Source organism: Chinchilla lanigera, unplaced genomic scaffold (genome assembly GCF_000276665.1).
Source record: "Chinchilla lanigera isolate Chin_1 unplaced genomic scaffold, ChiLan1.0 scaffold00095, whole genome shotgun sequence".
In the NCBI taxonomy this organism is placed as follows: Eukaryota; Metazoa; Chordata; class Mammalia; order Rodentia; family Chinchillidae; genus Chinchilla; species Chinchilla lanigera.
Window position 1 is genome coordinate 283,497 of NW_004955496.1, and position 122,416 is coordinate 405,912.

At 41.6% G+C, this 122,416-nt stretch overlaps 2 protein-coding genes and 1 long non-coding RNA gene across 6 annotated transcripts in view; 2 read left to right on the forward strand and 1 right to left on the reverse strand.

Annotated features, from left to right (window-relative positions):
• Positions 1–18,412, forward strand: part of Elovl6 (ELOVL fatty acid elongase 6) — a 122,275-nt gene extending 103,863 nt beyond the window's left edge. For all 3 annotated transcript variants that reach the window (XM_005406182.2, XM_013505419.1, XM_005406181.2), the window contains exons 4-5: positions 6,506–6,657; positions 13,058–18,412. In XM_005406182.2, coding sequence (XP_005406239.1) covers positions 6,506–6,657; positions 13,058–13,482 — 577 coding nt within the window. In that variant the 3' untranslated portion in view covers positions 13,483–18,412. The remainder of the gene's footprint in view (positions 1–6,505; positions 6,658–13,057) is intronic.
• A 24,045-nt stretch (positions 18,413–42,457) lies between these two features.
• Egf (epidermal growth factor) lies at positions 42,458–117,934 on the reverse strand. Of its 2 annotated transcripts, XM_005406183.2 has the most exons (24): positions 117,368–117,934; positions 105,677–105,876; positions 103,722–103,903; positions 103,084–103,311; positions 102,134–102,336; positions 89,315–89,440; positions 88,199–88,321; positions 85,624–85,746; positions 84,647–84,772; positions 83,482–83,618; positions 80,617–80,765; positions 74,933–75,037; positions 73,525–73,748; positions 69,939–70,106; positions 69,097–69,246; positions 65,954–66,073; positions 62,350–62,466; positions 61,438–61,560; positions 58,442–58,564; positions 56,765–56,909; positions 52,215–52,382; positions 50,478–50,595; positions 47,506–47,608; positions 42,458–44,775 (listed from the first exon to the last, which is right to left on the reverse strand). In XM_005406183.2, the coding sequence occupies exons 1-24, from the start codon at positions 117,492–117,494 to the stop codon at positions 44,579–44,581; spliced, it is 3,585 nt and encodes a 1,194-aa protein (XP_005406240.2). In that variant the 5' UTR covers positions 117,495–117,934; the 3' UTR covers positions 42,458–44,578. The 2 variants fall into 2 exon arrangements, with proteins under 2 accessions (XP_005406240.2, XP_013360879.1); XM_013505425.1 differs by lacking the exon at positions 58,442–58,564.
• LOC102023817 lies at positions 69,255–73,316 on the forward strand. The gene is made up of 2 exons (XR_264170.1): positions 69,255–69,417; positions 73,051–73,316. It is a non-coding gene; the product is annotated as an uncharacterized LOC102023817 (long non-coding RNA).
• Positions 117,935–122,416: the final 4,482 nt, after the last annotated feature.

The following is a 122,416-nucleotide window of genomic DNA, read 5'->3' on the forward strand; positions in this document are numbered from 1 at the left end:
CAACAACTGTGAAAGAAAAAAGGGAATACACCCTAAAGATATAAACTTGCCTTCTAAATTTTTATTCTGAATGTTCCAACATCTCTTTATGTATACCTTGAAGAAGAATCCCAGCCCATACACTCTCAGTATTGTCAGCATCACTAATTATAGCTGTTACACGTCTAGTTGTTTACTTACAGGTTTCTTGTCTCTTGCAATAGGCTAAAGTGATACTCTGCCCTCCCAGGTGAGTACTATAATATCTGACACATAGTGGGTATTGATTAAGCAGGTTTTGATTTAGTACATGAACCAGTCTTTTCTTCCCCAGTCCTAATGCCAGTTTGTTGTCTAAGAGCTGATCAGGGATTAGTGCTATATGTTAGCTTCACCTGAAAGCATTCCCTAGTAAAAGCCTTGTACTTAGGACCATTATGATTGCATATTTAGTATATCTGCGGCCAGACACCTATTGAAATACTTATTTAAAAATTATCAGCCTAATATAGGATTATTGTAAAATAATCCATGCAGAAATGTATGTATCTGTAGTACAAAATAGAAGGCTTTCTCCCCTACCCATGAACCTCGCCCTTTCTGTGAGCTATCCAGTGCATTTTCCTGGTATCCCTAGGGACCTCCCATGACAAATGGCTAGTGGCAGGAAACAGGCTTCTGCTGGATTCAAGCCCCAAGCAGGGATGCCCAGCTCATCCGGACTGTGGTTCCCCCATCTCTGGGCTGCATTAGACCTGTGTGGCCAAGGAGAACAGAAACATCCCTGCTCCAGCCACAGAACACTTGCTACTCCATGGCTGTTTCTGCCTAGACTCAACTTGGCAAGAGAAATGGTGTGCGTCTTCAAAAAAATAAAGTACAGTGCCTGCCTGGAAAGCGCAACGTTGTGAGTTCGGTTCCCGGTACCGGAGAAAAACCAAAAAAAAAAAAAAAAAGTACAGGAGTGTGACCCTACAGCTAAGAAAAGGCATGTGTGTGATGCAAGAGGCACCTGCCCTCTTTAAACACAGTGGCCCAAGCCAGCTTGTCTGAGGCTCTAGATTTAGAATAAGCTTTGTCATCTCATCAGAAGAGGCCAGGCTCCTCAACCAGTAGCTTTTTCTATGCCAGCAGCCTCTGTTTCAAGCTGTGCTGTGGAAAATTCTTGTTTCATAGCCTATTGCAGGCCTGCTTATATTGAGCCAGGTTGAGACAAGACCAGCTTTATGGAGCTGGGAGTTGGGATGGGGACACAAGACCAGGGACAGGGCCAGCCAGGCAGGGAGAGGCCTCCGCAGCCCTCAGGAAATGACTACTCAAGGACCAGACCTTGAACTCAGCCATGGGTGTCCAGACAGTGTGGCCTTCTAGAAAGATCAGCAGAGTGAGAGGCCGGTATAGGCAAGGCTGTGTCTCACAGAAGCACTGGCTGCGTCTACCCACCAGGGACAAACCCACCCCCTGCAGAAGTGGGAAAATGCACACTTTCCTTTAGGGATAATTAGCCTCTGTCTCTGTTGTCTCCCACAATGAATGAATGAATGAAAGCAAAAGTGCCTCTCCACATTAGAGGGTAGACCAAATAAGTAGCAATAGTAACAAGAACACATAGTAATAGAAAGTAAGAATAATACAATAAAAAAAAACATTTACTGAGCAACTCTATATCAGAGGCTTGCCACTACCTAAATGCCTTACTCAGGTTGCTTATAAAAGTCGTAGAACTGATTTGCAAGTTAGATGTTATTATCCTCCTTTCAGATGAAAAAAGACTTAACTTGCCCAGTCATAAGACTTGTAAGTGCTTGAACTGTGAGCGGAGCCCCCTCGCACAGAGCTTTCCCTGTGCAGCTCTGACCTACGGGTAGTGGCTTAGGGTGGCGGAGAACTTGGGGTGTAACCAGAAAGCGTGTCCAGATAGATTAGCAATGTCTTCCAGGAGCGTAAATAAGCACTGGGGTCCAGTGTAAGCTGGACTTACTGGCTGCTTTACAGTCTCAAAGAGTAACTTAGGGAAGAAAAGATGTTTCCTCATCTTGATGTATGAGATGTGTTTGAAAAATATAGTGAATATTTAAATTTCAAGAAATTTATTACTGTAAAAGACACACTGCATTAATTTCCTTAAAAATACCTCCTCCGGTTGGATCACACTCCTCCCATCACTCTTGCCACTTTCTGAAGCAGTTCTGGAACCCTCTTTCATGAGTGTCTTTAGTGGGAGTGTCGTGACTTCCTCAATGTCCTGAATCCATTCAAAGCACTTGACCTTCCATGATCATTTTGACTTTGGGGAGGAGCCAGAAGTTACACCTGTCAGATCCAGTGAATAAGGAGGATGAGGACACAGCGTCATGTTTTTACAAGTCTGCCTTTCTGTTGGATGGCGGCAGCAGCAGCCTGGACTGTAGTTTTGATTATACCTCCTAGAGACACTCATGACGAAAGAGTTGCAGAACTGCTTCAGAAAGTGGCAAGAATGATGAGATAAGCATGTTTGGATCCACAAGAAGTATTTTGGGGGAATAACAGCACTGTCTTTTTACTGTAATAATTTTTTAAATATTTAAATATATTCAGCTGGGCATGGTGGCACATTCCTATAATCCCAGCACTTAGGAGGCCGAAGCAGGAGGATTGCCGTGAGTTTGAGGCCAGCCTGAACTGCATATGGAGACCTTGCCTCAAAAAAGACCAAAAATATTAAACATTCAACTGTATATTTTGATTACACCCTATATATTTTGGTAATGTGTCATCATGTTATTTTTCTATAATAAAAGATGCCTGGTTCCAGAGTGTGCAGTGGCCGCAGTGTACCAGGGGCAGACAGTGGCTTCCCATAGATCATAACCATCCCCTTGGCCGAACAGCCCCCTGCCCCTGCAGTTGCACTGTGACACCACAACAATGCGCCTTTGCCCACAGATACATGGGCCCAATGGCTGGCACTGACAGTTTCCTGAAAAGTGCCACTGTCCTTGTTTTGAGTCAGCCTTATTGTTCTGAGTTCAGGGGATGAGGCATATGTCCAGATATGGACAATTATATGTGCTGTACACTTCTCGTCAGCATTACGGTGGGCGGGACCCTGATATCAAAACCCTCAGTTCTACTATGCTCTGAGTTGACCTGTCATAATCCTCCAACTGAATGCCTATTCTCCCCTTACTCAAAGACCACTTCCTCTGATGTCTTCCAGGACCATTGCATCAGTTAGAATTAGGGTATTGATCTTTGTCACCCGGCACTTAAAACCATGCCAATAAATACTTAACAATTGAAAAGATAAATTACCTTGTAACTAGGTTGGAAATTGGGAGTCAGCGAAAGGGAAATAACTATTCCAAAGGTTCTTTCTTCAGATCTGCTGCAGTCCCTCATAGAGCTCGCAGGCTGGTACCAAGGATAGTAAAGAAACTGGGCAGTGTGATTTCTGCATTTGGTGAGCTGGCACCGATAGAGAAGAGGCTTTGTAAGATATCCTTGATAAGTCACAACAAGCATAGATCTGGGGTTAGTGAGCAAAGGCCAATGTATTTTGAAAGTGTTTTATTTGTGACTCTACTTATTTTTGGCTTTTATGAGTCATTGATGTCTTCCCCACTGGTATATGAAAAGCATCTAAATGATGTAATACGTCGTCCACTAGCTCTGTCTAGGACTGTATGTGTTGTATAGCCACAGGGAATTTTTGCACAAAATCTTAACTAGTGTTCAAGTTTCTACTGAAAATTACACCTTGTGTGTGGTGTCTGCCAGGATGCTTTGTGTCTGCATATACTAGACAACAAAATTCCAGATGGCTTATATAGTAAGGAAGATTTATTGTCTCAGAAGCATGTGATGATGAGGTGAGGTCACTGAAAAAGACTGGTTCATTCATCAGCTCAGACTCACCCTTGGCCATTTTGCTGCCTCTTGAGTTGGCGTTGTTCTCAGGGATGCTCCCTGAGGGTTCCAAGAAGGCTGCTGGTTTTCAGACAATGCACCTTAAAAGGTGAGGAAACCTTCCCCAACCCCCAGCAGCCCTCTCATGTCACACTGGGTAGAACTGGCCCACCCTAAGAAGTCACTGGTAAGGAAAATAGGATACTAAACAGGCCTGGATATTTAAAATTTACTCACAAACTAAAGATAAGATGACTTTCCTTGGAATCAAGTTAGAAGAGCCTTAGGATTCTCTCAGTGTGAAGAAGGAGAAAGCTGATTGACTCAGGCAATCAGCTCTGCCTGGTTTGAATGCGTGGCTGCAGCACAACCTCCATCTTTCCATATTACCTTGCATAGCAGCAAATCAAAGTGTCCACAGTACTTTGCCTCAATTTGGTGATTTGGGCAACTTTTCACATTAAAATTTAGCCATCATCTAGTGAAGAAAACACAAAGCAGAAAAGTTTGGGTAAGATCAAAGATCTCCATTATCCTGCTGTACCAGTGAAATCCAACTCCTGTCCCCAAGTTAGAACCACTGATTGACTGCAAAGGCTTAGGTCATTCTGTGTTAGTCAGATTCGCATCTCTGTGACAAATACCTGTGGTAAATCAACATATAAGGAAGAAATATCTAATTAGGCTCCTGGTTTCATGCTGTGGTTTCTTGGCCTTATTTCTTCCGGCCTGTTGTGGCACACAGCGTCATACCTGGTGTACATAGTGGAGATGCTCTGTTCATTTACATCACGGTGGCTGGGAAGCAAAGAGGGAGGAAGGAAGCAGAGTCCCAAGATCCCTCTCACAGTTATTCCCTCAGTGATCCAACTTCCTTCTGCTAGACCCACTTCCTTTCCAGGTTCTGCCACTTCCCAATAGCATTTGAGACTGGTGACCAGACCTTTACCACACAGCCCATGGGGTCCATTCAGAATCCAAGCCATAGCATTGCTCTAGGAGAAGACGTTTATTTCAGATAAGAAAGTGAAAAGGAGCCAGCCTTGGAGCGAACCATGGAGCAAAAGCTCCCCACTCACAGAACATTACATTTCAAAGGCCCTGGGGCAGAAAACTGAAAACATCTGAAAGGGCTAGAATGGCTGGCACAGGTGAGCAGGAGGAAGGTGGCAAGTGACAGTGAAGATGGGGAGAATTTACAAGTTCTGCAGAGCCTCCCAGGTCCTGGTAAGGAGTTAGAGGTTCTGCTCTAGAGATGGGAGGATCACTGAAGTATTAAATGGGATCCAGTGTAAAATAGCAACAATCTTGTGTGTTGAGAAGAGCAACGCTATTTCATTTAGACCTTATGGCTTTGGAGAAGCTATTTATCAAGAGTCAGTTTGACAGACGGTGGCCAAGAACTGAACTTCATCACTTTGATTCTGTGTAAAGTTGACCAGTTGTTCTATTTGGTGGACACATTTTGTGGACAAGTCAAGCTAGTGGAATGATTATGCCAGAGAAACTCTTAAGATATGTTGAATAAAAGAATGCCTCTGTTTTCTCTTGGAATACCTAAAGAAAGCTCCATTTCCCAGTTGGGTAAAGTTGTCACTTAGTTCCACAGCGGCGTACACATTTATTTCTAAAATGACTTCTAGAAGTGACGGTGCTCTTTGGGCAGACGGAGGCCAGGCGGACCCATCTCCAGCATGAGGCTGGCAGCTCTCTTTCCAGGTTGGCTGTGGCTTGCCTTCTTGGGGTACACACTTAAGAGGCTCTCTCTGCAATGGAGTCTGCCTGTGCCAATCACTTCATCCTTGCACACTTCATTTGTATCATTGAACCAACACATTCCAGAGCTGCCTTATTTTCTTAGCAGGAGATTGGGGAGAAAAATCCTGTACAGTGTAAGATTTGCTTTTGGAGGAGCTCCTCATATTTTCAGCAGGCTTTCTTTCCTCTGGTCAGCAACCTCTGTGGACCCCCAAACCTCTGTGGAGGCCAGTGTATTGAAGGACAGCGTTGGATGGTGTTGGTCTGTGGTTCTGGAGAGCTCAGAGCTGAACACTCAGTGCTTCCTAGAGGGGGCTTCCAACTGGAGGTGGCATTGAGCTCAGCCTTTGGGACCTTCCTTCTGGCTTCTTTGAGACGGGGCACAGCAGTTGGGAGGGGACCACCTGGAACAGTGGCTTAGGTCTGGCTGCAGGAACCCAGTGCAAAGCCAAGGCAACCAATCCAGATATAAAGGAACAGCTGGTTTAAAGAGGGTGATGGATTTACAGAGAGGAGAGCCAGTGCGGCTTAGGGAATGACTGGACAGAACTGAGATAATTCAAGTTGGCAGCTCCCCAAGGAAGTGTCCTTCTGGTGGACCACAAAGCTCACCGGTTCCTTGTCCATCCTGCTCTGGCTGTATCTCATTCTGGTGAAGAGTGAGTGGGTCATGTATGGTCTTCAGAACAAGGCACTGCAAATCTGATTTCCTCTTGTTCACAGAACACGCAAAGATGCTTTGAGTTAAATACCAATCATTGTGATTCTTCTATGCCTATTTCTAGCCAATGGTCAAGCCCACTCCTCAAAGTATGGCTATGCCAGAAGTGAAATGATTTCCCTAACCGCTGTTATCTTTTCTCTCTTTGACATGAAGTATATTCGGTGCTCTTCGAACTGGTGCTTACATGGTGTACATTCTGATGACCAAAGGCCTGAAGCAATCAGTCTGTGACCAGAGCTTTTACAACGGGCCCGTCAGCAAATTCTGGGCTTACGCGTTTGTGCTAAGCAAAGCGCCAGAACTAGGTGAGTGTCCCCCTCCTCCCCGCCCTCTCTTTACACCCTCACATCCACCCTGTTTATTTGAAAAAGCACAAGGCAGCAGTCGGAAAGTCTCCCTTTGTTTGGTTGCCGGAAAATTACAGTGAATGAACCTTGAGTTTGCCCTTGCTTTTGTCTCTCCCACACTTTTAGGTAACTGCACTGTGTACATTAACAGCTAATGAGTCCACACAGAGTGTGCTGATTTCCAAGCGCTGCTACAGACGCACTGCGCTGTCATGGGCTTTTGAAATATACACAGCTCCTGTCTAAGCTCCTTTAACAGCTGAGCTAACATTAGAAGCAACCCGGCTAGTTCCAAGTCGCATGTTTAAGCGTGCTTTCATCTTTTGAGTTGAGATTCAGATTAGCAAGTTAAACTTTCATTTGGGTGTCCTTATGTTCTCACTATCAAATGCTAATTGTGAGTCTCTATATTTGATAATCTCTCTCTATTTGATTTTAATCATCAATGACACTGGCCCTGAGGAAAGGGAATGTAGGTCATCTTCTAAAAAGTAACAGAAAATTCTAACTGAGCATATTTGTAGATTTCTAGGGTTTTTCATACTCCTGTGTTACTGCAGGAGTCCTCACTGACATGTCAGTGTCGGCAGCCAAGCCACTTGGCCACTGCATGCCAGAAGCCTGCCTCCTACAGGGGGCTGGCAGTTGTCATCCCAGATCAAAGACAAGAGCAGAACAATAGCAGAAAACTAGTTCTAAAACCTTTCCTGGCTGAGCGTGGTAGTGCACACCCATAATCCCAGAACTTGGAAGGCTGAGACAGGAGGATCGTCATGAGATCGAGGCCAGCATGGATACACGGAGATGTAAGCCTTTCTTAAGAAGGGCAGGGGTCCAAAGATAAAGGCTTTGCATTGTCCAAAATAACTAGGTGACCTTTGTGTGTGAGCACCATGTACACCATCTTTGAAAACAGATTCTTGGAGTAAAATATACTAATGTAGGCTCATTCAGTTATTCAGTAAGTTTATATATTTATATACAGTATCTACCATCAGCCAGACAATTAATAGGGCTAGAATAGAATGGCTACTTCACCTAGAAGAATTTTGTAATTTGAATTTTTTGGACCAGGCTTCTGGAAGCTAATTTTTATATTTGTTTGGAGATGAGTAGGGGAAAAGTCTTAGGCTAGAGAAATAATTTTCAAACTTGGACCTACAGACGGTTCCTGAAAACCTATAGGCGTGCTTTTAGGGGTTATTTAATGATCTGAGAATATTGTCAGTTTGTATTTTCACTTGTTGATAAAATAAGAGATTGTCTTGCCTGGCATATTTCTTTTAAGTGGCCTTTTAAAAAGATAGATTTATAAGGTTTCTGAACCAAAGCACTTGTTCTCCAAGTTGGTCTGAGAGAATGTGAGCTTATATTCTTTACTCCTGGGGATTTGTGATTTTTTCTTTAAATTCCTCCATTAGTAAAATTTGAGACTCCTTCAAGTTTAGAAGTATGTCCCCCTGATTTTCTTCTATGCCACAGGGGACTGCCACATTATTATAATCCTGGACTGACTGCAGATACTCGGATGTCTTCAGTGCGTGGAAGTCATGATTTCACTTTAGTGCCAATCCTGAACATGTTTCTACCTCTTACAACTTTGAACAGAATTTGTGTTAAGTCAGACATGGTGTCTTAGTTCTTGCTCTTAAGCCATGATTAGAGAGAAACCGCCTCAGTCCTTGGTTCTAGCAAGGCTTTTTCTCTGAAAGAATTCCTTCCGTGGTGTTCTGTGTTTGCCCAGTTCTCCTTGAGGGACTTGAGAGGACTTTGAGGACTAAAGAGCCACTGAGGCTGTCCATCAAGTGAGTTTCCTCCAATCCCACAGCCACACTTCTGCTCTCAGTTCTCCTGATTTCCAGTCCAGCGATCCAAGCCACGGGTGTAGGAGAATGGCACACAGAGCTAGGGTTTCCTGGAGAACTGGCTGTGTGGGGCTGAGTGTCCCCCAGACCTCAGCCTCGGTGCTGGTTGGTCTTGTGCTGCTGACTCCCCAGTCACCCTTGTGCACTTAGTCCAGGCCACACTTCCCACTCCCTCTGAAGACAGCTGACCGAGCCTCTTCTGCCTGAGCCCCGGTCTATGGCTGGCAGCCACTCCTGGTTTGTGCTGGCGCAAACCTCCTTCCCCGAGTGAGGCTCATTCATCTGTAGATGATCTTATAGACCATCCTTTCCCAGTTACAGTATGGCATTGAGGCGCAGACCTTGGGCAGAAATACTGGGGCAAAGATACCCTAATCTTGACATAGTTCTCATCAAGTTCTAGATTCTTTATGGGAGTCGTTCCATGTCTTGCACCTTTTTAAATTTAAAAATATGACATGCTGTCCTTTGGATCACTCTAGAGCTGGCTTGGCAGTGGCCTCGCAGAGGTAAACTGCTGAGCCAGAGAGCTTGTGAACTTCAGCACAGGTGTCTCTGAGACAGCCAGCCCTGGCGCTCATCTCTTGCATGTTTCCCCGGATGCCTTCACATGCGTTTGAGAGTTAAATTCCTTCTCAGTTTCTCATTACTACCATTTAATTTTAAAAAGCCTTAACCATGTGAATTACTTAGAACTTATTTTTTGGTTGCAGGTTCTGCCTTTTAATATTCTAAGAATCTAGACTCCCTTATACAATACAAGAAAGGAAAGATTTTACAAGAAAAATAGAACAATTCTCCCACATATGCTCAACAGTGAAACCCCCACACACACAAATCACAGCTGCAGTTGCACTAAGCTCTTCTTTTTTTTCTTAACTGCAGTAAAATGCGCATGCTTACATTGCTATGTGACTATCATACTGTCCATCTCCAGGACTTCTGCATCTCCCCCGATGAAACTCTGTACTCTTTAAACAGTTAATGCCCCTGTTTTTTCTTCGCTAAACTCTTGATGATAGCAAGAAGGGTTCTCTGTGTCCGCAGAAAACTGAGCTTGTTTCACTGCATTTCAGGGTTACTCTCTCCTAGAGCACAGGAGAGAAAGAGGGCTACCACTCTGCCTTGTGTCCCAAGTCTTTGGTGCCTGCTGTTGGAATGACATTTAAATCTGCTGAGATGTGCTTTTGTTAAAACTTGGAAACATCTGCTGTGAGTCTAGGTCCTTGCTCAGTTGAGCTTGCCATTGTGTGTGAAACTCTGACTCAGTGGCACTCAGCTAACGCTACTCAGAGGGGGCGTCTGACCGCGACAAGCCATGCACTCAGAGGCTCTCTGTGTCTCTTGGTGGCCATGAGTGCCCTGGGGACTTCCTACTGCTGATGGATGCCCTGTAGATGCCAAGAGGTCTGCATACAACAGAAGGTATAGATCAGGAGGGGCACTGTAGTGTAAAAACACCACGCTGTGACTGCACACTGCCCCTGGACTGGAAAGAGCCACTCCAAAGCTTAAAGCAAGCATGGTAAAGAGATCTGAATCAGGAGGTGGGTAAACTAGGTGCCATGACTGAACCCTGCAAGAGTCCAAAGACCCGTTCTTTGTGCTTGATTGGAATGTATTCCACAGTGCCAAATGGACGCTCAGCCTGGGAAGGTTGGTTGGCCAACATCAACTGCGTCTCAGCTACAGTGTCACAGACCATGAATGCTGTTGGCTGGCCTTCTAGAAGTTTCCCCTCACCCAAGGGAAACTACGTTTCTCTGGGCCCACAGCCTTGGGGATAGTGACCTTTAAATGGCTGGGTCATTATTGGGAAATACTACTCCTCATTCTTCTATCTACCATCAGGTACGTTTGTTCTGAAAAACACTTAAGTGGAGTCAGGTCAATTTTGTTTTCAAGACTTTATGAAACATCCTTTCCTTCCATTGCTGCTACCTCTTCAGAGCAATAGAAACACCTAGGATGTCTCAGATCAAGGCTGAGACATACCAGACCGCACACCCGGACAGGAGAAACACAAAGCAGTCCTCAGCTCCAGAATGAGGGGTCCCACTTCTTACTCCACAAGAGCTCATTCTTCATCGTTCCTCAGTGGCATTTTAACAGAACAGTACGATGGAGTTAAATTAAACCTAAAGAATTGGGATGAAATGCTTATTACTTTATGGCAAAGAGCTTTTATTACAACGTGTTTGAATATTGTGTTGGATTTATATTTAGTTGATGCTCACAGACTCATAAAAGATCTCAATTATAAATGCATTTGTTTTTAACATAAAATTTGTTTGATTTTTTATTTCTGCTGTGAACAAAGGTTGGCTGGAATTACTGTCTGCATTACAGTCTGTGGAGGAAAGGGAATCCTGAGCAGTAGTTACTCAGAAATAGTGAGTCTTTGCTGGGCTTGCTTAGACAGCACGGTTTAACACTAAGAAGTAAACCCCAGGCCTCCTGGTAGCAGTTTTGGCTGTGAAATACACTCACAAGAGTGACCATCACCATCTGTCATTATCAGCCTGCTGACATTTATAAACATAAAAAAAACCAGGCATCTCACAGGAGAGAAGAGGGTTTCACTGGAAGTTTTAGAATAAGTACAGAATGGTAACGATTGGCAGCTTTGCTATTCTGTTCTCAACAAATGGGGAGTGATAGTGCTTAACAATTCAGTAGGGAACTGAACTAATGATTCCTAGGAACGGAGGGGAATGCTGCCCCTCTCTGCCCATGCGCAGCTGCAGAACCTTAGCAGTCTTTCTCAGACCCAGTATAATCTGACCATCCCTAGTGTCAAGCGTTTGAGGCCGTCTGCGAAGTGAGAGATGAGATGGAGAGTAAGCACTCACTTATCCAAACTCCCTTTGTGCTTAACCAAATGTCAGAGTAAGACTAAGGACTTCAAGTTCTTGTTGTATGAATAGAAGTCAAGTGTGAGTTCACTCAGGATTGTGAACCGTGTTGATTTTTCCCCCACAATCCTTCACCCAGGATTGTGAACCGTGTTGGTTTTTCCCATGTCTAATAATAAGACATGAGCAAGAAAGAAGCACTGACTGCATAACACTGCTTCCATGCACATACCAGGGTCCCATCCCTTTTCGTCTTCCTTGTTAATGGGATTGGGTGAGGTTATTTATTACTGGACTTGTTCTACATCCATTTTTACATAAATATTCTGCATTCTGTATTTTTCAGAATCAAGGAAGAAAATCCTTGCAGGTGTAGAGTGTCTGCCTACCTGAGGATAATTCTAGTTTCTATTGTGCAAATTGCCCACCTCAGAAACAGTGCTTGCTGTCCTCCTCCTCTCCCCTCCCCTCCCCCCCCCTTCCTCCTCTCCTTCTTTTTCCTTCCTTCCTCCTTTCCTTCCTTTCAGTACCGGGAATCAAACTCAGGACCTTACGCTTGCCATGCAGTCACTGTGCCACTGAGCTATCCCTGGCCCTTGTTTCCTAACAGATATGTCATTAGCAAAATTTTTGATAGATCCTGGAGAGCTTTTTTACACTTAATTCCATAAAACAAAAATGGTTTATTTTCTGTTTTTCCTCACTTGATTCACTGATAATACATCATCCCCCTCGCTCTTCTTAGCGAACGTGTGTACAGGATCATTTCTTTTTTTTTTTTTTTTGGTTTTTCTCCGGTACTGGGAATCAAACTCACGACCTTGCGCTTGCCAGGCAGGCGCTGTGCCGCTGAGCTAAATCCCCAGCCCCTACAGGATCATTTCTGTTCCCCCTTTTCCATCATTGTCTTCTGTTTAAATTTAGCTTTCTTATGGCTTAACTTTAAGAACTTCAGATTTTATGGATATCAGACGGATATGTATTTGAGGGGTACCCTTTCTCATGGGCTGAAGGAAAATTAATGGTTGTACAACTCAAGAGAGGCCTAAGAACATTTGCTAGGCACTTGAATTTGTGTTCCAGCCTGTTGTTTTAAATTTCATGCTGAGGTTGAATCCACAGAGGGTGAACTAATAGCCCAGCCCATTTTATTATATTATTTTACTTTAGTTTATTTTAGACAGGTTCTTCCAACATAGCCCAAACTGGCCTTAAAGTTGTGAACTTCCTGCCTCAGCCTTCTGAGTAACTGGGATTACAGGCATGTGGTTCACACCAGCCTAGTCTATTTCTCTTAGTGGTAAATGATCTGAGATGTGTTACCTGTCCCCTTGCCATGGTATTTCCTAAGGTGTATCATTGAGTTGGCTTGCTTACCATTATGAATAAAGCATGTTGGCTGTCCTGCTGAATCCTCAGCCATCCAGACCACTGTGGCTTATTATCCCCATCTTACAGATGAGGAAACAAGGACGTTACAAGGACGGGCAGCTGACTGAGGTTGGAGAGCTAGGAAACTCCACTGCCTGACTCTGATCCACTCTTGGTTTCAGCTGCAGCTGCCCCCACTCAGGGGACCATCGTTGTCACCCATGTGACCCAGGGCTCATCTGCCTTCTCCCCTTCCTTGTCTTGCAGGAGACACGATCTTCATCATCCTGAGGAAACAGAAGCTGATCTTCCTGCACTGGTACCACCACATCACTGTGCTCCTGTACTCCTGGTACTCCTACAAAGACATGGTGGCTGGGGGAGGCTGGTTCATGACCATGAACTACGGCGTGCATGCGGTCATGTACTCCTACTACGCACTGCGGGCCGCAGGCTTCCGCGTGTCCCGGAAGTTTGCCATGTTCATCACCCTCTCCCAGATCACGCAGATGCTGATGGGCTGTGTCATCAACTACCTGGTCTTCTACTGGATGCAGCATGACCAGTGTCACTCTCACTTTCAGAACATCTTCTGGTCCTCACTCATGTACCTCAGCTACTTCGTGCTCTTCTGCCATTTCTTCTTTGAGGCCTACATCGGCAAAATGAGGAAGACCGCCAAGGCCGAATAGTGTCGGAACTGAGGAGGAAGCCACAGCTCAGGGTCATCAAGAAAACTAACAGACAAAAGAAAATGGCACAAGGAATCACACATGGTGCAGCTACAACAAAACAAAACAAAACACACGAGCAGACACAAACCCCGAGGCAGCTTAGGGATAATTAGGTTGACTTAACCCAGTAAGTTTATGATCCTTTACGGGTGAGGACTCACTGCGTGCACCGCCATCTCCAAGCACTGCTGCTGGAAGACCCCACTCCCATACCTTACCTGTCACCTCTCGACAAATGACAACACAGAGATCTCGAGGCAGAGAGACCAGAGAAAGCAGGCAAAGGCTGTCAACACTCTATGGGAAAAAGATGTAGCTAAGTGTTACGTTTCTCTAAGGATGGAACAATGTCACTTTCAAAGCTGTGCGAGCACACACACACACACACACACACACACAAATCCTTTCTGATCCTTTCAACACAAAACTGGAGCCAGTAGAAAAGATAGTAACGGAAGAGACACAGGGTCTATATCTAGAACAATAATGCTTTTGCAGAAATTCACACCTTTTACAGAAAGGTTAGCTCTTGTAGCTCCATGAGAGATGTCTTAATCACTTTTTATTTCCAATAGAAAATAGATTGATATTTCCCCCCTCACTGCGCAGCCTCGGGCTGATGAGTTTGCCAAAACCACACGGGATTCAGTACTTTCCCTGGGCCACCCAGACCCAGGCCAGAGCATTCCCGCTATTTCTACTCCGAAGTAAGATGCACAGCGTTCACTTGCCCCAGACTTGAACGCAAGAACAGATGCAGAAATGAAAGCGGAAATAAGGCAAAAACAATACCAGACGACTTGAATGAGGAGTCGTTCCTGCCCATAACAACGCTCGGCCCGACTCCCCGGGCTGGAAGAGGCCAGAGACGATGGGAAGACACAAGCTGGAGAACATGCTGCAGACGGACAATATTTATGCCTTTTCTTCCGTGACTTCACACATGCCCCCGCTTCCAAATGCAGCCCTGTGGGACGGTCCGTGTTTTCTAGATTTTTGTGAGTTGCAAAAAGAAGCGTTTTGGGCTCTGGCTAAGTTGGAAAGGACTCTGTCCCCGCAACATCTGCATTAGCTCCCCAAGCAATGCAGAGGCGTCGGAAGCGCCCTCTGCTGGCTGAGGGGAGAGACTGCAACCAATGCACATCACGGTAGATCACAGAGAGCTCCTTAGATGAATCCTTCAAATTTTAAATGATATCAAACACCTATCATGTCTTTGGCCGAATACGAAGACAGCTTTCCTGCTTCAAGTGAGCGTCAAGAAAAATTTTTGAAAGGGACTTTTGCTCTGGAACTCAGAAAATCAATTTATTAAGAGCCATATTCTTTTTTTTTTTTTTTTTTTAAGCTAGATTATATTATCTATAATATTTCAGGCCTCTACAAGCCAAATAAATGTGTCAATGTTACTAGTATTTCAAAGAAACAATTATGTAAAGTTGTTCAATGTGATATAATAGTATTCTAATTGGTTAAGTAGCTTAATGATTAGGCAAATTAGATGAAAAGATTAGGGGCTACTACACTGCATAGATTACACACAAGTAACCATACATATATGCACACACAGGTGGGGCTCAGTGAGCCCCAAAGCCCAAATCAATAGGAACACATTTTCTGGCTAGCAGAAACTGTTGTTTATCTTTCTTGCTTTATTTTGAGAGTGTACAGTAAAAGGGATTTTTCAAATTATTTTTATATTATTTTAGCTTTAATTGTGTTGTCATTCATGAAACAGAGTGGCTCTGCTTTTCTGTCAGAGATGGCAAGAGCTTTTTCAGCATCTTGTTTATGTGTGAAATTTAAAAAGAATAAAGTTTTATTCCATTCTGTGTGAATGGCTTGAACTGTGAACAGGGGATCCATGCAAAGCAAGTCATGACCTCAGAGGACGGAGACAGGGCTGTCCGGGGAAGGAAGCCATTACATCCATGTGACATAACTGTGCACACTCCAGTGCCCTGATGTTGATTCTTAGAGGAGAAGAGATAGGTCAAGAGATCTACTACCACAGGGCGAAATTTGGACCTGAGATGCAAAGATTGGTCCTGCTAAAACTAAAGGATTCTTAGGTTGCAGATGTTCCTGTGAACTTTGCAGCTATCTGATAATGTGCAATAAGCCTTTTTCTTCCCCTTTATTATAGGAAATGAACAGAATAATTAAAAAGAAGAAAAGGCCACATATCAGTTGACTTGAGTTAATAAAGGGATCAGTTAGAGGCTCCTCTGGTTGCTTTAATTATATAATGCAGTGATTTATCATAGAGCACAGATTAAAACAAGGACAGCAGCATAAACCTTAAAAAGACTCTACAAGGATGCTTCCAAAGCACTTTCATCTTGATATTAGGGTCATGCTTGTGTTCATTTGTAAAGTAACTTAGAGTTTTTGTTTACAGATTGAATGTCTCATAGTTTTTACCTAGCTAATTATATCTGAAGGCATTTCCGATGTTTATCATGGGAAGAAAAAAGCCACACATTAAAAAAAAAAAATAAGTCTAGTATTGCAGGTTCCATACACTGTTTTTAACATCTCAGCTTTGCTGCTTTAGTTAAATGAAGAGCTGAGGCTGGACCCCTGGCCCATGACCAACCGGAAACCTACCAGAGAATTGACTGCCACATAGAGAATCTTACTGTCAGTTAACATTCCAGAAAAACTTGGGCAGACAAATTTTTATAGCTGCCCCACTATGCTGCAATAGGTTATCTTTCTATTAAAGATTTTCCACGGCATTCCAATCCCAGTGTGGTGAAAACATTCCTGGATCAAATACAAAATCCTTGATTTCCTATACACATATATAACATTTCATGCACTCTGTCAGAGCTTAAACTCAAATGCGTAGTGAGAAATGCCCTGTTTGTACAGCAGAGGATTTTATCTGGACCTTCTAGTGTTGCTTATGAGAAAAGAACAACTATTGTTATTTATTTATTGTATTTATATCCAGTGCTAGCCCAAAGTACCAAATTGAAATCATACATTAAGGCTACTATTCCAGGTAATTTATTCCCATTTTTTCCTAATCATATGCACTACACAAATGCGGGTTTGGGGAGAATACATGCATGTGTGTTGGTTGAGGAGAAAGATGCTCTGTTTTCTTAGAGAGGCTTGTTTGTCCAGTGACTGATATCTTGACTCAGCTGGAAGCCTTGAATATAAAAACATTAGGAACCTAGGAGAACACTTGTAGTAGGGAGACTCACAGATTTCCTTTTTAATTGGCTGTAGTATCTTGTGATACCGCAGAGTCTATTGCAACAGAGTAACAAAGCATCCGGAGCTGACTGCACTGGAGTGAAAGGTTCCAAAGGTCTGGGTGTGTTCCCAGACTGCTGAGTTACCTGGGAGAGGCGAAATGCTCAGGTTCTTTTCTTTTTCTCTTAGAACAAGCTCTACTCAGACAATGTGTGTGTGTCCCAATGAGTCAGCTGAAGCCCATTCTGAGGGCTTTTTTCCCAGCTTGGACAATGGTTCTTTAACAGCGTCATTGGGTTGACCCAGTGGTGATTCCAGGGAGCTCGTGGGAGGATGGAGGAAACCAGACAGATGTGGCCTCCCAGACTTTGGAGCGCTTAGTCATATGATCATGGTCCATGCTCGTCTTGCTTTGACACTTCCCTGGACCAGTTTCCATCCTGAAAAGCGACACGTGTGAGAATACCATGATGCAAGCCTGAAACTTTGCAGTAGTCAAATGTATCTTTCTCCAATCTTTTTGTCTTCGGTAATAAATATTTTGCTATTCACTTGGGATGCTGGTAGAGCCTGTTCTGTTCTATCCTTGTCTCCTCAGCTCTTGAGAGTCTTCTGTCCCTTTTATATTTACATACAACACCCAGTTCTTTGTGCCTCAGACTCATTGCCAGCAGGGAGGAGTTTTGCTAGGAATGCACCAGAGCATTTGACCTGCCCTGTTCATGCACAAAGTGACAGCTGATAAAGCAAGGGCACCCCATTTTGCCCTGGCAGTCGGTAGGAAGTGCTAAGTCTGAACTCCTGCACATTGGTGCCTGATGATGCAAAGCAGGTCAGTGTAGTCCCCGCATCTTGGATGCCCATGGGGACAGCTGCAGTTACAAAGACCTGCAAGTCCTACGGCAGAATCTAGCTGAAGAACCCAGTTCAGAACTCCTGTGCAAAGCGTCAAAGATTGTGCTAAGCCTGTAGAATCATCAGGTTACTTTCTTGAACAGTCAGGGCTGCGGGGAGAGTGCAGGAGGCCCCCTGTCCTCCCTGTGTTGTTAGGGTGACAGCTGTTGTTCTGGCAGGGCAGAGGGACAGGGACAGCACATTCATGAGTGTGAGGGCTGGAGGAGGGCTCAGTTGCTGCACCTTGATTTTCAGTCAGGCAGGGGAACCCCACAGTCGAGTCCTTATCACCAGAACGCCACACCTGTAACTGCACAGTCAGTCGTGAACTCTTCCTGCAGTTAAAGACACCAGTTCCATGGATAAGGGTCCAGTGATAACTTCAGCCCGTTGAGGGCACAACTGTGACATCCTGGCTCCTGTTGGTGTTTTAAGTGCTGTTGCTTTTCCGATGCTTGGTGGCATTTGGGATTTTTCCTCCCAGTGGACAAAAATCAAGAAGGCTATGTAAGTAGCCTAACAGTGCTTCCTGGCCTGTGGTCATGATTGTTTCAGACCCACCTGCGGAGTGAGGGGTGTTCGGGCTGCTCCCAGCTACACTGAGAACTGCTGGACACGCAACTGGAGGGGCCCAGTCTGTTCAGAGGGAGACCCGCCTGGCGCAGCCTCAGCAAATCCTGGCAATGTTGGAATTGTTATTTTCAAGTGCTTATTTCACAACATTAAAAGAAATATTTTTTGGTGTATGAAGATTAAAAAAATAAAATCATAACTTGATTTGAAATCAAACTGTGTTTTCTGGTTTCTTTCATCACCTGTTCTGAGCAGTTTGATGGAGACACCTGACATGGAGGACTCAGAATCCTCAGAGGTGCAGTCAGGTCCCTGGGCCACTGCCTGTGTGCTCATGGGGGCCACTGGTCACTCTGGCAGTACCAGTGATGCGTCCCCAACTACCCCCACCACCCTCCCACACAGGCGCAGGTGTCACATTTTACAAATGACACGCCTTCCGCCTCACCCTCACCAGAGCGGGCTAGGGGGCCGACAATCTGAATTGGCTCCCGGTTCTACAGATGAAAAAATGTGCTTGCTAGATCCAGAATAGCAGAAGAAAAGAGATGTGAACAAACATAAAATCCTTCACTCCAATTCTACTGCCGCCTTTCAGTCTTTGGGAAAGCAATAGAAATAAGTGAACACAGACCCTGCTACTCCACATTGAACTTTGCTTCTGACAGAAAGTATGGCAAATCAGTGTGGGGAGACTTCAGAAGCACAGGCCTTAGTCACAGCTCCAGAAGTCTCCCTGGTCCTAAGGCTATCTGGCCTTCAAATTGTACGTCCTGGTAGGTACTTTGGAGGTTCCATAGCTTGTGTCACTTCTTATGGCCCTTTGGAGCCACTAGACAGGGACACAGCACTTTCTCGATAACACTGATGATTAAGACCCAAGAACCCAGCCCACATAGTTTTCCACCATCAAATGATGTCTGTTTTTGCATCTGCAGGTATACTGTTAAAACGGAGATTTTTATTCCTCTTAACATGTTTCCTTAATGGTGTAAAATGGGGGATCCATAGTGCACACAAAATATTTGTATTAACTTCAAAATAACGGGAGGAGAGGGACCCAGCCTTAGCAAGTGTTTCTGTTTTGATACCAAAGTCCCAGAAACATACAAGTGACTACTGCATAGCTTCTGATACATGTCTCAGGAATGGAAGCCTAAAATATGAATAAATCCATTAGTGAAGTGTGCAAACACTTATATCACAGTCTAATAACAAAGATCCTGACCTTATAGAACTCCAAGGCCAAGAATGATGTAGCATGAGTTTTGGTGTTTTGTTTTGTTGAGACGGTCTGGTCTCACTATGTAGTTCAGACTGGTCTTGAACTCACTTTGTAGCCCCAGGCTGGCCCCAAACTCACAGTGATCCTCCTGCTTCAACCTCCTGAGTGCAGGGATTACAGGCATGCACCACCACACCCAGACTATGTGTTATGATTGAAAAGTATAATGAATGTTTAAATTTTAAACACTAATCACAGTAAAGGGCACATTGCCTGAATTCCCCTTCAAAAGACTTTACTCCCTTGGAAAATAATTGTCCCATCATTCTTGCCACTTTCTGAGATAGCTCTGAAGTCCTCTTGCAAGTGGTTTTAGTTACAGTGTCCTGGTTACCTCGATGTCCTAAATCAGTTCAAAATGGTGACATTTCATGGTCACTTTGATTTTGGGGAAAAGCCAGAAGTCTCATGGTGCTGGATCCAGTGAGAAGCTAGATGCAGACAAATTTTAAATGTACCTTTCTGTTAGATCTCAGTAAGCAGCATGCACAGTATTTTTATCACACCTTGTAAAACCACAGAAGAGGCCTTTCACAGCTGCTTCAGAAAGTGCCAAAATGATGGGATAAGTGTGTGGAAAGAGAGGGAGAGTTTCTGAGGGAGATTCTCAGCCATGTCTCTTTCACTGTAATAATTCTTTAGAAATTTAAACTCCCACTATGTATTTTGATTATGCCTCACATCACACAGCAACCTTCCTAAGAAAGGAAACAATAGTCCAAACTTAAGTAACAGTACTCTTGACTGTTTGAGTTTTGTTTTTGTTTGGATTTGTTTTTAGAATGAGGAAAGTTAGTGGGGTGTCACATCCTATGGTCACAATGGTTGTAGTAAGTCTACAGCCAGGACACTGAAGATAACTAAAAGGGCTCCCTGCAGTCTACCAGTAGCTGATTCCTCTTCAGGCTGCAGAGATCTGGGTAGGTTTCAGTTCTTTCCAGACACCTCTCCCTAAGACCAAACTGGGAGACCCAGCTGAGCAAGGCTCCCGCTGTGTGTGTGTGTGTGTGTGTGTGTGTGTGTGTGTGTGTAAGGTACTCCCAACCCCTGAAAAATGACATAGCACAGAAATACATATGTGCTGTCTGCCTCTCAGTCCATGTGCCTGTAACGTCACTAATTGAGGGGTGTGAGTGTGATGAATGATGTTCTGACATAGACACAATTGGGCCCTGCTACAGATCTGACGAGGCTGTTGTCTAATGAATCATTTTGTTGTGATCCTGTGCTGTAGCTTGGATCTGTGGTGTGGCAGGAAGTCCTTAGGTCATTGGAGGCATGTCCATGAAAGGGACTATGGGATCCTGGCCCCTTCTTCTTTTTGTCTGTTGCTTCCTAGCGAAGGGATGAATGTTTTTGCCTCACTGTGAGCTTCTGCTGCCTCAGTACAAATCCAAAGTAATAGTGCCATCCAGTCATGAACTGGTCCCTCCAAAATAACCTTTTTGTCTTTATAAGTTGATCACCTCAGTTATTTGTTATAACAGCGAAAAGCTAACAACCTTTTATAGTTGTATATTCTTTTTATATATTTTCTACTTTTCCTTGTTTTTCATCTAATAGTTAAAGGAAGGCATCTTTAGGATTCTTACCTTCTGCACTTATGCATTGCAGAGTATGTATTTATATGGGAAAAGATCATATATGTACACACTACAGAAATGCTACGGCAGCCACAGGGTTAAGTACAGGTGACTCATCCCCCACCCCACCCCCTGCACACCTCCCTGCCCTCTCCCTGCTGGATTCTGTGATCTTTGGTATGTTCAGCCCCCCAGGGTGGAAACCATGTGCTGCACTCTGGGGTTTCACACACAGCTTCCTTTTCTACCGACTATACTAATTCCTTTCATACAAGAGGGAAAATCTGTTGCCCTGGGTGTTTCTCTGCTGTTTTATTTATGAAAACTCCAGTGGGTGTTTCTTAAAGCAGCCAGTATCTCTCTATGAAAAGAAGGAAAACAGTGTCCACAATGCCTGGGCTGTTCATAGTTACTATAAAACACCGGAGTATTTTTGCAAACGAGTACTTCCTCTCCAAATTAAAAGTGGCTCTAATTTCTACTGAGCTTTAGAATAATAAAACTGATAGAACATAAATAAACCCACTGAACTTCCAAACTGATTTAGGTGGTCCTGCCGGCTTATTTGTCCCTTCACAGGTAACCTGACTTTCCCTAGGAGCCAACAGTCTAGAGAGAAAATTTTTACCTGGGGTTGTGTCTCCTTCTGCTGCACTGCCTCAGGTCCTGCCAGATCTTTGCATCTATTTCTAGACGTGGCCAGGAGGGAGATCAGGCTGTCCATCAGGCCCCTGTGGCCCTCCCAGCCATAGCTTTGCTCCATGGGGCCCTGAAATCCCTCTGTCTGCAGAACCAGGTCCTGCTGCTTCCAAAGAGCATCCCCTATGTCTCAGGCTCATCTCCCTCTGCTCTTCAGTGGCACAACACGCCGCTTTCCCTGGGTCAGGTGCTCTGCATGAGAAAGCTGGCCCATCTCTCAGAGAAGCCTGACATGCATCTAGGGACCAGAGGATAGAGTGGGACTTTCTCTTCTCTGCCCAGCATGAGCCAAAGCTTTTGCCAGTAAACAGACTTCTGTAGCCACCATACCAGTTCCTAGACAGCCCTAGCCATACTGGAGTCCAGCAGAGGTCAAGTTCCTTTTATAGAAGCCCCTCAGCTGCCCTCATCATAGGTGCAGCCATCTCGAGAACCACTTTAATTCACCTCAGGCATCCAGAAATCTACGACAAGGAATCAGGACTCCAACTCTAGGCAGTGCAGCATGCGAAGGCCCAAGTTCCACCTGGCTCCAGCTGCACTCCAGCCCTTACCTCAGTGTAGCTGGCACTGCCAGACATGCAGAACCTGAAAGCAGACCCTGAGGAGCTTTTACAGCACTGTCTGAGATTGGACAGGGCTCCTTTGGTGAGTGTTCAAAAGGCATTGATGTTGGACTCAGTAAGTGAGATCACTCAGTAAGTGGATCACTCAGTAAGTGATCACCATAAAAACTATTGATCTAGGAGAAGCTGACGATGAGCTAGAGGATATTCACTAAGAAGTCATAATGCAGGGTCAACACAATGGTCACTGCACAACCACATATTACAGATCCTATGTGAAGGATGCAAAGTAGTGGATAAAAATGGAGTATCTTGGTGGCAGCTCCACCCTGGATGTATTAGAACCTGGCCCTTTAGATGAAACTCAGACTGCTACATAGTAAGAGAAGTCCTGAAGAGGCATACTTGATTATCTGCTGCATTCAGAGAAGAAAGTCCTTAGAGCCATTACAGAGGCCCACATTCTGCCCTGTGGGTGTGGACAGGGGAAGCTGGCTGACTCGGAGGCGAGTGGACAGATGTCCAGATAACCAGCAGCCCCATGGCCAAGCCTCGAAGGCAGACATATGGCCGCTGGGCCTCAGAACTATAGAACTGGCAAGGGTTGAGCCACTCCATCCAGATCTGCATGCCATGGTTTTCTTCCTCTGCCCAAAGGACAAGCCCCAACACTGGGAGGAAACTGTGGCCAGCCCCTCCAGAAGTTTGTGGAGGCACAGCCAGGTCAGCTGTCTTACCTTCAGGGAGGGAGGATCCATAGCTTCTGCAGACAGCAAGCCTCATGTTACAGTGTGGGCTTTGCCCCCTGGTGACAAGGATGAGTTCTTTGATGCCTTTCAAGTACTAATATCTGCTTCCTATAAGCCTTTCTCCCCAATCTCTTAGCATCTATTTTGAGAATTACTGTTATTCTCTGTCTTCCCTATGTATTAATTAAAATATTTTGCTTTAAAAAAAATCATTCTCTGTCAGCTACAGCAATTCAGGCATACGGAATTATCATTCATACAGATAGCATAGATAAATCCTTGATTTTTTGTTTAAATTACCAGGTTTCAGGGTGTTAATTCAATGTACCAGCAACCTCTAGTAGTGACAAATGAGTCTTAAGAATTCTTTTCTTTCAGTCTTTCCTTCTCTCATTGTATTGTTGAACTCATGGATTTTTCTAGATACAGTATGTCCGCCAGGGAGTTACTGTGCTTTGCTGTCTGTTCAGGTTTCCTCTCTTACACCCACACACCACCACAGCTCTGGTATGTTTTAGGTGGCTCCCTTTCCTTCTGGCACTACAGGACAATCCAGGATCACCTTGTTTTGCAGCCTCAGAACCAGAATTAAGCATTTCTCTGAGAAATGGTTTTCTTTCTTTCTCTTTCTTTCTTTTTCTTTCTTTCTTCCTTCCTTCCTTCCTTTCTTCTCTCTCTCTCTCCCTCTCTCTCTCTTTCCCTCTCTCCCTCCCTCCTTACCTCCCTCCCCCTCTCGGTGTTTTGAGAAAGGGTCTCAATATGCAGTCCATCCTGGCTTTGGATATGAGGGCAATCTGGCTGTGACATATGTGACCCCATTGATGGACAAGGTTGATTTGACTGATCTGGCTGGCTAGATGAGGATCCCTTTCCTCCCTCACTATTCCATGAGAGTCCTTCCAAAAGCTGTGCCCTTAGTAGAACAGAATGACCACCTCTGATAAAAGAGGACCATTCCTCGGTCAAGGATATATGAGTAGTTGTGCTTCCTTGCTAGAACTTCCAAACAAACTCCCAAGGTCCATCCTGGCCTTCAACTCATTATGTAGCCCAGGCTGACCCAAATTTACAGTGATCCTCCTGCCTCAGTCTCTCAAGTGCTAGGATAACAGGCATATGCTATCACACCTGATGAGAAATGGCTTCTATTAGTGGGAACAATGCCCGTTTGTTTTCCTACTCTAAAATACTTATATTTCAATCCAAAGCTGAGGTTAACTACATCATGAAGGTAAAGGTTTACTTTTTCAAAGCTTAAAAACCCAGAAGACATTTCAGTTAATATAATCACCAGGAATACGCAAGTAAGATTATCAAAGAACACTGGGAATTTCCTCGTTTGTTCCGCACTATTCCTATTAAGTTTCTACAAGACCATTTTATCCCCATTTAACAAGCACAAATTTAATTGTCCAGAATATTAGACTCATGTAAACCATAAGGCATCTAATCATGTTCTCTCACTGTTACAAAAGGCTTCAAGGAAATTGGACACAGTACTCCACGAAGTGTCCTCCAATGATAATGACAGGTATTTAATTAAATTGCAGTTAAGTAATTGAAAAGAAGGGTTTGATTATAATTTTAATATTTTACTCCACATAAAAAGGGGTACAGATTGTCCAAAGAGGTACAAGGGCAAACATTTATTTATTTACTCATATTTATTTCTTATAGCAGAGATTTTAAATTAACTTCTAAAATAAGATGAGGTGCAAATCAACCACAATCAAGTGATTTCCACACTGTCAAAGGTAGGATAACAGTACCAGGAACTATTACAAAAAGCCAGGCATAGGAAGCAGAAATTGGCTTGTCTCCCTAGATAGCAAATCCCCCAGGTCTTTGCACTTCGCAGTTGACAGTTTCTTCGGTTTCACTATTCTTTGGGCTGGGTTTTCTAGCTATAAATTGGCTTTACTCTTTATGGTTGCCAGTGTGTTGTCATTGCCTCCCAACCCTCCTGGCCACCGTGCTGTCCGGTGTCTCTTGTAGCAGGGTAACCTGGAGCCGGAAGTGCTCTTCCTTAGGGAACTTTCTGTGACTGAAGAGCTGAGAAGCCTTCCAGGGGACATGTTTCTATTTAATTTTGCCTCTTAGTCTGTAGACACTTGTTGCCAGGGCTGTTCCATTGCACTGTTACTCTTCAAGTGTGCCCCAGTTGTGCATTATGTCAGTGTAACGAGCCCACTGTAGAAAGAGCTGTTTCCACAGCCCAACACTCTGATGGTCTGGTAAGCCTCACCCTGAACCATTCTGTGTGACCTGAGCCAAGGCCCAGCCTTCATTCAGCCTCAGTTTCCTCATCTCCAGATGATCTCTAAGGTCAAGATGACCCCAACTCTTTTTCCCAACCAAGGTCCCATATGTCTTTCCCAATTCCTGCCATACATCGTCCTGGCGGGAGAGGCAGGTTTCATGCTGGGTCCCAGTCCTTTCTTCATTTGGTTCTTTGCAGCTGGTACAGACTCAAATAAAATTAAGTGGGGAATTTACAAAAGGTGAGCAAAGAAATAATAACAGAAGACTCAGCAATCTCCACCGCCAACTTGACTTTTTCAAAGTAGATGGCTGTGAAAGAGATTTGATGGAATTCACCAAAAACTAATGCAATTCTTCATTAACTTTGCCAGGGTGTTTCCTGGCTTTGGAATAAGTTGCCTGAGATAAGCATACACTTTTTCTCTCATTCTTGGAAGCTGTGTAGCAAAACAGCTAAGGGCATGTGCTCCAGAGTCAAACCAGAGTTAAATCATAATCCCTCACTCACCAGCTGTGTGTGACTATGGACAAGTTACTTAGCTTCCCTTTGCCTCACTTTCTTTATCTGTCAAATGAGGTAACAGCACTCTGCTCATAAGTAAGTTTCCTCACCAGCTCTGGTACCTCCTTGATGAACATTGGGTAGTATGCACCATACCAAGCCACAACTCCTGACCCAGAATGAGAAAGTTCAATTTCCTTCAACATATCATCAACACTGGGGCTGGGAAGATGGCTCAGCGGTAGAGCATCTTCCTGACAAGCACAAGTTCCTCCAGGTACAAAAAAAAAAAAAAAAAATCACCAACACTTTTTGTCACCTATGCCTAGAAGCTTTGGAGTCACTCCATTTTCTACTGCTCAACAGCACCTGGAGGTTCAGTGAAGTCTCCAAGGCAGTCTAAAAGAGAAGCCATAATTTCCAAATATTTCCCAAATACTTCCTTCCACTTAGTACCTATCCAGCTGCACATCCATCAGACCCATCCTGAGCCATTATCACTCTCCAGAGAGCTGCTCAAAGGTTCTGTCCTCTGGCAAAAGCCGCCACCTTCCACTTCTGCATTTCTTTTCCCTAAAAGGGCACAGCTACTATTTGTGGTCTAAGAAATATACATCAACGGTGAAATATATAAGTCCTTGCCTTTTAACAAGATATTTCCACCCACTACCCCTAGACCACAGCCCTCTGCAGCTTTCACTTCTAATATTCATAACCAGTGGGTTAAACCAAGATCAATTACTTCCTGTCCCCGGGATACCTGAAAGGGTCATAATATTTTCATAAGAAAACTGCCAAATCAATTCCCTTGAATGCAAAATTTCCCCAAATTCCTTCGTATATGCTGAATGTGGAAAGAAAACTAAGTGTTACTTTCAAAAACACTTTTTCCCTCTTTTCTAACTTTGAGGGCTAGCCACAGAAATCTGAAACTATAAAAACAGGCCAGAGGCTTACTTGCCTATAAACTATAAATAGATCCACATTTGTAGTCCACTATGCAGCCCCATCCCTGCCCATCAGGCCACACCTAGGCTCCAATCTCAGCACCGCGCCACAGTGCTGGCTATGGCAAGGAGGGTGGCTGACTTCCCAGGAGCAGGGAGCTGGGATCGAGGCCAGTGAGCAGATGAGGAAGAGGGAAGGACCACGGGACACGGTGTGCTGCAGAAAGCTAGCTCGGGCGGCCCTCTGCTGCTTTCTGTTCATTTTGTGCACTCATTACTTTATTTCTGGGGTTGCAAACTGTCCAGACAGCATGAGTTTTTGAGAAATACACATCATTTCCTGCAGAGCCCACCTCCTTTGTTATATCACCCCTTGCCCTTGAAGGTTTGTGTTCAAGACCTGCTCCTTTCCCTGTCCTTTGCTTTGAAACATCAATTTACACGACTGTTTTGCATTTCAAATTTTCTGAAGTGCTTTCCTGCCTTTTAATTTTAATATTTTCATTCATGTATCCATTTCAGCTTTGCTGTTCTTTTGCTATGTAATTTCCGTTCAATTTAATCTTTTATTTATTTATTCATTCTTGTCCAAATGTCTAATTCTTCAGATTGTTTTCTAGGATGTCTATACATTACCTATTGTTTATCTGTGGGCATGAATGTAGCAATCAGTTATTTGCCATATATATTTATAAGATGGTATATAAGACAATAAATGTGGAAACTTTTCTGATCTATTTTATTGGGAAGCATCACTTTCTACTAAAATTCTTGTATATTGTTAGCTAATCATGTACTATTCTATTTACTAGGAATCTGGCTTAAATGCATTACTCCACATTCTTCACATGAAGTTAATGTTATGTTTTGCAGATAAGAGAAAATGGGAGAAAAAGATCTTAAGCAACATATTCAATGTCATACATCTAGTAACTGCCAAATATGGAAATGAACTAGACTGACTTCAGTCCTGAGTTCATGCTTTAACTACCATGCAGTTCTAACTTTTGGGTTTCTGTCTTATAGACATTAGGTTATTCCCCAATCTCAATATTAACCTTAACATTTTAATGAAGTTTGGAATGACTACTTTACAAAGTGGTTGCACAGCTTTGATTACTATTTTCCAAAACACATACACAGAAGAGGGAACTATACTTACAATATACTGGAACAAAGAAAATCACCAGCAACTTTCTTTTACTTTCCTTGTCTTTACTGACCTATTTGTCAATTGTAACTCTAAATTCCTCAGCCTCACTTTTTTATAGTGATTGAAACTACAAGAGAGAATGAAATGAATCTCATGTACATCTAGAACTATGTGAGTGCCAGCTACAGGAAAATGTGTTTCCCATTCAACCTGTCAGCAAAGTGGCACCCACAGCTTCTCAATAGAGTCCAGCCTCCTACCAGTGCTGACTTCTACCCAACCCAGCCCTGGCCCCAGCCCTCATCGCCAGCTGTGCCTGCCTCAGCCTGCCTCACCCTCCCTCCTCCTTCCTTCTCCACTCCACCACCTTCAGTTCATTCCAGGAGAGAGCTGCTTCTCATCTCAATGCCTTCTTGCTTGCTTATTCTGCTCATTACCCCTCCTCTTCCTCCTCCTTCTGTCCTCAGCTTCAAAGCCAGGACTCAGGGAGGTCTGTCCTGACCCCTCGCAGTCAGGGTTAGACCTCAGTGTCTCAAGCGTTAATGTGGCTCTGGGGCGCAGCATTCATCTTCCCAGTTGGACCATGAGCCATATTCAGTTTCGTATCCAGTATTCTGTACACACACTGGAACGACAGCAGGCTCGGTATTTTTTGAATGAGTTGACTATAAACATTAATGAATAAAGAAACTGAAGAGAGAATGGAATATAGCCAGGAAATGTTTGCTGATCCTCACAGGTTAGTTTTACTGGCTTTTACACACATGAAGCGTGATTTAAAAAAATAGGTGTTAGAGGGTTTTTGCCCTTCCAAAGCCCCCTACCCATAACTTACAGGGTAGCTCTCTGTTCTCTACTTTCCTCATTTCTTGGAAATGAAGTGTTTTCCCTTTTTAAAAAATAGGTATTTAGGGGCTGGGGATTTAGCTCAGTGGCAAAAGCGCCTGCCTGGCAAACGCAAGGTCATGAGTTCGGTTCCCGGTACCGGAGAAAAAAAACCAAAAAAAAGATAGGAGTTTAAATTTTTTAAAAAATTATTACACAAAAGACTTTGCCATTAACCCCCTTCCAAACCCTCCCTCTCACTTTAAACACAATCGTCCTGTCCTTCTTGCAGCTTTTTGCGGCCTCTCTGGAGTCCTCCTTTTCAAGTGTCTTTAGCTGCTCTATCATGGCTCCCTCTATGTCCTGAATGGATTCAAAACGTTGACCTTTCATGGTCATTTGACTTTGGAGAAAAGCCAGAGCTTGTATGGTCCCAGATCCAGTGAATCAGGTAGATTCTGTCATGTTTTTATTTGACAGAAATTGCCATAAACTTTTGATCTATGAGGGATGATTGTAAAACATAGTAGATGTTTCAATTTCAAACTTTATTACAGTCAGACACATGGTCATGTATCCCCCTCAAAATACTATCCCTCACTTCAAACACACCTATCCTATTGTTCTTGGCTCTTGTCTGCACTGTAATAAGTTTTGTAAATTTCAACTTTCGCTGTATTTTCATTCACCCCTTGTACACACACACCTCACCTCCTCTCCCCCGCCAAGCCCGCCAAGCCCCTTATCCTTACCAACTTCTCTTGTTCTCCTACTGTTATGGCTCCATAGCTTGGGCCAGTGTGAGTTGGAAAGACTGCTGTGGGAAGAGCTCCTGTGGGTTCTTCCTGAGCTGTGTGTAAGCAGTTGGTTGTAACCCTGAGGGATTAACCCCAGTGGCACTTTCAAGCGCTCTCCATTCGTCATTCAATAACATGCACAATCCTTTGAACCTAACCTTTCTCATTATCTGTAATAACTCTTTGAGACACATGAGATGTTAACAAGAGTAAGTGCAATTACCCAGCTTTGCAATAAGGAGCCATATTTATTGATACTGTGATTAGAAAATCACTAACTATAGATGTGGTAATCTTGGGCTTAGTTCTCCCGCAACCAGATGATTAAAGGCGCTTTGTTCAGATGGCTGGGGCCAGTTGAAATCTGATGATGAGATCACCTTTATAGGAATCTTCGTCCAGGAGTAGGAGGTAGGGCTATCATGGGAGGTATTAAATCAGTCGTAGGAGCCAGAGGCAGAGCTTGAAGAAGGGCGGAGGACAGAGGCACTTCCGGCCTGGAGGTGCAGCCACACCCACGGAAGAGTCTGCTCCTCCCGGGAGCCTCCGCTCAGCCCCGGAGCCGGCGACCCTCACGGTGCGCGAGCCTCTTCTGGGCTCCCACAGCCGCCCCCCCTGCAGAGAGTGACGGGTCCGCTGTCTGCGAAGCCGCGCTGGGCGGCGCCACAGCCCCGGCTCTGCAGCGTCCCACGCAGCGGGCCCAGCGCCCCCGAGCAGTTTCAGCGGAGCAAACATTTCCACAGACAGAGCAACGCCGCTGGAGCTTGACTCCAGGAAACTCTTTTGCAAAAATAGTAACAGTAACAATAAAATAAAAAGTGCCCTAATTATCGGGTGCGAGGGGAGGTGTGCTTCTCAGAGTTCTCGGTTACAAGCGGCGGAGACTGAACTCAATGCCAAAAGCCGAGTCTACAGCTGAGAAGGTCAGATGAGAAACCGCGGGAGCGCACGACCTTCTCTTCCCCGCTTCAGCCCTGCCCCTCCCAGGGGAGCGCAGTCAGGCGCTCTCAGAGGACGCAAAGTGACTCCCTCAGGAAGAGAGAGATGAGGCTGTCTCCGCAGCAGCTGGCGCCCTTAGGTAGACTGGATCACGTGTCCGTCGCTAGACCAATCAGTGAAAAGAGGCGGGCGGGAGTGCTGATTGACCACGCCTAGGTCACGTAACCGAGAGAAAGCCCCCTAGCCCGAGGAGCGGGAAGGCCTGAGACCTGAGGGACCTCCGGGGTACAGCTTGAGTGGGGGAAGTGAATGTCAGCGAGCTCTGCCCGTTGCCAGAAGCTGCAGGTCGTTCTGCTTTCCAGAGGGATCCCTCCGGCTCATCCGCAGTTGGCTGTGTTGGTGCTCTCTGGTTACCCTACAGCTGTGGTGGAGAACCCGTGGCGCGCTGGCAGCAACGGGCACACTGATCCCCTGTGTCACCCCAGCTTCGCCCAGCAGCAGGGCATGCGGGTTTCCCTGCAGTGTTGGTGCTTTGTGATAAATGGATTTGGGGTTGCAGCTTGGGCGATTTCTAGAAGGTTCACCATGACTGCCCTACAACAAGAATGATAGTAATTCACCCCTTGTATGGTGATTACTGTGTGCTGCTTCTGCGATTTTGCTTTTTGGTTATTGTTTTTGAGGTTTGAGCGGGGGGTGTTTATTTATTTGGTTTTTGTTTGTTGAACCCAGGGCACTAACGTTGAGCTACATCCCCAAACTTATTATTATTTTTTGTGATAAGTTCTCACTAGGTTGCTAAATTGCCTAGGCTGCGTTCAAACTTGCACTCCTCCTGCCTCAGCCTCCCAGGCATGTGCTGCCATACTCAGCTGTATCTCTGTGTTTACTCATTTACCCCTCATGACTCCGTTTGAAGTTGATACTATTATTGCCTACATTTTGTAGATGAGGAGAGGAAGCACAGGGCAGGAATTTACCAGGGCCGCATAGCTGGTGAGCGGTGGAACCAGCGGCCAAAGCCCACACAGGCTGCCCCCAAATGTGTGTGATTATCCGCTTTGCTACTCTGCCTTTACAATATTGTTTTCTTTTGTTTCCGTTCTGTACAATTAAACTGCTTGCAACATGATTTCAAAGGCTGGGATGATGACTGAAATCTCTTTCTCCCAGTCTCACATGCGCCAAATAAAATGTGCAGGAGACTGCTGCCTGGAGCTAGGTTCCCAAGCTGGGCCAGCAACCCAGCTACAAGGTGAGTCACGGTCACCTAGCATTAGCTGATTGCAAGAGGCTCTGCAACCAACTAACCAAGCCATGTGGAGTGTCTCTGTTTCACTGTTTTCTATAAATCCCATTAGATTTGGTTGTTGGTGAGTGTTTTCCCAGAACCTGTGTTGGGGGGTCTGGCTGATTGACAAATCATTTTTACTTTATTTTGCTTTTCTTAAGTCAAATAAACACTACCTGACACAATTGGTCCAAGGAATTTTCCCTTTTAATACATAGAACACACAAAGGACAGCGCAATGACTGTAGTAAATGGTGGTAATGAGACTGTTTCGTACACATTTCCACATGTTCATTTTTTTTTTCTTCATCCAAAAAAAGTCATGGAAATGGAGAAAGTATGAAAAGTTACTTCCTCTGGGGAAAAATTCTTCAAATCTCACACAGACAGACCACATTCACTAATTTTGCTATATCCACATACTGCCTCAACTAAGTATGATAGAAAATTACAGAGAAAGTTTAAATCTAAAAAAATTTTATTAGAGTAAAAGACACATTGCTGTTAACCCCCACTTCCTCAAAATACTCCTTACTTCAAACATGTTCATCCATGGTCCTTGCCACTTTCTGCAGGAGTTCTGGAGTCCTCCTTCCTGAGTGTCTTTAGTTGTGCTGTCCTGGCTGCCTCAGTGTCCTGATTTGATTCAAAACATTGACCTTTCACGATGATATTCACTTTAGGGAGGAGCCAGAAGTCACACCGTGCCAGATCTGATGAATGAGATGGATGAGCACTCAGGGTCACGTTTTTAAAAGCTTGCCTTTCCCTTGGATGGCACGCAGCAGCAGTATTCACTGTACTTTTGATCTAACTTTGTAAAGACAGGAAAGAGGACTTTCAAAACTACTCAGAAAGTGACAAGAACAATGAGATAAGTGTGTTTGAAGCAAGGCGGAGTGTTTTGAGGGGGATTAATGGCAATGTGTCTTTTGCTTTAATACATTTTATGTAAACATTGACCGTGTACGGTATTTTGATCGCATCGCATGTTTACCTCCTATTTTAACTTTGTCATAAATTGATTCAAGTTTTACCTGGCCCTGCAATCATGGACTTGATATTATAGTGTTATTTTTTCTAAATGATATTAAAAATAAAATACTTGGGAAGTGGAAATTAAGCATATGAGATTCCCCTCACATTGTCAGAATGAGTAAAATTAAACTGACTCTAGGACAACTGAACATCTCTCGAATTATTGGTGAAAATGTAAAATGATGCAACCATTTTAGGAAAAATTATTTATGCCTCCCATAAAATTAAGAAAATATACCTTTCCTAAATATATTTACACAAAAGACTTGTGCAAGAACATTCATAGCAGGTTTATTTATGATAGTTAAAAACTAGAAACAGACTAGAAAATTCATGAACAAATTGATGCTGTCACAGGATGGGACATTATTCACCAATAAAGAGGAATAAATTACTGATATGAAGAACAATAGGTGCCACCAAGGGGAAAAGAGAACAATAGAGGAAAAGAGGAAAGTTAGACTGTGTGGGAGCAGACTCCACAAAAGAGTGGGGGCGTATGGCTCCATATACTTGAAGTTCTACAATAGGCAAACCTATCACTGGTGGAAAAAAAAAATCAGCTAGGTTAGGTGCGGGTGGGGATGAAGAAGGAAACCAGAAAGTTTTCTAGGGTTAAAATAATATTCCATATTTTTGACAGAAGTTTGGTTTACACACGTAGGTGTACCCATTTTGCCAAACCGAGTAAGTTCTACATCGGAAAAAAACTATAAACAAATATTGAGCCCTCATTAATGATTTACGTGCTAAGAATTTTGAGGTAAGTACTATATCATCTGCAGCATTAAAAGTAAGATGGATTGGGGTTGGATCAAGGGGTGGAGAAAAGATTGGATCTGTGACAAAGCAAGTGTATAATAAAATGCTAATGGCAGAGTCTAGGTGGTTTTATGGGTGTTCACTGTAAAATGCTTTCTACTTGGCTATATTTTGAAAATTCTCATAATAAAATAATGAATAGAAAATAGCCACCAACGCATTACAATACACTATGGATATGGGTATTGCTTAAAAACCCATGGCCCAGCCCACAGTAGTACACATTCAGTCTGCAACGGCAGAGGCTGCAGACACCTGTTTTTCTTGATCTCTACAGTTGCCAAAGAATGTTATCCCAGCTCTACTTAAGCCTATAAAGCTGAGTGAAAATTTTGTGGCTTAGGGTTATATCTATCTTCCCTCTTTTCCTGTCAAAAATCCCAGGTTTTCTGCATCAAAGGAGCAGTGGACTAAAATTTGTAAATGAGCTCTATTCTTGTTCAGGAATGTCATTCTTTAGGAAGAGAGGGGCAGGGTATGGCTCCTGAAAGTCTTGGTCACTGTGCCAGTATGTCTCTAACTTAAGAGCAGGTTGGAAAAAATCTGACAATTATGGAACCTCGTAAGTTTCAGAGGTGCTGCTGCTTACCCACTGCCTGCAGACTGCCGAAGTCCAGTAGGAAAAGCTCAATTGGAGATTGCCATTATCATATATTTGAATCTAGTGGCAACCCAAATCAATAATGATTTGAACCAAAATATTTTTTCTGATGAATGATTGCAACTCATAAGATTTGAACAACAGTCCTTAATGGGAACAAATTGAGAAATCTAGGAATAGCAGAGCAAGCAATCAAAAACAAATTAGAGCAGGAGATATTTGGAGCACAGACTGAATAAACAAAAGAAAAAAACTTTAGCAGTGGCAATTACTATCTTGGCTAAGAAAAAAAAATGCTCCTAAAAACAAATATTCAGCAGTCTGTAAGATTTTGAGTAGCTATTAGTATAGATTAAATCTGTGGAAGAAAAATAACATGAGCTTTCAACTTGCTAGGGTATCCAAAAATTCAATGCCCATGAAATACAGAAATCATTCTAATTAGGCAAATATAATTCCTATTTATTGGAACTCCAAATGCGAGCTTCCACTCTAAAAATTATAGCATTAAAATTAATAAATAGCTGTTAGGAAAAAACCCACAATGGTTTTTGCTTTATATTGGGTACTACGTCTAAGAAAATAAGAATCAGATCTTTGTGTGGTTAGTTTTTTTCTTATAACATGTATACCGGGGTAGCATTTATTAACTGCCTAGGGGGGATCTACTTTTTAAAAGGTTAATGATAATTAATTTAAATTTTTTTGAAAAATGAATATGACAACTCTGTGGCTATACTAAATGAAGACAAATTACAGATACTGTAGTTTTTTAAAAATGGAAAGGAATAAGAAGTACAGAGTTTCTTGCAAAGAAAACTAGAGTGAGGAAACTGTATTTGGTCTTGATATCTACCATTTGGCAAAAACAGAAGGCCCTTGTGTTGGACAGTGTGATGAGACGCATCATACATCAACAAGAATCATGCCTATCAGGGCAGTACAGATTCTAATGGACTGGCACAACGACACTTCTATTCATTTGTCATGGGCTTTGAAAACTGATCTTTAAAGTGATCCCATGTGAGTGTCTCCTGAGCCTAACAAATCTCTGAGAGCACTTTTTCTTTGCATCTAGAATGAATCTGCCCATTGTGGCTATGCCTCCTAATTGACACAATAAAGAGATGGGAAAAAAGCCGAGCTTCTGATTAAATTAATGTGCCAGAATGCTGAATTATGGAGGATCTCTTGCAAACCCACAATGGATGATGGGATTTTTCTAGGACTAGTTAGACCAACTCTAACCATCCATGGCACAAATGAACTGCTGTAGGAGTTCTTCCAAAGCACTCCTCCAACTAGAATAATTTCTTTACCTTCCCTGGATGCTTACTTGCCAGAGAACTTTCTCACTATCCCATCTCATTCATGCCAGTCACCTCCTCTGTGTTGCACACTGCTGCAAACACTCCCATCCTTAGAAAGTACCAAAGCCTTGCAACCAATTAGAATTGGGAAGGAAGAGCACCTGGATCGGGGAGCAAAAGTAAAGTGCTGCTATGGTTTCCCATGTCCTGAATGCACCAAGGAAGTCAGTATCCAACCTGGGGTGTGTGGAGAGAGTGTTGATTCTGAACTTGTACCATGTTTCTCCATAAATGTTCACTGAACAACTTGGAAATCACACTCACAGACCCGAGGAAGGACCCTGCTCTCACCAGGAGAAGCTAAGGAAAAAGGCTATGTGACCATTATAATCAGAAAGTTCACCTAAATGAAGACTGCTTTGCACTGTTTTGGGGCCAGCACAGATAAAGAACCCAGTATAAAGTGTTTCTCATTTAGGATGGCTGACTGAGAAGCAAGGTTTTCCTTTCTTCCAAAATTTCATTGCAGTGAGACAACAGAACATAAAACACGAATGCCTGTTTTAAGAGAATAATCTATACTCATTTTTCTTTTCTGAAATATTTTAATTTGACAGGCACAAGGCTCACACAAACATCAGGAGCAAGTTTAACTTCACAGTGTGGACAGGGAATAAAAGAAAGCAGAACCACACCAATCATGTTGGAAAAGGACCCTGTTTCCCAAAGGAAAGATAGTAGAAGTGCTGGATGCACAAAATTTGCTTTGCAGCATTTATGTAAAACTGATAGGGAGTTTTAGTGAGCCCTGCTGTGGACATATGTTAGCATTTTGAACGACCCAGTTTACCCAAAGTTCCTGCTGGAAGGGCCAAGCCAGATGGTCATGTTCATATTAAGTACATGTGTCCCCTGCCGGGGGCTAATTGGACCCAGGGCAATGCTGGACCCCATGTGAACAGAGCGGAAAACTGGACCAACGGGATAAAATTCCCTTTCCAGAAACTTGGAATTGGGAAGTTGGGAAACTGGATCAGACGCACCTTGATTGGTTGACTAGTCAAAATGTGGTCCGCAGACTAGTAACATGCATGTCAGGTAGGAACTTTTTAAAAATGTTGACTCCCCACACTCAACACACGGAACCATTATTTTAATTCTAAGAAGGACTTCGCCCCCTACCCCTGCCATGATCCTGTAGAAATTAAAGTTTGAGACATTGGGCAGGGAGACGTGGACAAGGTAGAGAATATTTGAAATGAAAGGTTATAGGAAGTTCAGGGTAGGTTGATTTCTTGGCACAACGGAGCACAGGCGAGCCAAAGTCACAGGAAAACATAGAATTCATGGAAAGATCACCTTGCTACAAGAAGAGGAAGGGCAGAGCAGATTCTCAGAGACAGGAAGCCCTAGGGCAAGGGACTGAGGGGGAAGATCCAGCTCCTTAGGTTCCTGCCAACCTGCTGGGGCCCATATTTCACTTCCTATCCCAGACAAAGGCTTGGGAAGCTGCGGCCCCTCTACAGTCAATCTTCAGGGCAACTCCAGTGGGCTTCAGGGGTCTAACTTCTCTAGGACCTTTCTGCATCATGTAATTTCCACCAAAACTTTAAAAAGTTTGGGAAGTTCAATGTCCAAGAAGAAATAAATTGCTTAAAATTTTTCCAAAAATTTGAACCATATCTGGAGTCTGAGGCTCAGTTTGGGTTCCTTGCTTTTCAAAGGATGCTGCTACCATGGAACTAGATCTCAAAGAAGCACTGGCCTAATTTGATACCATGTCTGAAAGGTATGGAAGAATGGGCAACAAAACCAGGGATAGCTGACTTTGGGAGGGAAAAGTCTCATGCTTTGAAATAAGGGAACGCTGTTTTAAATATTTGAAGAAATGGCCAGAGTTGGCCCAGTGAGTGGCTGCCTAGCCCAGTGTAAGAATTTCCTTACTATTCCAATGGCACCTCAGCTACCTTTCAAAGTATCAAGCTCCCCGTGCCTTTAACGGGAATCAGAAGCTGAGGCCAAAGGACCCTCTTCAGCGATGACTCTGTTACACAGGCGGCCTTTGGCACAGTTGTCCCTCGAATTCATGAGTGGCTGAGCTGGTGTCATGAAAGCTCTTGTCTCTTCTGATCATGAGCAGTTGATGAAGTCCTGATTTCTCCACTGCCTTGTTCTCTGAGAACTTTGTTCATTTTTACAACAGTCTTTGGACAAGACGATAGTAACAATTGTGTGGGAAGAAAAAGTCACTTGGAGCCCCAGACAAATGGAAAGGAAAATATGATTTTGGAATTAAAAGTGAACAAGGCTGGCTCTGAGATTTATAATATAGTAGAGGATTTAGAAAGTTGTTCGACGCTGAGAACCCTGAAACCAGATTGTGCAGGCTTCTGCTTCCTACCATTTGAGATTTTGATTTTTCTCTTTTAATTCCTTAAAAAGTCATCCTATTATGCCATGAATACAGGAAGTACAGACAGTTTCAGTATAATTTCCAATTCAAGACAAACATACACACTGCTCTGTGAATCTGCTTGCTTAATAATTTAGCAAACACAAAATAACTCCCATAAGGATTTGAGAAGGCAGCCTTTAAATCTGAACATTAAGGGGAAACCTCTGAAATGCACTCAAAGGTCGGCTTCAATTAGCAAAGAGAAGAAATACAGATTATAAAAAACCAAAGCACCACAATATGGATGCTCCTTTTCATAATTATAAAAACCACTTTTTAAAATCATCCCCAACCAAGTAGGTTCTTATGAAATTCCAAATACTAATTTTTAGTTTAGTTTATTCCTTGGGCTTGTACAGTCCTTCTTTCCTCAGATCTCCCATTATCTTCTTCTTTTTTCTCATCCTTCTATTTCTCCAGTGTTCGTCTCCTGCCCTTCCTCAGGCTTTTTGAACTGTGGGGGAAATTCCCAGCCCAGAAGTGTATTTTTGTCCCTTTTGTGCTCCAGTGCACCATGGACTGAGTACAGCAAACCCAGCCCCAGTGAATGCAAGGAATGTAAATAATCCTGTTTTGGAAACCATGAACTGCTCAACAGAACACAAGGACAATTTATTTGTGTTCTTTTTGCTCTTCTTTTGAAATACATCATACCACAAAGTGAAAATAAATGTATGTAGGTGGTCCACAGAGAAATAACAGTAATAACACCCATCCACCACTGAGATTAGAACACTGCCCAAGCCTGTGAAGCCCTGCAGTACCTGTCCTGACAGCATCCCCTCCTACCGCCAAAGACAAAAAAAAAAACCATCAGAAGGTGTTGCCAATGATTCCCTTGCTTTGCTTTGTCATTGTATCACTTACATCTGCACCATAAACAATATATTTAATTCTGTTTATAAACTTTATATAAGAAAATTGTTTGGAATATAAAAGTTGCTTTCTGTCCTGTTTTAAACAGATTAACCCATTTTCATGTGCATAGGCCTAATTTACTTACTTTAAAATTGCTATGCAGTATTCTGCATTAAAATAGGCCACCACATTTATTATTCAAGTCACCACTGATAAGTAGGTGTGTAGTTTCCAGGCTTTTGGTGTTATGAACTCTTTTGTTTACACCCTGAGATAAACAACTGTGGGAATTTCTCTAGGATGTCTAGCTGAGATTAGAAATTCTAGAATGTAGAATCTGACCATGTTCAGCTGTTCTGGGTAATACCAAAGTGTGTCCATTAACACACCCACCGGCAGTGTGTAAGAGCACAGACAGTCCATGTTCTGGCTGAAACTTCGATTTACCTAACTTTACAAATTTGGCCAATGGCTGGGCATGAAGTGTTACTGCCTTGTGGTCTCATTTTGTGTTGTCCTGATTATTACTGTATATTCATTATTCATCTACATTTACCATGAAAAGATGAGTGATCATTTGGTATTTGTGTTTATTCTTCTACTAATTTTTCTATTGCATTGTTTCTTTCTTTCTGACCATTGGAAATGTCTGTTTTGATTTATATTTTTGTCAGTTATTCATTCAAAATTTCTTTTAAAAGTTTATATCTTATATTTTTGTCTTCATTATGGCATATTTTTAGGTGTAAAAGTTCTTTGCTTTTAATGATAACTCATTGATATTTTCATTTTCTGCCTTACCCTAAAGTTATTAAAATGCACTCCAACAAATTCTTCTCACAAGCTTACGGTTTTACCTCCTAAATCTAAATTTAAATTTATGTTTATATACTGTGTGAAGAACCTATTTCCTTCTTTTCTGAATGGATAACCAATCTTCTTAGCTGTATTTACTAATAATGTACTTCTATCCCACAGAATTATATTCTCTAATCACCTTTCAAGATATTCTCTAGTTTTTTTTTATCTTATTCATCTACTTGTCCATCCTGCAATAATACCACACTTTGTAGTTGCTATTGCTTTATAATAATTGCTGAAACCTGATAAATCAAGTCCTCCTACTTAATTCTTCACAAGTAACTTTCAATTGTTCATATTCACTTGTATTTGCCCACATTTTGGCTCTTTCAGTTGTTTTTCATTTTTTATTGTAATGATTCTGTTTAGGATTATTTTACTTCTATCTGAAAAGAAACCTCCAATATTTGTATTGGTGCAGATGTTCCACTGTTTTTTAGGTTTTTATTCTCCAGGGTCTTTTTTACCTTCACTTTTGCATTTCTGTTAAATGTAGAACTCTAATTCTTACAGTATCTTAAACAGATTATTTCTAGTTTTCTCTAGATTTTATCATTTCCATCAATCAGTCATCTGTTTTTTTTTTTTTTTTTTTTTTTTTAGTCATCTGTTACTGTTGTACATTTTAAAGTAATGTTTCTTATTTCTGACTATTATTTTATCTGTATTATTTTGTTTGTTTTATAGCATTTCTTAAACCCAGTTTATTATTTTCCATTGTAGAGTATTTTTACAATTTATCTCTTTAATTACTGTTTTACCCCATTATTTTGTTTCTTTTTAGAATTAAAAAATGTTTTAAGCAACTGAAAATATGTATGTCATATATTGCTTTTTCTGTATTTTACATCCTTTTTCTTATGCCTCAATATAGATGTCTTCTAATGATCTATTTTCTAGTTTAATAATTCTTTCTTCAGCTGTGTTTAGTCTGATGTTACCAATTTGCTAAAATCCTAGTTTTAGTTATTGTATTTTGTAGTCTATTATTATAATATTTGCATTCTATTATTTTTAAATATTTTTTTTAAATTTCTAGTACTAGTGATTAAACCCAAGGCCTTTGCACTTAGCTATAACCCCAGCCCTTTTTATTTTTGAGATAGAATCTCAGTGAGTCACTAAGTTGCTTAGGCTAAGCTCAAGCTTAGGAAGTTCTTGCCTCACTCCCAGAGTGCTAAATGAAGTTTTTCCTTACTCTTCAATATGTCAACCTAAGTTATTTTAAAGCCCATGTCTGATAAATTTGGTAACAGATCTCCTCCTACAAGTCCACTTCTCTGAACAGTTTTCAATTTTTTTCCCCTTATTCTTTTGGCTAATTTGTTTTATACCCCTACCTTACCTGGTAATTTTTAACTGAATGCCGGATGTTGTATATACAAATTTGGAGAAATAATCAGAGATTCTGAATGACATTGTGTTCCTCCAGAAAGGATTCACGTTTGCTGTTAGCAAAGTTAAAGTGGAGGCAGATCAACTTAATCTTATTTTGGAATGTGTTAATTTGAATCTCATTGTGAGGACAACACTGTTTCTGCAAACCTTGCTTAGGTCTTGCTTTGCTCTTCAAAGATCTTATGTGAAACCTCGGATTAGCTGTTAGGGCTACTCATGTTTTGTAGGAAATAAATTCTAAATGTCTCCTGTCCATGGACGACTGTCAAAAGCTTTGCACAACTTCTCTTTCCTGTTAGTGCAATTCTCTGCACATCTTTTCCACCTATTGTTTACAAATTACCAAATGCTTAAGGAAAAAAGTGATACAGGTTCACCTCTGCACTGTCAATTCTTTCTTGCCAAGCTCTTAGCCCTTCAAGTCCTCATGGTCTTCATAGCTATCTGATCTCTTCAAGTGGATTTTGTTTTTATTTTATCCAATTTTCTAATTATTCTCAGCAGGTTTTCTGATAAATGTAGACTTATATAACCAGGGCTTCCCATATGAATTTTAGAAGCAGTTTACCAATTTTTTTAAAAAAGATTTCAAAAAATTTAAGTCTGTATTTCTGGAAAGAATAGACAATATTATAGAATTAAGATTTCCTATTCATGAACATTGTATATCTTCTTTTAGGTCATCTTTAATGTCTATTTTTAATTTTTTTGTGTAATGGGCTTGGACACATGATAGGTTTATTTGTGGCTTTTTCACATTTATGTTACTATTATAATTGATGCATTTTCATTACCTCTTCTAGTCAGTATGACTGAGATATAATGACTTTGTGTTACTTCTTATAATCTATAATTAATTTGCATTTCCTATAGGCAGCCATATCATCTGAAAATGATGACAGTGTAATTCCTTTATTTTTATCTTTAAATACTTTAAATATCTACAGGATGAACTTCTGGAAGAACAGTCACAGCCTACCTGCTTGACATAGTACTAAGCTACCAATGTGTACTGCTTGGTGTTTTCCTGGCTGCTAGTATGTGGCCAGTAACTACAGAAATCCTGTCAAGTTCCCGACAGGTGAGTGCCCTGCTTCAGGCTGCCTAATGTTGAAGAGCTCATTATGAAACAGTGCAGAGAAGAGTTTCTCATTTCAGGAATTAAAATAAGAAAGTAAAAGAAACACAACAAAACATAAAAATATGCTTGTCACAGCTACTCAAATTCACTAGTTTTCATTTCACCCAGCTTTTTTGTTTATTTTCTTAGGATTGCATGTTTTTTAAAGGATTTGTTATGTAGTGCTGCTATTAATTATCATACACTAATCATTTATTTACACAAAAAGAGAATTAGTTGAAATCAAAGCTAATAGGTAGAACCAGAACCATGTGGATTCAAAAGAATTCAGTGTATTAAGATCCTTAAGTGTCCAAGAGAGGGTCAAAGGCTCATTTCATACGGAATAAGTGACATTTAGTCAAGCAGAATTCAATTAGGCATTGTGTATAATAAGACCATGAGAGCTGGAAGAAAAGATACTTCATCTGGAAAAATGAAAATAAAATATCTTAGATGAAAATGCTCTTTGTAAACTTAGATTTTTAAATAGAGGAGAACATTTCTGGGGGAGATTTGAAGGTGCAAGAAAGGAAGACACCTGTTCAGGTGATTTTTTTACTAAAGAACACAGAATGTGCTTTTTCTTTAATCTGGCCAGGAAACTATCAAAGTAGTCTTGGCCAAGGACTTAAAATGTTCTCAATTTCTAAGTTATTAGTCACTGAAAAGCTCAAAGCAAACAGATTTTCTGCTTCAAAGATAATAGTTATGTTTGTTATATATTACCATGGTCTCTTGTCATTTATTTAGTTATCACTAAAAACCTAAAAGAGATGCTGAAGTACCAAAATGTAACCCAAACTCTTAAGGATTGAAAAATATTCACTTTTGGGGGAAAGAGAATTTCACATTTAAGGCAAGAGAAACTAGGGGAAAATACAGCTATTGTTTTTCTGAGGTCAGTTCACTCCTCAGAAAGAAAAGACGTGTCTTGTGATCCTCCGGATATCAATTACAAATTAAATAAAACTACCAAAAAGTCAAAATTAGCTGAAGGAAAGATGTCACACTGAATAATTAGCTAATATCCGCAAACCTCAAGTCATCCTAGGTATAACCAAACCTTTACAAAATTTCTGTAATGTATGTACTTGGAAACCTGTGGTTCAATTCTTTTTAGGGGGGTTTCTAGTATAATCAAAGTCCTAGGAGTTAAGGAGAAATGAAAGATAAGGATAAGCAAGGGGTCTAGTTTATATATAAACTGAAAAATCCCATGCTCCAAATAATCCAAAATTTCTGTATTAGGCAGGTTGTGTTATCCGTAGTAACAATACCTGGGCTGTAAGGAAAATATTTAATTAGAATGTTAAGTGAAATTTCATTTTATAAAGTTATAGTTTCCAAATTTTTTTTTAAAACAGAGTTACAGTAACAAGCTTGGCAAATCATGTTGGTTCAGCTCTAACAACCCCTTGGACTATAAAGGAGTACTTAACCAAGTGTACAATAAAATGTTGATGTTTTAGACTGATTTTATTTAAATAATTAGGTGAAACAGATTGTTATCCATCAGGACAATCAATCAGGCAATTTAATTATAATCTCATGTTTTCCACAAAGGAGAATATACCATGTTCACTGCAAATGCTGAGATGGAAAGGACAATAATGATTAAGAAACACTGAAAGTTTAGGGAAATATTTTTAAAATTAAATGTTTTCATTCAAGGATTTTAAAATATAAAAATAAGTGATTTAATTTTGAAGAAATCAGGCTCTAAGTTATTATACCTTTCATCACTTTGTCACAATTCTTTCTGCAATATTCTGAGCATAGATCACAGCAATGGCAAATCAGATGGCTGCAAGGTGTTTTAACAGTAACTAATATTCCAAACAGCCTTTGAGACTGAGCTAAAAGTTCTCTTGATCAAGATGAAAGAAATGACTTTATCATGAACTACACCAGAGTGATAGCCTACTTTAACCCCAGACTTCTTCTGAGGTTGCATGAAAAACCAAAAATCTATTTGTACCAGCTACTGAAGACAAGCAGTATGTGAAGCACAGTGGTCCCAGTGCTGTCTCTGATGCATGACCTCGTGATTCTCCTGATTATCCTTATTTGAGAATGTGCAGTGGGGGTGCTTGAAAGAAGGAACAAAGCACAACTATGCATCTATCTCCAGGCTGCTGAGGAGGTGATCAACTATAGAGACCATGGAACCAAAATCTGTAGAATTCTTCTAGTTTTGAAAGAAAAGACACTGTCACTTGGTGGCTTGTTCTTGACCTTCCTTTGAATTCCAGCTGTCAGGGAGTCAGCTCCATTTGGTGAGATGGAGCTGGGCCTCTCTTTTGGCATCATGGGTCAAGCTGACTGGAGAGGTTGGGGCTTCTGCATTCCCACAGCGAGGGGCTTTGCCACATAGGAGGGGAGGTGAAAGCTTTGCTCCACGACCTGGGGAACAGGTCCCTTATCGCTGGGCAGTAGGACCCAGTGGCCTTGCTCTGTGCCCATTCCACGTATGTGGTGCTCCTGTCTCCGCAAAGGTGGTTGTCCTGACCCTAGAGAAATAGAATTTTCAGTACTCACGTTATTCACAAAGTCTAGCAAGAAATCCTGATAACAGTGGCTGTAGCACAAGCCTTAAGTAAGAAATGCAAAAGGAACTCATTCCCAAATGATTGTGAACTCAATTTTTAAAAACTGAAATGGTCTTGTTTGGCTGAGATGATTTAAAGAACTCTGCTACCTGATATTGCTTTTTTTTATTTTAAAGATAAAAGAATGAAAACATATTAACAGACATCCATTTACAAAATAGCACAAGAACAGTACAAGCAATACTGAATTACAGACAAAGTGACAGGAAATTAACAGTGGTTGCTGTATCACATATTGATAACTTCAAAGTGGTTACTCAGGAAAACAAATATAGACATGTAAGATTGATCAAATAATTAATCATTAACTGTTCCTTTCAATAAAGTGATATAAGTCAGTAGTGATATTGCTCTTGAGCTTTCTCTGTGCACTTTTGTTGTCCCCACCTGGACCATAAAAGACTTTGGAACAAACTGGCTATAAACACACTGGTTTTCCTTTCTCCCAGCATGGTCCTCTTCCCCAAGCTGGTGCTCTGCACTCGACTTGTGCCAGCTGACATCAGCAAAGGTCAACAAAGATGGCTCTGCAGATTGTCTACTAGTACTGCTTCCATGGTTTTTCAGATACAGAGAAGGGACTGGCTGAGAGCCAAAACTGACCTTAATCTCCTTCACTCTACCTCCTAACCCAGTCTCCAGGGGTACTTTCACTCCAAGCATTTACGAGATAACTGGACATGATCGGGGATATGTCACTCATACTGGGAGACAGATGAGTGCCCCTCAGAAAATGGATCAAAACATAACAATGAACAAAAAAGCAAACACTCTAAGCCAGATATGGTGGTGCACTCCAGTAATCCTAGCCCTTGGGAGGCTGAGAGAGGAGGATCCCAAATTCAAGGGAAGCCTGAGTTAGCATACGGAATTCAAGGCCAGTCTGGGCTACATAGTGAGACTCTGTCTCAGAAAAAAAGTAGACATTCTAATCCATCCCTGAGAGGTAGACTAACAATAATAAGTTGTTAGTTTTTTTAGTGTAATCACATTCCTGTCAAATCACTGTTCTATTGATGGACTTGCAGAGCTATACGTACATACCTCTACTAAAAGTACCTTTATTAAGAAAAGATAATGTGCTTTTAGTTGCCCAAGGAAAAGTAACATATAACTACAAGATATCTTGTGACTTTCTAGCAGTGCAGTCAATAATAACAAAAACCCAAGCAACTTCTGGAAATACTGAATTATTTAATTATTCAGGCAAGAGTTATGGTATATCCTGCATATAAAACTCTTATTATTTGTTATAGCTTTCATATTCAGTTTTTAAATGTATCTGAACACCCAGGCCTTGATCAAATTAGACAATAAAGTTGTACTGAATTCATTACTTGGAGATACATAGCAGCATATGTATAAGAGTGGAATTTAGAATGAGTTTTCCAGAATAAGAAGTCTATGTTCTCTATAAAGAAATCTGAAGAAACATATATGGTAATAAGCATGAAAGGAAAATATCAGAAAATATAAGTAAAGCTGCTATTTTATTGGCTTATTTTATTAGCAGAGAAACTGTTTTTATTGGCTTAAAGATTCTCTATGCTTTTCCAAAGGATTGTGAAAAAAACTTGTTCCAAAATATCCTCTGGGTTGTAAAAAACAACAATGATATTAGAGGCCCAAGCCCAAGAGACTCATCATAATAGAACTCTTGGCAAGTCTTCTATCAAAGGATATTTAACTCTTTCTACCTGAAGCAGAATGAGTTCCCAAACTGGCTGAGAACCTATGTTGATTTCATGCTTCCTTGGTGACCTGGCTGAACTTCATACGCAGCCAGGCATCTGGCTGAGGTCCAGCCTCTTATAAGACTTGCAACTCTGAAATACCCAGGACAAGCCCTAGATCAGCCTATATCCACAGGAACACTTCCCACTAGAACACAGGATACACTTTCTTGGAACCACTGATAGAATGATATCTATATAATTCTCAACCCCTCTGAAAGACCTTAAAACTCTACCTAATCAAAAACAAGGAGTCACTGCATACTTGCTCAAAAAGACCTAGGAGACTACTGTATTACTAGAAGTTTAAGTGAACATGGTGTTAGGATTTAGATTTGAAATGTTCCCCCCAAAGCCTCATTTGTTGAGAAGTGGGCTTCTGGAAGGTGATGAGATTGTGCAGGTTCTATGTTCATTGGTGGGTTAGTCCATCAGTGAGTACAGAGCTAGTAGTTAGGAGGTGGGGACTGGTTGGAGGAGGCGGCTCATCACTAGAGTCATGACATGGAAGAGGGTATTCTTGTCCCTGGGCACCTCCCTTCCTTTAATTCTCTTTGATTTCTGGCTGCCTTGGGGTGAACAGCTTGCTTCCATCAGGCCATTTGTGCCTTGGTGTCAGCCAACCATGAACTGAATCCTCTGAAACCATGGGCCAAAATAAACCGCTCTTCCTCAAGGTTGTGGGTGTCATATATTTTATCCCAGCAACAGGAAAGAAACTTTCTACATGGTATCTTTATATAGTATAGAAATGTAGTTCAAATCTATTTCTCTGAAGCTCCATTGCATTTCAGTACAGCCCAACTGCTCACACGCTTATAAAATTTTCTTGTTTTTGTGGTGAGATGAAAATTTTCACTGGAAAACACTCAAGATCCAGGTAAAAATAATCATTTACCAGGCTCCAGAGAAGAAAACTGGCCAATATTTGCCATTTGGCCATTGCCAGACATAGGATGACTCATATTCCTGAAGTTTTGATCTTCCTTTAAGTCCACAAACTGCAAAAAAGGGAAAAGAGATATTGTTATAATTCACAATCATCTCAATATGCATTAATCGCAATCTATGGCTTACTATGTTCATCCCATGGAAAATGAAAGTTGGAAAAAATTCCTATCAGATTTATTTCTCTGGCTAATGAAAGATTTCATTTTCAATTAGAAATCTTAAGTTACTTTCTACTAAAGCAATTAGGAAATGGGGGTTGCTGGGGACTGAACTCAGGCACTTCACAATGAGCCACAGCCCCAACCCTTTTTTCATTTTGAGACAGGGTTTCACTAAGATGCTAAATTGTCCAGGCTGGGCTCAAACTTGCCATCTTCCTGCCCGCCTCAGTGCTGGGATTACAGGCATGTGCCACCATGCCTGGCTACTACCAGTATTTTTTACTAAGAATCTATTGTAAGTCTAGACTCCTAACCCTTGGGTCATGGATCCCTGGGTGCTACCATTTTACTATAAGTAGTGTAAGAATCCACTGAATATTCTAAGCACTGCCACTGGCCTGAGAAATACATATACTACAACTTTAAACACACACAAACATACAAACACACAATTCATTTCTATATACTACTGACTTCTGAGTAATTTGAGGTTGTAAGCAAATACTAATAACTGAGAGTGTAAGTACTATATTTTCTCGTGGCTTAATAGCATCAGGACAAAAATCCTAAAAGGAAGGCTGAGAAAACATTTTCTCTTTAGTCTCATTTTCTCTTTAGTCAACAAAATGATTGCTTTGGTCATTATTTATAATGTCCAAGACTGATGTGGCACTCACAGTGCAGGCTGGAGACAGCCACTGGCTAGTCAGATTAGGGCTAGACAGATTAGGTATTAAAGTAGGCCTGTGATGAAAGGCAAGAAAAGAAGTGACCCATGCTCCAGAATGAAGCCCTCCCTTGTCAATCAGTAACCTGGGGCAGGACTGCCCCAGGTTTGGACTGACACGCTCCATTGGCTCAGAAACGGCCTCCACAGCAAAGGGCCAGAGCCTAGTAACAACATGTGGAAAAGCGATTAGGAAGAAAAAACCCTCTGCTCACGCTTGTCATTGAGAAGAGTGTAGGGAGGGATGATGAGTGGAATCAGCCAGGGAGAGGGGAGGGACGCCGTGGTAATAAAAGGGTGACGCTCACGAACACGTGTTTTCCTTTCTTCTCTCCCATAGCACTCATCACCCTTTGTCTCTCCTCATTAATGGCTTCTCTGCAGCAATACACTGCAAAATCAGTACAGGACCTGCTGGTTAAGGCCACAGGCCCACTATTTCTGGCTTAAATAAAACTCCAACCCTCTGCACTGCCAATTTTCCAACCATGTGCCTCTCTGCCAGAAGAACACAGGCTGCAGAATTCTGGGCTGGGATGGGGAAGGCAGCTGACGGAACCAGATTTGTTTCAGCTGCTTCTCCTCCCAGTTTGGGTGCTCAGTTCTCCCCCACTGTCACTGGCATCTGCAGTAGCCATTGGTGAGAATGACAGTTATGAGGGCTGGGGAGGCTGTAGCCCAGCACCAGGGCTTCCTAGCACAGCTCCTGGCCAACAGGCTGCTCTTGACAGCAGCAAGTGCTTTTGATTTTTTTAAAAAAGACCCACATAGATTGTGTTTCCTTCTTCCCTATCATTTAAATGAGATAGATTAAAATCTGGAATCCAAACCCCAAAAGAAATATCATATGGACTGTCCAGTGCAATGTGGGTTATTTAGAAATCCAGCCACAAGAACTCAAAGCCCTGAGTACATTTGGTTGCTAAGTCCTCTGGGAATTGCACACTTAGAGAGCTTACAGAGACAGAAGGGATCTTAGACATCATCTAATCTGAGCCCCTTGTACTGGAGAGAGGATGCCAAGGTCATGTCAAACTATTAGTTCTACAGCTAGAACTTGTACTTCTTATTCTAGTTCCATACACATGCTCAACTCAAACCATAAACAAACACTGAATGCCTACATCAGGCAGGCACAGGTAAGCACTCGCAGCCCCTGGAGAGCACTTGTCAGGGAAGGAAGGGTGAGGTGGGGGCTGGGGAGTGGAGGGAATGATGTGCGAAGGACCCCAAACACTGCCAGAGCCCCTCTAGGACTTCTTCCTAACAGTTCCTCCTTAAGGCTTCAGTCCTCCATGGACCTGCTCCATGTTCCAGGCTCTTCCAAAATCTCCAACAGCACACACAAAATACCAACAACACACAAAATATCTGCCAAGTTATCACACAGGTTTTTGGAAATGGAAACTCCCCTAACAGCAGCATAGAGCTGATCCTGTCCCAATCTGCCCTCTAGTGCTCAAGCATCTTGAATTTCGCAGTCCTCCTACACCCATTGGAAAATGCCTAGGGCTGGCACATCACACACAGGATACCCAGTTGGCAAACTCAAATTTGACTATGGATTAAAACTTGGCCTTTCATTATAAGTATGTATTTAGACATTCTGTATTTTTGTTAAATCTGGCAACCGTTTTGTTACTAAAGTTTATGGACTTAAAATGTATGTGGGGAAAAAAAAAAGTAAGAAAACCAGGAGCATAATCTGGAGTTTTAAAAATACCCATCCAAAAAGCATAATTTAAAATGAGAGGAAAACTTCATATAACACACATAAAAAATCTAAGTTATAGGAAAAAGGTATGTGACAGAAAATAATTCCCTATAGTTCTTGTGCCATTAAATTATGACGCTACATTAGCCCATCAGATTCCCTTAAGGTAGGACACAGCTCCTGAACAATCCACCCAGGACCTCCCCGGCTGGTGTGGTGCTGGCTAATGGGGTCAGCACCACAGCTGTGAGCTAATGGATTCCAGTCACTCTGAACTCTGTGAAGATTCCTAGCTCCATCTCTTTTGGTCACCTTACCCAAGGTTGAGGGCAGGAAGACATCCCACCCTCACTATCAGCAGGCCTCCCACCACTCATATCTCTGCTCGACTCTTCATAAGGATTCTTTGGGTTTTTCAGTGCCAGCTTCTTCCTCCTGAGATAAAATCAAGATCTGAGACAACCTCAAAACAAAAAAAGTACTCATCCCACTCACTGATAGTCAGGGACAACTATCTTAAAATAAATCCATCAAGACCGTAGTATGTATGTATATACAGTCAAGAAGAAATGAAGTGTGATCAACATATAAGGTAAATGTTCAACTAAAAAAGACACATTGCTACAAATCCCCCTAACAATACTCCCTTCCCTTCATATACACTTATCCCATTATTCTTGCCACTTTCTGAAGCAGTTCTGGATGTGATCTTTCATGAGTGTCTTTATGAGGTGTGATCAAAATTACAGTGAATATTGCTGCTGAGCACCATTCAATGGAAAAGCAGGTTTGTAAAAAGATGACAATGTGTCCTCATTTGCCTTGTTCACCAGATCTTGCACCGTGTGATTTCTGGCTCTTCCCAAAGTCATAATGATCATAAAAGGTCAACATTTTAAATCAATTCAGGACATTGAGACAGCCACTACAGCATAATAAAGACATTCAGGAAAAAAGATTCCTAGCACTGCTTCAGAAAGTGACAAAAATGATGAGATAAATGTGTTTCAACCAGGGATGGAGTGGAGTGTTTTGAGGGGGATTAATGACAGTATGTCTTTCATTGTAATAAATTTAAAAAATTTAAACATTCACCATATTTTTCAATTACACCATGGACTGAAAATGTACAATCAGATTCTAGAGCCCGTGCTCTCAACCATTGTAGTGGTGTGGTAGGATGCAGCAGGGCCTTGGGTGACGGCAGCTTGGCTAATGTGTGGAATTTTCCAGAACACAAGACTGCTGGCACCGGAGTGGCTGTGCAGTATGGGTAAATGTGACTGGAATTTTATCTGCAAATGGCAGTGGGTACACTGTACACTCCCAGAGAACCTAGACCTGTGAGTGAGTGTGTCTTAGGTTCTTAGCCATAAAACAATGCAATTGAACTAAATAATCCCAGAAAGTCACCTTCAGCCTCAAAATTTTATGACTCACTGATTTTGTACAGCACAAACTATAACAGTACATAAAATGTCTTACAGTATTGATAGAGTATTGACTGCCCTACTTTTTAAGGAAAAGGAAGGTGAGTGGTACAGTGCTTATACCTTCACCCTAACATAGTGTTAGTTTTAAAAATTTAATGTATGTTCATGATCCATACAAGTTTTAATTGTTAACTTTAAATTATTGGAAACACAAAATCCAAGGGCCAGAGATGTCCTTCCCAAGTAGGAAAGGTAATGATTTTCTTTAACAAAAGGTAATATTTTGCGGGAAATGAGCTCAACAAAAAGCAGCCATAAAAACTTAGAGCTATGTGGTTGGAGGAGGAGCATGTGATTGCTAAAGGAAGGTGGGACGTAAAAATCACCGTGCTGAATGACAGCCACGCACTGCTCAGGCCCAGCAGCCAAGCCTGGAGCAGAACAAGGAAGGGCAGACACTCTGACGCCTGGGTGCAGTGACATCCTGGGCTTTCAAAAAAGCTGTTATTCCACTTTTTAACTTTAGCAAGTGCACCGATGAAGTTCTTCCCAAAGAGCCAGACATTGCCCTGGCCTGGACAGCTTACAATGAGCATAAAATTTCGAGCAAGGAAGGGTCACCTGTAATAGTGCGCCCCCCACAGCCCCAAGACGAGCAGGAGGACGAGTGCCACCACACAGACGGCGGCCACCGTGATGTCCCGCTGCTGCCCGTGGCCGGCGTGGCGCAGCTCCCACCATCTCAGGTCTCGGTGCTGGCATCGCTCCCCAACATAGCCAATGACACATCTGTGACGACACAAACAGAAGTCATCAGGGACCCTGGCCAAAGATGCTGGGTGTTTTTCAGCCTCGGTATCCAGCCACCCCCTACCTCTGCACGTCCAGCGGTCAGAAAGCCCATGGAAACCCACCAGGGATCAGCACAGCATTGCGATGTGCACATGGATGCAGCCCAGACTGTTGGGTCCGTTTGCCCTAGGGTGGGTGGGGGTTATTTGTGTGGCGCCTCTATGAAGCACTGCAGCACATGGCCAAAGGTCAGTTTCTTGTGGGCTAAAGTCCTAGGTGCCACATCTTAAAACCAACACAAAGTTCGGCCCTAAGAGCAAGAGGGTGTTGGAAACAAATGTTGGGCCAGATTGCAATAAGCACAGGTCCAAGCAAAGAGGAACATGAGAAAGTGTCAATGGCGATGCACAAACATTTGCCTGTTATCTTTAAGAGAGATAAACTATATGGAAGAAAAAAATGACCCTCACTCACAGACATGTTATTGTCTGATTAATGGAATTGTTACAGGAATTCTCAGTGACCAAGTTACTGTTAAACCTGCAAAGTGCATAAAACAATGCTGCCATCTACTGGGAATGCTCATTTCTAGAAGGGATTGGGACTTCTGCTAAACAACTGCATTCTGTTCTTTACAAGAGTATCAACCTGAAAAACATCTTATTCTGAGTTTCTTTCCTGTGGTCCTGGACCCGCCATCACCCTTCTGTGTCCCCACTTTGCTGCAAAAGGACTGCAAGAGGCGGTGCGGACAAAACTCAGACAGAACTCCAGGAGATCTGCATTCTCATCTGTGCCCTTGCCATGGGAGCTGGGAAGCCACTTCCAGAGAAAGAAGTAAGAGGAACCAGCACTTTAGTACCTTATGTATCTGATATCATATCATGCCAGATAGGCGATTTTACTGTTTCTTTTTTTATCAGTACTATGACTGAACATACCTAGCCCTCATTATTAATTTTTTTTTTTTTAATTTTAAGACAGGATCTCACTAAGTCACTAAGTTGTTTAAGCTGGGCTCAAACTTGTGATCCTCCAGCCTCAGCCTCACAGAATACTGGAATTACAGGCATGCACCACCATGCCTGGCTTACTCATTTTATTTTTGATGGCATGTCCCTATTTATAGGAGAACAAACTGAGGCTCGAAGAATACAAGGCCACTCAGCTAAGGAATGACAAGTTTGAGTCCAGTGATTCTCCCATGTAAAAGCCCATGTTCTTTCTATTATACCATGGTCCTTCCAAAGAGTTTTAAATTCTATTCACTGTGGAAAAGCATTCTAGACTTCAACAAGCAAGAGACAGCAGGACCTGCACATAGAAGCCTAAAGACCCATGTTACTTCAGGGTTTTGGACACTGTCTCAATTCTAGCTGTCTTCATTATAGCCAGGTTCCACCAAAGCCCAGGAGCCACTTTAAAACTGTTGGATGTTAACAGCCCCCACCCCTGAGCCTCACAGAGATTTGGGGTCTTGAGGAATATGTCAGTCATGTGGCCAAGAGTCTTGCTCCTTCCAAGGCCGAGGCCAGTCATACTGTGTAAGGTGGGAGGGCACAAACCCTGGTTGCTCTGATTACTAACCATTTCTGCTGAACCAAGCAAAAAGATTCTCCAGCTAAGTAAGTTCGAGTTTCCATGGTCAAATAATTTTAACATGTTCAAGACTAAGTAAGGGTAAACAAGGCTGCAATGTGTGTGAACTTTGCAATGCCATGAATCAAGCATCCCTCAAACTGAGTTGCCACACAACGCTGACTTCACATTTCACAGCCCTAGTTCAGGGAATGGAGGTCTGAGGGGGACTAGCTGAAACTCAGTGGGATGAACCAGGACTCTGCTGAGCTCCAGAGGTCCGGAGCCTCCTGGGATCCACAGACACTGTGCAGGTCTCACTGCCCTTCTGTCTGAGGGATGGCCTGGGGCTCCCCATGCCACTGCCTCCCAGGGAGGAGGAGGAGCTGGCCCTTGGGAAACCTGCCATGGACAGAAAGACCCCGGGGAAGTGTTTTCTATAAACCCAGGCTGGCAAGCACTCACAAGAGGGCGGTTTCTATAGAATTAATAAAACATAAGGTGAGGTCAGCAGGGCAGAAGGAGGGAAGGATGCGTTCTCGATTAAACTTGTGTTGATTGTACAGCTCAGACCCTGTTATGGTCCACATGACTGTGGATACCGGCAGTGTTTTAAATGCTGCTTCAGAGGAAAGGTCCTTAAATGTGAGCGTTATCTCCAGCTTGTCATTTTGTAGCAACGCATGCTTAAAACATTATCAGGTAAGCAGGATATTTTCAGCAGGGATTAGTGACAGAAAAAACAAGCAGTATGTTAAAAAGCTTGTCAATCTTTAATGAACTGACACCACCAGACCCAAATGAAAAGACTGTACTACATGACACTTAACCCTACAGTGCACTTCATGTCATTATAATATAGGAAGTTAAATGTCAGAATGAAAAATAAACTATGACCCAATACGCAGTGAGGACTTTTTTTGTAATTTTCTTATTCAGGAGGATAAGAAATGATGAACCAATAAAGATAATTTGGTTCTTAATATTAAAGAATACTAATTATAAGGATAACTATTATAAATTATAGGTTTATCTTAGGTTAGAAAATTATAGTCTGTAAATATGAAAGTGAAAGCAAAATTCTATTTGAATTGGGTCATTTCTGCTAAACTCATGATCATTTTTCCCAGTTTCTGCCAGGCTGGCTTGATTTATAATGCAAGGCCACTGTCACCCTTGGTCACAGAGTACATGTCTTCCTCTAATAATGGAGACTGTGCTTCTGTTCATCACTATTGATAAAAATCATGGAAGTCTTTAATCATATAGCATCTGTTCCTGAGAACCTGAATATTTTATTGCTCCCCCCCCCAATGTGTTTTAATATGTTCTCTGAAAAATCTGGTACTGGGAATGGAACTCAGGACCTTGCACTTACCAGGCACGTGCTGTGCCACTGAGCTAAATCCCCAGCTTTATTGCCCCTTCTCCAGGCACACAGAAAATTATTACTAGGTTAGGAGTTGAATCAACAGAGACTTCTCTATCAGGTCCCTCATGTTGCTTTGAAAATACAGAATTAACTAAAAGTAGACTCTCGTACAGAACGAGATGTTGTGAGATTGGGTTTTCCTAAAGGCTCTGTAGGAAAGGTTTTCCGAGTGAGCAGGGCAGCAGCGCCTCAGAGTGATTAGAGTGACAGACAGGTCTTCTTCAAATCTCCTCATGTGAAGCCGCCCATGGAAAAAGCGAACAGAAAGTAGCAGCTGTGCCCCCAGCAACAAGGCGCATGAGAAACTGACTCTCCAGAAGCAGAGAAAAACATGATTGGTTTCTTGTTTCTTTTTGCTTTTTAGTTTTAAAATACCGAAGCAATTAGTCCAATGCAAATATGTACCACACTTTTGCAACTTTAGAAACATTTTGTGGATGCTCCATTTATTTGGCAGAAAATATATCAAAGTTTAAAGAAATTCTCCATAAAATGTTTTTCAACCAGAATGAGAAATTTAATCCCCAGTCTATACTAGTGGTAACACGAAGTTATTTAAGTAAAAACACCATCATCAGTTCTCTAGATTTATATTTCCCATTGGTTCCTGGGGAGAGGTGGTAAGATGTGAAGTACACACACACACATACACACACACACACAGAGTTTATGCATGGGTATTTCTCTAAGGAAAATCTAATTGCAGGAGGAAAAATATCTCCTCCATATGAATTTTGCAAATTAGGAGGTTGAGGTAGGAGGATGGAGAGTTCAAGGCCAGCCTGGACTGCATAACAAGTCTGAGGCTTGCCTAGGCTCTCTAGCATCACTCTGTCTCAAAAAAAAAAAAAAAAAAAAAAAAGTTTTTACAAATTAGCTGAAAACCCTTGTTACAGCATGTATTGAGATGTTGCTCCAAAGCCTCATGTGCTTGTAGGTGGGGCTTTTCAGAGCTGGCTGGCTCTGGGGTGTGTGATACTGTGATTCAGGGTATGTGATACTAAATTTTACTCCACTGATTGGTTTAGCATAGTTCTTGGTGTGGATAAGGGAGATGCTCACCCTAGGTGTGGATGGCACCACCCACAAGTTGGATGGGATAAATGGGATACAGGGAAAGGAATAAAAGCAAGCTTGCTGCTTGCTGCCTTCTGCTTGCCATGCCATGAAATGTTTCTTCTCTGCCAGGCCACTCTGCCTGGAAACCAGCCAACTATGGACTGAACCCTCTACAAACTATAAGCCAAAATAAACCTTTCCTCCTTTAACTTGTGGATGTCAAGTGTTTTATCTCAGTGATGACAAAAGTAAAGAAGACAGTCATGGATTGCAGTGTCATCTCTGCCATTAGAAAGCCAAGTTGACTTACTTGCAGGCATAGGTATCTACTGCTTCGACATACATGCACACTCCACCGTGGAGGCAGTACCCGTCGTGTGAGGGGGGACACTCTGGGTAACCATTTCTGACCAGACTGCTGCCATCTTCCCCAAGGGGAGGGGGTGAGTTAGAGTCTGGAACAAACAGACATTAGTGATTAGTTTGGCATTAGTGATTTGGTTTGTTTGTTTTGTTTTGTTTTGTTTTTTCTGGTACTGGGAACTGAACTCACAATCTTGCGCTTGCCAGGCAGGCGCTGTGCCGCTGAGCTAAATCCCCAGCCCCGCATTAGTGATTTAGAATGTCAATATCAGGACTAATTTCTGTGACAATGTGTGATTCAGTGTCTTTTTGTGACAGTGACACTATGAGGAGTACCAATAGCCCTTCTTCCTTTAGGCTGACATTATCTGATATTAGACATATTGAGACACAGGGAGCGGCCAACCCTAAATCACCAGATGAATTCAGTCTCTGCTTGCAAAAAAAGCAAAGTTTCATCCAGGAATACACAATCACCGTGGGAAATGACAGCAAGCTGTGAGATGGAACCATTGAAAAACTAGTGGCTCTGTGTGGCTTACAAAGTCCCCCTCAATAACCTGGGAGTTCGGAAGTTCTTCCCACACACAATGCTTTCTTCTAAAAACTATTTCAGACACAAAACGGTGGCGACTCTGACAGAGAAAATGCTCTGATAGCAGAGGAATGCCAAAGTGGGTATGGCTCCTTTCACTGTTCCAGAAAAGTAAAACACTGGGGTGTGTAGGTGACTATATAAATAGCAGTTTTTCAATATCTTGAAAAGAGCAAATTATTTGAGGAAAAAATAACACTCGAAGACACCAACGAGCAGGCCCTGTGAGCCTTCCTTTCTGAGGATGTTCCCTGCTTGCAGAGCCGAGGCAAGTGGCTAGCAGGGCTGGGGAAGCCAGCTCCCCTTCCAGAAAGCTGAGGACAGAAGATACTGCTCTTCTGGGGAAGGTTCAGGAAGCAGAGGGCCCATCATGACAGCTTAAAAGGAAAGCAAAGAAAGCTAGTGGCCTGATTCAGATGCAGAGCACTGCCTTTATCATAATCCTGGCTTTTGTTTTAAAATCCTCCAAAGGCTTATTCTCTCTGTCGGCCCATCCCTGCACCACCTGACCGAGATGCTGCCCCTGGGTCTCCACTGTGCTGCCTGCTGTGGAAGCCACTGCCACACAGGACAGCTGGGCATGTGCAGTGTGCCCATACCACACTGTGTGCTGCAAGTGTCAAGCTCATAGCAGACTTTGAGGACTCTATGTCCAAGTTTAAAAGAATGTAAAATACTTCAACTGCAGACTGATTACATATTAAATGTTAATATTTGGAATATTAGAAAAAATATAATATATTATTAAAAGCCAGACATACAACTGACCTAACCCTGCAAAACCCCTGGGTTTTTCCAGCAAGCCCAGAAATCAACCTTACAAATGAAGTGATTAGTCACAGCATTCAAGAGAACCACGTCTGCCCACCTATACTGAATTGTGAGTAATAGAAAGGGATTTATTCCACATGCTGCTAAATTGAGAAGGCTGGGAGCATTTCAGATTCTTAAACCCAGCATTGGTCTGAGGAAAGAGGGGAGCAGAACTCCCAGGAAACCCCGCACCACCCAGACCACCCAGCAACCTACCCGTACAGGGCAGCTCAGGCTCAGACGGGCCACCGGCACAGAAGCAGGTATAGCCACCCTCTGTGTTTGTACAGCTGGCACCCGGCCCGCAGCTGTGCACTTCCAGCTGGCACTCATCAACATCTGCCAGGAGAGTAGGGTAGCAGGGAAAGTGGGGCACGGAGGAGGAGGAAAGAGGTTACTGGACTGGAAAGTCTGGCATCTCTTTAGCTCCTGTCATGCCACACATTCTCAGGGCCCTGTGCAAGTTTTGAGATTCTGTCACTACAGTTGAATCCTTGGCTATACACCCACTTGGGTGAAGAAGACCAGAGGAATTTTCCTCAGACCTGGAAGAAAAGAAGGCTTCCCCAAACCGGAGACTGGTCAACTGTCTCCAGGCAAACATCTAAATATTCAGATCCTAAAATTTATACTTCTTTTTTGCAAATAGACATCTAGCCATTGACATAAACTTCATTCAAATACAACTTTTTGCTTTTTCTACATAGATGTGAACTATGTATAAAGAAGCCATCCTTTCTTTTGCAACTCTCCATCTTTCTCATTCATACTACTACCACCCTAATATATAGGTCTTTCCACTTTCCCTTCCCTTCCCTTCCCTTCCCTTCCCTTCCCTTCCCTTCCTTTCTCTTCCCTCCTCTCCTCTCCCCTCTCCTCCCCTTCCCTTTCATACTAAAAAAAGAACAGCATCACTACACTCCTGCATCCTGCTTCCTCCAAGCTGCAGGTAAACACCAGTTCCAGATTATTCCCCAGAAACAGCAATCCTGATGGAATCCTCCTTGTGCCACTTGGCTGGGACGCCACCGGCTCTCTGCTGTGCTGTTCAACATGGTGGCCATGGCACCAGAAACATGTGTGCTCCCTGGTGAGGTGCCCTGTAAGCTCAAATACTTACCAGATTTGAAGACTCAGTATCAAAATATAAAATAGCCAATAATTTTATACCAATCACATATCAAAATGCTAACATTTTAGATATATTAGAATAAGTAAATTATTACACTTAATTGCATTTATTCCTTTTCACTTTTTGTAATGTGACTACTAGAATATTAGGAGAGCCCTGGCCCAGGAAGTGAAACCCCACTGAGCAGCTCTCCAAGTTGAGATCTGACCCAGATAACCTAAGCCCTCTGCTAAGGCCTGAATTGTGTCCCTCCATTTCCTGCACAACTTGCATGTTGAAGCCATGTCTTCCAGTGTGACTGTATCTGTGTCTGAATGTAGGGTCAGGGAGGAGGTAACTAAAGTTAAGAAAGGTCAGAAGGGTTGGGCATTAGCCAAAAGGAGTGGTGTCTTTAAAAGAGAAACAAGCAGAAGAACATACTCGCTGAACACCACACAGGGAAAGGCCGCATGAGAACACAGTGACAAGATGGCTACCTGTAAGCCGGAAAGAGACCGTTGGCTACAACCAAGCCAGCCGCAACTTCCACAGTTCTGGGACTTGAAGCTTCCAGAACTGTGGAAGCAAACGTCTGTGTAGAAGCCACCCAGTCCTCAGCACTCTGTTACTGCCTAAGGTACAGAAGTAGGCTTACTGTTCTTCCCTACTCAGGACAGTTTTTCGCTGTGCCTGGAACGCTCCCCAGCTCTTCCTGTCCCTGCCTAATTACCATTTACTCACTTCCTGTGCTCACTCCAACATGGACCCTCTCCATGAATTCTTGCCCAATACCTCAGACAGACACTTCTCCAGTTCTAAACTTCACCCCTCATCGTAGGTGTCTTCTTTTCCATCCCATTCTCCTTGTACAAAGCAAGGACTGGCTTCCTCATCCCAGCATTCCCACAGCTGCTGCTTCTGTGCCTGTGAGCCCTAGGAACCGATGACACACTTGTCACTGTGAGTTGCTACCCTAAATGGTTCAAACTGACTCCTTTTAGACTGACTTCCTGCTATAATCTCAACAAACCATCACCTTGAAGGAGAGAGAGAGAGAAATAGAGAGGAACAAGCCCACTGGTTCCATGGGGCAGAGGCGCTCTGTGGCACACTCAACCCTGGAAAGAGGTGGGTTAGTGAGAGTCAGAATCCAGAGTCGAATGACTTTAAACATTTGAGAAAGGACAGCTTTTCAAAGGAAATTAAATAGGTCTGTTTATCTAAATTATCTATGAACCTGCTTAATTAGAGCAGTGACATTTTCCTGACTGACCGCCAAATGTGTACTCTATAAAGCATCTCAGGTGTGTGTGGACTCCAAGAAACTGATCTGGATAAAGGTCTGTGGAGAGCCACAACTGATACTTCATCTCGAACCTTCACAGGAGAAGAGGCCCTGTCAAGAAAGTTTTTTACCAGCACATCTTCCCCTGCTGAAAGAGATTTGTGTTTTCAGAAGGATAAAAAGAAAACACTGCGAAAGACATGGCAACAACCTGTGAAATCCAGATGACCCTGCATCAGGGGGCGTGGCTTGGGGCAGGTCCTTGCCTGTGTGGTGATGCTAAGCCACTGACACTGCGAAGGCAGGGCCATCCACCAGGTGATATCCCAGCCCAAGGGCTTGCCCAAATTTGCAAGGTGGCGATTACGAAACAGCTGTCTGTCACTCTCCGCTGTTATCTGAATGCCAGTGGCTGGACTCTCCCACCGACTGACACTGTCAGGAACTGCCCAGGAGCTCTCTCCGGAGCTGCACACACCTCTCCACACACACCTGCACCCCGGGGCCAAGTTTGCTGACTGAACAGTGCTGTCCAGGCCCCATGATGGCTCCCAGCATGGAGTACCGATGGAGACCGGGTCAGCGGTGGTGACCTTTCCAGGGCCTTGGAGCCACCAGCGCAGTGACAGCACAACACAGCAGTATGATTGTTCACCAAAGATTGAAGTGTGTCCGTCCCAACAGGCTGCACAACTCCTCTGCCATCCTGTCTGCTCTCAGCCTGCCACACCCATGAGGCTTCCTGATTCTCCAGGGTTGCCTCTGCCCTCTGCCCTCTGCCCTCTGCCCTCTGCCCTCCTTTTCCCTCTTTCTCACCAAGACAGTGAAGCCCATCTCCATGGTACCCAGCCGAGCACCTGCACACGTAGCTGCCTTCTGTGTTGATGCACTTGGAGGAGGAAGGGCAGGCGGTGCCATCCATTGCACATTCGTCTATATCTGTGGGCCAAACGAGGCACTAATGAGATACTTAGGCAATGCTGCCATAAATGGGAACAGCAGCAAAGAGTGAGCATGATCTTTGCAAATACACTGCAAACCCTGTTTCTTGGTGGTAAAGTTCACTTCTGGATTTACTTTCATAGAGTTCCCACCTGTCTGAATACCTAAGTCTTAAATAACAATGTGGTATTTTCAAGGCGTTCTCATCTGTCTGAATAGCTAAGACAATCACTTTGTACAGAGTTTCAGACCATAAGGACTCTTTTCCAAGACAGGCGTGTTGGAGCACACCTATAATGCCAGCACCATGGGAGGCTGAGGCAGGAGAGTCACAAACTTGAGCCTACTAATCACTTATTTATAATTTTGAGGCTGTCAAAATAAAACAGAAGCCTATCCACCACAGTCCACTTATTTGAATAAAACGTAGGCACTAATCTTCAAGGGAAAATGTTCTGTTTCCACTGGAACCGGTGAACATACACATTTTACTTCAGTCAAAGTCACTCCTCTAACTACAAATTATTCCTTTTAGTACCAACTGCAGTTATTGCACGACGTTAACATAAACTATTGTTACCATGTGCAAATATACTTATATATATGCCTTACATTTTCTATGCATACCATCTATTACCATTATTATTATTATTTAGCTAACATCAAGTCATTTCTTTAAACTTGCTGATTATATAAATCTTTCTGGCAATTTTGCATTCTTAAGAGCAAAAAGGCTGTTTCCAGTTTATAGTTTTTCAAATATGCATATTTGGCTTTTACTCTTACCAGTACATAGTTTTCCATCCCCAGAGAACCCTTCCAAACACTGGCACGTGGTGCTGTCTCCCTCTGAAACACACCGAGCGTGCACGCCACAGGCTGCCGGGGTGCACTCATCCTGATCTGTAAAGCAAGAAGCCCACACAGTTATGTCCAACCCTGAGAGGACAAATGGACGTCAGTGTCCTGGCTTCTGTGGGATGCGCCAGCACTTTCCAACCCAGAACCCGGGAGAAGTGCTCTGTTGACCTGTACACTGGATCTAAAGCAAAGGTTCACACAAGCTTTGGTTCTCTTCTTGAGACTTAACTGTTGGTGTTGAAAGACGCCTGTGTGAACTGGTTTATAATTTTTTAAAATTTTCAGGTCTGAACTACAAAACTGCTACAAATACACGAACTCAAGTTTCAAAAGGTTTATTGCTTATTTAACAATTCCCAACTATGGTGGCCTACTTAAGGAGTCAATCTTTTCTCCTCCCAATAGCACACAAGTATGTGGCAAGCAGGTCTGTTCCCCACCATGGCAAAGATAATCAATAAGAGAAAGATCCACCATCCATTCCCTAATATGCTTCATTATGTAGTGACTGTGTATGTCACAATGTGTATTTATATCAAGATTCATGCAGTGACTTGCAGACCTCCAGGCACTTTTACAAAGTCATGAATCATACAAGTTAAACGCTGTTAATGGATCACTTCATTTCATACTCCACTGAAATGCAAACACCCCAGGGGACACGGTTACACGGAGAGCCATAAACAAGAGCAAGTTTTTCTCTGTTTTGCCTTTTCACTTTACTTATGGGTAGAATCCTTCTCCAAAAGCCACCTACCGCCTAGATTTTGGAGTTGAAGGATCTGACATACACAGTAGGATATAAACAAAGGATCTATTATTCACTGTTGAGTTTGTTCATCTACACGTAGAAGAGATGAAAAAAAAGGTCTTGCAAACATGCCGTAAGTCACAGAAAGTTAAATGATCTAACAGGATTCAGGTGCCTTGCAGACCCTGGGTAATTTCATTTGATTCACTTAGCTACTGAGCAGGACACCTTTCTTTGTGAAGATGCTCACCTTTCCTGCTGGCTTGGCCATCTCTTCTCATTTGCGACCCAGTACGGTTACTTCAAATGAATGAATTACCCACTGGATTCAGTGTTCATTTTGGAAGACTAGATCCCAAATCACAAGGCTGCTCAGAGTATTGCATGTGGATAGTATCCAATTACCCAAGACATTTTGAATCCCTTGTAGAATTACCCTAAATTAGAATATGATTCAAGACTTACTGGGTAACTTGCAAACCTTGAGTCAGCGTTGCATGATGAAAAGCAGTGGATATGCAATAGCAGGCGGGATGGGCTGGAGCCCAGGTTCTTTCTGCTAGGGTTAGTTTCTAGCTAGCTCTGGGAGGAACACTGGCACACACACTCTTCCTCTCCCAACTACAGGGGCAATTTCTGCTAGGTCTATTTCCTGTGACTATTGTAAAGGTTGGTTGGAAGAAAAATGTATTTAAAAGATCTCTGAGAAGTTAGAAGCATTGTGCATATTTAAATAGAGATATTAAAGGATATCATGACATACTGCTGAAGAACCAGCTTCTCTGGGCCGGGATGTAGCTCAGGGGCAAAGCACATCCACAAGCTATGTGAGGATCTGGGCTTGAGCCCTCATACTGTGAAAGGAAAGCAGAGGAGGAAAGGAAGAAGGAAAAAGAAGACAATCTAGCCTCTCACACGAGAAGAGGCTCCAGGGTCTGTCACTAAAAATAAAATTCATTCAAAAACACCTACTGTGTCCCAGGCCTCACAGAGAACCAAAAACAGAGTGATGAAGACAGAGAGGGGGCCCTGCTGCCTTGTGTAATTATGGAGATACAAGTGTGAGGATATGGTCAAGGACCTACGCTGGGCTCTAAGAGCTCTAACGGGCAACCCCGCTTGGCCAGGGTCTAGGACAGCCTTTCTGAGCAAGAGCATCTTAAGCAGGCTGTGCCGGCAGGATGGGGAGGGGTTCCAAAGGGCACTGTGAGCTGAGAGACAACCTGTGTGTGTTGTGAGCGAGGCCAATACACCTGCAGAGCCAGTAGAAAGCCAAGGACAGCAGGCTCGGTGGGCCCAGCGGGGTCGGGGGGTTCACAGACCAGGACAAACCAGGACAGACCCAGGAATGGAAAGATGAGGCACTCACTGCCGAGACACGATCGGCTCCATCTCTCCTGCAGGGATGGGTCTCTCCTAAAGATGGGGAAGGCGGCCATCTCCAGACGGGAGGTCCACGTGCACTGTGCCATTTGGACTGGCAGATCTCTGGCCACCTTATCCGTCCGCTACACCACCATATGCTTAATTTACTCTATCACTTACCTTGGTCCTTGAGTCCTTCAACTGTTAGTCTTCCAAAATATTCTCAATAAAGATCCCTGATGAATTGAAAAGATTCTCTATCCTGCTAATATTGACCAAAACCATTTTACTTTATCCCATTGCCCATCCCTTCCCCATATCACATTGTATTTAGCCCCCAGCACTCAGTACAGTATATGCACAATAAATGGCTAAATATCCCTACAATCACAAAGTTTTCCAGTACTCCTTATTTTAGCATGAATTAATTATTTGGCCATAATTTTCAAAAATCTTTGGGCAAGTCACAAATTAACATACCTCAGTCTTTGTAATAAGGATCAAAATAGAGAACACACTTAAATACTTGGTGCATACTTAAGCTCCATGCAAAAGCCAAGTATCATTATTATTAAAATACACCTCATTATCTTATCAAAAATGACCCTGATGAGATGGGCTGTGAGATTCCTGAGCCTCACACAGCTAGGAAGTCACCCACAAGCCACAGAGGTCAGGGAAGTGCTTCCTTAAATGCCCTAAAAATGTCTTTACAGCTACAGACACATTGGGGAAATATAATGCTAATCCATAAAATAAACAAATATAGTATTTCAAAGTCAAGTTAAGCTGCAGTGATGGAAGGGCAGAGACCTAGGGAGAAGAAAGGGTGGGAATTGTAGAAGCTCTGGGACAACCAGCTCTGGATGGAAAACTACTGGCCTTGCCAGTGATTACAGAACATAAAGTGAACACAGAACATAGAAGACTGAGGTTCCCCAAAGATGTTACATACTGAACAAATTATTTGACATTTTGGTGGGAAATGGTACAATATAGAAGAAAAGAATTCTAAGATTTGCTATAAATCCACTTTCTGCAGCAGTTGAAGAAACAAACTGATACTTGTTCATCAATTGCTGTCAACTTTTCGCACTAGCAGAGGCACAGCAAGATGGAACATGTACCAACAGGTGTAGGTAGAGACACAAATCTGTTCTGCCCCAATTTTCACCTTTGTTTCCAAGTTATATTCCTCTGAAATCATTCAGACCATAAACTCTTAAATGTGCAATGCATGTCCAGCCTAACGTGGAGGTGGACAAACCATTCAGAAGAGAAAAAGGACTTGAGTCCAAGGTTTGGTTTCACTAGCTTGCGTGATTTAGCCAATGTTAAGAGAGAATCCAGAATTTTTCCTGGGTAGAATGGAAACTGGTGGAACCAAAGAACTGGAGAACCCATTATACATACCTGACACCATGATTTCAGCCACTAGCATGTGCTCAGGTTCTGTGGCATTGCCTTCTGGTGCCTTAGTTCCAGATAAGTTGTCCAGTGCTGTCCCCTGCTTACTTTGATCAGCTTCCCCACCTGTCAAAGGCCAACAGATGCAGCTAATTCAGCATTTCCAGAAGAGTTTAATTTTACATTTATGGCTGTTGTTTGCTTAGGTGTTCAGACTCATGCTTACAGTATGAGGATCTAGGAAACTGGCAGGGCTTTGCTGTTTGAGAAATCATCTACTATCCTGCACCCTCCCAGGCTCACTCAGTTGCCCTTGATGGTCTGGTGAGCAGGAAGGCAGAGGGGAAGAAAGGGGACTCTTTTAGGTACTGGCAAAAAACAAGAGTAAATACCAAAAGTCTCATAACCATAATGAGATTATAATCACAGACCACTACGGCTAAGATTTTCCCCACCTGAATTCAACATATACTTTTTCCTTTAGGTTGTTTTCATGCCTATTTTACCCTGATTTTACCTACAGTTTAAAATCTGAAAGGGCATTGTTACAGTTTGTGTCTGTCCCCCCAAAGCCTCATATAGTCATGGGGCAGACTTTTAGATTTTACTTTTTTATTTTTTTTACTTCTAGAATTTATGATTGACTCATGGGTGTGGGCACTACACCTGCCCTGGGGTGGATAGTTTGCATACAGTGTAAGCGAGAGAAGGAGGCTGCTTGCGGCACCTCTTCCCCTTGTGCTCTTGTTGCTTTTGCTGTCTTCTACTGCTATGAACTGTTGCCCTCTGCCATGTGCCACTCTGCCTTGGAGCCAGATGAGTATGGATTAAAACCTCCACAAACAGTGAGCTAAATAAACCTTTCCTTCTTTAATTTTGGGCTTTGGGTATTTTGTCTCAGCAATGAGAGAAAAGTAACCAAGACAGGTATAAAGAAGCCGTAAGTTAAAACAGGCCAGGGATGCATACACCTACTGCACCCCACCCCTGAGGAGGCAGAAATGGATGTTCTAAGACAGAGCTTTTCTCTATTGTGTTCCCCAGACCCGTGAGGTACGAGGGCACAGAGCCCACAAGGTCAAAACTGTCTTCATCATCACACTTGGATGTCACTTGCTTCTTCTCATGTGTGCACACTCATAGTGATAGGGCAAAAGCCACGGTGGAGACCACTGCCAGGGCCAAGGCATGGACCATGGTGGTGACAGTGAGCTCCATGAGGAGCTGCACTCCTCAGCACCGTGTGCTCACATTCACCATGAACAAAATTTAAAAATCCAGTTCACAAGAAGCTCTTCATGAAGCAATAAGAATTATAATACTTTTCCTTATTGGAATGCTGTTTTTAAAATTAGTTTTTCAATCTTTCTTTTTTTATTAGTTCATGTTTGCAGTACACAATGATCATATTCCTTGCATGGTACATAACACACCTCAGTTCTTTTTTCCATCCCCTTCCCTTCCCTCCTTCCATCTCTTCTTTTCCTTACCATTTGCAAAAGATCTATCTCCCAACTTCCCATTATTTATCTTTTATTTTGCTCTTTATTTAAACTTTGGGTTTCTCATATAAGAGAAATCGTGTGATATTTAAGCCACTGTGTCTGATTTGTTTAAAACTCTTGACCATGGACTTGAGAACTGTTTAATTTTCTGCATAATAAAATGAAAAGTACACCTGAAATGCTTCCAGTGCCTACTGGAAGAGATGACAGTCACCAAGAGGAAGAGCACAGAAGTGAGTTGAGTGTCAGCTGAAATGAGCCACTTTTCTTCACTGGATGTGATTTTTATTTGGGGGGTTAAAAAAGGACTAGCAGGCAAACTGTGCTGGTGTGCCTGTCACTTTAAGGAAAACAATGGGCAGTGGTTGTCATCAATGGCAAGTTCCACACTGCAGTGAAGCCATCAGAAACTACTGCCTGTCTCGTTCTGGTACAGTGTCCAAAAAGAAACAAGAAGAACCCCAAAAAAGGCATTTCAAGTGGCTATTAGCAGTCCTTTCCCAAGCCCATTCCCAGTGCGGGCTTCGCATCAGAGTATTCAACAAAAACAATGCACAGCAGGTTTAACTCAGAAGTAGCTGTGAGCATCCAGCTGTCCTCTATTAAACCAGACCTTAAAGATGTAAATATACAGCAATGCCATGCTACACATAATATGTTTCCAGTTTTGGGAAATATACTTAAGTTACTGTTATAAAAATGTGTTATGTGACTAGATAATGGATTTATTATTATAAGCATAAGAAAGATGCTTTTAATTTTCTTTTTAACTTTTAATATCATAAATATTAGCAGATATAATCCACATAAACAAAACCTCTTCAGGGGAATCTCAATAATTTTTTAAGAGTATAAAAAGGGCCTGAGACTAAGACATATGAGAATTTTTTCCTAAAGCAACAAATCAACTAAAAATTATGAAAATCTAAACTATCCAGCCCTGAGCCATGGATAGATCAATCCATTTATTTCTTGCCACTCTGTCATCTAACATATTGACACCATGGCTTACTAGACAAATATAAATTTATAAAACCCTTTTGATAAAATTTAAATTATCTTTTGTATGCTTTTGGTAGAAAGATATCAAAAGATGACTCCCCAGTCTGCCTGGACAGTTTAGAAGGACACCATCAGCCACTGATTTTTCCCTGGCCGCCCTTCCTCCCCCTCAGTCATATTTAGTTTGTAAAAAAAATGGATCACAAGCCTTCTCAGGTTGGATTTCCAATTTGTTTGATATCCTAAAGTTATTTTTTTATAACTTTGTTTTTCCTATTAAGACCTGTCACATGGGAGGGAAAGTATATTCCTACTCCTAAAAATGAAGATATGAAACTTCTACACAAAACCTCTGAATATTTTTGTGAGGTCATGAAATGCTAGCATTAATTCCAGGCTTGTGCCAACTCAACCACAAGTGGAGAAGTTGTAGACTTTTACCACTGGGAAGTCTATTTAATTTAGTGTTTCATAAGGAACCCAAAACTCATCAAAAGGATGAAAAACCCCAACACACTCAGCATTTATAAAAATAAGCGAGCTTTTAGTGACATAAAATATGAAACACCAGGCAAAACAGAGGGACATGTGGAGAACAGACTCCTGAGTGGGACAATTTAGCAACCTCATTTCCTATATTACCAGCTGACAGCTGATGACTCTTCAGAGCCAGGCACATCTTCCCATCTGGGGCACTCCTGAAACCTTCACGACACAAACACTGAACAGTTCCAAACCTCTCCTGACAAATGTGTTCACAGCCTCCGTTCTGATGCGAGCAGGGGTCTGCACCTGGTAGAGAAAAGAAGTGACTTTGGGGTGAGCTGGGAGATGCAGAAGATGCTACTGATGCCTAACATCATCCATGGCTCTGGGGAGAGCCACTCCATGGTCTCTAAAGAGAGGACTTGTCCAGAGCTCCTACTCTTTCGGAGGGCTTCCCACAGAGCCACTGATTCTCAGGTAAGCACAAACGTGACTACCTTGTGAATACTGATCGAGGATGGCCAGCACTTTGGCTCAAAAAGCTCTTTAAGAGTCAGCTGTGATCCTTATTTCCTGACCCATCAGTCAGGCAAGCTGACAGGGCAACCAGGACAGAAGGGCTGTGGCAGGACACTGAAGGTTTTTTCCACTGCTCAGGCTGGGCTGGGGGCGCCCCTGTGGGTGGAAGTTGTCGCTGCAGGCCTCTAAATCACCTGCTCTTTGGGCCTGTAACCCAGGGCCGCAAAGTATCAGTAAAAACTGTACAGGAAGGGAAAAGATGAGGTCAGCAGTATGAAGCCCAAAGCACCCAAACTACCAAATTAGGGCTGAAGCTAAAATTACCAAACTACCAGACTGTGCTACCTCAAGCATAGTCCAAATCTTAGAAAATTTCAACATCTATGCAGATTAGTGGAGTCCCCTCCGCCCACTGCCTGCTACTGATTAGAAGAGTCGCGGATTCCAGCCCAGGAGGACGTGGGACAGCTGCAGTGTACCTGGTTTTGCCAATGGGTGAACCACAACCAGTGAGGAGGGTTTCAGCACGCTGCCTCGCAGACGTACCCTGTTTTGGCCAGTCCTCTTGTTCACCCTCATTACCGACGGCACGGCCCAGTCCGACAGCCACAGGTGGTCCTCAAACACAGCCACGGCGAAAGGGTGGCCTGGAAGCAATTCACAGCATTAGCAGATATTGCTGCTTCTATGAGAGGGTGAGGCTTGAAACCCACATGCTTCCTACACGTGACCAGGTCCTCACTGGAGTGCTCTGCATGGAGCTGTTGACCTACACCTGCATCCAGCAGAACCGAGGGTACAGAGACCTAGCCCTCCAGGGGAGCCTGGGCTCATATGAAGTCCTAGCAAAGTCCTTTATCATCGTCATCACCCCACATCTGGACAGAATGTGAGCTGTTGTTTTCAGTCCTGTGTCCAGAACTCAGGGCCTTTGCATGATCTTTCTTTGAGATGGGGTCTCACTAAGTTGCCCAGGCTAGGCTCAAACTTACAGTCCTTCTACCTCAGCCTCCCAGACTGCTAGGTTTACAGAAGGCCAAGGTGGGAATGTTTTGTCCCAAGGTCATCTGCCGCTCTTTATAGACTGAACTTGAGAAAGTTGCTCTGCTGCTCTTTGCCAGAGGTTCCTCATCTTTTCAACTGTAATAAATAGTAGACCAGACTCATAAGTGGGGTAAGGCTTTTTAAAACCTGAGGTAACAATAAGTGTTTCTCCAAATTCTCATCTCCACCAGCACATCTCTCTGCTTTAAACCCCTCTCTCCTCTTACCTAACAGCAGTCCAGGGACTGCGCCTCTTGTGTCACCGCACCCCCAGGCCTCTACCGGGTCTCCTGTTAGCCACGCCCCTCCCTCCACTAGCTTCCTTCCTGCAGTCTAGTAATGTCCTCTCTCCTCTCCCTCTCTTTTTCTTTGCAATACTGCCAGTTAAACCCAGGGCATCCACAATGAGCTACATCCCCAGCCCTTTTAATTTTTTTTTGACTCAGAGTCTTCCTAACTCACTACATTGCCTAGGCTGGGTTTGAACATGTGCTCCTCCTGCCTCAGCTGCCCAGAGTGCTGGATTATAGGTGTACGGCACTATGTGTGGCTTTTCCAGTCTTAATTTCCTCATCCCGTTGATCCCTCTAATTTTTCTTTGTTTCTTTACTTCCCTTCCCCTCCTTATTTTTCCTGCAAACTGGGCACTGCATCCAGGAAACTCTGAACTAAACCCTACTCTTTTTTGTATTTTATTTTGAGACAGATCTTGCTAAATTGTCCAAGCTGACATTGAGTTTGTGACCCTCCCACCTCAGCCTCTCGAGTAGCTGGGATTACAGGAGTGCACCACCAGGTTTATTCCTTCCTTTCTTAAGTTTTTTTGAAAGTCACGTGTTATTTACTGGCTCCATTTCATGGCTGCTTTGACCACCTCTCCATGTCCCGAAACTGATTTGATAAGGTACTGAAACACTTAACAAGCAGGGAAATGTCCTCACACACTACCTCAAGCAGTTACACAATAAAGCTGTGCAGGCTCAAGCTTTAATCGTGCCTATTCACATTCCCCAGGACAATCTTCTCGCAAATGAAAAATGGCTTTGGGGGATAAGCATGAATGTCTCCCTCTACTGGCGGCAAACGTAAATGACTCGTCCTTGAGTCAGTCCATGCACCACCGACCAGGGCCCCACTTTTTTAGCCTCTAACCTTTTATGCCAATTAATGTCTTAAATACAGCAAAGGAATTTTTTTATGCATTGTTATTGTTATGCTAGCCTATCTCCCCAAAGCCTCACATCTTCAAAGGGGACTGCATTTTGGGGCACTATAGGGCTGAAGTGAGCTTTTAGGAGGTGGGCCCCGGATGGAAGATCAGAGTCACTGAGGGTGTGACCTGGAAGGGCTTGTCTACAGCTTCACCATTCTCTGCTTCCTGGCCGCCATGCCATGAGCAGCTCTCCTCAGCCAGGCCCCTGTGCCATGCCTTCCTGCCTTGGAGCCCGCAGATCGTGGTCTGAGACCAGCCTAGAATATGACACCTTTACATTCTGCTTAAGATTTTGCAAGTACTCTTCTACCCTTCTATATTGAAGCTATAGTTTTATATTTACTTAGGTGGTATTTTTTTAATCTATGTCTTCCCTACAAGATTCCTTGACTTCACAGTTATTATATTTGATTTACTCAACACTGTATCTCCATTTCTAAAATGACTTAAGTGCATGGGTGGATAAACACTCCAACTGCACACAAGATTATCACTACTATGAAATATAATTTTTAAAGAGCCTTAGAAATACAGGACATTTAAATTATATTTATCTTGCCCTATTTCAGGTATCACACAAATCTAGAAATTTATTGCCTCTAAACCTCAGAGAATGGGTAGAAAAAAGTTTTACACCTATTACTAGTTTGTTAGCTTCCTCCTAAATAAAAGAGAGTAGCAATCAGTTTCTAAATCTCAAAAACATCTTTGACACCTGCTTGGCCCTCACCTTCTATAGCCAACCCGTTACCAGATCGCCTCAGTTTCTATCCACAGTGACTGACCCACATCCTACTCTCCTGTCCCACCACTGATAACATCTCATGCCTTCATTAACTGTTTCCTGCACAACAGCTGCAGCCTCCCGGTTTCCTTGTATCTAAATTCCAGTCCGACCCTTGCACTGCTACCCATGCAGTTATACAGAGATGCTGGTCTTATCATTTGTGTCATCTGCTCAAGAACGCTCGATACTTCCTGAGCAGATGCAGAATTAAGTCCAGTCACCACGCCTCAGCAGTTCTGACCCACAAAAGCAACTTTTTGCCTTTTATCCCCACCTGTTTGCCAAATGGCTCATTTCAAAAACTGCCTGCAGGTTCTCTGCATCAAAAGAGACCTCACACCAAACAAGTTCAAATCCACTTATACTTCCCTTCTATAAGGTATTTATGAAAATAAATGATCCCCCCCCGCCGGCAAAATCTGAAAGTACAGTAGGGAAGAAAACTATTATGTTGTCTTGTTTTTGTGCTACTGAGGATTGAATCCTGTGCCTTTACACTGAGTTACAACTCTAGCCCTTTCTAGCCCATTTTAATTTTTTTTTTCAGGCAGGATCTCACCAAGCTGCTAGATTGCCCAAGCAGGGCTGGAACTTTTGATCCTCCTGACTTGGCCCCCGAGAGGGTTGGAATTACTGGCATGCACCACCGTGCCCAGCTGAAAACTGCATTCATTAATCTTTGCATATGTTGTCTTTGATGTGCAGTGATGCCTAAAAGTGACATCATCACTCTTGTAAAATGACATTTTCTAAAACATAAGAAATAACAGCTGAACCAAATTTTTATCCCTAAATAAACACAGAAAAATTGAACATTTTCTTTCTGATTTATTTTTACTTAGTGTTTTAATGGTAAGATACTCCTTGCAGTTCATAATTCCCTGGAGAAGCCTGTTGGTCTCTATTCCTTTTTCTCACAATATGGCTAAGTGTGTGTGCATGGCTCTGTGTGTGATCGCATTTCATATGGGACACTCATCTATACTCAATCAAGATGAAATCGCCCACCCCAAGGCCTCACCTACATCATTCTGGGCAAGTCTCTGGCGTCTGGAACCATCCAGATTGGCCATCTCAATCACAGACCGCATGGCGTCACACCAATACAAGGTGTCTGTCAGGTAGTCAATAGTGAGTCCGCTGGGCTCCATCAGATCTGAGCTGGCTATAATCAGCCGGCCAGAGCCTTGAAAGGAAGAGCTTTCAATTCGTGGATTCATTCCCACATCGGTCCAGAACAACCTCCTTTAATGAACAAATCACACAATGAATAGATTTTTTCTGAAAAAATCGTTCCATTCTTTCATCACTGAAAACATCAATAGAAATTACTTCAGCATATGCTAAAGTGGTACACTAAGGAATTTCAAGGAGAAAATACAACACTGCATGATGGATGAAGAATTTTCAAAAGCAAAATAGTTAATTTATCTATGTAAAGCATGTTGGCTAAGCAAGGTTGAATGAAAGCTCAGATCATTAGGTTAAAAAAGGACTTTGTTTTTTAAAATGTATATTACTAATCAAAAGTGTGCCTAAGTGAGTATTCTTAAATTAGCTGCAAAATGCAGTGACTCTTGCTAAGCTGTTCTTTTGTTATGCACAGGTAAAACCACAACATAAGCAGAAAAGCACATTTACCTGTTACCTAGTTTTATACAGTGCACTAAATTTTCTCAGCTAATTTTAAGTTCCATAAACCAGGTGCTGGGAATATTTTTTGAAGACACTGTGGCTGAATGTTTTTTGGTCTGCTGAAAGATGTTTACATTATCACATTTTTTACCATTCAGTTGGCTTGAAATCAATGATTAATTACTACCAATATGTTATCTCCCATAGACTATTGGGAAATTTCCAGCACAGATAAAGCAGAGTTGGTTTTTTGTTTTTGTTTTTTAAGCAGTAGGAAAGAACTCTTTATTCTCCTTAATTGTCCACCCCGAAGCAAAATGTGATATGAATTTATAATTAACAGCATGGAATCTTTTAATCTTTCATATTTCCTCTTGCTTAAATCTAGGAATAGCACGTCACTTGAAGTCACCTGATGGTTTTTCTAAATAGAATTCCTAAATCAAACAATCCAAATATTCTTTTCCACTCAATAATTCATGCCGATTTTTTTAAAGCAAGTAGATTAATATGCTTAAGTCTCATTGGTTAATGGCTTATAGCCTACTTCTTCTTTAAAAAAAAAAAAGAAATTGAATTTGCTTAGAATAAAAGGCCATGTGAACAAAATTATTATACAAGAACAGAAAATCAAAAGACATCACAAAATTGAGGAATGCATGCTGCCACATCACTTCTGAAGATCTGAACAAATCTCCTGGACTCTCTCGGCTTCAGTTCCACTGACCAGCCTATTAGACATGAACTGACACAGGATCTGTGCAGAAAGGGGGCTTCCTTTCTCAAACACCTACTTGGCCATTGGATGAACAGCAATTCCTCGTGGCTGAGAGATATTTTCCTTAATGATTACTTGTCGATGCTTTCCATTTAAATTACTTCCTTCAATGACAGACTTCCTAAAATGAATTTAAATAAGAAGTTTATCACTGTTACTTTTCAAACAAAAATATTCCTTTTCCTTGTTCCTGATAAGTAAAGGTAAGTATTCTAAACTTCTTACCCTTACCCCCCAACGCACATGCACACACACACAGAGCCCACCTATTCTATTGTTTTAAAACACTCTTATCATCTGAATATTTATGCCAGGCAATTAAAATACATGGTTACAAGATGAGGTAATAGGGGACTGTGTCAGTGGCCTGGCAGGAACAAAGCCAGGATTGTAGATGCCCCCGTCTGTTTCTTTGCACAGGTCCCAATCTCCTGCTGAAACCCATGGAAGTTAAGGGCTGGGAGGAGTCAGGATTCAGGGTTTGTGGTCTCAAGGAGGGGGAAATTTTCATTGGCTCCAATTTTCTTCATGATTCCAAGATCCATGGGAGTATAACAGCCTCTCCTTATCCATAGTTTCACTTTCCATGGTTTCAGTTAGCTTTGTATGTGGAAATATTAAGTGGAAAATTCCCATAGCAAACAATTTATTTGTTTAACATTGTGTACCATTCTTTCTAGTGTGATGAAACCTTGTGCCTTCCTTGAGTTTCCCACTCTATTCTGCCTCAGACATGAATCATCCCTTGGTCTAGGGTATCCACACTATATACACTACTCTCCTGGTAGTCACTTAGTACTAAGCCATCTTGCTCATCAGATTGACTGTCTCAGTATAGATATCACAGTCCTTATTTTTCAGTAACTCTAATTTTACTTATAATAATAGCCTCAAAACTCAAGAGTAGAGATGGGAGCAATTTAGGTAAGCCAAAGAGAGGCTATAAACACCTTCCTTTAAGTGAAAAGGTAAAAGTACAAAGGGTATTTTGAGAAACCACGTTCACATAACTTTTAAAATAGTATGTTGTTTTCGGAGGTTTTTTTGGTACCAGGAATCGGACTCACAACCTTGCTCTTGCCAGGCAGGTGCTGTGCTTCTGAGCTATATCCTGGCAGTATATTGTTACAATTGTTCCATTTCATTATTTGTTGATGTTGTTGATTTTTTCTTTCTTTGTTTCTTTCTTTCTTTCTTTCTTTCTTTCTTTCTTTCTTTCTTTTTCTTGTTTTTGCTTTTTGAAACAAGATCTCACTACACAGTTCAGGCTGGCCTTAAGCTCACTTTGTAGCCCAGGCTAGTCTCGAATTGCAGTGATCCTGATTCTCCTGCCTCAGCCTCCTGAGTGCTGGGAGCACAGGTGTGCACCACCACACCCAGATGTTGTTGATTTCTTATTGTGTCAAATTTGTAAAGTAAACTTTATTATATATAGGAATCAGTACTATCCTTGGTTTTCCACATCCACAGAGGATCTTGGAAATATTCCCTGTGGCTAGCGGGAGACCACTGTACTAAAATGTTATTTACAAATATTTACATTAAAAATAATTTTTAGGTATTTGACAGGGTACATAAGTCTTACTTTTCAGTTTTTCTATGCATCTGCCAAACAAATCTTTATTATCAAACAAATATTTATTGAGCAATTACTGGATGCCAGTAATTGGTCTAAGCATTGGAGACACAATAGGAAACAAAACCTCATCTCTGTCCTTACAAAGGTCAATGGGAAGGAGAAAGGAGGAGGCTGGGAGGGGAAGAAGGGAAGGAGGCAGGAGAAGGGAAGATGGGATCATCTCCGAGCACATGAAGGTGAGCACCAAGAACAAGGATGTGTCCAGTGCAAACGGCAACTCCAGGAGGGCAAAGAGTGGGTAATCCCACTGAGAGGGGTTTGAGAAGGAGCCTTAGAAGTAATAACAAGCACAGTGATACAGCAGGAAGGGGCCCAAGGTGGGCGGGGACAGAGTATCCCAGGGGAGGAATGCACAGGTTCAGAGGCCCAGGGTCCAGAAAGAAGATGGGGTGCTCAGCAGCTGCTGCACTTTAGAAAGTTGTGTGGGACTGGAAAGCAGAGGGAGCAAGGCAGCCCAGGGGAAATGGTGATGAGATCAAGCGTTGGCCATCAGGATGGAAAAGACACAGACTTAGATGCTAAATGAGATGGCCACAGCCCTGTCCCCTTCAGGAGCTCAGCGGGGGCCTGGAGACAGGACCACAGGCTAGCCACTTGCCTCGTTTCTCCAGAGCAAACTAAAAATCATAAAGACCTTTTATCCATTCAGCAAACATCTGTGAAAGTCCAGCCACCACATCTTCATGGGCAACGTGGGCATGGAACAGGTCTGCCCAGGAGCCCTGAGCAAGGCTGAAATCAACTCTTGGTCTGGCAAGATCTGAAGGAGACCTCCATGCAGCTTACATAAGCCTCTTTAGGTGCCAGTTAGGAAGGGGCTTGTGCATATCTCCTAAAGGAACATTTGGCTTGGGACCTGCCCTGGGTCAGAGACAATGCAAACTTGCACCTCAGGGCAGTGGCTAACCTGAACCCACTTCAACTCCAGTGCCACTTTTAAAAGACCATGTTGTTTCCACTTACAATGGTCATAGTGAATAGGATAAAAGAAATAAAGACGGGCAAAAAGGAGACAAAATTGTACTTTAAAAACTGTGCAGCTTACAATATTTTTCCCTTCTAGACTACTCAAGCCTAAATTCCTAAATCTTAGAAAAAACAGGTTAAGCCCATGACTTTCTCCCATAAAATGGGCCCTTCACTTGTAAATGGGCTCTTATTATAGATTCACAAATTCCACAAATCTCCTCCCAAGACCACACAAAAGCTGCCGGCCCCAGACAACCATGCGCCTCTCTCTCAAGGGCCCACACTCACTGAGTGTGGATTTCTTTAATTCTGTCTAATAAACTTTCCTATGCCTCCCATAGCTGTGCCCTGCCATTCCTTTCTGTGATGTGCCAGCGAATCTACACCCTACTCCCTGGGAGAGGTGAAGTGAGGTCCCCATCTCTTTGGGGACCTTCTTGGGCCCCACCTGCAACAGTAGGAAGGGATCCTGTGGGTGTCTTTGAACTCAATGTGTCAAATTCAGTCCTCAGGCAAACTGTCCCCATGCTCCTGTCCTCCCTTGGTGGCAGAGAAGGGAGGAGGGTATATAAAAATATCAGTCCCAGTGTCACTGTTACAGCCTCTGTAAATTCTGCTCGGAGTAGCCATCAGGTATGAAAATTGAGCTCCCCAAAGTGTTCGACTAATGCACTTTTATCTGCAAAGCGCAGATGCCGGGGTAAGGAATGAGAAAGCAGAGACCATGAGATGCTTGGGCTCCCCCTTAATGTAGGGGAGCATCTTTTGCTTTATGGAATGGATCTGCCAGAGGAAAACCTGCCCTGCTTGCAGGTAAGAAAGGTCACGGAAGAGCGATTTTTTATCTTATGGCAGTTTTTACTGCCTCCACAGAGTGAGAAAACAGGTATCTTGTATTTAACCTCGAGGTTCTTTTTTTTATAGGACAGTTGACTTTAGGAGTCAGGATTCTTTCACCCTAAATAATAGCACTGCCAGTGGGATTATCAACTAGCTTCACTGCTAGTTGTTGAACCTGTCTTTTCCTCGGCCAACACAGACTGTAACCATGCCCCGGTTCTTAATTAGCTAAAACTTACCACGTTATCTAATATCACAAGATTGGAATCTCGATTATTTCAATCAAACTTTTAGCTAACGTGAAGGATTTCAAACTGTAAATCTCTCATTTCCAGACAAATGAAAGGTTTTGTTTTAGCAACTGCCTCTAGAGAGGAGAGGACTTCAGAAGGGCCCGTTTCCACAGATGTCCATGTGCTACAGAATTTGAGTCTGATTCTCCAGGATACTGGGTGCTTGTCTACGTCCTGAATGCAAGGCACCATGGTGCTCTTAGTCAAGCAGTGTTACAATAGGAGGAGCTTTGAGAGTAAAGGGAAATAGGAGAAGACCCAGCATCCTTTGAGGGCCCGGGAGCTATTGACACCTCTATAGTCCTGATCAATATTTACAGGACTCTGGGTCAAGCACATTTTAAATCAGCCCTGATTGTAGGGCACAGGACATCTCCAAGGTTATGATGTGAAGCTCGAACCACAGGCATGCTAACCGGGACTGCTCTCACAGGGCTCCAGGACACCCAGCCCATCACTGCGATATTAAGAGCTCAGGCACCGGAAATAGTGGTCCTTGACCTCCAGGTCCAGATCCATACGTGTGGACTGCTTGACCTTGGGGACATTATTTTACCACTTTGATTCTCAATTTTTTAAATCTTTAAATTACAGAAAATAAAACTTACTTCTTTGGGATTCAATGATATGGACATAAAGCTCTTAGTACAATATCTGGTGCAGTACAGTTACAGTTACCCAAATAATAAAGGAATGAAGGTACAGTTAAATAAAAAAGTGAATAAATAAAAGAAATATGCTGGATACAGAAGGGTCATTTTATTAATAACTGCACCCCACACCATTACGTCTGATTCCCATCGGTGATCCAGACCACAAGAGATTTTCTGGAACCCAGAAATCCTACACTCAAGCACATAAACCAAGTCCTTGAGAGTTTTCTCTCTGTATTCACAGGGGCAGACCCTATTAACTCCGTCTTCCTTACTTTAACATGGAGGTTCCTGATGTGGCCTGCAGGCACTCAGAGACAGTAAGCCGAACACAGAGCCCCTCAATTACCTGCCACAGGCTCTGGGTTGAGGTTTGCTGCAGGAGCAAGGAAGCAAGCCCTTCATCACCAGAGGGCACAGTCATTCCATCACGGACCCCCCACTCTCCCATCTTTGTCCTAGGCTCACAGGGACCCCGGACCTCCCCACAGCCCTGCAGGCCAGGTACCCAGAAGACAGGAACACTTGACTTCACTCTGTCTGCTGATTCCCACCAAAGGGAAAGTAGGCCAACCTCGGCCTGCCCCATCAGTGTCCTCCCAACTCCAGCGTCCTCTCCCCTTCCTGCTTGCTCAGCAGGAGCCAGCCTGTGAATTCTAGTTCAAAATGTGTCCCTTGCATGCCATGTAACCTGGCCTAACTCACTTAGCCTGTCTGAGCCTCATATCCTTCACCTGTAAGATGATCCCTGAAACCCCTCCCATCGATCCCTGTGACTGTACACCCTGCATTTGGCAATTTTCTAAGCAGAGCATTATGACACTCCTTGTACTGATATTTAGACTGACCATGTGCACTAATTCTTTGCTGGGAAAATGGGCCTTATCTCCTCAGCTATACCAAGATCCGACTCCAAAGATGGGACTCACCTGGGCTCCTCTGTGTCTCCCATGTTACCTGGGAGACAGCCTTCTCCTTAGCAGATGCTCAGTCAGTGCTTACTGGATGAATACAAACAGGCTTTGGGTTTCTCTGGTAACAGCAGCCTAACCTGTATAAGGACATGCTAATTTCTTGGTCACTGAAATTGTCCCACAGATACAGATCCAATCTTGACAAAAATAATGTCTCATTTGGTGGCATGGAGGGGTAGGGGAAGTGTGGGCAGCAACAGAACCTCTCTCATCCAAGCCTAGCCAAGCACTCAGCATAATTTTTCTGTGTTCAAACTGTAGATGAACCCAGTGACATTACCTATTCATTACTTCCATCCCCTATGGTATCAGACTGGGAGGAGAAAACATACCCTCTGTCTGTCCAGTAGAATCTGCGGCCAATCCAGTCCACAGCAAGACCTTCTGGTACATCTACTCCTTCCTCAATGAGCCTTTCTCGCTGGGACCCATCCATATTTGCTCTCTCTATCCACTTCAGGGCTGTGTGGGCAAAATATATCTACAAAGAAGACAGACATTTCTGATTGGTTCACAAAAATGAATGGAATATATACAAAGGGACTTGGTAAATCTTCAGCTCATCCAGTGTAACTGTTGAGCATGACCCTAGAGACATATGTCTTCAATTAAACCCCAGCTATGTTGCTTCCAGATGAGTTTAACCTTAAGTAAGTTACTCACTGTCTCAGACTCTTAGTTTTCTCATTGGTAAAAATGAGGATAATATATCAGGGCTCATATATATATATATATATATATTCCATAACATATCCATAGTCCCTGGCATGTACTTCTACTCATCAATTATTAATCTCTGATCTTTGGCCTATGATATAGATTTTGTACTTGAATCCTAGTGGCTTTCATAGTTAAATGGGAGAAATGACTTGCAATTTAATAAGAGTTGCAGACTGTGCTATATCTTCCACTGCTCAGTCCATTAATACACCACTGCAGAACAAGGCAGAAGGAATGGGCTTCTCTCCTAGTTTTGCTTCTTATTTGCCTGACTCTTGCCAAGTCACTTAGCCTCCATTTCTCAGCTACAGAAACAAAGTTATCAGGTTTTCAGATGTAAGAATTTAGGAAAGTGTTAAAAAATATAGAGTCAGATGTCAATTTTATGATAACATTTGTGGAATTTTAACTGTGAGTACATAAATATACATACAAAGGATGATCAAAAAATAGAGTGGGTAATCAAATTTTAAAATTTTAGTTTGGGCCGGGGATTTAGCTCAGCGGCAAAAGCACCTGCCTGGCAAGCGCAAGGTCATGAGTTCGGTTCCCGGTACCAGAGAAAAACCAAAAAAAAAAAAAATAAATAAAAATTTTAGTTTAAAAGACACACTGCCATGAATCTTCCTCAAAATACCCCCTCTCCATTTTGGACATACTCATCCCACACTTCTTGCCACTTTCTAAAGCAACTCTGCAAGTCCTCTTTTGTGAGTTTCTTTATAAGATATGATAAAAAATATAGTGAATGCTGCTGCCAAGTACCACCCAACAGAAAGGCAGGCTCATAAAAACATGACGCTGTGTCCTTGTGCACCTTATTCATCAGATCTAGCACTGTGCAACTTCTGGCTCTTCTCAAAATCAAAATGACCAGGAGAAGTAAAGGTTTTGAATTGACTCAGGATGTGGAAGCAGCCATGACAGTGCAACTAAAGACATTTATGAAAGAAGACTTCCAGAACTGCTTCAGAAAGTGGCAGGAAGGGTGGTATAAGTGTGCTCAAAGTGAGGGGGGAATGTTCTAAGGGGTATTAATGGCAATGTGTCTTTTACTGTAATAAAGTTTTAAAAATTTGAACATATACTGTAGACTTTAATCAAACCTCATAAATCTGTAATTGAGAGTATTCATAAAATAGTAGCTCATTAAATAATGGGCTCCTCTTTCTAGATAAAGAGAAAAGTTATATTTCATAAATACAAATACGGGTACTTCTCTTACGAAAATAGTCCATAGGGCTGTGGTTCTGAAACTCTAACGTGCATGTGAACCCCTTGGGAACCTTGCTGAGATGCAGATCCGCTGCAGTGGCCAGGCTGGAGCCTGGGAGTCTGCAGTTCTAAAAGGCTCCTGGCTATGTTGCTGTTGCTGGGCCAAAGACCACAGTTTGAGTAACAAGCAAATGAGAACATTAATTAGAGAAATGAAAAACAGCCATTCAATTTAAAGTTCATCCTAGGTCTCTATTTGCCTAGTTGTGGAAATACTGACTATACAGGAAAAAAAATTAGCAACAAATGAATCTTGAATTGTCAATTGTTAATGTAATTGTTCTATGAAGCCATATAGAGTCAGTTCGGGGAAAAGAGAGTCATTGTTAGTGTTCAACTATAAATCTTTTATTTGCAAGAATAATCATGTGCAGCTATGATTCCATAGCTATTAAATACAATTAATTTGCTTTATTCTGTCTCTTTTGGCCACTTACCAGACTGCTTCAAATCAGGAAAAACCAAAAACACCAAATCTAAAATTCTACACATCAATAAAGCATCTGGAGTAACGCAATAATTACAGAAGGGACTCATAACTACGTAAATTACCATTACACATGATTAATCTCTAAAAGAAACTCTAACATTATTCCTAGCATCTTTACCTAGCATAAATACAACTATAAAATGAAAGGCCAACTGGTCAGCTGCTTGGGTCAGTAACATAGAAATTCTAAGTTATGTTTTAAAACATCACATAAAATTATTCTGTAAAAAATGTTACAACATAGACTGCCACTCCCAGATGAATTATAAAATTTATACTTATTGATTTTCATGGTTAAGAGGTCATTGAGTTCCCTCTCTAAATGACATAAATTAAAAGCAAATTATTAACTCATACTCCATATGCCCCAAACCCAGCCTCTCTCTCCTTTCATTACTAACAAATCATCAAAACCAACTTATGAAGTTCCAGTCTCCCATTCTCATCACCAAAGAAGAAATTAAACTGAGGATCCTCCATAATCATTCCCAATTGAAAGAGTGATCACAGCAGGACCAAGGGAATGTTCCGAGAACAGAGAAGTTCTTGAAATGTTTCAAATGATGCTCTAGTGCCTATATGACCTTGTTCTGGATCTAATCATTCTGGGCTTAGCAGAGGATTTTCAAGTAGCTCAGGTCACCTGTTAGGATAAAATCCTCTGTTCTGTCCTTGCAGCACACCCACATCTGTTCAGGCCATAGAACCTTACCTTATTTTCCACTGGATCATAATCTAGTGCAAAAACCATTCCCATCTGCTGACTGAGCAGGATTCCATAATCCGTCCCATCAAAGTGCATGTGTCGAATATCTTGAGAATTGGCAAAGAGCAAAAGCGGTTGTGGTCCTGTTAACCAAATTTCAAAGAGAGCAATGTTTAAAACACACCTTCGAACCCAAGAAACACTCCAGCCCATCCCTTTCATTACAGCTTCTTTAATTTCTACAGTGCTACTTTTCTTAATTTTTTCCCAGTATAGTGTAGGCAAAGACAGGCAAGAAGACTTCCTCTTTCATGAGGTAACACATGACCAGAATTTCATCATTAGATTTACCTCTCTCTAGGTGTCTGCTTTTCAAATACAAATTACTTATACAAAGGGCTACATGAAATAGTCGAAACCACAGCCAAATGATGTAGGTCTTGAGCCTGTGGCCTCCCTGGTTCACACATACTGAATTCATGTCTGAAGAAACAGCCTCCATGACCTGGGCTCTCTGAGAAGGAGGCAGGATTACTGAGTTTATAATAAGAGCACTGGTTGCCTTCAGGACTCAGATATGCTATGAACTCAACCTTCAAAAATTAAGACTATTGGGGTCTAAGGAAAGCTACCCATGATAATTTGTGGTCCCAGTTTCTCAGCATAATGAAACTTCAAGGGAGATTGAATCCATTTGGTATAAATCTAAGATTTCCAAGACTATTGAAAAATAGCTGAAGCATACAACATCATATTAAATTTTGACATAAAAAGGACAGAACTTGTCAATTCACTGAAGAGATAAAAATCAAGTCAATCAACACATATTTATTAAATACCTCTTAACTATAGTTTTAAAACCATTCTGGCCATAGTTTTCTCATCTACTGAGAATACCATACTTGACATTAACATTATGGCAAACCTTTTGTGGATGCTAGTTAACCTAGAAACATTCCTCAAAACTATGGTTTTTACTGATGTTGTAATAACTCATATTATTCATATTCACTGGGCATATTTACCATTTCTGAAAATAAAAGAATCAGACTTTCTACCAAGAAGCAAAAGCAATTCAACTTGACATCATTCTAAATGAAATATTGCTTTCAAGTAATTTTTCTTTTCTCTTTTTTTGAAGGGAAGTATTCCAGACAACTGTGTCACTGACCTGAAGCTGCACAGCTTTTCTGGTCCAGTTGTAGGTCATACCCAGGAAAGCAACCACACTCCCAGGACACCGGGCTGAGTGTAATGCAGAGCTGGCTACAGCCACCGTTATCAGGTGACGAACAGCCTAGAGAAAGCAGATGTTTGGTAAGGAGCTTCTGTCATTCAAAATGTAAAAATTTTCCATGGAAGTGTTATGGTGGACCAACTATACATTGAATTTTAAAACCACCCCCACAATCATTCTTACTGCTGCAATTGAGTTGATTTTTTCAGAGATTAGAGCAAAATATCACAATGCCTCTTTCGCTATAAGCCAAAAATCTTGGATGTTAATCCTTTACATTCCACTGAGCTCAAGAACAAGTACCCTGGCAGCTGGCTGGAGAAACACATTTTGATGAGTTTAGCAGCTGTTTTAACTCTTCCTCATGAGTGATATATGTTTTTCTCTCTCACACTTAATAGCCCCTTGACTTCTTTGTTCATTTTCTTTTTTAAAGATCTTAATTGGCTTTATTTTGACTCTAGATTTGGGCAACACTTCATTCCATAAATAAATTAAGCTGTTCCTTTTTTTTCACTTTTTCAAAATTAGAAAATCAAAAAGCCACTCAAAATTCTTCTGCTAATTTTGAGTTACATCTGGATTTATGTATGCCCAAGTCACCATGAAGACAAAGTAGGTCTTTATTGGGTGCAAGCAACAGGCTAAACTCTGCATCTGCTGTCTCATTCAACCCAGGAGGAAGGGTCAACACCTCTACAGATGAGGAAACAGACTAAGACGGGCCCAGTACCCAATCTAAATCACTCTGCTAGTAACTGGTATGCTACTGAAAGCCCTCAAAATTTATTGAATAAATTAACTTTTAATGTGTGACACTAGAAACTAGTCTTCACTGGCAATAAGATCAACTTTTAGATGTCACTTAGAAAACATACGTTTTCAAACTAACAAAAGGCAAATAAACTCACCACTACATGTTTTTCCATCTGTCTCAAGCACGGAGCCTTCAGGACAGAAACACAGGGGACCATCTGACGTCAGAACACAGTCATGGCTGCACTCAGATACATTGCCTGGACAGGAAACTAATTCTGACAAAGTTAAGATTCGTGTTAAGTCAGGTTGGTGGAAATTTACTACAATCAGTTGCTAATAAAAAGTTGAAAGAGGTTAAAGATCAAATATTTATAGAAAGCTGTGGTAATAGAGATACAAAAGTGAAGAAACATTCAAATCTAAGAACATTAAAGAGCCCTGATTTTGAAAATGTCTCTAGTTTCTCCTGAGCTTCCTTTATTTCAAATACAATATTTAATGAAAATTATCATCAAAATTTCAAAATATTTTCAATGGAACTTAAGCAAATGATTAAGTACATCTGTAGAACAAAACACATTTGTTTAAAAAAAAACTAAGGGCACTCTGTTTGTGGTTAGATGTAGGAAGAGAAATGTAACACGTAGGAGAGATACAGTATAAATTCTCATAACTTCATGATAACATGCAATAATTAAAATAGGGGATGGATGCTGGAATAGACAGAAGATAACAGAACAAGATAGAAAGCTCAGACTAGAAAAAACTTAAATATGCATAAGAATGTACACGTAAGGTGTTATTTTAAATAGGCGAGCATGTGACAGATCATCTAAAAGTGGTACAGAAATAATCAAATAATGATTTCAGAAAAAATTAAATCCCTAATCTATACCATACATCAAAATTAATCCCAGGTAAATCAAAGATGCAAATGTAAAATATGTGTCATAAAAGTCTGGAGGTTTTGAGAATCAAGTGAGACTATGTGTGTCAGGCTTGGCACATTTCTACCCTGCACCCCACACAGCATATTAACCAAGAGGCAAACACACGGGATTAGGAGAGGGCAAGTTTCATAGTCAGACACAAGAGCAGTGGGTTATTTCCAAGAAATTTATTATTCATTCATTTCAACGTGCCTGATTTGTTTCAGAAGCATGGATAATATCTAAATTGACTTATTCCCCATCCTCTTTAAAGTGGGGCTAAATAACAAACATAATTTTAAACATTCAATTATACTCATCCATTCAATAAGATAGCTATCAGGAGGTAATCTGAATATATAATCCTAAATTTGCCCTGGGAACAGTCATACAAATTCGTAATGTATTTGTAATGCTAGTGTTGATGCCCCCCGAGGCTGGAAATAATGCCTAATGCAGTTGCAGATTATGTCCTCTAGATGCAACTTATTGTTAAAAGAAAGCAGTGCTCCTTGAGAAACTGCTGGTTTCAGATCTAGAATATAACATGAACACACTGAGTGTGCAAAGTATGTCCTACCAGGTAACAAGAAAAGTGTTGAAGAGATTACCATTTGAAATTCTTGAATGACTGTTAGAAAATTTTATAAAGCATGAATGAACACACTGATCAAGTTGATCTTGGTCAAAGAAAAAAACACAAGACATTGTACAAACACATCTATGAAGTATTCTTGACAAAAAAAATGTCAAAGCTAAATCTGATCAAGCTTGCAGATACAACTTACAAGCTTTCAGAAAAGACAGAGACATGACAGAGGTGTGACTAGCACAGAAACTGAAAAACTCTGCAGAGAAAAAAAAAAGTTAATTCAACAAATATTTGCCCAAGGGGAAAAAAGAGGAAAGAGAATCTGTAGAATAAAAGATTCATAAAGTTAACACAGAGAGCTTATTTGAACACTTATCAAATCAACTATTTAAAAAACTTAAGAGAAATTTGAAAACTGACTAGATGATGTGATTAAGAAATTATTATTAACTTTTGAGATATGATAATAGCAGTGTGACTGCACCTAAAAATTGGGTATTAAGGGATAGTAGAAAATTATACTTTGATTTTTTTTTTTTTGTCTTTTTGAGGCAGGGTCTCAATATGAAGTTCAAGTTGGCCTTGAGCTCACTTTGTAGCCCAGGCTGATCTTAAACATGCAACAATCCTCCTGCCTCAACTTCCCAAGTGCTGGGATTACAGGTGTGTGCCACCATACCGATCAGATTTTTTGATATAATAATGTATTATGGCTGTTGTTTTACATGTTTACCTTTTAGAGATACACAATGAAACATAAGGTCATATGAATACAGAAATGGGGACTATACACATTTGTATACTTCACAAAATATATATACACACTTCAGAAAAGAAAAACTTGTGTAAATATTTTAATACTAAATTTATCGAGACATCATAAGATTAATACAAGTTAATAAGGGCCTCTACAGTTACAAGAGGTGCTCAAAGTGGTGGTCATTAGCTTCTAGATATTTATTATTTTTCTTTTCCTGAAGTGTGTATAGATTTTTGGGGTGGATTCTGTACATATTTCCTAAGGGTGGAGGTTTTTTAATGGGTCTATAGTGCAGCCCAGTTACCCATATTTTTAAAAGCAAACAAAAAATAAAAGTCCAAGGTAATTCTGATGCACACTTCTTACTGCAGACCACCAACCTAGATTACAGTCATCTGGAAAAATAAAGAAAAATAATACAGTAAATACTTGTTGCTGCGACTTACCATGACATCGTTTCCCATCAGGAAGCAAAATGAATCCTGCAGGGCATGTGCAATAATACGATCCAGGGATGTTTTCACACCCAAGAGTACAGCCATGGTTCCAAAAGGCACATTCGTTGACATCTGCATAATGACAACAGCAAAGCATAGCCAGATGGTTGTTTTTCAAAATAAATTGTGATCTCACTAATTATCCTGGAGAGGGTACCTCATGTTAGTATAAGCTGTAACTGACCATGGGAAGGCTGTATTTCCAATTTTCAGAAAGAGGGGGAAATGTTCAATGTTCATAAAAGCTGTTTCTATTCTGCCACAGTTTACACAGTATGTTCACAGTTTTGCACACTAGAATTGTCCTTTGACTATAGGTATATTCATTGGAGGGCGACAGCATGCCGTTTAAGTTAGTAACTATTGGAAGTTCTTACCCAATTTGGGCCATTTCCTGTCCGCTTGACCCTTCTCAAGACCAACTGAAGACCTGCCCCGAGATGTGGGCACATTGCCAAGCAGCTTGGTCAGTCTTTGCCCAGTGGTCTCACCTAAGCAAGGGTCCATCATTAACAGACAGATGCTACATTAACCTGAGGACTCACCTTAACTAGTGCAGGCCCTAGCTTCTTCTTCAACAGTAAATCACTGTTATCTTCTTCGTGAAAGGGTGCAGTATTTCTCCCTGTCTCATTAAATTGGGCCTGAAATCGCAAAACAGGAGCCCTAGAGAGCCAGCCTGCTTCACAGTCTCTGGGAATCTAATAGTAGCTATGTGAACTCGCTCTCCTAAAAACTTGTCCATCCTGAAATTTTGCAAAGTCAAACAGAAAGAAATTCATACAGTTCCCTCAGAGCATCCCAGCCTATAAATATCACCTCCTGAGCAGCCTCTTGAGTGTTTGATCTAGGAACACAAGTCACAAAAAGGCCTGAAAGAATTATAAAGGTTTTTAAAAACATAAGGAAAATAATTGTTCTCCTGGGAAAGAACAGTGATTGGGATTGAGTCTGGTTTCCTTTTGGGAGCTGAATGGCGCTGGGTGGCGCTGGACAGCGCTGGACCGCCCGGAAGCCCAGCCTCCAGGAACGCGCTCTCCTCTCCGCTGCAGCTACACGCGTTACCTTCGCAGGACTTCCGGTCTCGGCTCAGCACGTAGCCCTCCGCGCATGCGCATGACTCAGACTTCGGGTCTCGCCGGCACTGGCGGCTTTCACAGGATCTTCTTTTCAGCTTGCAAAGTCCCCGCTCTAGAACAGAAGGGATTTATTTGGAGTGGTGATATAGTTTGACAGAGGAAAATGGTGATCCTGATGTCGGATCCCCAGGGTCTCCAAGCCCATCCACCTGTCATCTGCAGAGTGCCCAGGACCCCGCTTGCCAGGGAGTCGGAGGTGGCATTGCTTAGGGGTCGCACGTCAGTACCACTTACCAGCTGCTTCATTCTGATATGTATTATATGTATAATATATATATTTAATATGTATAATATTTTAAAATTCTGAAAATGAATTGCCTAGGAATTTTTTTAAACTTCAAAGAGCATCTTGAGTACAATAGGTCGTCAGATCTATCTGATATAATCATTTAAAGGACATCATTTACACTCAACATATATATTTCTGTCTTGTCCACAGATTTCTGAAATATGGGGATATGGGTTATGAAATATCCCAGGGAAGTAACGTTTGCTCAGGGAAATTGGTGATTGGGTTGAATTACCTACAAGTGGGTTGAGTTAGGTAAATTGGGTGATTGAGTAATAATTATAGTAACTATAAGGGGGCACTTGGGTTACTTTATATTGAACAACAAATGAGTAATGTGGTACCCTCTTTTCCTTAGAGCCAAAATCTAGGGCTAAACTAGTAAACTAGCAAATATGCATTACTCTTTCCAGAAAGTTAACAAGCTTTTTGTCTCATCTGCTCCTTCATATTATTTGCCAATTATAACGATGAGGTCTGTGTACAGTGCTATGGAAAATACAGAGGTAAGCTCCTCTCTGACAGAACATGCATAGAATGCAGGTGGATATGGAGGCCAGAGATTTGGCGACAGGCAAAGGCTGAGGAAGAAGAAGGCTGGGGTACAGAGCCTGAAGTCAGGCATGGCTAAGATCCATGAGAGTCTGTGTATAAAGAGCAGTGCCCAGCAGCAGCACTGTGGTGGAAAATGGGAAAAGAATCAGCAAATGTCTTTCTCTCATTTCTTATAGAGATGTCTCCTCCAGCTGACTTTACCTATTTCCTTCCATTTTTACATACTGTCAAAAGACAAAATTTCAGCACACGTAGTTCAGTGCCCTCCTTTGGCTTCTATTTGCCATCCACAAATCAAGCAGTGTTTCACCTATAAATAGAGAGGTGCTATGCTGGCCATAGAACAGTGTGTTTCTATAAAGTAGCTTGACCAGGAACAAAGAAGCAGCATAATACAAAAAATGAATTGGTTCCCATCAGGTTACTTTCCTCATAAGGGATAAAGCAGGGAGGACTTCCTTACAGTCGGGGGGGAGAGGGTACTGCCCTCTTTGTGGATTTGGCTATCTTTTGTGTCCTGATTCCTCCAAATGAATCAACTTAGTTGAGGACTGGGGATGTGGAACTTCAGCATCAATGACTCCATAATAGTTTAGTTTGTTGGGGCCTAGTGTGGGGACCCAGGCTAAGTCAATGGCCTCTCATAAATTTGATTTTACATCACGAAGCACTTTCACATTAGAAATGATGTGTTTATTTTTATACTTTAAAAAAAACAATAAAACAAAAATACAAAAACCATAGGCACATCAGAATTTGTGACGGTAGGTGACATGATATATAGTGATGTATATAGACACACCCACTAATTCATAAAGGAAACCACCTGTAGGAAAATTCTGGGCATAAACAGATTCATGATGAAATACAAATGAGGGCTTTGCTTACATGCCTAGGTAATATTCATGACATTACCATTACTCTGCTATATCCCATTTGCAAAAATCAGTAAAGTAGGCTTCAAAATACGATCCTTGTTTTAGCAGGGCATTTCTTGGTAATGGTCCTGCTTCCTTAAGAACACCTATTTTACTGATGTATTTTGTGAAGTATTCTTTTTTTTGTTTTTTTTTTTTTTTCCGGTACCAGGAATCGAACTCACAACCTTCCACTTGCCAGGCAGGCGCTGTGCCTCTGAGCTAAATTCCCAGTCCCATTGTGAAGTATTCTTGAACCTGATGAATACAAGCTTCTATGACACAGGGAATGTGATACACATCCCCTGTGACACAGGGAATGTGATAATACAAAGTATATCCAATAGTATAAAATATATCCAATAAAGTGTGATCAATAGTATAAAGTAATGTGATAGTATATAGATGTAAACATTTTGCAGCAAATTCGAATCCCAGATCTGAAAACAAAATAAGCCAGGAGTGGTTATAGACTAAACACTTCCTTACCAATAACTGCTGTATTCCGTAGAAACATGTTTTTGCCTTATTGAAAATACCTCTAGTATATATGTCTCAGTAACTTTTTTCATCCCTAAGACACAGTAGCCATCCTTCACAAATTCAAGGAGGAAAAGTTTATTTTGATTCTTGTTTCAGTCTGTAGTCAGGGGCTCACAGGCAGGACAATGTGGCACAGGGCCTGGAAGAGGAGAGCTCCTCATAGCAGACAGGAATCAGGGGGTGAAAGGAGGAGCTGGGAAGGGAGATGTACCTGCAGTGACCCTACACTTCATCTTACCGGACCCTGCCTCCTGACAGTAAGTCAGATATAAGTCCCATAACCCAGTCACCTTCCAAAGCCCCTTCCTATGATAACATGAGGCTTTGGAGGACATTATAGATCTAAATCATAACAGTATGTCAACACCCAGAGAGCATGTTCCCAAGATGCTGACTTGGCAACTTAGGGAAAGACTCAGAAATCAGCTATTTTACAGATTTCTGAAGTGGTACTGATGCTGGGAGACTTCAAATTACACTTTGAGAAAGACTGGCTAAAGAGACCGTTCACTTTCATGTAGCCAGAAGTAGCTACTTTTAGCTCATCTGTGTTATTTCCTTAGTTACTTTGAACTTGTTTCTTCAGGTCTCTAGACAGAATTAAATGCAAAATCAATCTTGCCACCTCTCAATACAAAGTCAGTATTTCCCAATGAATCTCTTAAGATTTACATTGAATCTTTTGGATATTGATTTTAAAAAATGTATTCCTAGTCTATTCTAATTATGCATGTATAGGTTACATGATTTTCATGTTTCTGCATGCTTCACTTAAACTATCAAACTCTTATTCTATCCTGTTCTGTTATGTTCTGTTCTGTTCTGTTCCATTCCATTCCATCCATTCTGTTTCATCCCATCCCATTCTACTCCATTCTATATTTTTACAGTGCTGTGAATTGAACCCAGGGCCTCGTGCATACTAGGTAGGCACTATATCACCAAACTACATATGCAACTCCCAAATTTTATTTAGGCAAAATTAACAATGAAATAGCTCAAATTTAAAATTGAATGACTAAAATTAGAAACTTTTAAATTTATTGGTGACAAAATGCATTTACTTCAAATTATTTTTTAAAAAGCTTGTAATATTTTTAACTTTAATTTTTTTGGTTTTGTTTTTTTTTTAGCTTTGCAAATGACAGCCACAACAGAAATCTGAATTGTCTGTTATTGGCCTCTTCATAGAACCAAAATTCTACCACTTTTTCAGGTAACGAAAAACAGAGATTTTGCTCCCTATAAATATCCTTTACAAAAAAAATCTTTCCAATCCCAGCATGATAGATAATTCACCAGGATTAAGAATATTAAGTTTTGTATTGGTTCTCCCTTTTGTAACAAATTATTTTATCTCTTTGACCTTAATTTTCCTAATGCATGAAATGAAAGTGAGGAAGTAGATATTCTGATATCCCTCCCTTTTTAAAAAGTCCTAGGATTCCAAACAAAGTTAAATGTTTGGCATAAATTCCTCTAAATCCATCCCTCTGAAGATTCCAAAACCTTAATTAGGGCACATAATACGATATCAGGAAATAAAATTGAGTAGTAAAGAAAACAGTTTCTAGAATATAGAGAATGCCCTTGATCTTCCTGTTTATCCTGTTGTTTCTATCTCTGTCTACTACCTCTCACCTGGGCTTATGTGTGTTCTGATCATCCTCATTCTCATCCTCACTATTATCTCCAGCATCAGCATATAACATGTACATTTTCCCATTAAGTGATAAGCTTAATTGATATGGCACGTACTCTATTTTTAGCTTCAATATCCCCTGACATGGTGCCTTTCATGTCACAAGTGTCCACCAGATGCCTGGAATGTATGCAGAAAAAAAACCTGTGATCATGCCACCTGCACCCTTATTTGGTTTCTCCTTGAATTTCAAGTCAACCTTAGAGATTCAGTACGAACAGATCATCAGGTGGTGCTAGCCTAGAACTCTGTCCACTCTATCATCCTGCTGATGGTCTTAATGATACTTAATGATACACATCACTTCCCAGTTATGAATAAAAGCAGTAAATAATCACCCTTCTCCTCTGCATGATGGTGCTGATAGTGTGACCTGAATTCAGATGCTAAAGGCTTTAAAGGTCATTTGAGGAAATGGCAAAACATAGGATTGAGGGTTATAGTTTTGTTTAATCTTCTTAATCTTCTGCAGTTCTTTAGCTTCAAAATAGGCCAAAGCTAATGCTCAAAGTGCTGCTGCTGACCTCGGATAACACCCCTCCTCGGAGCCTGGCACAGGGGCTTAATTACCTTTGCGATCAATTAAAGCTCCTAATCATGGAGTTTACTGCCCACAGTGACTGTGCTTTCAGGCTCTGCCTGAGGAACTCACAGGCACTCATGAGCCTCCCTGCAGCTAAGGAGGTCTACAGCTGCAAATAAACATGTGGCATCCCCAATATTCAGCAAAAACAGTAAAAATTTGAGTAACGCTCTCCAAAGCATTTACATTATCAGATTTAGTTTTCATTACAAGCCCTTGAGCTATGCAGACCAAGTATTCTTTTTCATTTTACAGATTAGGAAGTTGTGTCTTACTGAGGATCACACGGCCTAGAAGGGGTAAAACTGGAACTCAATCCCAGCCTTCTGATCATGGCTCCATCTCCTTACCATGTATGTCTTTGTGGAAATGTGTGGGTGTATATATTCTTATGTGTATATATTTAAGTGTGATATATTTTTATATGCACATACAAATATTGTGGTGGGTTTTAAAGATTTCTATTTAAAACCCACAGACACATTTTCGTTTCATTTATCTATTATTCTTATTAATGACTTCTCAATAAGTAACTGCCTCAACTTCCTCAAAAAATTTCCTAATGTGCACAGATTAAAAGTTTGTTCTTCCCTGTTAACAGATATAGAAGGAATGAACATTCTGTGCTATTAGAATTCATAATTGCAGTTTTTGTAAATTCATCTAGGCAGAATTCAGCTACTTAGTATTCTTATCCATCTGAACCCCTTTAAGAATCAGAGAGAAAACAAACTAACACCCTCTATACAGTTAAAAAATAAATGCTTTCTACTCTTAAGAAGATCCCATCATGCCCACTTGGTCTTTTATAAGCTTCATGCCCATTTCTGGCAAGCGTGTTCTGCCAGTACATGAAGACAGAAAATACAAGGTGTCACACTGCTACTCCAAAAATTCTTCCCCAGAGAAATGATATATTTGATATGGAACAGTTCTTTATGTAAGAATTCCAGCTAGTGCATAAGGAATGATAGAATGTCATTCCTATGAGCCCCTAATTCTTAAAAATGGCTATAAGCAATGATAATCAATAGCTTCTAAAACTATTGGACAGAAGGCTGATGGGAAACTTAGATTGGGTGGACCCAGGTGATAATCCCTGACCCACCAACTATCTTGAACATCCCAAAAAGATGGAGAACTAGCCCCTATGTGTCTCCTAAGATGGTTCAATATGAAGCAAAGCACCACCTGCAGCATCACCCACAAAGCATTCTTGGAAACTCCTTCCTCTGATCAGGCTTCTGGACCTAAACTACCAGTTTATGGGAAATACAGAAGGCAGGCAAACATGTTAAATGACACGGTGGAGATAAAACCTGCAAAATCCAGAAAGTGGAAAATTCTACAGGACAAATTCTCTGGCTTTTTAAACAAATAAACAGCCAGAAAAAGCCTCAGATTAGAAAACAAACAGACGCCCCACAGAGAGGCATGTGGGAACCAGCAAGATGTGACAGCGGGCATGGAGACCAGAGCCATAGAACGACATCCAGAATCTCCCAGCACTTAAAGGCATTTCGCAGGACAACCAACAGGATCGGAGCAGAGCTGCGCGATAAACCAGCTCTGCTGGAACCAGTGCCCTGTGACACATATCCTTGTCAGTGTGTAATCAATGAAAAAAGATGATGTCAGGAAAATACAGAGATCCATGTTTTGCTAAAATTTCTGTGAAAACAACAGAGTTTTGTATGTTTAATTGGATCATTTTAAATTCTATGAAAAAAGACTCATCGTTCTAGGATGATTCTTTTCCCAAGGTTTTCAAATAACTAACATCTTACAATAGACTCTGCAGTAATGAGAAAATCAGAATGAATGACACCCTCTGCCTTCAGATTTAGCTCTACACTCATCATTTCCAGAAACAGTTACATTTCCTGCTGGAAGCTGTTATCCTTTATGAACTAACAGAATTAAAGAAATTCAACAGTATCTTTTGTACAGGATGAATATAAAGTCTAAGAGTTAATCATAGATACTCAATATTTCCCAGGCATGTGCTTCTTAAAATTCCCTTATAAGCTTAAAGATGGACTCTACCTTTGACAAATACAAAAGAGAGCCCCCCAAAATGGACCTTATAGAAAATAATATGTTAGCAGCAAACTAATTGCAAAATCTCCAGAAGCTGAACTTGAAATCTTGTTAAGTGTGTACATATAAGTTCCCACATTAGCTTGAGATACATGTACTAGCATAGGTATCAGGACGGCTAAGAGAGCTGACTAGTAGGTTTAACTGTGCCAAGAAAATTGTGAATTCATTCTGTGTACTCAGGAGAGAGAAAGAGAGGGAGAGGCAGAGGCAGAGGCAGAGGCAGAGATTGTATTTTTGAAATTGACAGAAATAAGATTTTTGGCTCCATGTTCTATACAAATTAAAGTATTTAACCACCAAGAGACAACAATATACCAAATGATAGGTTTTCCCAAAACAAGTAAGACACAACTAAGCTCTGAAATAATAGGTACAGTGGAAGTCCAGATGAGGAGGCAGCACAGTATCTGTCTACATGGATTCAAACCCCAAGTTCATTAGAGTAACCTTGAACCAGCTAGATGAGGTCAGTGAACTTCTGACTTTTTAAATCTATAAGATGGTACCAATAGACACGTCAAATGCATAGTGTTATAATGCAGTTGAGCTGAGCTAATGCAGTGAAAGCCTGGAATGGGAAATTCTGTAGAAAGTCAATAACCATGACTATGTCCAATAGCCAGAAAGGCAATGTTGTTAGATACTGCAGATCTTTAAAGCTGGTTCTTTATGATATACTTTAGGGGCAGGAATCCAAAGGATGTTTTTCTCATTTTTTTCCAACTTTTGTTTATTGATTCTCTCTAGACTCTAAGAGAGGCCTAGAGAGCTGTGCTTGCTGTCTTTGAGGGACTAAGGATGTTTAGGGAGACAGACAGTTGTGGCTAAGCATGCTCAGTGCCTTGTGATTTGGGAAATTCCCCAAGATTATAGTCTCTGGAACTCAGAGGCAACCGCACTGACTTCAGTATCAGGAAGCTGTTCCTGAAGAAGGTAACATAGGGCTATTTCTCAGAGGATGAAAAGATAGCCATCAAAGAGAAGGAAGAGCAGCCTAAGCCTGCTGCCAGCCCTGGCAGAGAGAGGAAGCCCACTTGGGGAAGGAAATCAAATTTTCCAGGATGCCTGCAACAGAGCATGTAACAGCACAGTGACACTGGAAGTGAGCAGAGGGCTTTGTGAGCCAGCAGCAGGAACTTCACTTCAATTATTGTTTGGAGCTAGGCAGAGGATGCTTGGGGCTCCTTGTTGAAGGCTTCTGTCCCTGTGGCATAGAAAACAGAGGCAGGGTAGCAGCCAGTAGGGCAGTGAGGAGGGATAGCTGTAGGATGAGGCACACATGCTTAGATTATAGAACTGTTAGGACTTGAAGACTGGTTTCGTGGGGTGGGGTGAGAGCGAGGAAGGAACAGGAGACTCCTAGGTTTCTGTCTTGGGGGATGGGGTAGCTAATGGGGGCCCTGAAGGGGGGCTGAGTGTTGTTAGCTCAGTTATTTCCTTTGAGCCTAAAGCACTTGCAAGAAATCCAAGTGGAGGTGCCCATAAAGCAAGTAATTATAAAGACTTGATTAGGACATTACTGCTGAGTCCAGGCACGGGCATTTGATGGACTCACTGCAGGACCATGAGCTAGGAGGTTGCAGACAGCAAGAGATGCTGTCCAAAGAAAAGACCAGCCAACTCTTCAGGAAACAGTCAGATGTCCAGAAAACACCCTGTGGGTAAAACTGGCTGTGCTCCTTCGACCTGGGATTCAGCAACCAGAGCATGAAAGTCCTCTAAAATCAGCCAGGCTGAAACCACAAACCAAGGACTTGCATAAACCAACAAATCAGTCTCCCTTGAAAAACTCTGCAGCCTGTCTTTGTAAGCTGCACCTTTGCCATAGGTAGACAGACAGTCTGCACAGGGCTGCTCCCTTTTGCATATTGTGAATAGGTCCTCAATGTTTTAAGTCAGTTTTCCCTGTGGCTTTATTCTGTAGCAGATCTTTATAACTTAACACTTATCATGCCTCACAGTCCCCTGCCCCATTTTTTTTAGCTTTTTAATTTTTTTGGTGCTAAGGACTGAACTCAGGGCTTCCTGCTTGCTAGACAAGCATTCTACCACTGAACTGAATCCCCAGCCCCCAGAGTTCCTTTTCTTAAAAAGAACTTTTTAAGAAGTTAAAAGAACTTTTTTTCTTAAAAAGAACTTTTTTAAGAAGTTGGTCTAGAGCTCAAACAAAACAAAAAGATCTAGGCTAGAAATAATGGATTAAGAGTCACATGGACTGCTGCACAGGACATAAATAGAAAAATGCCACAGGTTGAATGGCTCATAGAGAGTAACAAGCAGCTTAACTGTGAGAATGGTTATGAAAAAATTCTGCTTTAGAAAAAAAAAGAGAAAAACCGTTTAAACAGCTTGATCCCAGGATCTCTAAATCACTTTAGATGGGAAGGCACCCCACCCCCACCCCACTAAATCCCACAGGATTACAGTGTTGTAGAACACATTCTGATAAATAGCAGTTTAGGTGTTTTGCAAGGAGAAATAAGTGTATCAACATTATTTTAAAGTACTTGTATTTTATAACAAAAATAAGACCAATCAGATTGTAGATCGTCTCAGTTATCTCACTGAAGTAGTGTTATGGTTTCTATCTAGATGTCCTCCCAAAACCTCACGTGCTCATAGGTGGGTAGGGCTTTTGGGAGGCGATTGGATCATGGGAGTGTGATACTCAGTGGACTAATCCACCAATGTGTCTATAGCTGCATGTGATGTTGGAAGGTGGAGCCTGGTTGGAGGAGGTAGGTCACGGACCTGGAATGGTGAGTCTCCCTCCTCCTCCCTTGATCTCTCTCTGCTTCCTGCCACCACGCCATGAAGGTGCTCTTCCTCTGCCAGGCCCCTTTGCCATGCCTCCCTGCCTTGCAGCCAGCTGACTATGGACTGAAACCTCTACAAACTGCAAGCCAAAATAAACCTTTCCTCTTTTAAGTTGTAAGTGTTTGGCATTGTGTGTGAGTGATGAGAAAAGAAGAGCAATAGTTCCACTCTCAAATGCCTGATAAACCCAAGTGCTACTCTGCATCTTGCCACAGGAGCTGCCCTTGCAGGTTTAGCATACAGGAGAAACTAGGTCACCTCTACAGCAGCATGCCTTTCCATTGGAAGGTACCACGCACCCTGAGAGCCTGATGAAAGGTATACACTATCTCCCCAGGGGGACAATTACATATTGTCACCTAACCCATAAATCAATGAATTCACAGACCCCAAACCCCAGGTGAGTAATTCCTGCTCTCTAAGCCATTAAAGCAGCTTGAATCCAATTAATGATGGCCAAAATGACAAGACTTTTGGAGCCACAAGTCCTTCACACCTGGAGTGTATGGGGAATTCACCTGACTATGAGTAACTAGAGCCAGCCTCCAGCACCTGCTGTGTTCTAGATTTCAGGTGTGTGTGTCACTGCCTCTGCAACTAGCAGAGGCCTCTGGTCAAGTTCTATTCTTGGCCATATTGTCTGAGGCTGTTAGTGAATCATGATAAGTCTTCTTCTGAAATTCACGCTTTCAATGTTTCTGTTTGAATTCCTCTTTGAAAGGGAAAGAGTAATAGTGAAGACTCTGAAGACAGAATGTGTTTATGGTTGAAAGAACACAAATGAATAGGTGGATGATTAGGAATTTACCCCCAAATCCATCACTCACTATGCAATCCCAGGAAACTCCATTTCTTCAGCTTCCCAATTACAAAATGAGTACAGTAACCCCTACCCTTTCCTGTCCCACAACACTGCTTGCTGAGCCAATAAGTTGATATGCATGAGAACAATTTGGAAACCACAAGGTTACCATAAATACAAAAGAAGGTGGTGATGTTAGCTGACATCTATAGCTATTATGAATACAACTAATGAGGACTTATTCAAAGTGGCTGCTGCTACAGTTTTGTTGTATGTCGTTGCCCTCAATGAGTTGCGCGGGAAGGCAGCTTGCGTCATGGGTAGTATCCAGCAGTGTATCAGATTCAGGACCTTAATGTGTGACTGTGTTTGCTTTCGATTTTATAGTGTTGCTACCAGGTTATTGCAATTTAGTGTGGTGCTACTCCCGAAAGTTGAGTTGTTTCCCACAACTCATGCCACACATCCCAACAACTGTGTAAATCCAAGTGAATCAAATTTTAAAAATATCTTGTAACACCCAAGTAAATGCTTCTTCTGCTGGAGTTTGTTATTCTTTTCAGTTTCTCATTACCTGCATTAAAAGCATAGTCAATGCAGAAGTTAAAGAATAGTTTCTGGCTAGGTTTTTAAAGAAACCACATTTGAAAAAGCATTACCACTGCAATTATCTGCCTGAGGACATAAGGCATAAAAAAGGCGTTTCCCTCTTGACCCCAGTCTCCCTTCCACAAGCTCATGCCTGTCCTCTCAGTCAGCTCCGCAGTTCCCCTTAGAAACCACGTCCACGGCAGGTCTGAGCACCTGTATATCCTGATTGTGGCAGTATCCACAGCCGTTATAGCCTCACTGTCACTAAACCCTAACGGACTCCCAACAGAAGGAAGTGGCGGAAACAAATAATTCCACCTCTCTTTCTGCATTTCAGAGGTCTATTTGGGGAGGAAATTAAATACATTTTATAACTTTCCTGAAATAAAACTTTTATATACATCAAGGGGAGATGTCAGTGTAATACCAATTATGTGCCATAGAAGCCACACTGAGCAGCCTAACAACTACAAAGAATTTGAAAGCCTAGTTTAAAATAATTAGATGCCAGGAAGCTCAAACAGAGAAGACTACACTTGGAAGTAGAAACTACACTTTGGAACTCTGACTAGACTTAGTCAATCATTCATTCATTCATTTGACAGACACTTATTACCTGAAGTGCATTCATTTTCAAATAACTACTATACCTATTATGCTTAAAGACAAATAAATAAAGCAGACATGGTTGGTTTATAAGTGCACCCTGTAATAAGTTCAATCAAAGGTGTACTGAGAGAAATACAGGAGAGGGCCTGATATGCTGGGCTGACCAGAGAAGCTCTGTCAGCGTGCATAGTACTCAAGCTCAGAACGAAAGCGAAGCCAGGCTGAAAAAAAAGCAATTGCAAAACCCTAAAATCATGAGGAAGCTTGGCATGACTGAGGACCAGTAGGCAGCCTTGTCCTTGCCCGTAGGAAGAGAGAGAGCTACAGCAAGTTGGTTAAATATTGACAGGTCTGGTGATATGTTGGATTTCAGTCCAAATACAAAAGAAAGCTTTAAAGGATTTTAAGCAGAGGCATGAATGAATGAGATTTATTTAAAGGCAAGAGGGCAAAGTTGCCGCTGCAACAGGCCAGGCAGGAAAGGCTGGTTGTGTGGCCAGTGCTGGTGGCAGGAGAGGAAAGACGTGGACACTCGGTGTGTATTTAAGGAGCAGAATGGGAAGAATTTGGGAGCAGGTTGGAAACTGGGAGTGAAACAATAGGAGAAATCAAGGAGACCAGAATTTGCTGCCCCCAAATATGAAAGATTATGGAGCTGTAGACAATTTAGAAGAAGCAGATAAATGAACGTTCTCGGTCCTCTCTTTATTTGCCTAAGACAGAACGTGGGTTTACAAGGACAGAAGGTTCCCTGCCTTCCCTGTGCAGCAGAGAGGACAAAGATTAACAATTGAGGACCAACCTAGACCCTCCTTGTGTAGAGATGGCACCAGAGGAATCGACATTAACAAGCTCTGCGAATTAGCCTTTATCTGCCATTTATTTGCCTTTACCTAAGAGGCCACCAGGAAAGACTCAAAGTCCTTTCTCATTGTCTCATCACTTCTCTGAACACATCCTGCTCTTTGTGGATGATCTTATTTAAACTGGATTCAAAGCCACCTCTTTGAGGGTTCCTCATTCCCTGGTTGTCTCCTTTGCATAGATTAAATACATATGTTAACAGATTCCTCGTTGGTTTTCTTTGTTTATCTGTCTTTTGTTGCAGGAGTCTGTTCCAATAAAGAATTTAAAAGGATTGAATAAACAATTATTTTTCTTTCCCTCCAAAGCCTTATCCGGCTTGAGCAAGAAGACAGGTAGCGACAGTGTGCCAGGCCTTAAGGTGACTCACCAGAGTCCTGAGCGTTGTCACCTGCCTTGGGCTGTACAAGCGGATGCACCACTTTAAGTTCACCAGGTGGTATGAATGATGGCTTGAGGTTAATTCTAACCATATCCTTCCCAGTGTGTCTGCTGGCTATCCAAATTGCCGTCTTTTTCCATGTTGAATAGAAGATACGGTCACCAAAAAGGGACATTGCAAAGAAACTGTGCCTAAAAAAAGATAGTAAATAAAAAGAAAACCCATAAAAGAATGGCAGACCATTTGTTCCTGGAATTATTAAAGTTTTACTTCATTTCCATTTATTGTAAAGTTTAATCACCTACCTATTTTTACTGAGTTTCATGTAGGTTTAGGAACATGTTTTGTAAATTTCTACTTCTGTCATCATTATCTAAACTAATGCAATATAGTTTCTAGCTCCAGATTATTTCTCACTCTTTTGTTAATCATCATGTAAGCATGATGAAAATGGGGGAGAAAACAGAAACAAGATAAGAGTAGATTTCTGGTTTTATCTATTTCACACTTGGCTAATTTCTACCTTTTTCATAAGTTAGTAAGTCAGTTACTGGCATGCCAGCAAGTCAAATGAGAGATAGGTGTTGTGCAAAATAAGATATACTAATTCCAAAAAGAACTATGACCAACATCTGGGAATTCATTATATGTCAGATATTTTTGCTATTATTACTTGCATTTATTTACTTAGTCTTTGCAGTAACTCCAAGAAACATGCACTATTATTATTCTCACCCTAACAAAAACTAAGGATAAGTTATGTTAACATTTCCAAAATCACTCACCTAATCATTGGTAAATCTGGAACTGAAATTCAAGTCTTTTGGATCACAAAATTCCATGTGCTACATGGCCACACCAGTGCAGTTGACAAAATTAATTTATCCCACATACCTCAAGTGACAACTGTTTCATTTTACACAGAAACTTAAACTTACTGTGCTGGATGTTTGATAAGCTGGATAGAACCTCCATCATAATCACAGGAACAAATATGAGAATTGCTTCCTTCTCTATTTTCCTGAATCCAAAAGAGACGTTTATCGAGCACATCCAGTGACATAGCTATTATTTTTGCTGATGTCATGAACAGGGTCTTCACTTCTACACCACTGAGATCTGCTCTGTGAAGGCTGCTGGCCACCTCTGAAGACCAAAATATAAATCTGAGGGAAGACACATCACACAGACCCAGAACCGAATGAATGGATAGTCATGGAAATGACAGACCCTTCCAATATCCCAGCAGCCCCAACTCCTGCACAGGAAGAGTTTGACTATTTTAATGAAAATTCAATTCAACAAGTATGTATTGGCTATTATGGAAATTCTACGTGATTTCCAGTGAGAAGAATTATGCTTCTATTGCAAAAGAAAAAATCATGGTTAGTTATCTGTTGTATAGGGAGCCTTCCTGAGGTCAAACGCAGGCAGTGGTCCCAATGAACATGATCTTTGTATACTCTAAAGGTCTTGGTCTCAGGGATATGGTCTCTTTGACTTTAAAATGTTATGTTTCTAGGAATCTTCATTAGATTTGAAATGTATTTCACTGTCTGAAAACAGCAGAATTTACCTTTCAACTGGATCAACTGCTATATTTGCAGGCTGTTTTAAGGTGCTTAAAAGAATGTGGGAATTGTTTCCTTTCATATCTGTTACTGTAATGATTCCTTCCTGTTGATTTGACCAAATAACTTCTTCATTTATCCAATTTATCGCCATTCCAGAAACATTTTTCTCTATATTGCACACTTTCTGTAAAATCAAATTTTGAAACTATTAATATTTCCTCATTTACAACAAAGTATTTCATTGTTGTGTAGAAAGAGTCTATTCTTTTTACATATAACATTTTCATATGTATTCCTAGAAGTACTTAAATGATAAATTAGTCATAGTCAGCAGTATTAACCCCCTGCTACCATCACCCTTATGATGATTCTGGCCATGGTATTCATGTCATAGCTCTGAACCTGAAAAGTTATCCTATACAGTATTAAAATTAGGCTGTCAAACATAATTACTACTTTCAACTCTAGTAACTGTAGGATTTTTATGCTGCCTTAAAATTAGTTTATTTGCTTTCACTTTGTATTGGAATCGTATGGATCTGCACGTGAACTCAATTCTAAGCTTTGCCAGCCTCTAGCAAGATTCCCTAGGAGTTTAAGCATAGAGCTATGCAGTGGGTGGATTTTTTGTTAAGGAGTTCATTTTTCTCTGGCTCCTCCTCTTCCATCAGGCCCCTTCCTTTCTAGAGCTCGGTGCCCTCACAATGACCAGAACAGCAGAACTCTCTTGTGTACTGGGGTTGCTCTACATTCCAAACAAAGCAATCCAACCCATCTATTTCAACAGTTGCTAATTATTTCTATATTTGTTCTCCCAGATAAATTGTTTACATTTTAACAGTTGCCATTTACAAACAATGTTTTAACTCAAAGGAGGGAATACAATGGTGGACTTTTAGGCATCAGGTCCATCTTTTCCAAATGACTTGACATAAATTCACAACTGTTTACAGTTTTCTTGTTCTGTGATCAGAAGCCCTCCGGATTCTCAGACTTAAGATTCTGAAACTACTCTACCAGTTGCTTGGGGAATAATGAGTAGCCATATTTAAAAGTGAGATTAGCAAGTATTAGAGATGTGATAAAACAGATTAACACCTAATTGAAACTTTTAAGAATAAATGGAGGGAGAAAGATCAGGTTAAAAAAAAAAACAGTAAGAACTTTGTGTCAGGGAGTAAATGCTTAAGGTTGCTCTAATCACATGCTGTCTGTAATCCAAAATAGAGGGAGAGCATTCCTCCTGGGGCTCATTTAAGAGTGCTGCCAGTTTAAAAGAAAGATTAAGGATCCTTTGTATATACTTAAAGTACAATACTTTATATCTGTCATCTTCTTCACTTTCTATTCCAAAGTACAAACACCTTGAGAATAAAAAGGAAAAAATTTTCTTCCTGAATGTCAGGTGGTTATTTTTTCCCTAAATGACAGAGACTTTTATACAGATAAGACAGGGTTTCTCAGCCTCAGTATGGAGACATGTTAGACTGGATCCTTCTTTATCATGGGGCTGTCCTACATAGTGTAGGGTGTTTAAAGCATCTGGGCCTTTACCCATTGCCTGTCCTCCTATCTCAGCCAGCTGTGACGATCAAAATGTCTCCAGACATTGCCAAATATGCTTCCATCCCTGAAGGGGGTGCAAAACACCCTCTAGTTGAAAACCCGTGAGGTAGAAAATACTCATGCAGATAATTTATTCATAACTAACCTAAGAAACTTAGATATTTTCAAAATTACATTAATGTCCTCATGTTCTCCTTTTGGGGGCTTATCATATCAGTTTGTGAATTTATTCAATAAGATGGCACCACAAAGGCAGATTAAACTCCTAATTTGGCAAATTCTCATTTAAAATGTAATGTATTTTCAATTATCTGTACATTAAGAATTCAATACATCATATTGACCAGCCTATACCTAAATCCCTCAAATACCACGGGTGATGGTAGTTTACCTCTTGCCTTGACCCATTCAGAAAAACTCGTTGCAGAAGTTTTGTTTCTAAATCTACCCAGTAGATTCTTTCCTCTTTGTAATGAAAATCCATGATCACTGAGACACCAGCATCCTCCACCAATTGCTCATGATTGGTTCCTTCCGGGTCAATCCTAAAGATGCTGTTTCCATGGGTGAAAATTAAGAAAGGTGCAGGACCTGAGCAGGAAGAAAGAAACCAAAGTGTAATATCTTTGATGACATTTTGTCCGATCTAGATGAAATACTTCACAATGACCACCAACACAGGCAAAATCAATATTTAATTCCTGGTTCTGTATTTTAGTAAAAATTATTGTATAGAGAGAGAATAAAGAGTTCTTGTAGATGTTCAGTTAATTTTGCAAAACATCTCCACAAATTGAGTGTAAGAAATGAGCGTTGCCAAATTATGAAAATGACCTACTTTAAGAAATATTTTTTCCTATGTTTAAAATGCTTTTCTGCATTTAAAAAAACAAACCATGTACTGTCTTTTATCATGGAAATGGTCTTCTTACTGAACTGCACCCAAAACAAATGCTATAGGATCTGATGTGTAGGAAAGCTGTTCATTTGAATGTCAAGTTTGTGTAAATTAGAAGTAAAATTACAGATATGATTTTGGGAATGGGTCCTTCTCTAGCGTTACCTTACAACAAGAGCCATCTGCTTGGTGACATAGGACATGGTGGGAACTAGAGGATCTAAGTGGAAGCAGGAGAAATGGAAATACCATCCTCTTAAATTGGGAAATACTTGACCTGCTTATTAACATTACCATAACAATAACAACAAATTTTCACATCATGATTACATTTGTCCTCAATACAATACCTCAATACAATAACTAGACAAGCCAAATACTAAAGTCAGTAAATCAAAATGAAATCTGAAGAATACTTAGATCCATGTAACTCAAATTATAGTGTTAACTCCTGTAACTTTTCAAAATGCAAATACAGAATAATTACAAAAACGCTAAGTATGAGCAAATAATATATTTTACCTTCAGGTTTTACCTTCCAAGAATGAATCAGAACATCCAGGACTGATCTTGGCATCTAGTTAAGGAGAGGAATTGTAAAGATGTTTCCCACAGCCCCACCAGTAGTTGATGGCAGAATTGGAATTAGAAGCTGGATGCTGCCCCTCAATCCAGTACTCTCTCCAATTCTTTCCCAAGGTGTGGATTTGAATGTCATCAGAGTGTGAGTGTTTAAACAGTCAACAGCTTTCCTACACCTCAGATCCTATAACATTTGTTTTGGGTGCAGTTCAGTAAGAAGGAAGCACGGGGGCTGGGGATTTAGCTCAGTGGCAAAAGCACCTGCCTGGCAAGCGCAAGGTCGTGAGTTCGGTTCCCGGTACCGGAGAAAAACCACAAAAAAAATTAAAAAATAAAAAAAAAAGAAGGAAGCACGAAGAAAGTCAAATATCATTTCTGAAGAACACAAACCCAAAGACAGCACACAGGTCATAGCAAATCAATCGGTACCTCTGACTTCTCAACCTAGGGATTAGAGGGGATCTTCTAGAGTGTTTGGAGCATATTAAAACCTTTCATTAATGACCAGGAAGACCTGAGGCCTCTCTGGCAAAGGTGGTAAGTTACAAAATGATTGAAGTGAGCAACAGAAACAGAACATTTTCCAAACAGCAACTCTCTGTCCTCTCAGCCTGTGGGACCGGCCCACACAGGTGAGTGAGTAGAGCCATTGACTAATGTGGGCTTGGGGCAAAGGATCATGGGAGCTGGGGGGCACATTCATGATACGAAGAGGTGGACAAGAAACTTCGTCTTCTCTCAAGCCACACCACCACCTGCCCACACCATCACAGGTTCCTTACTAACTGTTAGAAAAAAACAAAGTCTCACAGGACAAAGAGGGTGAAAAGGGTCTGTAAAGATTCTGTGACACCATAAGAAAAGAGATTAGTTATAAAGAAATGGACCAGGACTGGCTGTAAGAAAGCCTGCCACCTCCTCCCACAGTGACCAGCTCCCTAGGGAAGTTAGACACAGATAGTGGTCACTACCATGCCCAGGGCACTGAGCTGAATGTTATCTCAGGTTTTATGAAGTGCAGAGAGTTTTATTTCACGCTGAGTGACCATCTCATTCTCTTTTTTATGATTACAATTCTTAAAAGGATACCACTTTATTCTGGGCAGGCAATCACTGCTCTCCTCTCAGCTTACTTATCACTATCAAATTTCAAGGGAGGGGTGAGAGAAAGGCAGGTGACTCAGAAATGATACACCCAGAATATAAATAATTTAAAGAGTAAAATAAAAGAGAGATGTAGGAAATAGGGAGGTACACTTTGTGAGATGGAAAGTGATCTGGGAATGGGTAGAGAGGCGAGTGGAATGAAAAGGATCAGGATGCGATATCCATATGCACCAATTCCCCAGGATGAATATAATTATTATGTATTACAAACATTTACCATAAATAAGGAGAAAGAACACACCCCAAAAAGGAGAACCGAGAGAATTGCATTTAAGTTTTAACTCTAAAGAACACTCTGCAGCTTGATTTTGCTTCCTGAAAAATGTGAATGGAGATTGCCATGCTGGACCCTGTAGGGACAAAAAGGGTCACACACAGTAGCAAATAACCCCGGCCCACCCCAACCACGTCCACCTGCAGGCTGCAGAGGTTTACTCCCAGGTCCTCCAGAGAGTAACTGAGCCAAATAGGTTCTGCACAATTCAACTTTTTTCAATAAGAATTCTCAAGAGTCTTTAATGTTCTACTAATATATTTTAATGCTTTAAGAAGGAGGGTGGTGAATTCCATCAGAATAGTAATAGTGTATTCTCTCAGGTGTAGTGGGTGGAATGCATTATTTCATTGAGTTGAATGACACTAGGAAGCAAATGCGCTCATCATCTCTGTTTTACAAGAGAAAAAACTGAAGTTTAGAGCAGTTACCTTGCCCCAAGTCACTGGGTCAATAGAGCTGAGTAGGGACATAAAGCAAGGTCTTTCTCATCACAGATTCTGAGTGCCAGGATTTACTGCTGACTCCGAAGAGAATGCATGAGGAACTCTTGGAGTTTAGTGTGCTGTAGTTTGATCTTGTCAGTAACCTTAGTAAATGTGGTCTTAAATACCACAACTTAAGGTGTTTTCGGATTCTGGGTACCCCGTTTCAGATTTCTCACTTGTCCTAATAGCTTCATAGTAGCACCATCTACTAACATTTCAAGGCACTTTTTTTTTTGTTTTTGTCCTGGGAATTGAACTTAGGACCTCGTGCTTGCCAGGCAGATGATTGGGCTGCTGAGCTATACCCCTGGCCCTAAAGGCACATTTTGCCCTTTCTATGATGTTCGTCACTAATGACAGCAAGGGTAAATTCATTCTTCAGGGTATCTTCTTGTTAATTTCTTTTTTTTCCCCTCATCTTTTGTCAGATCTAAAGAGATCAATACTGCTTTCGCTTCTGTGTAGCCAACCAAGAGCTCCTCTGAGGACAGAGGATGCTGTCGGGCTGCCCTGCCCTCAGTATTCTCTTGGGCTTGCGATGTCAGTGTTGTCTACAATCTTTAGTTTCTTCATAGAAAAGTTTAAGGCACTTTGTTGAATTTTATAAACAGTTCAAATAATAAATCAACTGCAGCCCAGTCCCCCATCCTGCTCCCTGCACAGTGGGAGCCCCATATTCCAACAGAGGCCCAGTGCACACATAAATATGTGATGTCACCACTATTGGTATTGTTGAATAAATACCTACTGACATAATTGCGATTAACCCATCCGTGTAATTCACAGAAAAGGAAATCTTAGTCCTATTTTCAAAGTAGGACTTTCAAAGTGCTTTCAGCATAGAGCACCAGCTATAACAAGTCTGCCAAAAAAATGTCCACACACTTCAGGGAAAGAAAAAATAATATGATGTTTTTTCCACAGATGGTGTTACCCTTCTGGGGGGACCTGAGAGGATGTTGTATATCACAGAAAGCCCACTACACTGCCGGCGCTTAGAGAAGAAATTGAAAATGCATGTGCAGAAATCTCAATGACCGAGGTTTCCTAAGCAGCATTTCACCTTTACTAATAAATGTCTGGAAGCTGATGGTCACCACTTTGAGCCCCTCTTGCAATTACAGAGGCTAAAGGAAATGTATGAGTTTCATGATATCTCAATAAACTTAGTATTAAAATATTTATACAAGTTTTTCTTTCCCTGAAGTGTGCATACACTTTTTTTTGGCAGATTCTGTATGTGTTTTTGAGGCAGGGACTGGCCTTGAGTTCACCATGTAGCCCAGGATGGCCTTGAACTCATAGCAGTCCTCAGCCTCCCAAGTGCTGGGATTACAAGTGTGTACCACCATGACAGGCTTGAGAGTCAGATATATTAATAAACTTTCCTTACACCAATTTTAAATGATTAATTTTTAGTAGGGAAAACCAACAGAGCATTATATTGGTTACTTTCAACAATACCTCTGAAGAGGGGCCTGTGCCTTGTGATTTTGCAGAATGAGTCCCGAGCTGGGGGTTATAGAGACACTGATGAGGGACTTCCTGTGTATGAGCTCTGCCTCTCATCTATGGCTCCAAGTGATTGGGCCAGATGACCTTGAAGGGCCTTTCTAATATAGCACTTATCAATTCCATTTCTATCCCACCAGCATTCAATAGTTTCCATGTTTGTGGCATTTTTGTAAAGAGGCCTAAGCTGTGGTCAATTTCTAAATAAATATTATTCATCTTAACCTCTATTTTCTGTGAAATGTTGCCTTTTCTCTGCCTTTCTAAACTTCAAATACCAAATCAATAATGTGTCCCCATGAGCTCTTTTAAAGAAAATAAAACAACACCCTAAAACAAACCATTTCCCCCAAGTGACATTACACAGTCTACACCCTGAAGGAAATCTAAAAATGAATCAATTGATTAACTCTCTAAAAAATTTATTGGCGGCACAAGATTTGATGTGAGTCTTATTTGTAAATAACACAATTACTTTGTCCTTTGCTGCCTTTAAATAATATTCATCAAATTGCAAGGCTACACATATAAATATTCACCTAAATAGTTGGAATGTTCCTAGACAAATAGACTAAAGAAAATTATGAAGTGTTGAAGTCTATGTTTCTCAGCTCCAGTTTCACAGTTCTCATCAGTCCCACTCTGGTCAATGCTAATTTCTGGCTCGAGGTATGTATATTGCTGTAAAACTATAGAGAAAACTATAATTTCCTTGGGATGCAAGACATATGTGATGAATAGTAATATATTTAGGAAAATTAACTACTTATGGATTTTGTGCCTTATTTTACCATAAAGATAATAACAAGTCACAAAAAACATACTAGGTAAGATGACTGTTAGGGCTTGGCTCATCCCAGGAAACCAAAACTTCACACTTACTCTAAACATTTAGGAAATTTGAAAAACATGTGTTAGAAAAATTACAAAAAACAGAGGCATTTCCATGTCACAGCTTAGTGTTTGACTAACAACCAATTAGTTATAACTCAAGACATATCAGGCGAGATTCTGAGCACTCTGCACAGATTAACTCACTTAATCTTCACAGCAATCCAGTGAGGTAGGTGCTAGCAACTCATAAGAACTATACCATCAGACTGCACTGACTTCAAAGCTGACACCTACCATGGCATGTCAAGCATGGCACGTCGACTAAGGGTGAGACAGGTCCTCTGTGTAATGTAAACTGACAAGGATGTGCGACCTTACCCACCTGCCAAAACCTCTCCATTTGCTCCTTTGCAAATTAATCCACTTCTGTGATCCACCAACCACAACTCACGCTCCTTAAAATGCACCCTGTGCCTCAAGAATAAGCTTTCATTTCGTTTCCTGGAAATTATAATATGTGGTAATTTCTTATGTATCAAGATAGTGTATATTAAAGAGGATAGCTATGCATAGATTGCTTTTTAGCTTTGCTTCAGAAAATATCAGTATTGAAAGATAGCCACTTACCATCCTTTCGCGCATAGTTTGATATTTTCTAAATGCTTTGAGATTCTAGATGGGAAATTCTCTTCACATACTTTATGTTCTCCTCTTATGTGAAATCTTTGCCATGATTTGAATAACATGAATAGAATAAACAGGACCTATAAAAGTTTCAGTATGTTTTTTTAAATTTGTTTTTCAAAATATAGTAAAGTATTTTCTCCTTAGATCATTTGGAGCATTAAAGTTCTAAGCAATATTATTGAAATCTAAAAGTTACCCAATTCCTTAGTGAGTAAATTAGCATTAATGAAAGTTACTTTTGCAGTTTCCTTTTTATGCCAAGGAGAGGTTAGTTCCTTTAAATTGAAAATCATACAGTCATACTTCCATGTTTAGTAGTATTTTTGTATTCATTTCTGAGGAATACAACCAGAACCATACCCAAGAAGCCTCGGGGTTCTTGGGCCTAGGCTTCTAGTTCTTCTGAGGCAGAACCAAGGATCTTGTTTTGGAGGAAATCCCTCTTTTCCTGCTTCCCTGCTTGCCTGCCTGTGTCTGGGTACTTATCACAAAGCTTAGGGCTAGATGGTAATACATGTGTGCAGGATAGTTTCAAGGTAGAAACAATACTTGCTTACTGTCGGAGTCCTATTTATATCATTATTCAACTCTGTGCATACTATGAAATCACTTATTCCGTTGAGACCAGGAAGCTACTAAGCATATATGCTTCTAGGTTAAGATTGCCTTTGTTCAATACATATACAAGGATGTTGGGACTGAGGAATTTGAGCTATTGAAGAAAGGTTTCTTTCTCAAACTGGTGTCCAACAAATGGCTAAGACACTTTTGGTGCTTTACCTAACTATCTGCAAAGACTGGAGAATTTAGTATATCACAAGTTAAAACCTCCAACCGTACTCAACAGAACTACGTGAAGGACCAACAGCCACTCTTCAAAGAATTTAAAATATCAGAAGACTACAAAGATTTTTGTATTTGGAAGTTTGTATCGTCTTTCCCCAGTAATGACTGTTTGATCTCCAAATGGTAACTTTGCACTAGCAATGGAGAGATCATTGGCTTTCCATACCTGACCACATTACTCCTTCCAATCAGTATTTGGAAAATCCAAGCATTTATGCAGCAGATAGAAACAGAAATATAAAAATTTAAAAAAGAAATTCATACAGTCAGTAACATTGCATGCTATGGAAGAGGGAGAAGGAGGAGAGAGGGAAACATCAGCAGGTGCTTGGTATCTTCTGCTTCCAGACCCATTCCTAAACCTCCTAACAGGAAGGGCTTTGCACAGGCCTGGGGTCAGCATGCATAGATTATGACCATGTTGAGTTGGATCTTCCGTCTTTGACCCATTTGTGCAAGGATAGAGTCTATGCAAGAAGAAGGAACCTGCTTCAAGTTTTGAACTTTTAACCAGAATTTCTGAGCTGACTCTATTTCTTTAATGTGCTGCAGAGCAAGACAGAGGCCATGATGCCATTAGGGCTCTATCCTAACGGCCTTCCCATAGAAAGAACAACTGCATGAATGAAAAGCCACCTAACACACAAAGCTTGTATGTAGCAGGTACTGGCTGGATCTTCTCAATGGAGGGAGGAGGCAGTGATTTTCTCGGAAGGGACCTTTCCATCCTGTCATTGGAAGGGGGCTTTGCAGTTAAATCAGTGCATACCAAGAATCACCATCTCAGGAGTGGTCTAGGCCTCAAGTGCTCTTGGACTCACACAAACCCCAGTACAAAGTATCCTAGGAAATAATTGGGAAACCCAGGTGCCGAGAGACTTGAGCATGCTTGGCCGGGCCTGGGAGAATTAAAGTATCAAGGCCAGAAGTGTTCGAGGAGTGCACAACTCACTTGAGCTCCAGGCTTAGAAAGAAGGCCAGGAGGTGTTGAGAGTAGATGTTCCTGCCTTCTATTTGGCTAAAACGACTGAAATTTTCTATATATTTGTGAATTCCCAGAATTGAGAAGAAAGCTCTGGAAGAGGACGTTAAGGAATAGAACAGCTCCCAAAGGAAGGTACTGTTGCCTACATTATTTCACAATTGCTATTGGAGATTAATAACACTGACCACATAAAACAACAGAGAAATGCGTTCTCAGATATAGTGAGAGCTTTCAAAAAATGTAAAGATCCCTTCTGCTTCATCTTTGCTTTTTCCTGTGAGGCCTGACTCTCGGTGATCTTTTTGTCATGAGCCCCAGCAAATGGGACAGCTGTGGATGGACTGAGCTGATGTTGTGCAAAGCCACCTCAGGGTCCATAAAGAATCTCCACAAAACACTTCAGCCCCGAATTTCTAGGTAACACTTCCTCCACACTGAGTGGTACTAGCAACCTGGTGACAGTGTGGTCCTGCAGGCATGAGCAGACAGACAAGGAGACAATCGCATTTTAACGATCAGGGCTGCTGTACTTGTTTTTCTTGGTTCTTTCTTAAAGTTGGTTCCAATTCTAGCATTAAAAACCACAACATAACAAAACTAACTTTTTGTTCACTAGCAATTCTAGGCTTGCTCAAATTTGGAGTAATAACTAAAGCTAAATGGAACCCTCCACTGCTTCATGGAATATGGCAGTTTCTTCAAAACCCTTTAGGAATTCCTTGAAAGAAAGTACATTCTTTCCCTTGGGGGCCTTAACTGGTAGCCAGCATGGAATGTGAACACTTTAACACAACACTGGCTACAGTCCTGGGAGGAGGGCATAATTAGCTTTATTTTAGCAGCAGGACTGGGATTCGAACACAGGCAGGTAGCAAGTCTCCCACATTTACCCTCTTTCCACTAAGAAAAATTGCAGACCAAAAACCACGCAGTATTGGGAGGTAGCTGCAGTCACGTGGTATACATCAAAGGCCATGCAGCAATTTCTGCAGTCAGGCTTTAAAAAGCAGAGAAAAAAACTTGTGCATAACTCTGGCTGAAAACAAACAAGATTCACATCTAGGAATGATTCTGGTTTACACATGGCTGGGAAGCTGACCAAGCCTTGGCTGGTGCTGAAATCAGTGATTTCCCTGTCCACTGCCTCAAGTGCCCTGCCCAGCCAGCTGACGCAGTGCCCTCCCGCAGCCGGCTTGGAGGCTGAACTGCTCCCTGGACTTCCATTTACAAAGAACATTTATAAAAATAATTCAGGCTGATACACCAGACAGGAACAGTTCCTTTTGCAACTGACATTTGTCCTCGAGGGCAAACAGATCTTGAGAATTCAGAAGCCACTTGCCAGCAGTTTTCTTTACTGTTATCCTCATTTTCTTTAGCTTAAAAGAAGCCAAGCAAATACTCGGTTTCAGTACAAGAGGACCAGGAATGATGAGAATGCCTAATTCTGAGAGGGTCTCCCTTGGCTCGGCTGGTTAGCAGCCACATGATTTGTGACCTGGCCTCGTTTAGCTGGATCTTGTCAAAACACAAAGCATTCTTCCTGCTGGGCCAGGCTGGCTGCCGAGGTGGCCTGTCTCAATGCCAGGGGCAAGTAGAACTCGAATGGGGGGAAGGGAAAATAGATGAAGTCACCATATCTATTTAGAGAGGAGAAAGAAATACTATCCTCTGAAATGTAGGGGTGACAGGGTGTGACCTGGGCAGTTATCATCCACCATGAGACCCAGAGTGTAAAGTAGGGGTTTAGAACCGTGACTTGCAAGGAATGAGGCAGCAAAGAGGCAGAGCCCCAAAGTGACATCCAGACATTGCACACAGCAAGAGGTCTGTGCCATAGCACTGCACTGTTCAAGGCACTGTGTGGTATGACCTGATCAAAGAAATTTATCCAAAAGATAGAGCCCTGGGTGCATGTATTGGGCATTTTGTGCTAGGTCCATTTCTCATGCTATCTCATGCTGGCTCCACAACCATCCTGAAAGGGTGTATTGTTTCCCAGTGATACTCTGAGGTAACTCAACTCTGCAGAAGGTAGTGTGGGTTTGAAATGAGGTGTGCTTACCTCTAAAGCCCGCATTTCTTCCACTCAATGGCAAATCTCCCTGACTCCTCGTCTCTACCCTGAGCTCTAGGTTTGTTTGGTCCAAAATGCTTCAGTAAAGCCACTTGCTGGTGGTAAGGAGCTCAAGGCACAGATTATTTCCTGAGACCATAGAGCCAGGCATAAAATGTTCCTTCTTTCTTTTTAAAGGTAGCAAAATTTTATTAAAAGTAGGGAAAGAAGCAGGCTCTGCAGAGCAAGATTGGGGCAAGGAAAAGATATACACCCTACAGCATGAAGGCGGACCACCACACAAGAGCGAACACAGTGGCCTAACATGTTATTTCCTCAACTTCTTCCCTTTCTTGGGAATCTGGGTCCTGATTTTCTGCCCCTGGCTGCCAGGCTGGCTCCCATCTTCACCCCTACATCAATCTACTTGAGGGAAAATTCTCCCGTCCTGAGACACTCCAGTCTTCTTGATTTAACTATGACCAAATGCTTTTACTTCTGCCTCTGACATCAGAGGTTCATGGGGTCATTTTTTTACTCTGTCCCTTTTTTTATTTTAAACATTTGATATTCTTCTCTGGAACTCTGTGGTTAATGGGCCAGGGAAGGACTCCTCATTCATTCAGCAAGACTTTGCTGAGGGTACTCAATGAAAGTGAAATTACTCTACTTACTGGGGACAGGGAGAGAATTAGCATTCAATTCCTCCTTCAGACACCCTAGGGTTCTTCTGCTCACCTATTGGAATGAGCCTATCTGGTGACAGTCCCAGGCTCTGAGCAAGAGCCCCTGATGTCTCGTGCATGACTTCTCTAATCAGCAGTTTGGCTTGGACCTGTTCTCATTCCCTCTGTTATGTGCTGCCTTCTAGAGTTTTCTTTTCTGGAATTATTACTGTATTTCCCTTGGTCTACTTCTTTCTGGAAGCCAGGCACCATCTCTAAAGAGTAAGAGAAGGTAGGGCCACATGTACCCTAGAACAGAAGTAGCTATCTTGTCTGAGCAGTGGTTTGGACAGCCACCCAAGGAAGACTTGAATCAACAGTGAGAGACAGAATGTTTTTCAGGCAAGAGCCTTAGTCAGGATGGTAACTTGCATTCAGTGAAATTCCCATTTTCCCTTTGTTAAAAACCCATTTTTCACGAGAGATGCCATGGTTTATTTCCCCATTATCATTTCTCAGCAGTTCTCAGAGCTACAATGCACCTGTTACTAAGAACCCTGGAGTGGTGTCAGAGCTTCAGAAACAGCTCTGAACTTGACACTGGTTAATTTTCACAAGGATAGAATCACCTTTGCTCACCTCTCCCTTCCACATTTTTACTGATTTGTAGCAACTTTTGAATTCTTACCCTGAAATAACTAGAAAGAAGTTTTTTTCTTCTTTATAGCTTAGAGACAGTTTCAAAAACAAGAATACCCACCACCATATGTTTCCCCCATTTCCAATATAAAGCTAATCAACTAAAGTTTAGGTGCTCCTCCTGTTAGACTAGAAATGGCTCCCATGAAAAGCACTGCTCAGCTCACTTCAAATGAGACTGCACTCACACACAGAGCAGCTGAGAACCATGAAATGTTATACTTGGTAGCAGGTTAGCTCTAATGGCCAGTAAGGGCATAAACATGGCTCTGAAAACAAAAAATAAACAAATACACATACCCAAAGACAAACCAGAAGAGCAGAAACAAGAACAGAATAAATGCCCCAGTAGCTGGAAGGTGTGTGTTTCTTTGCATGCGATCACTTACCGACACAGGTGGAAGTCCCATTTCTCAGGAGGGGACCTTCAGGACAGTTCCAGCGTTGCTGGGCTAAGACACTAACAAAACTAAACTTAAAAACTACCAGCAGCAGAAGGCTGAGTAGGAGCAGCATGATCCCCACCGGCACGCACTCTCAATGGACAAGAAGTTGCTTTGGCTCAAGCATGGAGCAAGCAGGGTGACCAACGTCCAGCCGCTGCAGGTGCTGCTGGCTCCGGGACATCTTTCACTCTTTCCCTCTGCTGTTTTGCTGCCACCCTCCAGCAAGTCTTTCACCTTAACAGAGCTTCTGAATGCAGCTTGAAAATGCTGCAGGAAAGATTTCTTTATCTATGTTTTTTTTGGAAGCCAGTAAGAAATACCTGACACCCATATGCCGAATTTCACAGAGTTTAACAGTGGATGCCCTGAGAGGCCTGCAGCTGCCTTCCGGTGAGAGGTGAGATCTTAGAGAGAAGGAAGGAGCTAATCATGGAAAGTTTGAACTGCAACCCTGGGGGGAGGCTGGAGCCCGTGCCCCAGACTCAGTTCCTCCTTCTGCAAAGTAGAATGACTCCCCTCTCCTTTTTAAAGCCTGGTGGCTCCTCCTCCTCCCTCTAGTGACACTCCAGTGAGCCTCTATTTGCAAACGCCAGTTCCACGAGACAGGAAAGCAGGGCTAGCTGCCAAAGAGGAGATAACTGCTACGCACCGAAAATATTTCTGGTGGACTAGGGTAGAGCAGTTCAGGGCACGAAGGCGCTAACACAGGCACCTGCTGGTTATTGCCTATGTCTTAAATCATGAAAGAGAAAGGCACAACTAAACCAGTAGAAATCAGTGGTGAGTGGCACCGTTGATCATTTGGATTTATAAGACTTACTCATTCTCATGAGCAACACCAAGTATAGTCTAGCTTTAGCTCGCGATTTGAAAGAGATGTCAAAACCTGTGCACTTTCCTGAAGCTGCATTTTTTTTTTTTTTTATCTCTGTCCTGTATATTTTATAGCGGAATTTGGAAGATTATTCTTTCCAAAGCAAAGGGAAATCCCTGGAGCCAAATGAAGAGAGACTATGTGCATAGACACCCTGTCTTTCAGCATGAGTGTAATAAAATCCACGGAGCCAGGAGTGCAGGGACGGGAGTGCATTGTTATTAGAGAGCCGCGCTGGAAAAAATAAGCTAATTGTGCACAAACCGGAAACGCCGGGAAACCAGGGCAGCTGAACGCAGTTCCTTTCCCTATCGTCTGTGCAATTTCTTTGAGATAGGATAGAAAAAATAAAGACAGGTGGAAAGGACGCAAGGAAAGTCAGAGTTTTATAATTACACTTTTTAAAAAACTGAAGCTTCGGGACACAGAAGTTATCCAAACCTTTTTCACTTCTAGGAAACTAAAGAAAAAACATTCCTAGGAGTCTTAAAGGTACAATAAGCCTGTGAAATGGGCTCTGGGCTTGTGTTTTTCACCTGTAAATTACTTCCTCCCATAGACCTGTACCCTCAAAGAAGCAGCCACAGCAGTGAGCAGCAGCACTCTGACACAGCCACCAGATGGGGACCTGATGGGCAGTAGGAGCTCACAGCCCTGATTGCCCAACTGGAAGACACCCCTAAACCGCATAAATATACCCAGCTCTGGATCATAAGTCACAACTCTTTCTTGAGGGCCTGCATTCTATTTCTTTGAATGTATCCTTTAAATTCTGCTTAATGAAATTAGAAATTAATGGCAAAAGAAATTGCAAAACTCCATAAAAACATGGAAATTACATGATACCCTCCTAAACAACTGATGGGTCACAGATGAAATAAAGGAAGAAATTAAACAATATCTACAACTAAATGAGAATGCAGACACAACATACCAGAGCCTATGGGACACAGTGAAAGAAGTCCTAAGAAGGAAATTTATAGCAGTAAATTGTATAACAAGAAAACAGAAGGAACACAAATAAACAATCTAATGTTACACCTCAAGCTTCTCGAAAAAGAAGAGCAAAACAAACCCAAAGCCCATAGATGGGAAGAAATTATAAAGATCAGAGCAGAAATTAACACAACGGAAACCAAGGAAACAATACAAAGAATTAATGAATCAAAGAGTTGGTTCTTTGAGAAAATAAATAAAATTGATAAGCACTTAGACAACTTTATCAAAAAAAGGAAAGAAAATGCTCAAATTCCTGTATTAAGGAATGATAAGGGAAGTCACTACAGGTCCTGTAGAAATTCAGAAGATCATCACCACATACTTTGAAAATCTTTACTCTCACAGGATGGAAAACACAGAAGAAATGGACAGATTCCTAGATACATATGAATTACCAAAGCTGAATCAAGAAGATATAAAAATTCTGAATAACCCAATATCAGTTAATGAGATGGAAAATGTAATTAAAAACTTACCAACAAAGAAAAGCCCAGGTCCTGATGGATTCACGGCTGAATTCTACAAGAAATTTAGAGAAGATCTAATACAAATACTCTTCAAACTCTTTAATGAAATTGGAAGGGAAGAAATACTCATTAACTCTTTCCTGGAGGCAAATTCTATCCTGATACCAAAACCAGAGAATGATACAACCAGAAAAGAGAACTATAGGCCAACCTCCCTAGTGAACACAGATGCAAAGATCCTCAATGAAATATTAGCAAACAGAATTCAACAAATTATCAACAAGATTATACACCATAACCAGGTGGGATTTATCCCAGGAATGCAGGGATGGCACAACATCTGCAAATTAATAAATATAGTATACCATATCAACAGAGCCAGAGACAAAAAATCACATGATCATCTCAATAGATGCAGAAAAACTTTTGATAAAAGTCCAGCACTCATTCATGATAAAAACCCTACATAAAATTGAAATAGCTGGTTTCATGGTTTGTGTCTAGATGTACCCTCAAAGCCTCATGCAGTCACAGAGCAGGCTTCTAGAGTTTATGACTGATTCACAGTCCAATGTTGAGATTATGGATGTGAGTGCTACACCTGCCCTGGGGAGGATAGTTTGCATATAATGTAAGGGAGGGAAACAGCCTGCTTGACACTGCTCCTCCCTTATTGTTCTTGTTGTTTTGCTGTTCCACCACCATGAACTGTTGCCCTCTGCCAAGCACTACCCTGCCTTGGAGCCAACCAAGTATGAACTGAAACCTCTAAAAACTGTGAGCTAAATAAACCTTTCCTTACTTAATTTTGGGTGTCAGGTATTTTGTCTCAACAATGAAAAAAAAGTAACCAAGACAGATGGTCTTTATCTCAATCTGATAAAAATCATCTATGACAAACCAACAGCCAACATCACAGTAAATGGACAAAACCTGAAAGCTTTCACTCTAAAATCAGGAACAAGACAGGGATGTCTACTATCACCACTCTTTTTCCACATAGTTCTGGAAACATTAGCCAGAGCAATTAGACAAGAGAGAGAAATAAAATGAATAAGGATAGTGAAGGAAGAAGTTAAATTTTCACTATTCACAGGTGACATGATACTCTACATAGAAGACCCCAAAAACTCCACCAAAAGACTCCTAGAGTTAATAACCAAATTCAGTTGTGCAGCTGGATACAAAGTCAGTACTCAAAAATCAATAGCATTCTTGTACACAAACAACAAACTTATTGAGAGAGAAATTAGGGGAACTACACCCTTCACAATAGCATCCAAAAAAATGAAATACTTGGGAATCAATCTAATGAAGAAAGTAAAAGATTTATATATTTAAAATTACAGTACTGTGAAAAAGGAGATTGAAGAGGATATCAGAAAATGGAAAGATATTCCTTGCTCATGGATAGGGAGAAGCAATAGCAAAAATGGCCATGCTTCCAAAATTTTTATACAGATTTAATGCAATCTCAATCAAACTACCATTAGCATACCTCACAGAAGTACAGAAAATACTCCTAAAATTCATCTGGAACTAGAATAGACCTAGAATAGCAAAGGCAATCCTCAGCAACAAAGACAAGTCAGGAGGCATCACAATCCTTGACTTGAAATTATACTACAAAGCTACTGTGATAAAATCAGCATGCTACTGGCAAAAAATAGACCTGAAGACCAGTGGAACAGATTTGAAGATGCAGACACAACCACAGACACACTCAGCAACCTTATCTTTGACAAAGGGGCCAAACATGTTTACTGGAAGAAAGACAGCCTCTTTAATAAATGGTGCTGGAAAAAATGGCTCTCTACATGCTGAAGACTAAAACTAGACCCATCTCTATCACCATGCACTAAACTAAAGTCCAAATGGATCAAAGATTTAACTATTAAAACAGAAACACTAAGTCTACTGGAAGAGAAAGTAGGTCAAAATCTTGAAGACATAGGGGTAGGCACAGTCTTCATGAATAAAACCCGAACCACACAGGGAACACTTCAAAGAATCAACAACTGGGATCTTATCCTATTAAAAAGCTTTTGTACTTCAAAAGAAATCACCAATAGAGTGAAAAGACAACCCACAGAGTGGGAAAACATTTCAGTTAACTGTCCCTCAGACAAAAGATTTATATCTAGAACATATAAAGAACCGAAAAAATCCAGACTCCCCAAATTCAAAGACCCAATACAAAAATGGGCATCTGAGATAAACACACACTTCACAGATGAAGAAGTATAAATGGCAAATAAACACATGAAAAAATGTTGAAAATCATTGGTCATTTGAGAGATGTAGATTAAAACAGTTCTGAGATTTCATCTCACCCTGAAGGATGGCTACCATAGAGAAATCAACCAATAACAAATGCTGAAGGGGCTGTGGGGAAAAAGGAACTGTTCTCTACTGTTGGTGGCAATGTATACTGGTGCAACCACTTTGGAAATCAGTCTGGAGATTCCTCAAAAAATTAGGATTAGAGGTCCCACTTAACCCAGCCATTCCCCTTTTGGGTATTTTCCCAGAAGAATTAAAAACATCATATCATTGTTATGTATGTGCCCCCATATTTATAGCAGCACAATTTGTCATAGCAAAATTTTGGACACAACTCAAATGCCTGTCAACTGAGGAATGAATAAAAAA

Coding starts and splice junctions, on each gene's coding strand:
- Egf (XM_005406183.2), bottom strand. CDS start 117,494: ATGCTGCTCCTACTCAGCCTTCTGCTGCTGGTAGTTTTTAAGTTTAGT. Junction 103,904..105,676: donor TGAATGGGTCAAGGCAAGAG/GTAAACTACCAT, acceptor TTGATTTTACAG/AAAGTGTGCAATATAGAGAA. Junction 62,467..65,953: donor GGCTGAAATCATGGTGTCAG/GTATGTATAATG, acceptor CTTGCTTTACAG/ATCAGGATGAGTGCACCCCG.